This window comes from Haliotis asinina, chromosome 9 (genome assembly GCF_037392515.1).
Source record: "Haliotis asinina isolate JCU_RB_2024 chromosome 9, JCU_Hal_asi_v2, whole genome shotgun sequence".
Classification (NCBI taxonomy): domain Eukaryota; kingdom Metazoa; phylum Mollusca; class Gastropoda; order Lepetellida; family Haliotidae; genus Haliotis; species Haliotis asinina.
The window spans coordinates 48,137,797-48,275,172 of NC_090288.1; the positions used below are offsets into that span (position 1 = coordinate 48,137,797).

Genomic DNA, 137,376 nt, shown 5'->3' on the forward strand with positions numbered 1-137,376 from the left:
TCACTCGCAATAAATCACGACGACAAATCTGCTACTGAGCTCACCGGGCTACTTTGAAGTCTTTGTACAGACACACATTTTGCATTACGTCCCTTGCATGGATGTATAAGACCGACCTGCATATGTATGAAAGCTTACGACAATAGCCTGTTCTGTATATCATTACAAAACTACACCGTAAACTGACGAAGATTGTATACTTAAACGGTTACTAAACTTACACATAAATATGTCTCAAATATTTATAATCTTTAATATGTGACATTTAATATAGGGTTTATGACACTAATCGTCTTCCTTATTGTAATATTCTAACGGCAGCGGAGTATTACTGAGAGACCGACATAGTTTATCTTAATGTCAGATGTAAGTAAACGAGATAAAAGGTAGGTACGTGTATACAATAAACACATACATTTTAACATACACTCAGAATTAATGAGCTTATGTCTTCTTCTCTAGATCTCTAAATGGAAAAAAATAAAATCAAATGCATTCCGAAGTATAAAAGGTGAAGACGATATTACTATGCATAACTGTCACAATAGTCACTCAAGAGTTAATTCCCCTGGATTTGGTCGTTTGCCTCAACGTTGGCACTTAGAGACAGGAGAATTGACAAAGCGACAACGGTATCGGTATGTGTTTAGAACCAAAATATAGAATCATATATAAAGCCGAATCTTGCTTATCCGGACATATCTAAAAAATACTGACCGGAGTCAAGTTGTAACACTACATGCAAATGAATACTCGGAAGAGCCCAAACCTCGAGTCAATTTACAACGAAGATAATAAAGCGCATATAAAATCCATTTTATAACCTCATGAGCCGAAACAAACCACCGCCTTTGTTTAACCAAAGCTAATTCTTTACGCGGTTGACTGGTACCTGCAATTTATTGTGTTATTGTGTTTGGTGAAGGAAAGTTTGGTATGGTGAGGGGAGATTTGGTGTAGAGTTTTGAATGGCTTGAAAAGCGTACGTGCTGCTTTATAAACACCACCATCTCGTGAAATTTGATGATTGTCTACAGCGTCTTGGAAACTCTTTCTAGCCTTCCTTCTACTTCAAGGATTACGCGTTCTCGTTTGGGGGGTGTGAGTCTTTAAGCAGTCAGCTCCATACTGCCATATGTATATTACAGTGAGCAACTTTTACTAGGCCCATAATGGTGTATGAAAAGTCAGAATAATTCCTATGTTCTCTCTCTCTCTCTCTCTCTCTCTCTCTCTCGCAGTACGCAGCGTGTCATTTCAACCCTATGTATAGTACCAATTCCATAAGTAGTACCAAGGACACACTTTATACACCCTTACATTGTAAACGAGAAGATATGAAGATGTAATCTCTTAGCTACTGACTGATATTGTCGTTACATCTATAAGTACACTCTTTTATTGTATCAACAGAATCTTGATAAGAGTAAATGTCGTGATAACACAACCTTTGATGTGTCAACAGTGAGGTCTGTAAGGATACCAGCATCACCTTGATCACATGAATGAGTGATACATGTCACATAAAACATCTAAGGCCTTGCTGTGCGTCCATGTCAACCAGGTATTTGGGTAGGGGGTGGGGTGGTAGTTTTCGGCAATGTATTTGACATGTGGTATGTTATAGATTTAAGTTTTCGAGGGTAGTCTCCCTTCTGATGAAAGGTAGATAACTCTCATGCGCTTTTGATTGTCAACGTGGCGTGACATCAGTGAGGCGTCAATGAGACAGCCTGGTTCCCTGGGTCTGATGCGCCTGCGCTAACGCTCTGGAGCGTTAGCGCAGGCGCATCAGACCCAGGGAACCAGGCTGTCACTGAGATCTTTCACTGCAACGATGGGGATCAAGAGGTACAATGACCACTCCATCTTAGGAGTACGGGGACTTGACAAGTAAGGGGAGGGCATTCACATTGTATATGCAAGATCGCTCAATCACAACAAGTTGCAAATGGGAAACTTCTTCATCATGACGAAGCGGGCAGTTTGTGCTGTACATATACTTAACCTCGTACTGTCCGTTATCGGGTTACCTGAGAAGACCCGTGACCTATGATGTCCATGAGTGAACGTATTCTCCCACTGACCCAGTGCAAACATATAGGCCGCCCCCTCCTTTCCATGCAACGGTAAACGGGGCCCAGGTGACTAACTGTGTGAGTCACATTACTCACCCATGCTACACTACTGTTCAGTAAGTCAGATATTGATTTTAGAGTATTTGTGCGGCAATGGTTGTGAGAAACAGGCAATTGTGAATACAGGGGCTATCGTTATCGGAAAAACGGTCTTACACATATTATGGCTGAAACAAGTTAGGCAAGCCCTCAATACTATCTAAATATAAAGCTTTTACTACCTATCGAACTTACACGAGATGAGGTGGCCTAGTGGTTAAAGCGTTCGCTTCTCACATCGGAGACCGAGGTTCGATTCTCCAAATTGGTACAATGTGTGAAACCCATTGATGGAATATTGCTAAAAAAGGCGTAACACTACACTCACTCACTACCCTTGCAGGAGTTACGACTGCTTACATCTTTGATCTCCTTGAAGTTGAAATTATATGACAAGTTATTCCCTCATCATGAACTCTTAGGAACATAATACCTGATTTATAACAAGCAAATATGTTTGGTCATTGATGCGTCAAATTTTCTCCACACGTCTACCATAAACGATTGTTCCAAAGCTTCACGGTATAAATATGCTTTAGTGGTTAGAAAGAGCCACTACTCTGCTTATACAAGGATAGTGAAGACAATTTGGGGAGCAGTTGAATGCCGCATACATTCGATGAAATAAATGCCTAACTGGCTTTGTTACCTGACCTATGAGTGGACACCCGGAAAGGAAATAAATCTCCTACGTGCCCGAATCTCCGATAAGGTAAAGCCACTTCTGAATGCATAAATTACATTTTAATGGAGCGGCTAAACATACAACTTGTGCATCTTAAAGATAACGGCATACAACATATGTTGACTAGTGCATAGTGAACATTTTCAGAAATGGATGCAATCAAAATTATTTCATTTTGAAATAAAGCGCGAAAGGTTTGCTTGATGTTAGCAAACAACATACTCCCTGCTTCCGCCCTATTATATGGTTGCGGTCGGTACATAATCAACGCTAGAAAATCACGTGCTCGACAGCATGAACATCGATCTAAGCAGTTGGGATATGGTGGCATATATGTCAACCAAATCAGCGAGTCTGAGCACTTGATCATGTTGTCTGACCCGAATCTTCACGGGTTAAAAATTTCACATAACCCTCCCACACACCCACAAATTAAACAAACGAGGCTTCACACGTATACCCATGGCAAGTCTTGGGTAAACGGGACACTCCCTCAGGGTCTGGCACCTAAACGCCTGCGCACAAAGTCAGCCGCTTTAACCCGCTCAGCCACCGCGAATTCCACTAAAATGTAAGTCGGACATCTGGTAGTCTAGACTGCTGACTTTGTGATAAGTGTATACTGGTATGGTTCCCACGGCCGAAAGCTATGTATACCTAATATGCCATTTAGAAGTGGTCAAATGTAACACATATTATATTTAAATTTTGGGATTTGTGAGCTGACGATTAGGTGCCTGACTCTGAGCGAATCTGAGTTCGAATCTTCTGACATTGCTGTAACATATGCTTCTGTACGTGCCAAAAGGTCACTTTTGTGCCAGTGCGGAAGCATCCACCATGGTACGGGCGGTGTCTACTCCTCATGCTGATCTGAATCACCTATATATTTCCCCACGTGACTGTTCCGTCTCACCCCCGAATTTGGGCCGAACTTGGGACATAGCGGCCTAGGTTACCCCGACCCCTCCCGATCAAAATAAATTCAGCATAATTAATGCATCCATGCTTCATTTATTAATGGAAGGTTGACTGTACACTGTACAAATGGTTTCAGGTAAACAACAAGCAGACACACATATTCCGTTCAGTAGTTGCATCAATTTTGACCTAATATATACCATCATTGTAATCTAAAAATAGAATCTGAAAGTGACAGGGAAATCTTACATGCGGAGAAGCATCTGTGGCATGGTGAGGAAGTTGTGAGCCTTGAATTCTGTATGCAACTTCTACTAAAGGAGACCAGAGACATCTCTGAGGAGACATGGAGACAGGCTGCATGGGAAGTCTGTCTTCCACATGCACTAATCTGTTGTTTGGGTGTTTGAATCATACATAGTGATGATTAGTTTTTTTGTTTTGTTTTGTATTTTTCCGTTTTTGACAATGTTTCATTTCACTCAAACTCAACTAATATTAAATCAGTTGCCCCACATGTCGTATAATGTGTCCATTTAGCACCAAAAGGTGGCATTTACCTCTGGATACATATGACCTCGCCACGTTTATACACCACTATCAATTTTTAGGGTGTTCTCATACGTTTTGTTTGTAGCATATTTCGTTATGACCTTGAGCATCAAGTCCAAATTCAATATGGTAACATATCATCTGCAGTGTAACTGTCATGGGTCCTGCATGTACCCGGAGACGATTAATGTGTCACCATGAGTAACAATTTCTATTTAAATATTTTATGAACATGAAGTTAGTGTATTATCATCAACCACCTTGAAACCAAATACCTAAAAACTTCTATTTCTAAAGGAAACTTACAAGTACAGAAGATATTTCATGTGATATTTGTAAAATCGAATTAGGCAAAACTGTCTTTCAATTACAATCTGGTCAGGGCTGATCAGATGAAACCATAGCATTTTGTCATGGAGCTCCATATTGGAAAAACTGTCTGCTCCTTGCCATCTAGAATGGAAGGAACTTTTATAGTTTGGGGATTTTTTAACGAATGTAAAATAACTATTTCTCTAATTGTGAATTGTTGGTTTCAAACGACTGCGTATGCTGACTATGCAACAGTACGACATTTTTATCTACTACACTAGTCTACGGAATCTTAGGTTCAATGTTATTTGTTACGTTCCTCTACTGAGTCTAACAAATTCTTGTAGGAGAGCGCGTCAGATAACCTTTGAGATTGACCAGTCAGAACACAGCTTATCAAATCGCGAAAATGGATATTCGCACATACCTTTTGAACTTTTACCTCGAAAAGGTTTGTACCAGAACGTTTCGGAATGTTATTCTCCGTACGATCGCTTCCGGGTGATGCACATGGAGCACACTACAACACGTTCGCAACTACTCGTCACAGTCATTCCGGCAAGCCGGATGGCGTCTCGTACCCTTCTCATGGCCATGTTTACGACTGGGCTCTGTCCGAGCGCAAACGGGCATGGAAATGAAAACAGTCTAGTACTTTCATCCAGGAAAGATAATTCTGAATGCCCGAAGATTGCTCTAAGAATATCCTTCATCTCGTGGGCAAAACAGCAATACAGTCATTCCCTTTACATATATGTTTCAGTGTTGAAGGTGGGTTATCCTTTAGCTCAAAGTTTATGTTTAAGTTGTGCTTTGTATAGTTTAGCGAAGTTTCAAACTCCAACGGTTCCGTAATTTTCAGGTTTGAAATGCGCTTTACTACGCGCGATTTGATTGGTTTGCCACGATTCTTGGCAATAATGGCGTACGAGAGGGGTACGAGTCTCCGTGTAGGTCACGGAAAGAGAAGAGTAGTTACGAATGGGTACAGCAATGTCAACCGTGAGTAAACAGTCAGTCGCTGAATCTAGCACGTGCACTATTGCCAATATTCAAGGATGACAGCTTGCAGAAATATTGGCTAATGGTAACCATGTCATCAGAACGGCCTAAGAAGCGTATGTGCTGCAGATCAAGTATTCATGTTTTATGCGGATTTTCTTTTGTCGAGAGATTAGTGTCAATGACTGGGAAATTTTGGAAGTCCCGCCAAACCCTAAATAGTAACTGTTGTCTGATTGGTTATGTCCGTTCGGTTGTCTCGCGTTTGATTGGACGGTCATAGGTTGCTCAAATTTACCTGACGCGACCTCCTACTGGGGTTTGTTAGACTCAGTAGAGGTGAGTGAGTTTAATTTTGCGCCGCATTCAGCAATATTCCAGTTATTTGGTGGCGGTCTGTAAATAATCGAGTCTGGACCAGACAATCCAGTGACCAACAACATGAGCATCGATCTGCGCAATTGGGAGCCGATGACATGTGTCAACCAATCCCGTTAGGCCCCTGTTACGACAAGCAGACTCAGTAGAGGAGTGTAACGAATAATACTGAGACTACGTTACTTAGAATGCTACTACACATGCGTACACGGATATAAATATATGTACCTCCGTATCTCAAATTATTTCAGAAATTTTATTGAAAATGTTGATCAGCTTTTGTGCTTGCATATCATTAAAGGCACATTTTAATGGTAACTTGATATTAGCCGGTTAACTAGTGAGACTGGATAAATCGTCTTAAGGTTGGATAAAAATATACATTATCGAACCTGTTGTCTGGTAAAGGAACTATATATGTGCATCGCAACGACACACACAGACACACACACAGACTCAGACACAGACACAGACACATATACAGACACATATAAACTACTAAGTAAAAGAAAGTCGACCCTTGACCAAAAAGTTATACATAAACAGGTATGAGAGATTTACAATAACTAATATACAGAAATCATGTTCCAATATTTTGACTGAAGACGCATTATAATGCTGACGTTGCGTTACTTACATGGGCACTTGGCTTCATCATGCATCATTGTTAATAAGTAAACATCAATCAACTTACTGAACAAACTTTACGGATGAATATATAAGCGTTTCCTGCAGTATTGTACATCACGTGCTTGATAAGTGTCTTTATATTATAGTAAAGAAACTGCACATCCATAAAACTGCCCCCATTGTTCAGCACACCAACTGCTAAATACCTCTCAAAGTTCACTATGGTTAGTTAGACTAGCGTGTAAACTGCGTCCTGTATACTGTATATTTTCAGCTTTGACGAACGTTGGACTGCGTCCTTTTGCCGAGGTTAGACCACTGACTGTGGAATGGTTCTGTTTCTACATTTAGGTACCAAATCAAGGTGCTTTACTGTCAAGCGCGCCTCTTCGCTCCTTGGGTTCATAAAGGTGAAGATCGTCAGTTAATACATTTTATGATCTTGAAGAAATCAAAGAAAGTACAAAGATGAAAAACATAAATGGTTTCAGTTTGTTAGGTTATTGCTGAGAGCGACATAAATCGATCGAATTTCACTCACTTAACTGGGTTGTGGAAATAGAATAATACCCATTTATGATAGGTTGCCTTGATAATATTTAACTGTATGATTATTTTCCAAGTACGTTGCTGTCGTCGATAGCTAAAGTTCTTAATGTGGTCATATCAGAGTCCCAGTTATGGGAATTATGTATTTTTAGAGATTTATTTTAGAAAATGGGTTTTGAGAGTTGCTTTTTGGCTTGTATCCCAGGCTGCTGATGGGATAACTGTCTCTTCAAATGCAGGAGTCCATCAGTGGGTCCACAACACTTTATTCATGATATAATCGGTATACAACTACATGATGTTGTAACAAGGGCTGGGCGCATTTAGGGAGGCGATGGTCAGTCAACCTGCCTAGCCGCTGTCCGAGGGTCCAGTCCTCTGACTCACACAAAGCACTCTAAAGTTAACCTCAGGCCCTGATCAGACTGTCACATGGCGTATTTGGCCAGGTGTTTCTGCAGCATCCCGCACCTCATCCACAATGTCATGCTTCAGTGGTCAACCGGACTTTATCTAACTAATTATAGGCAGCTAATGACTCGCTGTTGGTGGCCATGAAGACAATGGTCGAACTGCGTTGATTTCCTTTCTATTGACAACTACATGTATGTCATTATTTTAGAGAGCTATTTCACTTTACATAACTCAAGGAATATAATAAATATTTCTCATAAACCCTGTTCCAAAATGCCAACGACATATGCCTACGCATTCGTAGGTAGGAAGATATGACAAGTAACCTCTGTGGGAAGAGAATGATGTCTACGATATTTGGGTAAATATTCTTCCCAGAGATGACACACATAATCATGATAATAGAAGAAAATGTTTAAACTGGAAAATATTTCTAGAAAATAATTAAGCTACTGTAATATAATGCATTTGATGTAATATAGCTTAATCTTAATGCACGATAAAGAAAACTGAACTATTTCTCACCTGGAAACAAGGCTGTGGTGAACGTCAAGGCGGTAAACAGTGATCAAGCGTGGAAGCGGTTTCTAAAAATACATACGGGAAAAATTCCTGTTAACTCTGATCCCCAATGGTATCAGCAGAGACCATATAATAATCTATTATATGGTCTCTGGTATCAGGTAAAGTGTTCACTATAGCTTGCAATCAAGTGGGGACCGGATATCACAAGCTAAAATAAGAATGAAATAAAGCCGAGGAATGCGTGGAATGGATGGGTAGAGAAGCCGAGTTCTGGGCGATAGGATGCTGCTAAAGTTTTGGCGCTTCAGCCAAACTGTCAAAATGCTTTCAACTGCCCTGATGGTATCATTTCTGATCTATGACAGGTGCAGGAAAGTATGTCGTGGGTTGCAACTAATAAATAACTTGATTATTACCCCAATGCAGGCTGCCGTGAGCTCGTATTCAGTATTCATGGCCCATTGCACTTGTATGCTACAATGACCGTGATTTTCATTCCACCAGGAATCAGTTTGCGGTGACCAACCCAAATCGTAGTTCGTTTCGAAAGTGATCTAGGTCCTTTCTGCGTTACATTAACGCTTTGTTTGTAAAACAATAGGTTTTTGACAGAATCTAGACTTGCTTTATTTACACCTACAAGCATTGCAGAGATCGAGCCCTGTGCCAGCGGAAGGGAATGAGAATAAAGTGAGTTAGCGTTGACAGTTAGCGTTAGTGCATATGCCTGGCATTGCTGAGTAAAGTTGCATTTGACAGTATAAAGTTGTAAATTGGAACTGTATCTTATCAAACTTTCCGAGATAGCGAAACTAGGCGACCGAGCCAAATCTCTCATCACGTGGAGGTTCGTGTCACGTGACTTTCTGCCACACCGGTCGCCTCGCTGCAGCAGTTGACACACCACGACAGACCCTGAAAGGAAACGCTCGTCTGCTAGTAGTGTGACAATTTCCACGATGCCATCGTACAAATACATCTACTTCAATGTCAGGGGTCGGGGTGAAATTCCAAGACTTGTCTTGCAATGCGCAGGGGTTCCATTTGAAGACAAGAGGATTGAATTCGACGAATGGCCCGCGTTAAAGAAAGGTACGTTTGGGGAATAGCGTAATAACGAGGATCTATAGTTCATTTCACGTTGTCACTTTGAGTTGGTTCTGAAACATTCTTTGAAAATCACGTGTTAATTAAGAAAACAGAATTCGTCTCAATATAATACGCATATGTCAGAAAAGTTAAAATGTATAAAATGTCTCTTAATTCGAACTCCGTGCAGTACGAACATAAGATGCCCGAACTTATAGATAGAAACAAAAATACAGATCTGAATTGAACAAACGGAATCCATTATTTGGTGTTGAAGTCAAAGGTCAAAACACGCTGTCCTTTTTAACGAGAGCTTTATAAACCCTGTCAGGCATCCATTTCGCCAAAGCGCTGACATATAGCTGGAATATTGCTGAGTGCAGTGTAAAACTAAACGAAACTCACTTTGGCCTATAGATTTCCCCTACAGCTGTGTCACCCGATCGTTAAATTTCCGACACACTCCAGTTGGCAGCAACAATATACTTGTATATATTTTCACTATGATTGAAAGTGCCTTGTCATGTTGGACATTGAAACTTAATTTAGAATTTTGTCGTTGTCGGCGTTCAAAACGAAGTTTTCTTGTACGTCAGCTCGAGCTCCAGTGCCAACTTTCCCCTGACCAAATTACTTATAACACGAAACTTTCCATTAACCAATTTACCTAAGATACGGCGGACTTTTCCCCCAACGAATTCATGTAACAGGGATTTTTTCTCACCATCAATTCACCAAATACACGTGGGGAATAAATTTTCCGATGATCAACTCGCGTAAGACACTGGGTTGTATACTGCACAGCAAAAGAAACGCTACTGGGTTTTGTGGAGTTTATTTGTGAAGTTTGTAAATAGAAGACACAATCACAGTTTCAGTCTTCAGTTTTCGAAACTTTTCTTTTGCTGTTCAGTAAATATGACAAAATTACCAATCTCACATTCATATGGAGGCCACTTGCCCACGTGCATAGACATTGTTGTCATAGTGATTAGTAATCGTGCATATAATTAATAATATATCAGTCCAGTCTAATAAAACTGTCCCATTTCCTAAGTTTAAGATGTATATTCACGCCAGTGAACAACAACATAATTGTGTCTACATTGCATTTTAGGTCTGAATAAATGTGAAATAATGTGTCTCTGTCTTGTCACAGTGGTCGTAGAAAGTAATTGTTCACACGGATCAAGATCCTTTTCATGATATCACGAATAGTCGAATAACGAATTGTAGAATTTATTTTTCTTTCTCTCGTTTGCATGGAAGTTTCTTATCTGTCACTGAAACGTCAGAGTCAGATACTGTGTACATGATGACATGCCACAACAGACGTTCAGTCGGTTTCCATGCTGGCATTCGGAATATTCCTGTACGTATAGAGTACAACCAACCCGGGTCGGCGTCACAAAGCGATTGCAGCGCTGTTTGTGTTGTAAATCTCCAGGTATTGGACCGGACGTGTCCTTGCTGTTGGCAAACATACCCTGTGAAGTAGTCTACTTTGTCATGTCCAATAATCAGAGCATTAATGACTATTAAACTTAAATACTGAAGCCTCACAAAAGTCCGAGGCAACGACTACTTACCAGCATATCAAGGAGCTGCATGAGTGACTTCAATATTCTAAAGATTTCCTTTTAGGAATGGTCGCCTTGAGACAGTCACGTTTTTCTTTTTGGTGTGAGCGTGCGAAAGGACTCCTTCGCACAAAGGTGATCTGTATTCGAATGTAACAATTTAGGGCCCGGTGATAAATCGCCTTGCTGCAAACATTCCCATAACATTTCCCATAACCCTTTTACTCAGTCTGAAAACTCAGGGGAAATAGTCCCCTGATTAATTCATTTACAACACGGGTAGGGGTGTGTCTTTTCCCTTGCTCAAACACACGGGGGCCTCGTGAGGACACGAGTTTATAACTGACCTTCAGTTACCAATGCTTGATAGGCTTTGATGCCAGGCTCGCTGACTCGGTTGACAGGTCCAGGGCTCCAGACTTTTCAATATAGGATTACTTAAACCCTTAAGGTACATTTGGAGTACTGAATGGAATTTACTAAAGTATCAGTAATCGTGTATTTCGTTTCACATGTGCACCTCATCATTACTACGCTTGTGTAACAGGTCAACAAGCAATAACAATACGTTTTTCAAATAAACACGTCCGTAAATGATTCTACGACCGCACACCATTGCAGTGGGGCGTGACTGCTATGTTGTCTAAATTATTTCATACCGTATGATGCATATTTATTATCCGCACATGCGCTCATACAGCCCTTTTCAGGAGCCCTGTAGGTCATAATATCCTAATTGCGTAGATTGATGCCCATGCTATTGATTACTGGGTTGTTTGGTCCATACTCGATTATTTACACACCGCTGTCGAATAGCTAGACTATTTCTGAGTGCGGCGTAAAACCCATTCACTCACTCACCCAAGTGAAGCAAATCTAGATTTCCTTAGGTTCAGATTCACCTCACTGGGGCCGCTTATCAGTATACCCAAGCTTGTCGTACGAGGCAACCAAGAGGAACGGGTACTTACTCACTTACTTGCTTAACACATGTTATCGTATCTCAGTTGCATAGAGTGGTGCTCTTACTGTTGATCACTGGGTTGTCTGGTCCAGACTGACTCGAGTATTTAGTCAGTGATATAATTTCAATATTGCTGAATGCAGCGTTAAACGTCAAACAAAGACACCCCCAACTAAAAAAGAAAAAAAAACAGTGAGTCGTATGGCAATCTTTATTCGCATGGAGGTCACTTCCCACTATATACTGAAAGAGCATGTGTGGATATTACGGTGATACATGACTTCACACATAATCTACATTACGTCGATCTTTCTAGTGTTAATAAAATTGAGTCTCATTTCATCATTCTGAAATAAATATTTGCATAATTTTCAGTTACCTCTCATCGAAGAGAGAAGCTTTCTGAATTTATACATATCCGGATTACTCCCAAATATTTGTATGTTAAGACAATTTTGCCTTATAACACCATTTTCCATTTCGCGCTAGACGTCCATCCTTTCCAAATGCCATAATACTGGTCTGCTGGGGAGACTGTTCAACTATTAACGTTGAATGTAAGTGAAGACAACATAAAATATAGCATCCAATAACGTTACATTGTGGCGACGTCAAAATGACGTATCACAACGTCAGGCCACAACGTTGTGACAACGTAATTTGGAGTCCACGGGGTAAAGTTGTAACAAACGTGACATTGTTACCTTAGAAACACCTTAGGTGTTTAACTTGAGTTAGTGAGGCATATAACTTCTTCAAATATGAGTTATAGCAATGCGTGTGTCAGTGCGTGCGTGTTTGTTTTTTCTTTTCTTTTTCTTTTTATTTATGTATGTGAAGGGCAAACATGGTGGACTCGATCACTCGATACCGCTAATTTCACAATAAATGCGTGTATTGCAGGTAAAGGAATACCCTATTTCGTAAGAGGTCGTAGAACGAAAGCGGAATATCTAGCGATTAAGGGAAGGTTATGTTTTTTCGCCGATCGGGTGTTTTAATAGAAATACGTGGTATTTCTTCTCCAGAGGCGATGATTTTCGTAGGCAGGTTATTGGCATACAAATGAAAAAGTTGTCATTTTCCGAGTTTCAAGCGAAGTTACTCGGTACATAGTGCACCGAGTTTGATAAAGTTGGATTTATTCGAAAGGGAATTTATCTGGCTTTATTTCAGTAAGAATTGTGGCTGTGTACTCCAAAATATCCCACCGAGAATTCGCCCATAATCGAGAGTGGGGTGTTTGACAACTTTGTGCGCGTTACATCCCTTTCCTTCTTTATATGTATATGGATATCAGTGTAGGCTTGTTGGACCCAGGCTATTTTATTTTCAGCAATGCAAGCTCCTGTCACAATCCCTGTCGTAATACTAATCCATGGAATACACAAGGGTAAATAAACAGGAAAGGTCAAGGTGCTATTCGCCTTCCACAAAAACTACAATCTTGAAAGTCGCTCTTATGCAAGGACACAGATTGGAGGGTGCGATGTCGTTGTCCGTGCGTGTAGTGTTTGTTTGTCCTTGACCGACTACTTTTGTCTCTCAAGTTGTGACATTGACATATAACTATCTCGGCTCGTGGTGTCCTCAGAATATCTGGACATGTGGTTATCTGTCTGGACAACCTGTGTGGATTCAAGACCAGCGTCCAGAATGCCCGACGTTAATTGCCTGAACCTTTAAATACAACGAATTACAACAGGGAGCGGTGGGGTAGCCTAGTGGTTAGAGTGTTCGCTCGGTCGCCGGAGAATGTGTGAAACGCGCTTCTGGTGTCACACGATATGTTATTGCTGCAAAATGCTAAACGCTAAACTCACTCACTCCATCGATAGGAAGTAGAAACGTATATTTCATGGCTCGAAAAACTTCCATGACAAACACACGGGACTGAAAACCGACACACAACGCTGAAGAAAAAAACGTTTTCAGACACGATGCATGTAAATCACAGCTTCAATTAACAGCCCTGACAAAGTTCAAGAGTGATGAAAAGTGAAAGCTTTCAAATATAGCGATAAAATTGAAAGTTGGCACAACAAAACTCTGAAAGCCTGTTCAGACCTGTGATGAGTAAAACAAATACCTAGTACCTGGAAAGTTTAATCTGTTACAGAAGAAGCGCAGATGACTGATACATGCACTGTAAATGTCAGGCTCACCTCGTTAATGCGTCCCGGGTCGTTTTTTAGCCCAACGGTAACCATCCGGAACAGGGAATTTGCGGACGAACGGGTCCCAGCCTAACGGGATCCAATCAAACGAGATCCATCCTAACTGGACCCAACCTCCGTGTTCCAGTGAAACGAGATCAAAACTGCCTGGTTCTAAAACCTTACGGAATAAATGCAATCGTAATCAAAATCCCATGACCGATTTCCAAACCTAACGGAATACAAGCAATTATGGTCATATATACCCGAGTTCCAAACCTAATGGAATACAGTAAACGTTGTGTGAACATGTTCTGTCTGCAACGTAAATGTAATTACTTTGTGCATTAGTGAGACCATGCTACCCCGTGTTAAACAAACACGAGCTACAACCAGAGTTAATATTTTGTTCAAACAGTGTGGTGCACACGGGGTGTGGTGCAACAGTCGTTTTGCAGCAGCGCATACTTTGTCAAGTGCCAGACACAGATCGATGGGGCACCGTGTCCTTCATTATCAGTTGGGGAGATTAGGGCGTAATGGTTAAGTGTCCGCTGGTCACGCTCAAGACCCAATTTCGATTCCCCGAATGGGTATAATATGTGAAGCCCATTTCTGGTGTACCCTTCCATATTGCTTGAATGTTATCATACGGTATGTAAAACTAAACTCATGCACTCCTGATTCATTCAAAGGAAACGTTTTGAAGACGGATCGAGAGTCCAGTGACTGGGAATGGTACAATCTATCTGTAATCCAGTGATCAACAGCATGAGCATAGATTCCGCTACTGGTTTGGCGTGTGAACCAAGTCAACGAGCCTGAAAAATAAGTTTACATGTGGATGTGTCGACTGAAAGTGTGGTTTTACGCCACTTTTAGCAATATTCCAGCGATATCACTACAGGGGTTACCAGAAAAGAGTTTCACACATTCAACTCTAGTGGGTAATCGAACCGGGTTTTCAGCGTCACGAGCGAACGCCCCTATCTACCAAGAATGAACTAGGGTCACGTAAGGGTCATGAGGCACGTCACGTTGCTCGATCTCCCTGAAACAGATTTCGCAATAGTAGTAGACAGATAAAGTCACATGTTGTGATGGGGGTCAAAGCTGCATTTATCCCGCTAGTCACTAGTGGTAGTCCAAGATAGTTGAGTCATAAAGTTGAATCATAAAACGCGTTTAAAGACAAATAAGTGAGACTGAAGATTTTGTTGAAGCAATTGACTTGTTACATTTAGAGAGAGCGTGTGCATGTGCACCAGTCCATTGTACTACATTTCCCGAACCACCCACTTACTACCCCTTTCTTCACAATGGTACGCGCCAGTGGATGGACATCGGACATTGACGTAGGGGGTCGATAGTCAGGTCTCAACTCAACTTGACCTTTTTTCACAGTTGGCAAGCACAGAGACTTCTGTTGTGTTAGCCAGACGTGTGTTGACATAGGTTCTAAGATTAGAACGTACTACCTCTAATATAAACACTAAAATAGTGAAGTTATCGTAAGAAGAGGGGCGGTATTTTTATCAGACCCTTTACAGTATACTGCTGCTCGATCGGGGCGAGTAAATTGAAGATAATAAACGTAAATGTTTGACACTTTCCCCCCAAATAGCGAGACAAGTTCCAAAGGCGTAGAAAATGAACAATATACGTTCATATCAGCATTCTAAAGTAACGTCGGTCCTTAGGCCCGAGGGGCGGCGGGGTAGCCTGGTGGTTAAAGCGTTCGCTCTTGACGCCGAAGACCCGGGTTCGATTCCCCACATGGGTACAATGTGTGAGACCCATTTTCTGGTGTCCCCCGCCGTGATATCGCTGGAATATTGCTAAAAGCGGCGTAAAACCAAATTCACTCACTCCTTAGGCCAGAAGTTGAGTGGATGCCACACGGACCCACAACTTTTGTTTTCTACAGGTCCATATGACCGACAGCTTTTTCATCCCCAGTAACTAAAAGTATTATTTTTCAGAAAATATTCAGTAACTTCAAGTTAGAAATTAAAGCTAGTCAATCACAAGAGTTAAGGACACACTTTTAACCTAGGTTGTTAGTCATAGTTTTTGTTTACTGGGGAATTCTTAATATATTGTAGGTAAAATGTAAGGCCTACACATTCTGATCAGGGTCTCAAGGGCATCATTTTAAGGTTATGGACAAACGTTGAATAATATCACATACTAAAGTGGTGCTTTGTGAGTTTTACACTTAGTCTCTGAATGTCTCAAATTTTGACAGATACAAATAATTCATTATCAATTGATAAGGAGCCAGAGTATGGCAAAATCTACCCTTGCCACTTTGGGGCTTTAGAATTGTAGGGAGGGCTAGGCGGAAGGGAGAGTATGCCAGAGTATGGCAAAATCTACCCTTGCCTCTTTGGGGCTTTAGAATTGTAGGGAGGGCTAGGCGGAAGGGAGAGTATGCCAGAGTATGGCAAAATCTACCCTTGCCTCTTTGGGGCTTTAGAATTGAAGGTGGGGCTAGGCGGAAGGGAACGTGACCTGTGTTTCGCGAATGTCAAAGGGATTTGAACAAACAAGTATGTAGAGGGTTAAAGGTGACATGCAACGTAAAACACAACTTTGCAGATTCTGATACCTTTCGGTATGCACTCACCGAAACAAATCATAAAAAATGTCAATTCAACCTATAAAGTTGAAAAAACGCGATGAAAAAAAGCCCGCGAAATCGGAGTTCAAACGTTTCACTAAATTCCACCCAGCGCTGGGGGGTTCAACAGCTGTGCTGCGCTGCGTTCATAACGCATGCGCAGTGAATAGGTTCGCGGAGCTTGAAACAGTATGCATGCCCAGCGTCTGGGGTTGTGAGCAGTAGTCTAATCTTGGTTGTGTACACAAACAAGTAAATAATCTACTCGTTACGTAAACAAATTGTTGAATATGGTAAGCAGTCTCTGTCACAGAGAAAGCCCAGTGTCTGGTTTATTCACACCTATATGTCTGTCTGCGTGTCTGCTAAAGACAACATGCAATACTCAGCTTCAATCATTGACCACGTGCAATTTGAACGTAACACCTATCAGACTATACGACATAAAGAAAACAAGTTGATTTATGACTCATGCACCCGAGTCCCGTGTCTGACACATTATGTAATTAGGCACGTGTGATACACGACATGTTTTTATGTCTGTGGGTTGCAAACATACTACATTCATTTTTTTCGGATGACTGGATCTGACGGAAACCGGTGCAAACTCTTGTCAGTTTCAAGTCCTGCTTTGTACTTGGACGAATGACAGATTCCAGCCACGCAATAGTTTACCATCTCTACCGACATGATTCTTGATTGGATCGAGCGCAAATTCAGAGAACAGTTATTTTCCAAACCCAACATCTTTATATACATTCTTCATGGATAACGACTTCTTTTAGTGTATATGATTTTGTTTGACAACAGTATATGAATCCATACTGGAACGACGCATCAAGTACACAAAAAGAAGTTGTTATCCATAAAGAATCTTACTTTCTTGTGACTGGCTATACTTCTAAAATGCCCATCAAACAAGTAATCTTTCTGAACACATAATGAACCCTCAGCATATCAGCAAATGAACCAGCCAATCGGAAATTGTCGTTACACTTGAGTGCATATCCACCCGCTATGACTGGGTTCGGTCTCCCGAGGGCTTCGTTTCGGGGGAAGTAAGCCCAAGTACAAAATATTGCACTTTTGAATCGCGATTGTACGCTTATAATTTTGTTTATTTGTTTTTTCAAAAGCAGCAGTGTATATTATGTCATGAATAAGTGATACGTGAGTTTTAATTATGTTTGATGTTTTTGTTGCATGTGACCTTTAACTTGTCTCGTGAATCGCGGGTCAGTCATATCTATTGACACTGAAACATTTCTACCAATTTCTGTGGCATTTCTGTTGACAACTAATACAACGTTGTATTGAATCGATGTCAGTTGTACTTTAGTCGTAAAAGATACGTCGTTTATCCACCAAATCGAGGATTTTCCATAGAAAACTGAGGAGAAAAGGATATGCCCCAAAAGCAAATATTGCAGCCCTTCTGCAAAGACGTAAAACCGTTACGCACAATAAACAGACGGTTGTGTCGAATTTGACAAAGCCTGTTGTGTCGAAGTTGACAGTACCTATGATATTAATTCGCGATATTCGATGTTCGACAAACCCAGTGATGACTGTAGACATGGGCCAAAGTTTGATTTCGAGACACTCGTATCTTCGACTTATCCCAAGTTCGACACAAGGGCATTTCACTGTAATTACTGAATGTTCCACTTCACCCTGTTTGTAGAGATCCCGACTGGCCAGCTCCCCGTGATGGAGATCGACGGGAAGCAGTTTCCAGAGAGCATGTCTGTCTCCAGATACCTGGCTGCGGAATACGGTGAGTTCGACGTACAGACTTGTCTTTCCAGCTAATACATGGGGCGGTTAGGTAGCCCAGTGGTTAAAGAGTTGGCTCACCACGTTCGATTCCCCTCATGGGTACAATGTGTGATGCCCATTTCCAGTGTCCACCGCTGTAAAATTGCATAAGAATTGCTAAAAGCCGCGCAAAACTGGACTCCATCACAAGAGAATATATTGGCCGCCGTTTTGTTAGGGATAGTTGGCATGCGACCCCGTTAAAATGCTGGCCAGAAAATGTCAGTCGTATAAACGTCAAATTCGGTAAATAACTCAGTCTCGGCGACTTTGTTCATTGCGTGTCATTTTGATTGGACGGCGTGGAATGTTCTTAATGGCATCAGTCTCTGGTGTGTCTGATCCATCCATCTCTTGGGGCGGGGCGTAGCCTAATGGTTAAAGCGTTTCTTCGTCACGTCAAATACCCAGGTTCGATTCTCCACGTGTGGGAAGCCCATTTCTAGTGTCCCCACTTAGATATTGCTGGAGTATTGCTATCAACGACGAGACTAATGACAGTAAATCCGAGGCGTCAGTTTCTACATCACTCGAATCCAGAGGTACCTACTTTTTATAACTTGATGTCAGCAAATGCTACCAAAATGGGAAAACTTAAATATTGAAAGATTAAGAAATGTGAACGTTGATTAATCGAAGTGGCAAAGTGGTAGTGTCATGATCATTAATTCATTTACTCACTCACTCGTTCTGTCATTCGCACAGGTCTGGCAGGAAAGACCCCGCTTGATCGCTTGACGGCGGACTACATCACGGAACAGACTCGCTCCATGAAGGAACCTATTTACAAATACTTCTTCCTCGAGGACGCCACCAAAAAGGTAACTTGTTTTAGTGAACGTCAATGAGGTGGTGGGGTAGCCTAGTGGTGTAAGCGTTCGCTCGTCACGCCGAAGACCTGATTGGATTTTCCACATGAGTACAAAATGTAAAGCCAATTCCTGGAGTCCCCAGGCTGGATGTTGGGGGAATATTGCTAAAAGAGTTGTAAAATCAACTCTCTCTTTCAGTAGTGAACGTCAGCTTAAACCCCGCGATGATATAGCAATGCTTCCGTAGATCATTCGGAGTCGCTGATTGGTTGGCTGGCTGGTTGGTTGCGGACGGCCAGCGATGATTGGCTGGTTCATTTCCTTTGGACATTTTCGTCATGTCCACAAACCTGTTGTTTTCTGTAAAAGTGGTTGAGAAGAAAACGACATTTGGTCACTAATGACAATATGGAGCAATAATGACAGTATGGAACATTTCTAGATATGTTGCGTGCGTCCTTTCTGTCATTTCAGGCTGAGTTGGAGAAAGCTTTCTTCGAAGAGACTGTACCCAAGTTTTTCGGACTGTGGGACAACGAGGTGAAGGGCAACACCTCTGGTAACGGCTTTCTGGTGGGAAATGAGGTGAGCTGGGTACATTGGTACCAGTTGATGAGACTGATACTTGACAACGACGTTGATATCTCCACATTATCTTGAGACTAGTGTAGGAATGAGCAAAGCGGATTTTTTCAACGTCCAAAGTGACTTATTTGAAACAGACCATTGATTTATGCAAATTAGTGTGGGATGATATTGTATTACAAAATGCACTTTTTACATGTCCATTTGGAAATTAGACTTGGCTTCATTATAAACGATAACTGACGTACAAGATAATAACTTTTATGCTGAAACTACTAAGGATGTAGCTACCATAGAGTCTCACTATCACTGTAACAAACAGGTCGGAGGGGTCGTCTCAAATGCAAAACCCAGGAGGGGTTGTAGGGTTTGGGGTCGACCTTGGAGATAGAGATATCACCTAACATATGATAATCCCATGGGGGAATTAAACTAGAGAAGTAGCGTGTCCTAACATTTAAGAATATGCAGTCCTGTCGATCATCGGGTGGTCATGCCACACATATATTTTTAGACATTTAATACCATGTTTTTCTGTGGGTATCAGGTATCATACTCTTTTAGATATCTTAACGTAAACTACATGGAAGAACGACACGTAAGATGTTAATCATAGATGAGACACATGAAAAAGCAGAAAATATCTTGGAGATGACCCCCTTGTGCCAGCAGGCGGCGCATGCATTTCATGCCAGGTGAGGTGACCATCCGTCGTCATACCTGGCTGAGCGACCTAATTGCCATCTACATGTAAAGTCTGATCCGTTGTTTTCAGCAGCTAATCGTGTTTTCAGTTTTGCCAGATTTTACGAGTAAACATGCTTTTCTGGATATCCCCTTACCCATACCACTGAATTCCCAATTAGACCGAAGTGAATTATTTTGACATATCCTATTTGCACTTGTATAAATTTGAGGGATACAGAGTAACAGCCTAAAAACAGGCTTTTTGTATTGCCGACAGTAGTTGACAGTATGTTAGCTGGTACTCTTTGCGTGTAACCGACGTCAAATCGATGCGTGAAGACAAATCATTCAGTTGGAAAATTTACGAGATACAGATCATTTCTGCAATGTTTTAAGACTGATTTAATGAAGATGGGTTTGTTAGCTTTGCTCCAAAAGTTTTACCTTTTCCTTGTATCAAGTCATATGTTTCCGGACCCGTGAAGATCCCAGTTGCAATAATCTTCAGCAGTTCATACTTGACGTAGGACTGACTCAAACAAAGAAAGAAACACACCCTGTAGGATCCAACTAACTCACTGGTGGTCAGGCTCGCTGACTTGGTTGAACACATGTCATCGGTTCCCAGTTGCGTAGATCGATGCTCATGCTGCTGATCGCTGGATTGTCTGATCCATACTCCATTATTTACAGGCCGCCGCCATTAGCTGTAATATTGCTGAGTGCGGCATGAAACTAAACCCACTCACTCACGTCTGTGTCTTCCAACAGGTAACCATTGCTGACCTGGCCGTGATGGACGCCCTGGACTTTGTTCTGCAGAACCAAGACGTCAAAGCGACATTCGCCAGCAAATACCCCAACCTTTCCAGAAACTACCAGGCTGTCATATCCATTCCCAATATCAAACAATACAGAGACACCCGACCAGAGAACAAGATCTAAATGACAACAGATAAAGTAATCTGGGCTGGGATAATTTGTAGTCCTGATCCGATTGTAGTACCATCTTCATCATTTACACTACAGAAGCATTAAACAAGTACTATCATGGCAACTTATCGATTCCACGTACAACTCTGACAATTCTATAGACTGATGCCCAGTCTCCCATGTCGGGACTATCTTAACTGGTTTTGTAACTTAGTTGCGTATTTTGCATGATCCGACGTGGACTCCAGTCAACGAAAAATTACTCTTATTTCCAAACTTGCCGCCAGATTGTGCGGGTATGTACCTTAGATTGTGTAGTCAACATCAACGGAAGCATTCGGGCCTGGTGGGTGCAATCAGGCAGTTGTGGGAACAGCTGCTGTGCATGTGTCGAGTCCACAAAGCGTTTCGATGAATATACGTTCAACATGATCATCCTGATGCGCCCCACTCTACAGTGGAAATTCTTGTGACACAATAATTAAAAAGAGCACAGGTTTCTTATTTCACAGTTCTCCTACCTTTTATAATGGACAGCGAGTTGTTGAACCTCTTTTCTCTTTAAAAGAGTGTTTTGTTATTCTTCATTTTTATTCATTCTTTGTTCTGAACTTTGCCTGTCCATGTCCGGGTATGTTTGATGGCATCGTTGTTGCTGCACGATTCACATTGTTCTTTGAAGACAAAATGTATTTAAATTATAAAAACAAAGTTAACATAAACAAAAAAAACATGACACCTTTCTATCCTTCTTTGTATGGCGTTCTGTGATGGTCAGGCCAGACCTGATCTTCATCAATTTATGGTTGCCCTAAGGTGGACAGCTTCTTTAATTTCTTTAAGTGGCATTTAGAAGCTAGTATGAAGAAGAGAAACACTTTTATGTGGACAGACATCTTCTTTATTGCGATAGGTCTACGTTTTGGTGTATGTCCTAACACCATTACCAACTATTATCAAACATGAGATATACAACAAGGGAAATATATATATATATAGTACAAACAAAAAGTCTGGGAACAGCCTAGAATTTGATAGTCATATAATAACTGGAACGCGTTGAGGTCATACATACCCTAAGGTACATTTTATATGTGCTTAATGGGCACTTGAAACAACAAATTGATACATACAGTGAAGCAACTAATTCAGTTTTCGTTGAGTTTGAGTGAAATGAAACCCTGTCAAAAACAGCGAAAAATAAGCGTGTTGAAACACACCAGCACTATGTTTGATTCAAACACTCAAACACGACAGCGTAATGCATTTTGCGCCGCTTTCAGGTTGTACACCTCGTACGGTGGAATATCACGCGCTGTCGTGCACCAGAGGGAGCTGAACCCACTCTCGGAAATAGATACGTTTAAAGCATGTGGTATCCATTATTTTGATTGTTCCACTGGTGTTAGACAAGGATGTCCACATAGTCCCTTGTTCTCCATATTTACTAAAGTGTGAACCAGGCTATTCATTAATTAGGGGTGACCAACATCGCCCAAGTAATTAGTGTGCTATTATTTATCTGCAGTTTGGGAGGTCTGTGTTACAGGTGTGAGCCTCCTGACCAGCTCTATCACTGGTGATCGCCCACTCACGGATTTCATTCACAGGAAGTGACCGCGACACGGGACGCATAATATCCTGTGTAAAGGTCATGGCAACAGATAGCTCCCATGTACGTTGTTGACAAGAGACGTGTCACTTTGCGGGAATTTGGGAATGTCCTTGGACCGTCCCATTTCATGAATGAACGAGCGCGAAATGGTGAATCCCTCGTCAAAAAAGCATGCATGTGTGTATAAAGAGTGTCGTTGTTGGAAAAAAATGTATATGGCATAAAGTATTTTGCCATTTCAAAAATCTGAAATCTGTAAGTTGCACAGATGGTATTTTGGTCAAATCATTCTCCACACGTAGGAGATCCGGATACGAAATGATCTTCAGTAACCCATGCTTGACGTAAAAGGTGATTAACAGGATCGCGATCAGTAGTTCAATGCTCATCGATTTTACCACTACATAGTATTTTTTGTAATGAGTGTAATGGTAGAAATTTCTAAAATATGATTTATGATTTAAACTCCTCACCTATTTTGTTCAAATTTGAAAAATATGTTAATCATAACATGTAAGAACAATATATGATTGAAAAAGTCTTGATTATTTATTTTTTTAAAATATTGTCCGAACAGTGATTCGAACCCAAGTGGTATAACATGCCGAGGCGATCACGGCTAGTTTTATGACCCCACGGGCAAACTTTGACGCAAAGAGGGTTGCGTATGAGACAAAATGACCAGTGTTCATGTATGCGAGCGTATGTTGGCAGCGTGCTTCCCTCGCTTCTGTTTGAAAATATTTTTCATATCAAAGTAAAATATTGCCACCATCAATGGTACACACCCATTTCCTCACTGGGTTGAGCTCTAAGATTTCCAAGCCCATATTCAATAATTACTCACGCGAATTATGTTTCATTCAACATAAAACAACTCTTGGTATATCAGATCGTTCTTCGCCTCCATACCCCCTGCCACCGGTTCATGGGAGTGAAGGAAAATGAATTAGCAGAAATTAAAAAAGAAATACCATGTTCCCTAATTTCACCATGAAACTGATGGAGGTTATTATTCTTATCTGTCGTCGTTTTTGTTTGAATGTTTCACATTAAAACGCTTCTAGCGTAGTGGGCGCGTGAAGCAGGGGAGGTAACCCCACACGTATTCCATATGGCTGACACGTATTATACAACAAGTATAGTTAGGTTTAACTCTCCCCTGTTCCCCGGATCATTGCAGATGGATCAGGACAGCGACGTGATCTGTGTAGTCCATGACAGAGATGATGTTTCTTCTTTAAGTGGTAATTTAGAAGTTGGTATGGTGAGGATGAAGACTTATGGATGTTATTTCCTGCTGTGGATGCGGAGTTTCGGTGTAGATTCTAACACCGCTTTTAAACAAAAGATGCAAAACAAATGCACAAAGGAGAAATATATACATGGATGTGAGTTTATACAATAGTTGAAGGTTGATGTATAGTGTGTTGACATGAGACTTGTTGTGATAAGAGATGACGAAGCCAGTGGTGAAGGTTCCTTGATTCGCAGGTTGAAGGACCGGACGTTTCTATTAAGTACGAGTCACAAGAGTAGACAATGCCTGGAGGTTCTTCTTTGTCACTTGTAGCTAGTTTACCATTATCTTTACCGTTATGCTGAACTGATATGCGTCTCTGGAACACATCTATGTTGGCTTCCTTCTTAAGTAGTCTACGGATGTGGTGGCTGGTAGTATTGACATATGGTGTGCTGATGGTGAACGGGGCTGAATGTTGACGTGGTAGTTTTTCCTTTTGGGTTCAGGGTGCTGTTGATTAATATGTTGACCAGGTTAGCTCGGTATTGATTAAGTTTTACGAAGACATGACGAAGGTGTTCTAACTCGACTTGAAGGGCTTGGATTGTGGAGCTGATGTTCTTTGCTCTTGTCTTCATAAGTCTTAATCAATACCCAGCTAACCCTCTCCAGCTTCGGTCAAGGTCCATTGTACCTGAAGGTGAATCTCACATTCGTAGACGTCCGTGGTTTTGTGCCGCTGTGGAGAGAGAGAGACCCCTTATGCCGAGCTCCAGTCAGGGAAACAAAAAAGGCCATGTTTAAACGTCATTTGGTATGTCGTGATCGGGGATCGAACCACGGACCTTCCGCTATCAGGGCTACTCTATCCACCGGTTCCTCAACATGATAAAGAACGTGTGTGTGTGTGTGTGTGTGTGTGTGCGTGTGCGTGTGCGTGTGCGTGTGCGTGTGCGTGTGCGTGTGCGTGTGTGTATGTATGTAGTGGCGCCGTCGCAGTAAGAATACGTCATCTAGATGGTTGGAGTCGGCATTGTCTCTGTCTTCATAATGTGGATTACTGTGGACTTGAAGGCCTCCACTTCCATCTCGAATTGCACAGGCTGGTGGGTGTGGAGGGTTTCCCTACACCGATACGTAACCTTGTCACAGAACAAATGAAGCCCCCTCTTTATTGTTGTTTGTTGTCAATAAACATGACCCTGACCTGCACATTTGCCATTTTGATGAAGAAAATACGTTGAGCTCTTTACATAGGGCATTTCAATCTCAATATTTGGTGTTTAACTGCCTTAATTGTTTGGTCATTGTAAGACATGTAAAAAAGCCTGACATATTCATTTATTGTACTTATAAGAAACAACTCCCATTCAATTAGACATCCACTCAGCTTAATCAGGAAGCAGGAAACTTCATCTCAGTTGAGAGCGTCGAAATCTCAAGTACTGTAATCCGATGTTTTCATAGCAAATCGCCTTCTCGGCACTTCTAGCACAACTGGTGGTTTACGCTTTACCGGGAATAGGGAATATTGAAATTTAGCTTACCCGGGCCGACACCCCGCCTTCCACCCGCTCCACCCACTGGAGCATGGTGACAGCGACCTTGACCCCTGAAGAAGGCTTGAATCTAACATTGGAATCGGCAACAGTGAAGCATGACTGATATTGTTGTGCGCGAAAGCTCAGTTGCGCCAGTGAATCACCCAGCCATTCGGAACATAATTACAGGGAAGGATTGTCGTCGTTGGGCATTAGACTGAAAACTGCACTGTCAGCATGAATGGCTATTTTCCGTGGAAACGTAAAGTACCGCCATCTAAAAATATCAGCATCTGCGTTGATGATATTTTCTATTCTCTTTCATTCCTGTGTATGACTTTATAATACCCAAATGTGACATGTTACATTTGAGTGAGTGATGACGTTTTACGACGCTTTTAAAGATATTCCAGCAATTTCACGACGGGGACACCAGACAGGGGTTTCGCACAATGGTCATCGGCGTGACTAGGCTACCCTACTGGGTAGTGGTCTAATGGTTAAAGCGTTCGCTTTTCGTGCTGGTTACAGTATTCGAAGCCCATTTCTGGTGTTCCCCGCCATAACATTGCTGACATATTGTTAAAAGAGGCATACAAGTGAACTCAGTCACTCACTCAGGTCTGGATGAAAAGACGTTTGAATATGTTCTACAGTTACGACATACTTAAAATCAGTTGTTTTTTTCTGTTATTGATAGCCTGTTCAGAATATCAGTTAAGCCTGTTTTGTCCCCATTCTGCAAAGTTCTTGAAAATGAAGTGTTACGCTTGTCCTTAATACCCCGTTCACATGCAATGCGAACGTTAACAATTTTCCGCTATATAAATATAGCTGTGTGTGTATGTACATTTGCCATGATTTCACATGAGAATTAGCGACTATGCGTAAATAATGTAGGGGTATGTAAATAGTGAAAGGCACATCCATCCATCCACCTCGTCAGGACATAACAATAAGAGTTATTTACCTGTCACTGGCGAAGAAGACACGCCGTATGGGTCTTTCATGGCTGTCCTGGGGCGGTGGGGCAGCCTAGTGGTTAAAGCGTTCGCTCGTCACGCCTAAGACCCGGGTTCGATACCATGAGTGGGTACTAGTAGTAAAGCCAATTTCTGGGGTCTACCGCCCTGATATCACGTGAATGTTTTTACGCAGCGTAGAACAAAACTTATTCACTCATGTTTACCCTTCAAAAGAAAGACCTGGAAAGAAGATCAACGTCTGGTGATGACTAGAAATGGTGCAAAAAGACTATCTGTGAAGCGATAGGTGTTTGATTTGCTCCATAGACAACGGGCTTACTGGTTAAAGTGTTCGCGCGCCACGCCGACGACCCGGTTTCATTGCACATATGTAGAATGTGTGAAGCCCAGTTATGCTGTCCCTGCCATGGCATTGCTTGAATATTGCTAAAAGCGGCTAAAGTCATTCACCCACTCCATAAACGTTATGGGGCGGTGGAGTAGCCTAGTGGATAAAGCGTTCGCTCGTCAAGCCGAAGACCCGGGTTCGATTCTCCAACTGTGCGCAAGAAGTGAAGCTTATTTCTGATATCCAACGCCGTGATATTGCTGGAATACTTCTAAAAGCGGCACAAAATACATTCACTCAACTAAATACATTTACTCAACTAAACACTGTTAGTCAAGTTTGCTTGAAAATATCACCGTGCATTCGAAATGAAATGCCAAAGATTTCATTCATTTCGTGACACAGCGAGTACCAAACAAACAGAAGCAAATACTACAAAGACTAACTGAAGTGCAACAGTTGCTGCCACAATAGTGTTAACTGTAAGTGACAACAAGTGATGTTGAACTTGTGATCCACTTTTGTAGATTAAAACATTAAAACAACTATATTGATTGTCGTTACATAAAATGACGCGAAATGGCTGATCCTGTTAGTCATTTCATGAGATGACAGACATTTTTAGTCATTTCATGAAATGTCTGATTTCACAATCTGTCTGCAAGACAAATGTATATACTTCTCATGATTTGGTTGTAGGCACGTATAGCTTGATAGCGAAGTAAGAATCTACATCGAAACATCGCTCTATGTTGATAAACTCCGTGAGATTGTGTTTCATTTCTGACTCATCAACTTCTAGAAAGTCGATCAAACATTCAGGTTATAGTGAGAGCTGCGAAAATTTCTCAGACCTCCCCTGCTTTGTTGAGGCATTTCCAGCTTGCTGAACAGTGGTCTCCTCGTTTTACCACCATGTATATTTTAAACAGCGAAATCAGTCACATGCGGTGACAGAGAGAACAATGGCCGACACAGAGGTCGTCTCAGTTTTCTCTCGACAACCTGTAATTGGAGTGCAATCTTGATGATGATCCACTGGCAGATTTACATACATTCTTTAAAGATCCAAGAATTCATTCAACCATATTTAACCAATCTGTAACTACTACTGCACCCAGTAGTTGCCATAGCAACTGAATGTGAGGTTCGTAATCTTACCTGTGGCCGCTTCGTTAAAAGTAAATATGGTTCTATAGAGATATGACATGTCAACCAAGTCAGCGAGATGGACCATCCGGTCCCCTTAATCGCCTCTTACGACAAACATAGTCGCCCTTTTTCCTGGGTTGCTTAAGACCTATTCTACCCCGGATCATCATGGGTGCATGGTAATAGAACCCTGGTCTTCGACGAGCGAACGCTTTAAAACTATTAGGAAGCCCATGCGTGTCCGTTTTATCCTGTCAATGAGGTTCGAGGGGTAGTCTGTTGGTAACAGCTTTCGCTCGTCACGCCGAAACCCCGAGTTCGATTCTCCATATGGGTACAATTGTCTTCCCAGGTGTCTCCCTGCCGTGCTACTGCTGGAATATTGCTAAAAGCGGTGTAGAACTAAATCACTCACTGAGTCTCAACTACATGGGTAAATGGGTAAATCCAGTGTACGCCCTGAAGTCTTGCAATTCCTATACTCAGTCGTGCACATACACTGTTCCGTGACTCACCTCTCCCAAGCCGCCTGGGCGAGCAAGGTTTTATTCGATTAAGCAAGCGTTTGTTGTTTCAGACCTTGTTGATCTACCTTGACTAATCGTTATTTACAGACAGACAAGCTGAATCAGTGTTAATCCACTGGGACTACTGTAGTGTGGAATTGTACTATGACATTTTTGTCTGATTAGTCACAGTAGTGACTTGCTAGAGGGATTGCACGCCGCTAAAATAAACTAAACGACCAGCTGTTACTACTACTACTACTACTGCTGCTGCTACTACCGTTGCTGCTGCTTCTACTGCTGCTGCTACTACTACTACTACAGTAACTACTACTACTGCTGCTGCTGCTACTACTGCTGCTGCTGCTACTACTACTGCTGCTGCTACTACTGCTGCTGCTGCTACTACTACTACTGCTGCTGTCACTACTGCTACTACTGCTGCTGCTACTACTACTGCTGCTGCTACTACTACTGCTGCTGCTACTACTACTACTGCTGCTGTCACTACTGCTACTATTGCTGCTGCTGCTACTACTACTACTACTGCTACTACATCTACTACTACTACTCCCACTACTACTACTACCACCACCACTTCTACTACCACTACTACTAATGTGGGGTGCAGAGTGCGACGTAAACTCACTCACTCACTCACACCTCTTGTAAGGTGTATTGTAGTGTGACAAAAACTAACTCCATTGATGAGACTGTACTGGAAAGTTCCGAAATAGACAGTACAATTCCACAACAGCCATGTCTCCCAGTCAACATATTGTAGCCAGTGCACCATTGCTCTTCACTGATTCTTAACGTAATACAAAAGAATTAACACGGTGTTACACGAGATGATGGTCAACCTTTATTAAACGATTCATCTTTGATGTATGTGGGAATACAAAGCTTACCTACCTCGAAGGGCTGGCGGTGGAAACAAGTTTATCATCACTGAACATGTTCTCGGTAACAAACAAATGTCCTCGTCTGTATACAACTACCCTCGTTTTATCTAAATGTATCGTTACTACATGTGATTCGTTAAGCCTTTAAAGAACATCAGTCACAATCGTACCATGAAGGGGGAGGTTATGGTGATGATTTTGCCACTTTCATTGGCATCTCGAAAAGTCTATTTAATTTCAGGGCGTAGCTACCATTATACAAAGAAACCGGGATTACATATGTTTGTTCCTGAAAGGTTGGACAAGCTCACAATACGATCTAAATTTAAAGCTTTGTAGCCTGTCCGCCTTGCACGAAAATATTGGCATGGTACGCGCCAGTGGGCTACCAGAAATGGGCTCCACACATTATACCCAAGTGGGAATGGAACAGGGCCTCCAGCATGACGAGCCAACGCTTTAACCACTAGGCTAGCACACCCCAACCCCCACCCTCCACCCAAGAAAGTATGTATAAGATGGATCAATAATATTTGCCAAACTTGAAATGTAGTGTTGTATTCGAAATATTGTTTCGCATTAGGTTGAATAAAATAAGATATATTGGAACTTAGTACAGTAGGGCACCCAGTGCTATTAAGTGATTGGTCATTGACCAAGCACTATGAGGTCGGTGTTTAAATTCCCGACTCTGGACCAGGCAACCCAGGGGTCATATCAAGATGACAGATTAAAGGGTGGGATAGCTAAGTGAAAATGTTACTAACCCATATCACTCTTCTCTCGCCCTGGAAAATTATCAATATCACGGAACTTTGGGGACGGACTTTTAACACCTTAATAATTGACTTAATGTGCATCAAATTAAGAAAAAAGTATCTGAATTTTCAGCTAGCCAATCGGGATAGCTTTAACACTTTAACAATATATTACTGGCCCGATTCACAATCAGCTAGCAGTTGGCTTGTGGGCCAGTAGCTATTGCAAGTTAGCTATTTAGATAGAATCAAACAATTAGAAACTGAAGACAAGCCACATTCTGAAGCTGAGGAAATCTAGAGTTGCTTCAGTTTTGTTATTAGCCTTAGAGAAAGGTTCAACAGTATGGAAATTAATGTGGATCGATCTACGCAATCGGGATACAATGACATGTGTCACCCAAGTCAGCGAACATGACCACCCGATCCCGTTAGTCGCCTCTTACGACAAGCACGGGTTACTGAAGATCAGTTCTAACTCGGATCTTCATGGGTTGGCTGTTAGACAGACTCTGGTTACCTTTGCCTGTGTGTATATAGAGTCTTGAGTGTCTCGAAGGTCAACTGGTCACACTGTAATTGTGCAGAATATTTTGTTTACCAAGTTACAGCCATCTTCGTCTTCTGTAACCACTGGAATCGGTTTGGGAGGACACCATTTAAGGGCCACTGTGTCAGTCGTTGTTTTCACTCGCTGCTATCTTTCAATTAGCTAAGCGACTGCTCATAATTTATATCTAGGGGTGGTGATGATTTTATGTGTGTGGTTGTGTTGGGGGTGGGGGTGGGGGTTGTGGGTTGTGGGTTGTGGGTTGTTACCATTTGTTCTAGATAGGACATCAATTTCAATTTCAGCAAATTTGTACATATGACTATTTGAAATTCTATGTTTAAAGATTATGGGAAATGTGAGTGGGTGGGGGTGTCACTGATTTGTACATGACATAGGGAGATTCTCTTACTTTGACTTTGTACATTAGGTTGGGGATGGGGATGGGGATGGGGATGGGGATGGTTATCATACATGCTTCTCCATAAATTATGAACGGTCATTAAAACATAAACCGTTAATCATAACTATGTGTGTTATACCAAGGTCACACCCTTTTTGCCTGAGTTCCCGACTTCAGTCCAGATCGATCTTATATCCGCGTCCCAAACGGTCTCACATCCTTTTTGACAATGTCATATGCGTATCTGCTATCGCCATTGTCCGGCCTACTAGGAAATGCACGCTCCTCGACGGTCAACGTCATGTACTGTACGTGTACTGCCTCCTCGACGACTCGAGATCGCTAGATGTTTTGTCAAGTCATGGAAACGCCTTTGTCTAATACATCCGGGTCACGTGACGTGTAGTTGCACATAAAATCCAGCTGGCCATAGCTGTCAGTCCCTCAAATACAACGGTTCGCCGAAGCTCAGGTGTGCACTTTCTTGATTGCAGGTGTTAAAGATGCCTTCTTACAAATACACGTATTTCAATCTTCGTGCGAGGGGAGAGATACCACGCCTAATTCTCAGAAATGCTGGGGTAGATTTTGAAGACAATAGGATTGAATTTAGCGAGTGGCCCACCGTAAAAGCAAGTAAGTAAGCAAGTCAGTTCAGCTACCAATGACACGCATAAAATATGAGTCCATGGTTTACTCTCAATTCTGTTAGCGCTGGCTATCATTTTACATAGAAAATTACGCGATTGGTAACTGGTTAAACCCTTTTCCTAAAGGCTGTATTCGCTCGTGCAGGTATGGATTTTCGAGAGACAGGTTTCAAATTCTTTGTGCGCTTGCAGGTGTGACGGATCTTGTTGTAAGTAAGCTCTTGACAGCCCATTGAGATACGGGCCTGCATTGATCCCCAGAATGAAAAGAAGGCTGACTGTAGTATCAAGGGCCACCGATACCTTTAACAGAGACCTTCTGACGGCTGAAATGCACAATTTGGAATGCAGTTCTTAATAGTAACTTGAAAGTGCATCAATGTTACCTCACGAAAATAAAATACATCACAAAAATCTGTAAAGGAAATCCCATATTTATGATGTTCATACATACTGCTTGCGGAGATAACGGAGATTTCATCAGAAAAAATATCTGAACTCATATTTTGTATGTTTATTGCTAAAAGACGTGCAGATCAAGTCTTACCAGTTTGTGTATTATTAACGCCACGAGCAAGCTTGGGGTAAACGATGAGTCGTCATGCTACGTTGGTTTTGGAGTGGTGACCTAGCAACACTTTAACCCTTTACCTGGTAAACCCAAACTCAGGCACAGTTAAGAGAAGGATACTCTACTAGCGATCACATTTTCACATCATTTGGCTTAGCGGGATCTTTTGTTAGCAAGAACTAAAAACTATTCTGTGCCTATGTTGTTTTTCGAAGAGCATGTGATACAGTCCGGCATTCTTGTAGCTTTTACAATATAATGTAACTGAAATAGGTCCTATGCTCATGTATAACAAATACAATAAAATTCACGTGTTATATACAAAGATATACACACACGTTTCCCATGTAAAACCAGTGTCAGACAAGGAGACAACCTATCTCCTAAGCCGTTTGATATGTTCTGAGTGATTTAGAAAACACCATTGCATGACTCGTGTAGTGGCTAGTAAATTCAGCTAAACCGGTGCAAACTGCAAACGATGCAGTCTTTTTAACTAGAGGTAGCCTAGTGGTTAAAGCGTTCGCTCGTCAAGCCGAAGACACGGGTTCGATTTCCCACCCGTTTGAAGCCCATTTCTGGTGTTCCCCGCCGTGATATTGCTGAAATGTTGCTAAAAATGGCATAACGCTAAACTCACTTGCAACCATTGTAAAATATGTTAGATTCATCCAGTAGGTACTGTGAGGTATGAAGAATTAAGATTAAATGTTTCTAAAATTGAACTGATACTTCGAGGATCCAAAACTTGATTGTACACCATTTTTGTGTAATTGTTCAAGTCACTTTGGATATGATGATTTTTGTGAATATCTCTACATCACATTACAAAACCATTCCACATTTACTTTTGCAAAGTCACATCAAATGGAACAGACAAGAGGTACGCGAAAAACATTGCTGAATCACTTTAAAATTTTCAATAACATACCTAACCTCAAACTAAACATTTATAATTTTAACCGTTTCCAGGTACCCCTTTTGGTCAGCTCCCATTTATAGAGATCGATGGAGAGGCGTTCCCAGAGAGTATGTCCATCTCCCGGTACCTTGCTGCAGAATACGGTAAGTCAGCTTCACATTACAAATAACGCATATGACGTCAGCTTCACATTACAAATAACGCATATAACGTCAGCTTCACATTACAAATAACGCATATAACGTCAGCTTCACATTACAAAATAACGCATATGACGTCAGCTTCACATCACATTACAAAATAACGCATATTACCTCAGCTTCACATTACAAATAACACATAATACGTCAGCTTCACATTACAAAACAACGCATATTACGTCAGCTTCACTTTACAAATAACGCATATGACGTCAGCTTCACATTACAAAACAACGCATATTACGTCAGCTTCACATTACAAATAACGCATATGACGTCAGCTTCACATTACAAATAACGCATATTACGTCAGCTTCACATTACAAATAACGCATATTATGTCAGCTTCACATTACAAATAACGCATATTATGTCAGCTTCACATTACAAAATAACGCATATTACGTCAGCTTCACACATATTACATAACACACATATTACTTCCTGTCAAACTGGTTGCATATTTGCCTCTCATTCATATCATATAAAAGGTACAGTATTTTTCATCATAAATATTTTCTTTCTTGAGGAGTTCATTCAAAACCCTGTTTGAATTCAGGCGTGGCCGGGAAAACTCCCAGAGAGCGACTCAGAGCGGATGTGCTCACCGAGCAGACCCGGTCCATGAAGGAGGGTATCTACAAATACTTCTTTGAGGGCGACGCCACCATCAAGGTTGGTTCTTGAATTCTTGAAAGGCAGTTAGTAGTTGGGCGAACGAATATACATCTTCTTAATGGGATCGGGTGGTCAGGCTCGCTGGCTTAGTTGGCACGTGTCATTGTATCCCAGTAGTGGACTCTGATGTTCATGCTATTGATCTCTGGATTATCTGATCAAGACTCGATTATTTACAGACCACCGCCATATTGCTGTAATATTGTTGAATGCAGCGTTAAACAGCACACCAACCATTATATTCGTACCTAAGACTCATGTGTATCTGTTTATGTTCCAGGCTGAGGCGCAGAAGAAGTTTGAGGAGGAGATCCGGCCAAAGTACCTGAAAACCTGGGAACAAACGGCCAAGGACAACGCTTCCGGGTCAGGGCACCTCGTGGGTAATGCTGTAAGTACACTTTACCATCCCAACATATTTGGGAGAGAGCGAGTGCCTTCTTCAACAATATATCAGTGATATACTAGACAGCAAAAGAAACGCAATATATATATATATATATATATGAAATAGTCCTTGTTAAACTTGAGTGGAAAGCGTGCAGTGATGCAGGATGTAGACTAGTGTTAGCACCAAGCGATCACGGTATGGTGACGACTTAACTTTCTTTACAATGTGTCTGAACCTTGCTAATGGTTGCAGTGTTAGTAAAATGTAATATGGTTGGGGAAATCTTGTCGGAGAGACAGTGCCAAGCTCAGTGTGACGAGACAGACGCGGACACACACACACACACACACACACACACACACACTGGCACGTCACATACACGCAATACAGAATCTGACACATACATACACTCACTCTCACTCACATTCACACAAACTGACACTTTGCATGCACACAAAACATACGGCATATACACACTCACTCTCACATACACCACAAACTGACACTTCATACACTACACACAAGACACACACCATAAAACACACACATTCAGACCACACACACCATACACATGCTCAGGATGTGAAGCACCGGATTGCCCGGTCCAAATTCGAATACTTGCTGTCGTCATATAGTCAGAAAGTTGCTGAACAAATAAACAAACAAACAAACAAACGAACGAAGCACCCGTTGAACGTGTGGGCACTACTGACCTAGCAACATGATCCTCCACAGCTAACCATCGCTGACCTGGCCGTGATGGACGCTCTGGAAGCAGTATTGCAAGACGAAACCTTCAAGGTCACCTTCCCAAAGACCTACCCCAACTTGGCCAAGAACTACAACACGGTGACCAATGTGGCGAACATTAAGAAATACCGGGAGTCAAGGCCACAGACCTCCATTTGAACATTGTCTTTCGTTACACAACAAGAGGAGGAGATGCTCCATAGACTGGTTGACATTGCCCAACGCTTTATCAGTAAATCGTTCTAGAATTTGCACTTTACAAGGGAAGTGTTATCAAAGCTAAGATATGTTACTTTTGACCTCTGTCTACAGTTCATTTTGAGTGCATAGCTTTCGGTCATCAAAAGCTATTTCATGTGTCAAAACTACACAAAATGCATATGTGACACTACTACACCGTAAAAACAGTTGCTTTCTTTTTTAAAAAAAATAAAATAAAATCGCACACAAGCGAATTTCATGTCCATACTCCAATCATCTTTCAAGAGCGATTACTGTAAAAAACACGTATGTCATAAGGAAGTGCACTCTCTCGACATTCATTATCATCATTTCAACATTCATTAACTCCTACATATCTTCCAATTCCAATTTTAAATCGAAAATTACAAATGAAGTTCCCTACAGTTTAGAGTATATTTGTCAGACTTTTAGGTGGCTTTAAGGATGTTGATTTTGTTTGAAGGTGATTTGCTCTCATACTAAGAACGCGGGTGCGTTTTTCATTCGCAATAAATCGGGTGATTTCCATCCATTTGTTTGTTAAGACATTCGTTTTTTCACTATTATCGATATCATTGTATTCACACTCATGACATATTTAATTAATTCGCTGTGTTTTCATAGGGCAATATACTTTATAACTTTGAACGTGGGTTTGTGTTGTTCTGTACATCAAATATTAGGTTCAACAGTTGTCCACTTTTTGCAACATGACGCCGTCCCTCGCTCATCTGATGCAGTAGGCTATACAGCTTGGATGTAGAAATTGGGAGAAAAATTACTTTAACTGTTCGTAGGTGATACTATGACTTTCACATCTCTGCGAAAATTGTTTGGTTGGCTGTTGTTTAACGCCGCACTCAGCAATATTCCAGCTATATGGTGGCGGTCTGCAAATAATCGAGTCTCGTTCATACAATCCAGTGATCAACAGCAAAACGATGACGTGTCAACCAAGTCAGCAAGTCTGACCAGCCAATACCGTAACTCTCCTCTGTAACGAGTATCTTCACGGGTGAGTAAGTTTAGTTCTGCGCCACACTCAGCAATGTTCCAGCTATATGGTGGCGGTCTGTATGTAATCGAGCCTGGACCAAACAACCCAGTCACCAACTTCATCATCGATCTGCGCAGTTGGGAACTGATGCCATGTGTCAACCAAGTCAGCCAGCCTGACCACCCGACTCCGTTAGTCGCCTTTCCCGACAAGCATGGATTACAGAACATTAATTCTAACCCAGATCTCCACGTGTTCATCTCGTGAGGACAATCCGTGAAAGGTTTTCACTGTAGACAGTGTGGGGTAAATCTCCACGGTTCTGGTTAACTCCTATCTTTGAAGAGGTTACAATTAAGTGGGAACACTGTCTTCAGGAAGGCTTAATACAACTAGCCACTGGACAGAGTAACCCTTTTGTGCTCATGACGGAAAATACCAATCTACATCCGTTCTCAGAACGCAGGTTTACAAGTGAACAGTTGACGTGATAGATTTTCTGGCCGCTTCTTAATACCTATGGAAAATGTCATCAGTGCTAAGAAGTTGCAGCCAGGCTATCTTGCGAAAGGCCATTGCACTATCAACAAATGCTAGTCTATCAGAGAGTTTGATGGCGCGGAACTTACTGTGGACAGAGTACAATCACCGAATATTACTCGTTCGTTGGAACGAGTGCACCGGTACAGAGATTTGCAGAGTTGTCGCCCTTTGGTGTGCATGAAACCCATGCTCGCAGCTTCGCTGAAGTGGTACATATCTCCAACCTGCTTCATTTCCTGTTATCATTCTTACATTTGGCCGAGGTTGATCAATTGCTGTTCAAACCACCATTAAATCAAACTAACTCACTCATAATTAAATTACTAAGGGACCCGTTCATTTTGTTCGTCGGCTTAAAATTATATATTTCCCGTTAAAAAAAACCCCCAAAAAAACCCACCTAAGTTCATCCTGAAAGTGTTGACTTCGGGCGTACTGAAACTGTTTTTGTAACGCATTCATACAACATCCACAGAGTTACAGGATGTTGAAAATCACTTGTAGTCATTTCGGCCTTTGTGGGTTTTTTTCATAGATGGAGCCTGCCAGGTTTAACTGACCCCTTACTGTAAGTGAGATGTCATATGTCTGAGGCACTCAAAACAGCATTTGAGACTTATTAATACCCGATTCATGAGATATCTGTTTTTGTTGAAGGTTAGTTTTCTGTGACCAATGTAAGCAAACACATCCAAAATAATTCATGTTTGTCAATTACGAACTTGGAAAATAAGATTAATGTTTAGTAATTTGTAAGTTTCAGATGCAAAGTCAATCAGGTATTATTGGGATTCAAAAACATGATTTTGTAAAATCAAGAAAACATTTTAGTCAATCAATTCATATTGTCCCCCAAAAATAATCCAAAGGAAACATCCAGATTACTTCATAGCAACCATACCTAGTCTAAATTGATAGTATAAGAGGCCCTTTGAATCTGGGTATGCTGAGTGGTTAAAGCGTTCGCTTGTCACACCGTAGACCTGGGTTCAAGTCCCCACATGGATGTGATGTTATATGCCCATTCCTGGTGTCCCTGCCCCAATATTGCTGTAATATTGCTTAAAAGAGAACATAAACCTAACCTTGTCATTCTGGTCCAAACTAACATACTTCCCACTATCTTAATTGAGGACTACTGTGTCAAATACGCACTTAAAATATGGTTTTCATGTGCAAATTGTCATAAAAAATATCAGCATAAGTGTGGGTAAGATGAAGGAAGTGGAGCCTGGAAACCTCTGCTATTTCTCTGAAATTCATTGCTGTCCAAAGCTCACCTGATAAAAAAAATAACAAAATCTTGAAAAAATGCAAGCCCTTTTTATTTGAACAGTTTGGGCTTGTGGTATTCCTTTTTACAATTGTATACATAGAGCATGCAAACAGCAAAGGCAAACTAAATCACAAATGATATTGTAACCACGGTAACAAGCAATTTTAACATCCAAGCTCAGTAGAGCTATCCTTTCCTGAAATATACATCTGAAACTGGTCATAAAAAGTTCCATTAGGTGTGAACTGAAAAGAAACAACAATACAAAGGACAAGTCCATTTAGCTTGCTAAAGGATGTCAATGAAAATAAAATGTTGCATAAGGCCGATATAACTAGCACAGGTGGGGATCGGGCCTAATCCACAAAACAGTCTTAGTGCTATGTAAGTGTTACACTTCACGAATGATCTTGGTCTTGGCACTAAGATACCTTTGCGAAAGAGGGCTCAGGTCAGGGTTTAGTGTAGTTTGCACCTGCTATGTACATACCAACAAGTGATTATCAACTAACCATGTTCACCAATGCATCAAACTCGGCAAGATGTGCGAGCGTGTGTGTGTCAATGTCTGAAGACTGGGCGTACCACAAAAGCTGTTGCCAAGTCAATGCCGGACTCAATATCACAATGAGTCATGGTAAACAGGACTTTTTTCTGTTCAGGAATGACCTGACAGCTGTTAAGCCTGACTTAAAATTTCTTGTTTATAGACTGTATTTAATAAATATTTGATGTGGAACAAAAAGACCTTTCAGAGGCTTCATTATTAAAATTGTATTTTGATATTAGTGTGAGCAGCTTTTTAAAGCCCTTGTGAGCCTTGAAATCTTGTGTGATATATTTCATATATGCACACTATTTGAATAGAGAATACAATGTAAAGTTTACATTAAGAAAAACGCAAACAGTAGTGCTTTACCATGTGTAAGAAAACCTTTCACTTTTTATTTTTGAGTTGGCTAAATCCGTAAACACATTCTTACTTGCATGTAATGCCTAATCGTGTTTCAATGTAAAACAGTAGCTATACTTCCAGATGCATCTGCAGTATAAAGTCTTCTATCAGCCACTGAGAAAGTAAGTGGACAGGCAACTTATTGTAGTCACTCAGATACTGATACTTGCATTCCTTGGTAACCCAGCAATTGCCTGCAAAAGCATCTCAGAAACTTACAGAAATAATTTCTGGAGGCTCCTCAGGGCATTTATAGTTCTACATACATTACTGCTTTCATACTTCCCTGAAGAAGCATGGTCAGATCCATATCAGCCAAACCTACCTCCTACACCTCTCCTTTCTCAGCTGCCCAAATATTTCTCGGGCATGTATTATGCACACTCATCTTAATCCTTGATATGCTCTATGAATGTTCCCCATACTGACCTCACATATTAATGAATCTACTTTGCATCCCCAACGTTGAACACTGAACATTCCAAGCATAAGCTTGATAAAATGTTCACCAATACTACACACCATAAATATGTTTAAAATCTTAAGCATTCTGAAGTGTTTTCAAACATAAAAATCTTAAATAAAGACGAAATCAAACACATTTGTCTGCTTTATTTTGACATGCATTTCTCTCAAACTGATGTGAATAGAACCAGTCTTAGTACAGACTTTGCAGTGTTTTTGTCTTAAAAATGCAGCGTATCTATCTACCAGTTGAAATGTGAACAACTTTGGCGCCTGATAAAATATTGGCCAGCTTTCATACACTCAAATGACACCTTGAGACAGACTAAATATAATATCCAACAATGCGGTTTATAAAGTGGTCCAATGTAATAGTTCTCTTTCTAAGGAAAGTACAGATTTAGGTACTTCTGGCAAGTAGTACTCCTTCGGGATTCAAAACCACAAGTTCAGCCAGGCACCTAATCGCAAGCACATGGAGTCAACATTCTAAGCCACATGGCCATTGCAATATGAACTTGCACTGTTGGGCTTCATGGAAGCCAAGGTGGCTGTTTGGGTTAGATGACTGTCTTAGTGTGCTTGTGATTAGGTGCCTGACTCTGAGAGTATGATTCAATCCCTTATGGGACTCAACCAAAAACTGTCCTGAATCTCATATTAGTGAAACTGCAAGTTTGATGCACTTGTATTCATGAAAGTCACGAAGAACGTTAAGGTGGAAAATCTGCCTGGGTACATTATCTCAAAACTACTACCCATGTAGATGCACGTCCAGGTTCCCAAACATCTGTTTCTAAAGTACCATTATGTCATATCAGAATTTTTACAACTTGCTTAATTATCTTCAGTGACATAGATAACCTATTACAACAACAATAGACTTTGAAACAGACTAGAATCAAAGACACATCAACCAACATATGTGTACTATGTTAAAGTGAAAATTAATTGGTCACTGCTTTACAAAGGATTCCTCTATCTTTAACCTTGGAATGACTTTAACCTTATGTGTATTGTTTTACCTTATGAGCCAGTGTTTTCTATACATATAGGTGTGAGCTAAACTTCAATAGTGATGTTAGATAAGTTGATGGAATGCCGCAAAGACTATAATTGGTTGGTGCATAAATATCACATATAGGTTATTAGTTAGTTCATAGGAATAAAATCTGCTTTCTGAATAAAACTCTGTGCCCACTAGCCATGAAGAGAGCACACCGTATTCATCTCAGAAACTGTTTGACAGTACTGCTACAGACACCATGCCTTACATGGGGTGGTGTTTATACTACTCAGCCTTTGCCACAGAATTGTTTTATGTTACTGGCCACTTGCCTGAGAAATGTCTAATACAAATGACCACCTGTTCCAGATATCTTACTCCCTCCTTCTACAAGCTACTACCATAGTGAGAGATGTGTCTTGGAATTTAACAGAAGTCTTAGAAAATGGCTGGCTTAATCATCAATAACGTTTTTAAAAAATTGAAATCAAACTCCAATTACAAAGGATAGTAATTACATCATACACTGAAGTATGTATGTTTGGAAGCCTAGATTGTACCGTAACGAAAAAACAGTTGCTATTTTTTCCTGTCTTCTCACAAAAGACACAGCAGAGATTCAAGCAAATGCTGAATAGGCATATGAAAAGAGGACGAGTCTTTGGTTCTCAGACAAGTTCTGTCTAACTATACAATGCATAAGCCATAACCTAAAGCATCAACTGCAGATCTTTTACAGTAACTGGTGTAACGACATGGCGAAACAGGTTCATATCAGTGTGTGAAATAAGCCCAAAATCCAGCCAGATTTTTCAGGGCTGGTAACTTCAAAATGTTACCAGCCCCAAATGGATTTATCCCGACTTCAAGAATTCACTCACAAGCATAGAACATCTAAAATTTGTTCCTGACCATCAAGCTGGTTAGCTGTATATTTCGACCATCCATTAGAAATCTAGCCTGTCTGGGGCAGTCTGATAGGCCTCATTTCATACACTGTTTGCATCACGACAAATTTAATATGAGACATCTATTTCCATTGGCAGTGTCACAATTCCAGAAAAATAACTACCAATTACAGAAAGTCCAAAAATATCTGAGCAGTTCATAAGCCTTACACATCATAGTTCACCAAAAAAAAACCCCAAAAAACTGAAATGAGCCCAAAGACCAAAATGGAAACATATTCGTATATCAACAATATTATCCTAAGTTGGGGATCATTTGTTCCAGACAAAGAAACATGATAAACATGCACTGGAAAGCAACCCTACAACAACTTGATGAATATATATCACATATCCCTGAACACTTCCACAGACTAGTTTTTGTTAAAGTTTCTTGTTGTACATGTCTGCCTGATATTCAGACCTTCACAGACGACCTTATTCTTGTGGAGAGTAACGTGCTGTCAAAATCTACAAAATATACAAACTGTTCAGAACGTAAACTATAAACCTGACCACTGAAATTCATTAAGCATGATGAGCTTCCTAAAGAGAAATCATTATAGTGGGCTGTATGTAGAGATTCATTAGGTACACAAGCCTCCAAGTCAGATGTCTGGTGCTGCTAAGTAAAAATCATCATATTGTGTACAAAGCTGAGGGATATGAATTGAAACCAAGAGTTCTAGAAGGTAAGCAGTCAGCAGTAGCAACAAAAAGACTAATTGGACCAGACATAAACACAGAATCAGAAACAGTGGTACAACTGGATTACCAGCAACTTTAGCTCTGGACTGACTGACTGTTTTAGCTCTGGAATGAATCCCTGAAGACCCAGTTCCTGAACGATCAAAGGATGAACAAGACCACTTTCCAGTGGAACTGTCTGTGCCAAGAACCTAATTATTTGCCAAACCTATTTTAGCGATATTTTTGTGTGAAATTTTGTCATATTATAAGGTCTACCGGTAGGTACCAAACGAAAATTGAGTTTTTTCCTGTCTAAGGGTTTCAGTGGTTGAAGTCACAGACTAGAGTAATACTCTTTTCACATAAAGATTCCAGATAGAACTGTTGCAAAATTTACAAGTTCTGAACCAGCAAGGTTTCTCTGTATACAAATGTACATCTTTGAAACAAGACAAAGAGACTGGTACATCATCCGTAGCAAGCCAACAGTATCACATTTTTTACAAGTTTTTTACTCCAACCATAAACATGTCAACAAAATACAGCAGGACAAGCTAGACAAAGGATGACTGACTGGTACAAACCATCTCTGAATGATGGGTATGTTTGCACCACCAGGTAGACTTGCATACATGTATAGTTTGTCATAATAATAACACAGTGTCTACTACAACAGTGCTCCGTATAAAGTTTCAGTAACCGTGTACAACACATACATGCTTTCTCTAGTCCACCTCAAACGGAAATATGCCATGAACATCTTCATCAACCCAAACTATTCACTGAATAACCAAACGGAATTCAGGATATGGTTCCAAATGAGACAGAGTAGGAATATTTACACTTGAAGATCCAGATTCCGTTTGACTGTGAAATATTACATTTTAGGGAGAAATGGATTTTCAAGTAAAAAAAATAAAAACAGATTTCATTTATTTGACACAAAATGTGATTTGGGCTGATGTCCCAAAGATTCATAGGTCTAGGTCTGTTACTGCAGGATGAGATCTCTGTGCTGCTATTGGCAGCTTGGCTTTGAGGTGGACACTGGTCATAACACATGGTGCCTGGGTGGCTATGAGAACAGATGCATAATGCTTGCTTCATGGAGTTGCATTGTAGAGGATGAACATTATATATACATATGGGTCAATGAGGAGTCCAGACAGACGATGATGAGTTATGCTGCAACTCTATCCTAGGTAGGTCTGCCAGGAGCATCATGGACAACGGATGAATCAGGGCTGCTTCGGCGTCGTAGGAAGAGTATGCAGTTCATTCAACGCAAAGGCCTCTAATGTAAAACATGAGAAGCATCTGTATCCAAGTTCAGGCATCCTAAACCCAATGAATTCAACAATTAACTGTCTCTGTAAACTTGAAATGCACAACCTTCACAATGGACGTCTGAAGACAGCGAACAAGTAACAAACATGGAACAAGTGTGGTGGCCGGTTTCTCTAAGGTACTGTGTCTGGGTTAGCACTGATGATGTAGAGGCTGGCAGAACTATGACAAGGATGAGGGCGAGGATTGGTGATGGATGGCCCCGCATGGTGCTGTTCAAATTCAAGCTGTTACTGATGTTTATATGACACATCCAACTATCATCGTGGACACTTAAGATGATGATGACAGGTTATTATGATCACAACAGCCCACTATCTGCAACAATAGATTTCCATTGACAATAATATTTCCGACAACCTGTTTGTTTGAACAGACCACCATCAAATCAAATCCACATTATTTCATGAAGAAACATCACCAATAATCAGTTCTCTAGAGGGCTTCTTCAAGAACTCCTCTTTATCTCTGTCAACAACCACTCTTCAAGGTAAACTTCAAGCTTGTGGTATTTCATTCAGGCAGCACCATGAAAAAGGAAATACATCCATGGACTATCTCAATATGCAAGAGTAATATGCATCATAACCCTTTGGAAAAGCTGTCTTTTTTCACATGGATCTTGGAAGTAATTCCAAACAGAGTCGATTCAAACAAACAGGCACTACATGAGGAGTCAATGATGCAGTACAGCAATACACAGTATCACTAGTGACGGTGTTGTACGTATGTCAGTACACTGGCATGGTGAGAGACAGCAAGTGGTGGTTACATGCTATATAGTCTGCACAAACACAGCTAAACAAGATCGTAGCTTCCTTGCCTGGTCACGTGGCAGTCAGGTGAACAACACCCAGTTACTGATGGGGTGAGGAGGGAGGGAAGATGGGGAGGGGAAGGGGGGGACTCCAGGTCAGGAGTGCAGCCAGGGATGAGTTAAAGAATCCTCAGCAGTAGCACGTTGGTCCGGGTCAAATTCTAACATTGGAAGGAGAAAATCTGCAAATTCATGTGCTTCTTGTGGGTCCCATTCATATTTCTCGGTTAACACATCGAACAACTGCCATGGCTTCAACTTGGTTATATGTCTCAGTTCACCTGAAACAGATGAAAAATGGGATTAGTTATGTTTTAATGAAGTTTTACTGAAACGGTTAGTGATGGGAATTTTACTCAAAATTAACAATACCTTATGCCAGTATGGTCTATGTCATTTTCACAAAAGCCAGTGTACAGAAATTGTCAACCAATGGTTGGTGGCAAGAACAACAATTAAAGTTTCTGGTTCTGATAAATCCCCAAAATAGCAAGGTCTTCCAAATCAAACATCACTGTTTTTAATCTGTTTAATTTGCAGCACTCAGCAACATCCTAGCTACATGGCATCAGTCCTTAAATAATCAAAACTGGACCCCTCAATCCCCTGATAAACAACATGACCACCGATCAATATCCAAGCGCTAACCAAGCCAGCGAGTCTGACCACCTGATCCCTTTCATAGGGTGCTTCGACAAGGGTGGGTTGCTTGATCTCTCTTGATCATACTAGTTGGAGGGTTCCTAACCAATCCATACAATCTAAGCAAAAGTAAAAAAATATGTATGGAAAACTTCTCAAGGACTGTCTTACATTTTTTGTGCATTTATCAAAGATAAATGGAAACAAATTTGATAAAATGGCGAAGTGGGGAGATTATGTACCAAAACATGACTGTCGTTCGTCAATAAATGAACCAAAAATTGGACAGATATTCAAATTGAAGTCCATTTGGCTTAAAAGTAGACCAATGAATTGCAATTTAGTTCGAAAACTAAAGAATATTGAATATTCAACAAAACGCTGATCATAATCAAAACATCATACCATCTCTGTGAGGTTACTGCAGAAAGTCTGCACTAAAAATAAACAGAATGTTTAACAATTTATCATTAAAATATTGACACAGTTCACTATTTGTTCGAGGGAGGAGTGCAGTGAAGGGGACAGGCAGGTGTGCGAGAAAGGAAGGAGACGGGACAGCACATATTAATGAATCAACAGCTTCGTCAGCACTTGCGCATGTGTTTCTCACACACCTGTCCCATTCTCTGTACTCCCCCTCGCTACAAACAGTGAACTGAGTTAATAAACTCAGCAAAATATAGACTTGACACTCATTATTTTTCAAATAGTGTTTTGCAACATTTCTTGAAAGAGTTCTGGCTGTGATTATGGTTAAATGCATTGTCAAGGGCATTACGCCACACATTCATTCTACTGGTCGGGCCTACGTAACACATGTGAGAGCACTGCGCGCTAACATCACGTTTCCACGTCCAAAGTCACTTGACCTATGTCATATTTGGGATTTCACTTTCTTAGTAAAGTACACATTCTAGTACTTTTTTCGGTTTAGTCCCATCCGGGATTCGAACCCGCACCCTCAGAGTCAGGCACCTAATCGCCAGCACACAAAGTCAGCCGCCTAGCCCGCTCAGCCACCGCGACTTCCTGGCTGAGCGGGCTAGGCGGCTGACTTTGTGTGCTGGCGATTAGGTGCCTGACTCTGAGGGTGCGGGTTCGAATCCCGGATGGGACTAAACCGAAAAAAGTACTAGAATGTGTACTTTACTAAGAAAGTGAAATCCCAAATATGACATATGTTGCATTTGACCACTTTCTAAATGGCATCGTGTAATCATCACTTGACCTGTTGATACACGTGCATTTGATCTCACGGTAGCAGAGGAGAGTGTCATCTCAGAAAAACACGGTTTTATGGTTAATTATTTGTTAATTTGCAATGCCACGACTGTCAAACATTCAGCATGAACGTGCCATTGGCATGCTGAATACGGGAACGTCCGTCACTGATGTTGTGAGGGTTATGGGATGCAGTCGACAGACCATCCATAATCTCAAGACACGTGTCCATCAAACTGGCACTACAGCTGACCGCCCCCGTCCTGGTCGACCACGTGTGAAGACACACGCAGAAGACCGACAGATTGTCTAACGTAATTTGCGTAATCGGTTTGTCACTGCCACATCCACTGGGAATGTATTGTTTGGAGGTTGAGTGATTGCACAAACCATTTGAAATGGCCTGCGCTCTGCTTGTCTTCATGCACAGTGACCATATCGTGGACCAATTCTAACCCGTTTCCAACGACGCCAACGTCTTCTCTGGGCACGACAGCACCTGAGATGGACCCCACGAGATTGGAATAGGGTTGTGTTTAGTGATGAATCAAGGTTCAAATTAACCTTTGCTGATGGAAGTGTTAGAGTTTGGAGAAGACGAGGAGAACGCAATGCGTACAGGAAGTGGAAGGTACCGTTATGGTTTGGGGTACTATCAACGGTCATGCTTGATCCCAACTCATTGTCGTCCAAGGAAACCTTAATGCAGCAGCATACAGGGATCAGGTGCTCGTTCCTGAGTTTTTGTCATTCATGGCAGCTCATGGCCCAGGTTTGACTTTCCAACAGGATAACACCAGACTTCATACGTCCAATTTAGCAACGAATTTCCTCAGGAATGATGGCATCAATATCATGGAATGGCCCTCCAGATCTCCTGACCTCAATCCCATAGAGTACATGTGGGATGTCTTAGGCAGGGGACGCCGTCAAGCTCGGAACCCTCCACAGAACTTGCAGGTGCTTGGTGCCATGTTGGTACAAATATGGCAGCGCATTCCCCAAGCTGTCTTCAGACGCATCATCCAATCCATGAGGAGATGTTGTATCGCAGTTGTGAATGCTCATGGAGGACCGATACTGACATGAAGTTGTGACTCACAGTTTTTCATTTTTGCATTTCCGGTGATACCAATTCCATGACAAACATGATCTGAATGCTATAACATATTTAATGACAAGAGAATTGAATACAATCGTTATGCCAAACCCATTTTCCAAAATGTTCAAATTATTGACTTTTAAACGAGTTTTAAGTTTTTATCTTTGCTGAATTGATTTGAATGATAGTTTGTTAAAGAACTTCTGAAGACAAAAAAACTTGCAAAAAACCTCAACGAGTTGGTGTGATGTTTTGATTATGAACTGCATTTTACTGAGTACTTTACAAGTTAGATTGCAATTCATTCGTATGCTTTGGAGACAAATGTACTGTACCAAGTCACGACAAATATACTTAAGTTGGTTATTTATTGTACAGCTTACAGTAACAAGTCAGTTTACAGATGTGTCTAGACCTGCCATTTTATTTTATTGAGGAATTAAATTTACCCGATTAAGTAACAGGGGAAAACAGAAACTTGGTAAACCAACCATGTTTGCCTTTGCACATATTAAATAGTATATATTTGGAAGAACATCTGGCAGTATTTGGCATCACTTTACATACCCTTAACCTTTGGTGTTGTGTTGAAACTTGAACATTTAACTTGACAAAAGTAAACACAAAATGTATACAGTGGCTATATAGAGAGAGTTTAGTTTTATGCCACTTTTATCAAAATTCAAGGATTATCATGGTGGAATACACCAGAAATGGGCTTTACACATCTGAATGGAACCTGGCCATGTTGACACAAAACCAACAGTTTAGGAAGTTTAAATTTTGTCATAAGTCCATGGTTTGTGGAAAGGATCATCTAATTCCAGAATGTTGATGTTATCATGAGGAACAAGGAAAGACCAAGTGACATGACAATCACAAATGCTCGAACAGGAACAGGATCTGTGCCAATGGTTTCAGATGATTCATTGTGCAGCTACCACAAGCTGTTGCTTTTGCAAGCCATTAAGCCAACAATATATTCCCCCAGGAGCTACAGAGTTTACAAAGTATATGGCCTAGTCAGCGGTAAGTAGCAGAAAATATAACAAAAACATGAGCATATCTTGGCACATTGCAAGGGTTTCTATATAAACAAGCCAAAGTAAAAGCCACCAGGAAGCACTCATTTGAAAAGTCCAACCCTTCTCCCATTTTCTGCAGTTATCAAAAAACTAACATCCCATCTTGATTTCAAGTCAGGCAATCAGACCATGGAAAAGTTAACAACACACACATTATGTAATTATATAAAAAGAATACAAACTCTATGAAAATATCAGTTTTGAAAACAACATATTTTTTTACTCATGGACCAACTACAAAAAGACACCAATGGCTCTCAATCTCTGCTTACACTTCCATGAGGCTAAGAACTTTTCGCGCAAGCAGACTCACCTCGCCTATTGAAGTACTCCCTGGAGTATTTTCCTGACAGTGCTATATGCCTGGGAATGGGACCAAGGAGCTCTATGACATGAGCCAGGTGGTCCTCATCACGGGTGTAGCCTTCCCCTGAGTGGGGCTCGAATAAATAATCACCAGTTGCAAGTTCAAATGCCTGAAGACAGAATTAATTCACTTAAAACATTACATGCAGCATTTTCAGAAACCAAACAATTCATGAAGACTTTGTTTAATACTGGATTTCTTAAATTTCAAGTGAGATTTGATGAACTCATGTGATTACTATAAAAACAGACAACTAACTAATCAATTCAGTGATCAACATTATGAGCATCCATAAAGGAAACTGGGATACAATGGCATGTGTCAACTAAGTCAGCGAGCCTGTCCACCCATCCATTTGTTGTCTCTTAAGAACAAGCATGGGTTGCTGAATTCTCTCCTGAATCTTCACAGGTTATGTTCCTTTTAAAACTGTATTAAGTTAAAGAAACCAATTAATGGTAACCAGGGTTACCATTCCTTTCTGCAAAGTTTAGTCAAGCTTGAGGTGTATAGTGACAGTTTTTTCAGGACAACTGTGGTTCACGACAAACAGGGTTCGAGATCTTACCATACATGCTGTGCTCCATATATCAGCAGGAGTGCCATAGCCTGCTCCCACCAACACCTCTAGACAGCGGTACTGCCTGGTCTGGATGTCCTCGGTGAAATGGTGATACTGAAACATCAAGTACAAACTGTCAGTGTCTGGTGTTTGACTGCGCTACATTTGATGGCCTCCTTTCACAAGGCACTAGTGAAGTATTCCAGCTAAATGACATGCATCTGCCAATACTGTAGTCTGTACTGGACAAGCCAGATTATCGACATTAACACTGACCTATGCCACTGAGATATGATGGAATGCAGCAACCAAATCATTTAGTCTGATGACCTGATCCCATCAGTCACAATACCCTATATACAGGTTGATCAACACTAATTTTAACCCTGGACAACAAGAAATGATCATTGCAGTTCTTGGTAGTTCCTGTTCCTGATAGTTCTTCCCATAACAAGCAATTAGACACAACAATATTCAAGCTCAGGGTTCACAGCTTTTCTATTCTTGGTAGCTCAGTTGTACCTTAGTTGTTTTCAAAGGAAACAATCATGAAAACCTTCATAAATCCCACATAGCCCTTTTGCTGGCTACTGCTTTATGAATAAAAATTCTTGGCTTAAGTTGATTAAGTCACATGGCTTTTTAAGGAGCAAAACCTATTAACGCCTGTACATGAATGATGAAGAGGACTCAACTTTTGCAATTTAAGTCAGGACCCAAATGACTGCTTATTTTGAGGAGCTATTTAAAATTCAAATAAACTGCAACAAAAGTTCTCAGAGGCAATTAGATCACCAATTGAAGTGGAAGGCACTATTCCATCAAAACATGCTCAATACATTGTGGCCCTGCAATGTAAGTCAGTTGCAAAACATGCAAAACATTGTTGACAAGTGATATTAAGACTGCATTTGTTTTCCAAATGTATCATTCATTAACATTTTGATGCATTTTGTTTTACAACAAACACCCAAGATTCTACAACTGCTTAAGACCCATTCTCTACCAGATCTACACAGGTCTGTGACAAAATATGGGCAGAACCCTAGGTGCTTACCGTCCAACATGCATTTCCCAAATCAGCTATCTTCACAGGTATATCACAGACCTCCCTAACTGGATCAGGTCGGTCTAAACTGTTGGCTTTTTCAACTGAAAACAAAGGAAGTGAACAATTAATTAACTGAAGTATTCAGAACATTTATATGTGGGATATCCTACAATTACATAACACTTCTTAAATACCATGTAAAAACCATTTCATTCATGAACCTTATGCAAGCACAAAAGAAAAGTATTCCTGAGAAGAAAGTCAGTCATTTCATGGGAGAATTTATCCAAAACATTTTTCAAAACTTTTACAGTCACAGTCATGGAGTGTTGGGAATGTGGGAAAAGCCCTGTGTATGAAAAGCACATCAACTGTTGATGTGTACAATCTGAGTATGGTGCTAACAGATGGTGCTAACAGACCCATGACTTTCCCATGAATCTCGCAATCAATCCAAACCAACATCCCATGCAGAGACGACTGTGGGTAACCAAGCAGAAATAGCTTTTGCTCATGCTGTTGCAACCCAGGTTTGATTCCCTACATTGGTAAAATGTGTGAAGTCAATTTTTTGTGTCTCCAGCTTTGATATTACTAAAACATCGCAGCAGCATGAACACCACACAATTCAACATTTACCACTCATGTCCTAAAACAATTACCAACAAATAACTAGCAAATTCATCAACATATATCTAAGAAATATGGAGATAAAACTCTTCAGAATAATGCTCCTCAGCAACACAGGTATACTGCTCCATTCAGAATGACCTCCACTGTGGCACAAGCATATATCCGCAGCGAAAGCACTGGCACTATCACACATGATAACACACACCACACCACAGACCAGCCACTGACCGGTCAAATTGTTTGAATTGTTGTCTGGTCCCTCCTGGGAGGAGGCTTCTGCCTGGGGTTTATCCTCAGCAGAGCCCCCCTCGGACTGACTGTGTTCCATGTCGTTCTCAACTGGGGGTGTTTCCGGCTCACAGTTCTGCACATTTTTATTCATGTCCATTGACTCCGTTGTCCCCCCTCCTCCGCTGACTCCTGTTGTGTCGTGGCCATTACAGATTGGTTGACAATTTTCCTTCGTCTCATCGTCAGTGACGTTCAGCTTGGCAATTGCTGTGATCTGGCTCTCACTTGAGGAGACCTTGCCCAGGTCATTTTGCGATACAGTCTCAATCACTGGACACTCAGAACTCATCTCTACTTCATCTGTGGAATTTGTTGTTGTCTTTGGCTGGTCCATGTCTGAAAGAAAGAAAAGGATAAAGAAAACTTGGGTTCTTCACTTTGGCTGCAAACATACTGAAATCAAAGCCCATTCCAAATATCAAATTCCCTAAAGTATGGAACATTTGACTCAGATATGATTTCCACATTGATACAAACTGGTTGATGTAATTAAATCAGTTTCTCACATCCGAATTTTAATTCAAACATATTTTATAATTTGTAACCTCCTGATTAATGTCATCTTTAAAAAAATATATCTGTATCAAAGGCATTTTGAAAAAGACAGTTCTCTTCTAGAATAACAAAACTGTACTCATACATGAAAGGTATCAATCATACTTGAATCCACTTACAGTTTGACATTCCGAACTTCCTGTAATGAGAGGTCATGATAAACCTGACACCCAGTATGAGATGTCACACTGTGGTGCGACAGGAGAATGAAACACATGAAACCATAGCCAGACAATGACCCTGAGTCTATGTTAATCACTTTGGTGCCAAGATACCTTCAATCCACACTACCAATGTCAATGAGTCAAGAAGTTGTGGAGATTAGATGGATGTGTGACTGTTCAACAAGATTGGCTCCCAAGAGTTTCTAAGGATTCAGTCCTGCCACACATGCTACACGTGGAGACTCCTGAGGAAAGTGACTGTTTGAAATGCACATGTGCATCAAGAGGGTGAGCGAGCGAGCGAATGGGTGGGAACCCAGTAGGATGAAATGGTAATGCCGCAAACTTTCTGGCAGTCGTATAATGCTAACAACGATAAGAAAGAACTTCAGGAGTACACTCAATGGAAATAATGAAAAGAAGCGCCACTGATCAGCTTTTCAAGTTTGAAGTAAGGAGCACCACACGGATACACACTATCATAATTATTCAACTCAAACCTACCAGCTGAATTATTATTTTCTTGTTCCTCCATGTTCTCCTCAGTCTTGACACTGTTGTCTGTGTTGGTGGTAGTGGTATCGGTGTCAGCGTTGTCTACTACGATTGGTTCGTTGTTGTCTTGCGGTGGGCTGTCCCTGTTGTTCTCGGTATCTCCTGCCAATTCCTGTAGGCTGCTGGTGCTCTCACTAGGGGTGGGCAAACTTCCCATCTCACCCAGCTGCTGGAGGCTGTTGGAGCTCTCACTGTTGGTCAGTGTGCCCCCTTCTTCCTGGTTCTCTGGGGGCTACAAGAACAGGATGGGAAAATATCAGCTGAAGTCAGGTTAATAACAAGACTGTGACAAAGACGGTATTTCTCTTATACTGCAATACATTTTACAAACAAAACGTATTCCAACATTTTTGTGTGATCCTTCATTCACTCTTTCCCAACCTACTGTAGGAGTTACCCAAAAACATTTTAGAAAGGGCATGTTATGGTACTGTAGTTCTCAGTCATACTTTGGGCAACTCAGGGTTTCCAATCCATCTCTACCAGCAACATTAAGGCATCTAACCAATGCAACTCTCTATCAACAAGTGTTTCTCCAATACCAACCAAAGGTGTTCTGCAAAAGGGTCTGCTATGAACAGGTTTCTATTCTACAAACCCATGCTTTGGTTATGTTAGAATTTGTTTTGTCTGTCGGTTTGTTGTAGAACACTTTCTCATTAATATTGTTGGCAAGGGTTCGAAAAAAATAATCAGTTCTGGGGCTCCTTTCATGAAGCAATCTAATTATCACTAAGACTCATTCAGGGTAGAAACTTTCATGTCCTTATGACTAATGAATACTGTACATAGCCAGCATCCCGAGTTACACATTTCTCCCACCGTTTCTTGACCGTGCACAAACCGACTGAATAGAAGTCCCCTGAATGACCCCATTCATGTCATCAAAATGACATCCACACTGTGGCTTCTTCATCTCTGGATCATTAAAACCAAACATTTGTCCATGGTTACAAGACTCTGAAGGCATGCGACATGTGACTAGTTTGGAAATTCCTTTTCCATTTCTCAACAGTGTCATAGGATAGCCTATCATCACCATAAACAAATATCACCTTATCATGAATTTGTCGTCCAGTGCAACCCTTTAAGTGCAAGAAAGTTAATTACACTGCGTGCCTCAATCTTCTCCATATTTGGGGGTACTGGTGTGTAGGATTACACAGCATAAGACTGGATATAGTGAAGTAGATAGTTCTTGGTCCATTAACTTCATAAGGATCACTGATGTTACAGTCACAATTTTATCCTGATTCCTCAGTAACTTCTTGGTGATAACTGGAACTTTTTGATACCCCTCATACTAAGGTTAACCTCAACAAACCCCCATTCTTTACCACTGCAGAAAGGTTGATTCAGTGAAGGTAACTGTAGTGCAATGTTAAAGAATGGGTGTTAAGGTAACCTTAGTAAAAGTTGTTTTGTGAAAGGAGCCCTGGGCCCCGTTTCACAAAGCTCTCGTAAGCCTAAGATCTCGTAACTTTTCTCGTAACATTCGTATCTCCTATACTGTAACATAGGAAGTAGCAATGCTACGAGAAAAGTTACGAGACCTTAGGCTTACGAGAGCTTTGTGAAAGGGGCCCCTGGACTGGACCATTCAGTAGGTCTAGAGTGGGTCCCTCAAAGAGTCAAGAAGCTACTTCTGTGTTATAGTTCAAACGTTACTAATAGAGTTACTACATGTCATTCAAAGAATGCTTTGTAGAACTGTGTTCAGATGATCAACCATTATGTTCATCATACAAGTACTACTGTGATTCCATTTCGTTGGCAGGGTAGAAACAAAGCTGTTACCTGAGGTGCTGTTTCTAATTCCTGAATCTGTTGCATCTGCATCTCCAACAGCTGTTGTTGTTTCTTCATTTTCTTTTTCAGCTTCTTCTTTTTGTTCTTTGACATCTTACTTGGATCCAAGGGCTTTTCTTTTGGGGCTGTGCTCACTGAAAATATGACCATGGCAGTTGAAAGAAACACACCAGCAACTATTCCAGATCATGATATTCTATTCAGTTTCTAATCACAACTGTTGTGTACTGCAACACTAAGCAATATTTCAGCCTGAAAATATGAATCTAGACCAGACAAATGAGTAAATTTACTTTTACACTGCACTCAGCAATATGGCAGCTATCTGTAGTGAATGAGTATGGACCAGACATTCCAGTGATCAGTAGCATAAGCATCAATCTAGATAGCTGGGATACAATGACATGTGTCCACCAAGTCAGTGAGCCTGGCCACCCAATCCTGTGAAACGCCTCTTACAACCTGCGTAGGTTACTGAAGATCCATTCTGACCTGAACCTCACAGGTTTAAACAAAACAAAATAGTGATGGATTTTGTGAACAATGAAATACACATCAGTGACGAAGACTGACCACCCTATCAATCAAGCTGCCTCATAAACCTACTGCTAGGCTGAATATTTATTTAACTCAATGCAGAATTGAAAATGCACTGATGTAGGCAGTATGTATCAAGGCTTCAGATAGAAAATACCATGTGTCAGTGAACATTTTCATTTATTACCCACATGGTCAATGGACTGGTTGCTGCATACTAATTTCATATGTCACACAAGTGTCATATCGTGCTGACTTGTTCATAAGCACTTGACCTGAGTTATTAACAATTTTATTGGATAAATGATGACATCTCACTGACCCGGTCATAAGGACTTGAACTGAGTTACTAACGATTTCATTGGATAAATGATGACATCTCAGTTTGGTACCATTGTGATACTACTTTTTCATCCATAACAAACATGTGAATTCATTCATTCTACAATTCATTCATTCTACAACTTATGCATTATGGGCACGTACACATAAGATAATTCTTTGTTATCCCCAAGGAATGTTTTTTCTATCATATACAGTTCTTCATTTTTGCGAACAAACTTGTGTTGCTGTTTAATTGTAATTCAAACTGAGACATCATATTCATCTAAAACCAAACATGTAATGTTTCCACAAGTGATGTCAGCCGAGTGAAGTAACTGCAAACCAACAAACGTGATGCTACAAGTAGTTTATTGTGGAAGGCTGTATGAGGCGAGGGCACATGACATGCATCGTGACACAGGTTACAAAGGGGGCAGATGAAAATGGCACAGTGACGTCAATACAGTGTGACGTCAAAAAAATGTTCTACAGTATACAATTCTTCCGCAGCCTCTTTATGAAACTCGTTGAAACACATGCTATTTTCACAAATCAATACATGAAAGACGTTGGTTATAAATAAAATACCACACTCAGTCTCATTACATAAGAATTATACGAAACTGGTATGTGACCTCATCGTCAGATACTACAGGAAGGAAGCTTGTTTGTATAATTTGTATGTAATGAGACCTCGTTAGCATTCTCTATTTGCTGCAGATGCAAGCAACAATCAAAATCCAAAGAAACATCTTCCTGCAACTCAACACGCTTCATTTTTTTCCCCATTAACTGATAAGTTAAGCCCTTTCCCTAAATCCATCTGGCAGCCAGTCCCTATTAGTTACCCACCTGCGGAGCCTGGTAGTTTGAGACCAAGTTTTTGCCATTCAAAAGCATCAGCTGCTAGTTTCCGGATGTGGGTTTCATCGACACACATGAGAATGTTCTCAGGTTTGATATCAGTGTGGATGATCTTGCACTTGGAATGAAGGTAGTGCAGCCCTTGCAGCACCTGCAAAACAGAAATCTGTCATTTAAAACCTATCAAAAACTCAAACCATAAACGCACATCATTACAGCAACTTTAAAGTCATAATTTTCGGGGCATAATATAAAGTTAGATAGATAATGGTAACAGATACTAGGCACTTATCATACCAGCTCTAACTTCAGAAATTGAAACAAGTTATTGAAATGTATTCAAACACTTTTCCCACTTGAAAATACAAATCCATTAAATCCAAATTGGTCTTATAGCTAAATGTGAAACTGCTAACCATGGAAGACCAATAATGTGCCAATGTATCGACCTTTATCAGCCACAAAAGACTGGGAGATGAAAAGAATTCTACAGAAAATGACATTGCTAGAGTTGTCTCCCCTACATCACTCACCTGTTTTATTATACATTTGACATTTGGGAGGGGTATACCCTGATAGCTGGACCGGATGATAAGCTTCAACAAGTTATAGCCCAAAACCTCAAACACCATACATACATCTGTCATGGATTAAGGATTAAAATTTATATTACATATGAAATCATTTGAGGCTAAAATTACAATGATACAAAATCATTATAATCCTAGAAGATACATACACAGTTCATAAAACATGATCTTCTTATTTATGATCTTCTCATACAAAAATTTCAAAGGAAACATGATTTGGTATTTTTACTCTTGAATTTGTATTAACACACATTTTAAAAATTTATCATTTACATGCAATCGCTTTACTGCTTTTGGCCACTAAGGCTATGTAAGAGGTAAAGAATGCATGGAATCAAAGTTGCGGTAAAAGATTGTTGGTGACGAATGTGCTCATACTAGTCCAAACAGTCCAGACTGGTCCAGGCTTGTACTACTAGCCCACAGGGATACCACGTTCTGGTTTATACATCAACATCCTACTCAGACATATTTCACTGTCTATAAGCTGATCAGATCCGATCCTGTCTTATCCAATCAGTCCCAGGCACCAGGCAAGATAACAAAAAGTATCATTTTTTTTAAAATAATATATCATGGTCGTTTTTTTCACAAATCCAAAGGACTGGTTACTAGGAGGTGGAACCATAAAGGCTGTTAGTTGGTCATTTCAAGGATACGTGTCCCATTCACCCCTGTTATTTTGAAATCATCCAGCAACTGCACTGTCTTCTTTCTGTAGGGGTCATTCTCATCACTGTTGCGAACCTGACGAAAGAAATAAGAAAAAAATCAACCAACAGAACACAATGAAAAACAATCCTAAATTTGTCAGGAATCCCAATATGGAGAGACCCCAGTCCAGCAGATTAAAATAAATTCATCAGTGTAAGCAATTCTTCACAGCTGTTTCCCTTGTCATCTGTCCAAGTATGCTGCAGGCATTTGAGCCATTCTCACCAAACAATCTATTTCTTTTTCTTGTGATGTACATAAAATAGTGTCTCATAACTCATACTTTGACAACCCATATGGCCACTTGAATGTATTGGAAAGTGACAGAGAATGCATCTCTACATTAGCCTGCAGAGTAGAAGTATAATTTCAGGTTTTGTAAAAGGTATCCTGACATCACTGTTCCTGCTAGTAAATCAAGTCATTTCTAGTTGCAAATGAGCAACATTACATGGATCTCACAGGAATAGCCGGTGCAGAAATGTATAAAGTTCTTTACACACTTACACATTTTAACAATTTAATTTCATCCAGGGCTGTCTCTGTATAATGCTGTGCACTTTTTACCACCTTCAGGGCTACAAACCTCTTCTGTCTGAAAAAGAAACAAACCATCATCATCATCACCACCACCACCAAGGTCATCATTGTCATAATCATCACTGTCATCGTCATCCATAATTATCATCATTAACATTTCAAACTACACATCAAGATTATTGATCATGTAAGTGTTTTACAGTCTGAACCACAATGTTGGTTTCATGGCACAAGTCCACTGAGATATCATCATACATGCACGATCACACAGACTATGGCATACAAAGCTGAACATGTTCCAAGAATGTTTGCGCTCAGACAAGCATAGGAACATTAGAAGACTCGTACCATTATCTGAATTTCTGAAATAGCATGTAAGCTGTCCATGATCAAATGACAGACTTATGTGATGGGACACATATCAGAGCTGAAACAGCAGAAGCATTCCACAAGACATGTATAATGATTCCCACGATACAAAGGCATTAACTCAACTCCTGCCTCACTCCATACATTACGACCCTTATAGGTAAACCTTTCCGACCATGTCTGTGTAGGGAAATGTATAAGGCTCACAAGCATGTTTATGACTGCTGGAATCAACTTGCATGATCTGCTGTCCAATGGAGTAATTTACTAACGTAATTCTAAGAAATGTGTAACTGACACTACTCATTATTTTACAACTTACTGAGAACCCATTAAAAACTCAACTGAAACCTTGGACCAGATTTTGTAAACCTTGGACCAGATTTTGTATTCCACATTTTTAATCTCTGGTTCAGTGTAGTGTGAAGTCAATTTAAAATATGTTCCCATAACATATTGTAACACTTTGCCCTTTGACTATAATCTGTACTGTATACATTAATTTGTATGGTACAAAAATCCTTTTGAATTTAAAGGAATAAACAATGGACATGTCATCTTATTCATCCTTTTACAAGAAATCTACTACAAATAGCTAGAAAATTGCAGTGATGGAAGAGCAAAACAAAAAAAGAAGCTGGACACAAGATACTGAGATTATTTTTGTGTATCATATTGTTGTTTTAAACATAAGGAGCTAAGATTTTCTAGTTCTATTTTGGTTTTAAACAAATCATATTGGGAGATGCTAAACACTATTTTGATGCAAGCCCAAATATCACAACCTCTTCCGTTTCAGTATCATGGCTATTGGTCCTGTCAGCAGTGAGTCACCTCCACAAACACATCATCAAATGATGGACAAGCCTCAGAAACAGACCAGATGACAAACAAAGGTCCAGCCTCTAGCTTTTTGACATAGCAAATGACCCAGAGTGAATTAGTCGCCAGCCAGCATAGTAGAATTTACAAGCTCTGACTAGTGAGTAGTTTTGAGTATTTCTCAAACCCAGACCCAGTTGTGGTTCACAGGTAGTTGTACAAGAAGTGGAAAGAACTGACTAGTCTCTCTCACAGTTCCAAAACATTATTTTTTCCCTTCTGTCCAGGCCTTCCAGCAATGCCAACAATTTCTAATATCCTCAAGTTCTGAATCTCCCGTCTCACTGGGTCTCCATCTGAATTTAAATGGAATAATGTTTTGGAATCAAAGTTATAGGTTTCAGAGACTAGGCATTAATTTAGCAACTAACCATAAATCAGGGCTCTAGATAAAGGATGTATTAGAGTACATATGGATTAAAATATGCATTATATGCCAGAAAATAATCTATAAAATGTAGCAGATACAGACCAGTGTTTTGTTCTTTACTGACCTGTTTACATAAGAGAACAAATGATCTGGTGCATGCATGAAAAGAAACACAAGATTACTAGTATTCCATTCAAATCCATTCAGTACTCTAAATGTACTCCTGCAATGACAAAATATGGAATGTGTACTACTGATGTTGAAAAATTATCTGTAGTCCAGTTCAATGATATCATCACATCCTGAAACATGTAACCACACCATTATCCACAGAAATATAGTATTAAGTCAAAGAACAGAAGTCAACCAAAACCCTTTCTGAGATTCTTGATGGGTCTTACTGTTAACCATAAACTTAAATAACAAAATGAACATGGGATAAGTCAAATTTAAAAAATACATCCACTGAAAATAGCCAACAGAATACAATAACCTGTACTGTTTATCATATCAATGCCAATATGTCAGATGTAACCAAACCTAATGACAGCAACTTTACTGATTTACAAGATCCCAAACATGAAACACATCAAAGAAATCAGAGGCAGTTGTTTCCATGATTCAATCCACATTTGCATGAACATGATTTTGCATTTTTATATTCCACTTTTTTATGGATTTTACTGACAAAATATAAGCAGAAAATCTTTTCACAACAAATTTACAAAGCCAAAATGATGACTACTAAAGCCTAAACCTTACCAACTGACTGTATCATGACCCTCCTCTGTATCTTATGAGTTTGTGAAAAATATTTAAAAAGACCAAAAAAACCCCAAAACCCCAAAACCACTGATAGTGTGCCTTTAAAATTCCATTTGTGGTGAAGACTTCTTACAACATGGCACTGCCTGAATAGCAGTGACTGGTAGTAATGAAACAATGTGCTGAATAATGTTACGATGACATAGTGCAAGCTGGAATGAGTCCTGCTGAGTAAACTAGACAAGCCTTATGAAAGTAATGTGTTGGTGACATGAGCACTCAGACTCTGGAAGACAATGCAGGAAGGCATTCAGCCCTTCTTTTCATGAGCAGCTTTTTCGCTTGATAACAAAAGATACCTAAACTGATAGTCATTTTCAGCCTAGCTGCACACACTCCAACAGGCTATGCACAGCATTAAGGCTTCATAATGTGATCAACAAACCATCCCATAGATTGATTTGTGCCACATAAAATATCAATCAACAAGCCAGGAGTACTTGGTTTATGGGCCAACCGAGTCTAGAATGGTGACTGAGGGGCAGGTTATTGTGTCAAGAGAACCCTTGATTATCTGTTAATTTTTGGTATATGTCCAGCCATTGACAGGAACTGAATAAGTGGAAGACAGAATACCTGGACAGAAAATTCCTTCAGTATGCAGGGTGAAATTAAAGTCATTATTGTTCTGATGGAACTGGAATGGTAACATATAATGACTCTCTGGAGGTTGCCTACAGCATGTCAATGTTATTCCAGAAAACATATCCCCCTATACTTGCTTTTGTACAGTGATATATGGGGTAGTCAGATATAAGGTCCCACACAGCATTAGGATCTATCAAAACTCTATACAGTTTATTGTAGGCGTACAATTTCATACTGCTATGAATGCTTTGAATACCAGGACCCTGATTATCACATGTCGGCAGTCTGGACCTAACAATCCAGTGTTCAGCATCATGAGCAACGATCTACTAATTGGGATTTGACAACATCGAAACAGAAAGCAACTAACAGATCTTCATGAGTAATATATTCTATGACAGGCTTACGAATGTCATAGTACTTCAACAGCTTTGAAGGTAGAGACCCTGGATTAGGAAATCTTGACCACATGCACACGTGGTTTTCAATGTCTGAGTCACGACACTTTCAGTTTCTCTGTTTTATCATGGAATACAGAAAATCCAGTTCTCACTCAACAGTCAAAACTCTTGAAAAGTCAACAACTGCATAAAGTTTACTGTCACTCAGCACAAACAGTGAAGTATATCAGACAGTAAGTCAAATCACTGTCACAAGACATCCAGAGTCCAATGATATGTTGTTTGGGAGCAGTTTGACTCTTCTGATGTCCCTACTAATGGGGAACAACTGATGTTGCATGATCATGCACTTGTATTCAGTGACCTCATAAAAATGTGTTCTCAATACTGGACAAATGAAATTTGTTATTATCAACATAATTTTTACAGTATATTATGTTCAGGCTTTGCAAACTCGGCTAACAAGTACACTAGGAAACAAGCCATGACAGACTTTGATATAGTCATGTATTCAGTGACCTCATAAAAATGTGTTCTCAATACTGGACAAATGTAATTTGTTATTATCAACATATTTTTTACAGTATATTATGTTCAGGCTTTGCAAACTCGGCTAACAATTGCGCTAGAAAACAAGCCATGACAGACTTTGATATAGTCATGTACACAATTTATGCTGTCTAGGAAACTGGAAGAAAAGAAATGTTCCATTTTGTACAAACAGCATTAGCTGGCAACTTCAAATGTCACACTGTTCAGAAATCTAGTACTCAGTCACCCACAACCTAATCTGAAACATGCGCTGTTTTATCGACACTAGAAATCACAAAAAGTCAACAGTAGCTTTCTGTCGGCACTGTCTGTGGCAGCTCTCACATTTGTCAGAGATATGACATCACTCCAAACTACTGGTCATGCAATGCATGATGCCCATTGGGCTTCAGTGACAGCAGAATCTTTTTGTTAACAATACTGTAAAAGCATCTAAATCGCAGCAATTCTTATAAATATCAATGAAACATAATACTTAACTGCTATATTCACCAAGATAGTGTTATTTTTTTTTCAATTTTGGGATAAGTGAGTGAGTTCTAGTTCAACGCTGCACTCAGCGGCCTGTAAATAATCCAGTCTGGACCAACAAATCCAGTGTACAACAGCATGAGCATAAATCTATGCAACTGGGAACTGATGACATGTGGTCATGTCAGCAAGTCTGACAACCCAATCCTGCAAGTTGCCTTTTACAACAAGCATGGATTATTGAAGATCAATTCTAACCTGGATCTTCACAGGTAATTATGGTATGTGCAAAAAAGAGATTCACATTTAAGCATTCAGTGAATCACTATAGACAATATTTACAGTGGGTCACACCTTCGAATTTCTTACTGATTTACTGATAATTATTTATTTAAAAAGACAGGTCAGTTTTCTGTCACCACACTGTACTTAATCCTGAATATATGTCCATGAAACTGATATAAACATGTTCCTAGTTAGAGATAACTTTACTGAAAAAATTGAGAATGAAAATCTAAGTTAATCTGCCTGAACCATGAGAGGTCCCAATCAATGATATTCTGCATCATTTCAGACATTCCTGAATTCCAACCCATGATAGAATAGCCAAACTCAGCCATAAAGCAGTGGTCTATAAATACTTCTGTCTGGACCAGAAAATGAAGTGATCAACTGCACAAGCACTGATCCACACAACTGTGACACAATGACATGAGTCAACCAAGTCACATTGCCTGACCACCAAATCCTATTTGTTGGCTTGCACAACAAATATTTATTGCTGAAGACCAATTCTAAACTAGAGCTTCTTGTGTTTTTCAAATATGCACCCATTTTTGTGCATATATGATAAAAACAAAAAGACAAATAACCTCATGAAGACATCTGGAAATCATTTTAAGTGTCAAAGAGATCATACTGGATTTTCCCAAAGTTACTTATCTAGTTCCACTGTGTTACAAAAGACTACCCTTCTAGCTCAGTGAGCAAGTTCAGTTTGATGCTGCTTTTAGCACTATTTGGGAGAACACCAGGATATGGCTTCACACATTGTACCCATGTGGGGAATCAAACCTGGGTGTCTGCATGACAAGCAAACGCTTTACCACCAAGCTACCCCATATCCCCATACAAACACATAACTGGACCAAATCACTGACAACCACACAGCACACCTCTAGTCATACCAGAAGGATCCATGCATTGACTGATGAAATCAATACTGAAATCAAACATCTTGTATAATTGCTGAGATCCTCAACATGTCTGACGTATTTCAAGGATGACCACTAAAATTGGGTAAAGTACAAGTGACCAAGGAAAATTTCAGCATTATTATAGCAAGCTCTGACATTTACCAGTAGTGTGGGCACAAGTAGCATGACTCATCCCTGAAGTGTGTTACTGCTGTAATTAACACATTGCCTTGTCATAATACACCTTCACAACACAACCAAACATTCAGACCTTCTTTGACTTTCTCTCAGCAGGAGAGGTATTGGGAAATGTGGCTTAAAGTGGCTATAAAGTGCATGTGTGTGTCTGTCTGCTTGAGCTAGTACTGAAAAGCTTGTCTAAGAAGATACCACACCAACAGCAAAGTATTGCAAATAGTTGTTACAAGAAAAAAAATAATTTGTTCTTTGACCAACTAAATACTTAAAATCAGGATGGATTCTGAGAGAGATAATATGACACTAATCAGGTGGAGTAGAGCTGTAATTTCACTTACCTCCAACAGCCTCCAATAAGCATCATATCATCTTGTCACCTCTTGAAAATGTATTTAATCCATGAAAATATGTTGTTGTTTTTTCTACAGATCCGAATTGCAATGGTTTTTCATTAATTTTCTTAAAATTTCTTGTGCAACAGTATAGGCATAGTTTGAGGCTAAATTTGTAGCAACTTTAACAAAGTCATAGAGGCTGGTATCTCTGCACTACTTGTAATGGATTTCAAATTGCATGCTGACTGTCCACTATATCCTCTGAATGGACAATCTAGTGACTATCATCATGAGCATTAGTCTATGAAATTAAGGATGAAATGCACCAACCAAGTAACTGTCTGAACATCTCCCATGTCAGCAACCTTTCATGCAATTCATGTCCAATATGGCAACATCATATTGGTCGAATTGGTCAGACTTGGTGTATAATAAATGTGTCAATACATTACAACAATTCTGTTAACAAACATTGTAAACCAAAAGTTACTGTGTTCTGTAATCTGATTGGTTGAAAAACATGATCAAATAGTATTAGATTCCCGGAAACTGCAAGACTATTCACTGCGTATTGACACGCAAACAATTGTTTTGTTGTGTCATCAACAGTGGTGACGTAATTCAAATCATATTGTGACGTAAAGTTAGAATGACGTCACAAATGAACAACTCCAGATGCTACCATGGGAACCAGCTGATATGGCCAGCTGACGACACTTCACTGCTGTACCCCTACTCGATGTAAACGAGTGCAGACAGTAAAACACCTTTGGTTTACTCTTTTGTTTACAATGTCGATAAACATCATGTGTTGGCCAATTTCCGGGTGTTATTGAGTATTTGAAGCACGGGAATATTTCATTTGAAACCTCCGGCTGACGCCGTCAGTTCCAAATGCATTCCCGTGCTTCAAATACTCAATAACACCCGGAAATTGGCCAACACATGATGTTTATCTCCTAAGTGTGATGCAAGACCAAAAAATAGTAATCACTCTAGCACTAGCAAAGATGAATAACATCCACTTTCCTTTGTCATTTGCCTACACATATTCATTTGAACTAATAGCCACACATTCTTTTGTTGACCCACTGCCATTGTATAAATGCTAGTCTATTACCACACACAATAAAACATTCAGTAATGAATGGAAAGAACTGTCTCATTTCATGAGTTTGGCTGGCCATATTTAGCAACAAATCTATACATTGTGACAACTACTGATTTCAGCAATGGGCATACTGCTTAATAAACATCTACATTTGTGTTGATAAACTCAATAAATTGTTCATTCCCATGATACATTTCCCCCCAATATAAAACCACATCATGATATCAGGATAATGAATAACTGGGTGTATGCTTTTTTCGCTTTAACCATTATTACAGCAATATCACGACAGGGTACATCATAAATGGGCCTCACATTTTGTACCAAGGTACGGACTCGAACTTGAGTCTTCAGCATGATGAGTGAACACCTTAACCACTTGGCAACCCCACCATTTATGAAGTTTTAAACCCCCCTGTAAACTTATCAAATGTCCCATTCATTCCAAAACCAGCAAACTGTGAGCTAAAACTATGAAACGTGACAATCCTCACAGCTTCCTATAATGTATCGTGCATGAAAGACTTATCAGCTCAAAACATTGAATCCTGACTATCACAATGTTGATTTAAGGTTAACAAAAAATACAAAAAAAAAAAGAAACCATTCACTACTTTCACACCTCATATCATAATTTAAGTAGCTTCATAAAAGGTATTTAAACTTACTGTGAATAACACCATCATGTCAAGAAGGAGTATGACAAGAATTCTGCACTTGGGAGCAGAGGCTTCATGCCTAAAAGCCCCACCGACACAAGCCTCACATGCCAGAGCTGAGCATGAGATCAATCAGGATCTAACATCTGCTCACCATCAAACATGCAGCAAAGAAGATTCTCCCCTTTAAAACATTGTCCTTTGTCTGTGTGTTTCTTTGTCTTTTTAAGTCGAATAACTGCCACATAAAGACATTCAGGGTTTATGTTTTTAACCATTCAGAATCTTAACTTAAGCACAGCTCCATGCTCCAGGAATGGAGCAGAAAGTGACGTGACCGAGATGGAGGAGAGTTGGGTAGTAATGGATGGGTGCTGCTGCTGCTGGGGCTAACCAGTCTTGACTCTGGAACATCTCTGGTGCTTGGTTCTACTTGAAACTAACGCTTAGTTCCTGAATATATAAAATTTTGATAGTAACATATAAGCCCACTGAAACTGAAAAGGTACCCAATTAAGTTGAGAGTCCTGAATCTGAGAAAATCTAGACTTGCTTCATTTAAGGCTTCAGCATAGCATGCAAGGTTAGGCAGTAGGGGAAATAATGTTGGTTGTACACATGTGGTTCTACCTGGATACTGTATGATACAGCAATGAGTGGCGGCTGCCTAACTTGTGCAAATTGTCCATAATCAATGTGATGTTGTGAAGCCCAGCTTGTAAATTTGAGCATGAGTCTGTTTCAATTTACTGCTTGAGTCTGATATTTCTTTATACAAGACGTGTATGGTGAAAGAAGAACTCAGGGAACAAATGCATTTCTGAAATGCTTAAAATTAAAATAGTCATGGCAAAAAGAATTGACAACTAACCTTGACGTGTTCTAGATTATCAACATTAGCCATACAGCATGCAGTGAAAATTAAAAACTTGTATCTTGTTCATGCTGAGTAAACATTATTACGCTACCAAACCAGTATTAATCAATTAAATGATCGTGAAGTTCCATTCCATCTCACATGATTATGAAGCCATTAATCAAAATAGCATGTCAGTAACATTTGTCTTCAAAGAAATACAACATACACACCTACAATGTAAACAAAGCAAAAGTTTAATTCAGTGCTGAAAAGTAAAGTTATTTCTTACCTTGGTTATAATAATTAAGGCCTTTGCAATATTATGTCATTCCCCCATTCAAATCTATTAACAAAAAGTAATCCTAATATAATCATTTTTCAAAAGAGGAAGTGTGTAGTGGATGAGAGTGTTTCCTTTTACACTGCTATTAGCAATATTCCAGCAAATATCATGGCATGGGACAGCAGAAATAGTCTTTACACATTGTACCCTTGTGATGAATCCTATCTTGGAAAAACTGATATCAAAACCCACAAACATAGGGTTCCTGCAAGCCCAAAGGATGCAAGCCTGATCAGCAAACTGCAATGTTGAACTACTGATGCAGATCTGTTAAGTGGGTATTGTTTTATGCTGCTTTCAGATAGTGGAGTTCCGATGATCGAAAATCAATCTAAAGAAGGATGAAAAATAATTATTAATTGTTAAAAACATATTTTCAATTAATCAGGATTTTGTTGTTAAAGCATAACACAATTGAATGAAGTAAACTAACCATTAAATTTGACAAATATTCACAAACAAACATGCATTCAATAGCATAAAGCTATGTGCACTGCAAAGTTTTAACCACTTTTACCGTATAATTACAAAACCATTGCCTTCCTTGCATGTGCACATAACAGTATTAGTGATGACAAAAAGACCATTAATTAGAAAAAAACAACTGGGGAAAAAATCCATAACACTGGTGATTATAATATAAAAAAATGAATGCATTTTTATTATCATTGATAATCATTCACTACAAGTCATTCGATAATTGATAGTGGATTTGGTTGTGATTCCCATCACTAGTTTTAGTGATATTCCAGCAATATCACTAGAAGGGACACCAGCAATGGGCTTCATACATGTACCCATGTGGAGAAAGAAACCCTGGCTAGCTATTCTCGAATGGTGTAGCCCTACAAATTCTTAAACCCATTCTTAACATGTTGGCTACGATCAGAGTTAAGAATTCTTAGGCCTATGAAGGTTTCGACAATACAGGTGCAGGTCTTCAGCATGACAAGTGAACCACTTGGCCACAACACCACTCAGGCAACCTTGTACCAGACATGCCAGACATAAAAATATTGAATGAAATATCGTTCGTTAAAAGGATTAAAGCCAGATGTACAATGTACATCTTTCTTTTAACAGTTAGTGTAATGTGAACAAATGTGAATCTCAGAATGGATTTATTAAGATGCTGTTTTCAGTGTTGTCTGCATGTGCATGTTTCTGCTCAGGGAAGAAAAATTAAAAATCAACTGTCTATATATATGCCACTACACAAATTATCATATTTGCCATCCATCTCACTGACTGCAATTTGTCAGAAATTTTACCACAGGCAATGAGTGTGCAAGTACCTTTCGGGTAATTATTTCAATTTAACACAAACTGTCAATCATGGGCTACTCCTGACCTGAAAATGAAGCGCTAACAAACAACGCCCAATTACACGAATGCTTGGGTAAAGGTGTGTTCATAGAAGTGCTGTTGGGAGTAGAGCACACTAATAAATGAACCATCACCACCCAAGTCTTAAACTTAGAAACACTGCAATGCACTTCAGATTGAAACCCACAGAAGGAATCAATATTTGCATGGGTCTTCTAACAAACCTACAACAAATAACAAGCACTAAGACTTTTGGGATGATCCACTAATTAAGCACCTCCACAAAATACCTGAATCCTGTGCCAGAAGAAAGTCAGGGGTTAGCTCAAACTGTTTCAAAGTGGTAATTTATGTAAAAGCTAGTTCCCGAGTAGACTCGGGATTTATGTGGTAAATCTGGTACACACTGGACTATGTAATCCAACAGCATGGACGTATGTACACAACTGGTGTTCTTATATCTCCTGACTTGGCACCAGTCATACAGAAAAAGCAATGGTTCAAGACCATACGCAAATATTCTTCAAAGTCCATTTTCTTGTCCAAACATTTTAACCACCAAAATCATTACCCACATTTTCAGAGATGAGTTTCCACTAAAATAGCCTTGGAAACCACTTAAGACATGTACATTCATCACATGAGGACGTCATGACTGGGTTTGGTTAATTTTGTAATGGACAGCCATTTAGCTATGTATCCTTCTACAATAAGTTACTTTAATAAACACTATTTCAAAATCATTAATAGACTTTTATATCCAAATATATACTTAAAATCTTACCTAATTTCTTACAAGAGAAAAACTTTCAAGAACATTGATTATAATGAAATTACTGTACTGTAGGTCTGCTTATTACAGCGATTACTGTATATCTCTATCCTAGCAACAAACTGGCAATTCTTCCGAACAAATAAATCATTAACACAAAATATACAGTGTTATCCCTATAAGGTCATGAACTGGTGCTCTCAGTATAGGGAAATGTCAGTTCTATGTTGACTGTCAGCTATTCTGGTGTGGCATTTAGTACCATGATACCATGGAAGCTTTCTTTGCTGTGTGAAAAATTCCAACCAGTGGAAGGCCCAAAATGGGCGAAATGGCCGCAAAACTGAAGAGATGACCTGCAAATTGTTGTCAAATGTGCAAGAACAGGCATGTAGCTAATTTCCGTAACTAGCTAAGCATGATAAGTATCTTGTCAAGATTGAAACATTTGTGATAAGGTACTACGGCTATGAAGGGCAACGATGGTATTCGGGTTGCATGGATCATTACTATAGGACGATTATAACAGATGGTTTGTTGGTCACATATCATTTAATGAAAAAAATATACTTTAATGCCATGGTTAAACCACAAGTTGCTGATGTTTGCATTTGGTCTTGATACTTATACAGGTTTGACAAAAAGATAAAGCTTTTGATGACTTCAGTGTACACTTGTCCTGTGTATGTGTGTCTAAAATGCCAGGGTCTTGGGTAAGCATGATATGTGCAGCAAATTCATATTTTTCTCAGTCCTATCAAGTATCAAGTAAGATATAAATTTTGTCATAGGAAACCTATTTTTGCACAATTCCTAAATTAAAAGCAGACTATATCTAACCAAAAACACAACCCACCTACAAGGTTCTGTCTACAAGGTTAGTTTGTGAGATTTAAAATCTCATACCAGAGTAAAGATACAGACCTACCCAATCCTGACATTTTAGGGTGAAAAAGAAAAAACCAAAGTGTGTTGGTACAGATCCAGTCAGTGTCAAAGGAAAAGTTTAAGTATACTCACTGCATATCCCAGCTGAGCCAGACTGTTGAAAAATGTCCCCATCCTAGTTTCCTGACAACATGGTACCGGCTGTTGAACATGTCTCCAATCTTGACAGGGTGGTAGCCACCTACAACATGTACAAAAACGCTTAACATAAGTCTACCATACATCTCTAATAAAAAAGCAAGGCTTGACAGTTTTCCTGCTTTTGGTTGAGATAAGTTTAAACAGTGTAATGCGAGTTGCAGTTTTTCAAACATTAATGATTCATTTAAGTTAGTGACTTGGGGATCACAGTATTTTGTCATCATGCAAGAGAAAAGACCCATGTGATAGGCAGAAATATTTACCAGTTTGGAAAGGCACACAATCACAACTGTGGTCCTGACAAACCAGGCATCGTAATAAGGAGCAAATATAGGATTCAAACTCATAATCGCAAAATTATGCAATGTCCAAGGGACAAAATTCTGCAGTGCCTGAGACAACTGAGCCTCACAAGGAAATGACCTAGCAGATGCCGAATCCATGAAGCGTTCCTCTGGCCAACTTTCATTCTTAACATAGATTTTAAACTGTTGCAACAAATGCTTTAAGCATCAAACCCGACTTATAATACCACTGCCACAGGGAACAAATGTTTCTGAGAAGTGTCCATGTCTGTGTGTATATGTGTTTTTCCATGGCAACGTGAACTTTCTTAAGCACGTGAACACTACATGGCCCTGTAGCACTCTTGCCAACCAAAAAGATAACTCAAGCAGTAAAAAGTACGGAAGCCCTTGTGATTTAGGAAAGATGCCCATGTCCATGTTGACAGAGATGGGCCTGAACCTTTTTGTAAAGAATGCAAAAACACTAACTGCACTGTGTCACATGGACAAACGTCTTACTGATGTCATGTTCCCCGATGTTTCAGAGATCTGAAATTAATTACCCACAGAAATAGCAGAAAATACTGATGGCAAGATTACAAGCCAAATGTTTTTGAACCTCAGCTTATTTCAAAATAATTTGGAATGTCAAATTGACTTCCTCAGGAGGGTAACTTGAAACTGCATCAGAATTCTTTCAGGACATCTTAATGAGACACTAGTACAGGGACCAACAGCTTCTAGCTTTTTACAGAGAATGATCCAAATACCAGAAGTTAATGACAGATGTCATGCATCACAAGAACCTTACAGCCAAGTGAACTATAAATCCAACTGAAATCAGATTGCCCCTAGAGCTACACAAGCCATGGTACAGAAACAGGGAACTAAGATCTGATTAAAACAACACTGGGTGAATGATATAACACAAGACTGGACGAGTTACAGTAATCATTTTTGCTTAACCTATATATAAGACTTACATATGCAAGTACTCTTAATGTCAAAGTTTGCAAGGCTTGTGATTTTGGGTCCTGATCCACAGAACATTCGTAGTAATGCAACATATGATATGATATGATAAACCATACAGTTATGACAAGACTTTGTGGACAGGGACTATGTCACTTTTCTCTCTCCAATATATTCATGTGTCTGTTCATTTTGTTCACATTGAAAGCTATTAAACCACACACATGCATCACTGACAGCAAATATGGAAATTCAGTCATGCTGTAGTCAATTAATATCCATTCCATTTGCAATTTCGCATCAACACTAAGCCTTCGTCACTTGGAAACAGAATGAAGGAGAAACAAAAATGAACAATGAGCAAATTCCAACAACAAGCAGACACAATGTCTAATAAGCGAATAAAAACATAAAACAACAGCAAGAGACAACTATGATTACACAATGCCATTTAGAAAGTGGTCAAATGTAACATATGTCATATTTGGATAACACTTTCTCAGTAAAGTACAAATTCTGGTACTGTTTTTGGTGGAGTCCGATCCAGGATTCAAACCCACACCCTCAGAGTTAGGCACATAATCAGTAGCACACAAAGTCAACCACCTAACCTGCGTGGCCACCGCCACTTCCACAAAAATGGACGAATATTTTACTCACGATGACGTGTGCTGGTTTTACAATGCTTGCTCACCGATATACCATGCTGCAGTTAAATAAGAATATTCCACTCAGACACATTATACTGACTCCAAGCTGACCACTCCTTGTGCCAATTAGTGTAGGTCTTTTGATATGGCACAGGTGGAATTTGAACCTCTGACCTTGCACTTTAACCACTACATCACCAAGCCAGCCATCCATAAGCATAAGTAAAGTGGAAACTGCCTAAACCGGCACTCACTGGGACTGAAGAAACAATCCAGTACAGTCCACTATGTGCTGGACTGTAGCGCTAATGATAAATGTACAAGCCACGGATGGGACTGTTATTTTATGCCGGTGTTGGCAACTTGCCGGATTGGACAGGTGCCAGTTTTGACATCTTTAACTGTATGTAATGGCAGTGATAACCAAGAAGAACTAGGGCAGTTGCAGCAGAAGACACTTCAATGTCATTTCTTCAAAGTTCCAAAACTATTACTGAAGTTGAGTTGAAAACATTATTCATGGGTTTCAGTATCATCAAGACGACTTTTCAAGATTCCACAGCGAAGTCTCAGATTCCAACAGGAACAGACAATGAATGATCCAATTATGTTTCATAATAACCTCATATATATATACATAGCTGTACAACATGACCTGGGAAGATCAATATTAGAACTGGTCCTCAGCAAGCCATGTTTGTCGTAAGAGGCAACTTGTTCAGTGAGGAAAAAAAAAAAATCAATTCTGTTCAGTCAATATTTCAAATAATCACAAAACACAGTTCAACAAGAGACTGATATATAAAGACCAACATGCTGATTGCTACTGAATATTAACCTTCTTTGTCAAACAACTTTCGTAAAAATTTTCCAAAGAAGGGCACAATCCTCAGTACACTGTACTTATGAACAAATAATAATACATTTATACTTTGAGAAAGTGCAACCATGGACCAAGAATACAGATTTTTTTTGCCGTGTGATGTTGAATTTGGACTTTATCAAAGCATATATTTTCATGGTCCATATGAAAGATGTTTTTTATAGGATATCCTGTCAGAAATGTTTGCACCATATCTCAAGAAAGCATAACACAACCACACTGAACAAGTGAAACTTTAACATAACAACCGTAACATAAATGCAACGGACACATTAAGAGGGATTTGCCATTTTATTCACTTCCAAACTCGTCAATGACACACAAGATGCAGAACCATTACATTTAACCTATCTAAACTTCTTTTTTGTTCATGAGTGCTACATTTCGATAAAGATTCTTGTAGTGTTGCAAGCAGGAATCAAACAATGTTACAAGAATCTGTATCAAAATGTCACACTCACATACTAAAAGTGTTATCTATAAATATTTCCAATATTGTCCCAACCTCTAAAGTGCCACTTAAATAAGGCATAATAAGTAACACATATGTCTTTTTCTATACACATTGTTTTGCATCTCCCCACCTAAACATTTGACTTTTACATGACATGTGCCTAACGAATTACCCAGGGACTCTTGGAAGAAGTCCATAGAAGAATTAACATCTGATGTCATAGTTTCTGTGAAGGAAGCCAAACCTGGCAGTGGAGGTTTAACTTTGACTTAAAGCTGTGACAAAATCACAAAATGCTGAAAAAAAAACAACCCAAATCACCAGTACTTTAACCTTGGAGAACATCATAGTTTCTAACAAGACATTTTGTCTGTGGTGTGAGATCCTTGGGTGAGCAGTGATTGATCTGTATCAAGATGTATGTACACACTAGCTACACAGGCACGAGACCCTTCACTTGCTTCAACATTCACACACTGCCTGTGATGCAGAAATTGATCAGGGGCTCTAGACAATTATTAGATTTGTCTACCTACCCTAAGGAGGGATTGCAAAATAGGTGTAGGGACAACTGGAATAGCCTTCCTTTGTTGGTGCAAATTGTCAGACGAGGTCATTAAATGCAAGGATTATTCAACTTGTATCTTGCCTGGAATGTGTAAAAGAAGTCAGCCTGCTGTAGGTCATGTTGGAAGAAATTTGATTTTCAATCTGATTAGGCAGTAATTTCACAAATGCTAATCACTGTGACTCAAGTTGTAAACTTTACTTTCATGACTGGCGAAATGTTGTGCCAAATAGTTTTTTAAAAAGAAACAAGTAGTGATTCATGGTTTCAAAACGTTTGTATATTCTGTTACTCTGTGGTGACAAAACATTATCCAAGTTGGATTCTAGCAGGCCTAATTTTCTTCTCATTAAGTGATTAATTTCAAAGACCGTGTAAAAAGTATTTCATGTAGTAACTTAATGAGTTGTGGTGCATAGTGGATCAAAAAATTAGTCAATGAATCAAACAGTGTTGAAGTGATTAAAGCTGTGGGTGCAGACTACGTTTTTTAAACCATGAGGATATACCACTGAAGACACATCATACACAAATTGATACATTATCCAAACCATTATCCAAGTATTTTTACTCTATAAATTGATGAAGGAATAGGCACCGATAGGAAAGACCATCATTGATCTCAGGGGCCCACAGTTCCAATAAACCATGATCACTAACCCTTGGGTCCATTCAGTTGTTCCAAAATTTTTAAGTTATCTGCCCCCGGTTTTCATTTATTAATTTGACTGGTGCTATGCTTCTCATTTAGACTGGCCAATCAGAAAGCATTGTTACGTCTAGCCTTTATCAACAATACTGTTGCTAGAGTAGAGTTTGGGAGACATTCAAAACATTGAGAAACAGACTGACATGAAAAAGTAATGTCTTTTTGAAGGAAAGGATGTCTTCATGTTCATTACAACTGGTAGAGGCATTGGTTTCTATGCACTACAAGTCCCTTTCTCACCCACTTTCCTAATCCTGATATTTGACTGGTCAGTGTAAAGACAATAAAAAAAGTGGGTAATTTGAGATCACAAGAAGCTCTGGGATCATTTAGTTCAGGTTGGCCAAACTGCAACCCGAGGAAATTCAGAATATGAAGTAAAAGTCACAGATATAAAGAGGTATGTTCACTGGCACCAAATATTTCAGACACAGAACTGACCATGATTTCTCGTAACAAACCTAACTCTGAGTTTTGACTTAAGTTACAATTCTTGCTCAAATCTGAGAAAACATAGAAAATGCATTTTCTAGAATAAACTGAAATTGATATTACTCAAATACAGTAAGGAATTTGAGTTTGGTGGATAGATTACATATGTTGCTTGGGCTTTTCTATTTTAAAAAAGGAGTTGACTTAAAAGTTCAGCTGTTTCAAATTGTCAAATTTGTTTCAAGTTTGAAATTTGAGTAAAATCTTATTTTTGTTTCAAGAAATTGGGGTCAGACCTATCAAGGTCCTGATTAAATTTGGTCTTCAGTAATCCATGCTTGTCATAAGACACGACCAACTGCATTGGTGGTCAGATTCACTGACTCGGTTGACATGTCATTGTATCCAAATGACATAGACCGATATATGCTCATGATGATCACTGGATTATCAGATCCAGATTCAAATATTTTTAGACTGCCTCCACACAGCTAGAATATCGCTTAGTGTGGGGTTAAACAAACAAAACAGACACATAACTGAAAGTAGGTAAATCCGTTTAGAGAAATGAGGTTCATGACCACAAATATCTTTCCACCCAAAAAGGATAGTTTCATAAGGGTCATTTTTAGTCGACATGATCTTCTAGAGCATATGCACATAATAACCAAATACAGCATTTCGATAAACCAAACAGCTGTGTCGTCAGGGATGGCAAATAGATTTTGCTGAAGCTGCCATTTGCATATTCTGGTTTAAACATGCTTAAGACCACACAAAATATACATCAAAGGCTATAATGTTTCCAAGAGATCTTCAGGAAAAGTTTTTCTAGTATTTAGACACAAGAAATCTTTGACCCCAGCAGATTTTCCCTGATTGTGTAGATAAGGCAGTACAAATATAGTGGGGAAAAATCATCCAGGCAACACAATTGCTTACAGATTTCTTTTGAAGCTCTAAAACCTTGGCCTTTACCCACTAATTTTAAACACACTTCTGGTTTATATAATGTCAGAAGTTGAAATGTTACATATGTACAAAAGGAAGAGGCAACTTTTCAGACACTTGTACATGTCGATTATTTTTAAACCAATACTTCAAACTTTTATTACAGTTCTAAAATTTATCATTGTCATCCAGATAAGCTCTGAATTCACCAGAGTGAGTGATTCCAAAACCAAGTGTATTAGCAGAAATTTTCTTTGTTCTGCCTGAAGTTGTCTTGGTGAGACAAATTTAACATGTATGCTGTGTTAGCAACAATCAGAAAATCAAGAAAGTGAGTGAGTTTAGTTTTACGCTGCTTCTAGCAATATTCCAGCAAAATCGCAGCGGGGTACAACCAGAAATGGGCATCACACATTGTACCCATGTGGGGAATCCAACGCGGGTCTTCAGTGTGATGAAAGAACTCTTTAACCACTAGTCGACACCAAAGCCCCAAAATAAAGAAAGAGCAACCCAATGACTGAGAGCATGTTTGATTGGGTTTTTTTTAAATGCCACACTCAGAAATATTCTAGCGGTATGGAGGCCATTCTTCAAGGATCAAGTCTGGACCAGACAATACAGTGATCAAACATCCTGTTGGGTGGACAAGCTCTGGGCAAGCATGGGTTGGTGAAGACAAATTCCCTGATCTTCACAGGTAGAAAAAAATGGAGAACCACGCAATAGACAAAGTCCTAGGATCAACTGCACAATCCACCCACTTTATCCTTTCAAAAAGATCAAATTACAAGGTCATATATAGATTCTAGATGTATGTGACACATGTCACCAATCCTCTGCACGTAACCAGACATAAAGTTAATGATGTGATACAGCAGAACACATCCTTAACAAAACAGAATCAATACTTGTCCTGAAAAATTACCACCAGCCTGTTGAAAAATACTTCATTCAGAATTATCAAGCATGTATTTTCCAGAGCCACGAATTGGGTCACATCAGGTTGTGGAATGACCTTGTGTTGAGACAAATCTTATACCACTGCAGTCATGGAATCAATATTTGTTTTCAAGGGGAAAATGTTTGTAAATTGCTGAATATCTGAAAATTACAGATTACTTTTCACGGTCACAACATTTAAAATCACAGATTTCAGAAACAGATAATATAAACATATCCAAGACTCATTTTGTGAGGTGAGGTGAAATGGGGTTTACATTGTACTCAAGACTATTTCTCTCATATGTGCATGCATGTGTGGCGGCTGGGGATCAAACATGCAACCTTCAACTCTCAAGGCAGACACTCTAACAACTACACCACAGAGGTGGTCCTCATTTGGTTAAAAATGTAATAATTTTGATAAGGCAGCTTGGATTACCGACACTAAAAAGGAAATGGTGGAAATGGAGAGAGTGACAGTCACTGGACAGTCAGAAGTAAGGTGCACCTATGTGATAGAAAGATAAGTTCAGCCAAGATATTTTCACCATTCCTGGGGAACATTGCACAGGTGTTTCTTCTGCATCTCAAGTTAGAGATAGAGAAGTAAATATTATGAGTCAGGATAAGGCAACAAATTTTCTCTATTTTACAATGGCACAGACATCTGAGAAGGTATATTTGTTTCCAGAATGAAGATGAAAAAAAACATATTACCTTTGACATAGTCATGAGGGTCCTCCTGTTCATCATCATCAGATCCCAGGATCTCCTCTTCTTCTTCCTCCTCCCCATATGTCTCACATTTCTGGGAGGGATCAGACCTGAAACAGTCAGTGAGTGGGTGAATTTGATGTTAATCTTAATGAATCAAATGAATATGACATGGGGACCGAATATAGTGAGAGAGCGAGTGAGTTTAGTTTTGCACCGCACTCAGCAACATTCCAGATATATTGCAGCAGTCTGTAAATAATCAAGTCTGATCCATACAATCCAGTGATCAACAGCATGAACATCAAGCTGCACAGCTGGGAACCGATAACATGTCTCAACAAAGTCAGTGAGCCTGCCCACCAATCATGTTAGTCACATTCTGTGGCAAGCATGGGTTGCTGAAGACCTATTCAACACCCCTATCTTCACGAATCGGTGACCTAATATACATGCTGAAATGAAATAACAATGGTAAACATAACTGCTATGCTATGATATCAGTATGTGTAGATGCACTGGAACAAAAAACATATACAACAAGTTTTCAGTTTTGCTGAAAATGTATGTAAAGTACATGTTGTTTGAATAGGCATTTTAGTTTCTTTTTCGAACATGTGCATGAATCTGAATCAGCAAATGTGCTTCCATGAGCAAAAGAACAAGAACTTGTGCATCCCAATAGCACTGCCATAATATCACAAGTGTTCTTCATGAATTTCAATAGTGGACATGCCAAAGATACTTCTCAATAGTGACATATCAACATACTCTGTAATATACAATGATGATGGTGACTGCACTTGACTACTGGAGTTAATGATGGTGATTTGTTTTATTCCACAGTCAGCTTTGACATAAGACAGCTTCATTGGTTCTATAGTCTTCCATAAGATGTTTACAAGGACAAAAGACACCAGGCAATAAGTCCATAACAGAAGTCTTCATAATATTCTGTCACAGTTGCTAAATACCATTGTGAACACTTCGTTAATCTGATCATAAAAGTATAAAAGTGTTTGATAAGCATCATTTTCCTTAATACTATCATTCTTTGTCTTATTCAGTGCATACCACTTAAACATCACACATCAGCAACGATCCATCGGAGCCTGTGACTTCAGCCACTAGTTAATACTCCCATCCAAACATCAACAAAGTCAAAGTATAGCTCTAAGTACCACACAAATAAGAAACCATGGCACTGGCAGAGTATCAATACCTTTCCCACAGACCATGAATGCATTTCGCCAGACATCCTCTGCCATTATGGTAACAGATGTCTAAAACTCCTTTGTCAGTAAAAGTCTCCATGTTTTTCAACTCTCATTTTTTGCCATCTAGTTGAAATAACAATGTATTTGGTCTGTTTGAAACATACCTAGACAGTCAGCCAGCAAGCCAAACGGATTAAATACTTTTAAATACCAAAGTTAACACATACAGTGTCCTTGCTGAAATGAGATCAGAAGGAAGTCCCTTGAACAGCTCGTCTCTTGCTATCATGTAACATTTATCTGCATACATCATCCATGTTGATGTCCAATTTTCAATGTTGATGCAATGCTCTGACATCTAATCTTCACATTTTATATTAATACATGCCCTCCTTCTTGTCTGTAAATTTTGAGTTGATCTCCCCATACTGAAGCATACATTATGGATATCATCTTCTCGTTAACTGCATAGTGTTAAGTTTCAATGCAGACACTTTTACCGCTATATTTTTAGTTTTTATTATGTTTAGTTTCATAACAGTGTAAGAATCTACACCTAAACTTTGCTCTACATAATAAAAAAGAAATCGATTCAGTCTAATGCTTTATTATTGGCTAACCAGCTTCAAGAATGCCGATCAAACATAAATATCTGTCCTACATAAAGATTATTACTCAAGCATTTGTGACACACAACTTCTGCGAAATGAATGTGAAATTTTGAAATGCATCTTGCGGTATACCAGTGTACCCAGGGGTAAAAAAACATTCTCAAAACTATAGTGGAGTAATTTCACTTGACAATTAACAATTTGGTTTCTTTTGCAATTTATCTTTCTCAATTGATACCAATTGTACTTAAATTCATCATCCAAATACATATCACAACATTTCAGTAGTTTGCCACTACTGAACACTCAAAGTTTAATGTGGATATTTACTTGACTGACCAGAGAATTCAACTTGACACAGGCATCAGGCAACAATATTTTTAAACCTGATACCGGTGATGCCATTCAGTCCTACAAATGTACTATTGGGACATACACCTGGATCCCTTTTCACAAAGCTCTCATAAGCCTAAGAACTTGTAACGTCTCCATAGCATTTGTACTTCCTATACTGTAACATAGGGAGTACGAACTCTATGTGAAAACTTATGAGATCTTAGGCTTACGAGATCTTTTTGAAATGGGGCCTTGATCATAACCACTCTCACTCAGTAAACTGTCATTGATTATCTCCTTTACCCTCATTCTAAATAAAAACTTCAGGGCATAAACAAATTGATATGTTCATGCACAGTCAGTTGCCCCACATCAGTATCTCCAAATAATAAATTTTAAATGCAAATCTTGCTGTACAAATATCAAGACCTTTAGATAATTCAATGTTCTGACTCAGAGGCTGGGTGCCAGATGATGAAGATCGATTGACGAGCAAACTTTCACCGGTCTGAAAATTAAGCAGATATAGACGCATATACATGTATATTACTCCACATATCTGTGTGCTTAAGAGCTCAGCAATGTGCCAACTAAATCATAGATGATTCTTTGATGAGTAAATCATTTTCTAGGCCAAAAGCAAATCCTTGCCATCACAAAATGCCCTAAATCTTGCCAAGTCTTCCATTCTTAATCATGTTAAATATAAAATTTGATCATTTCAACACATAACACGTTCAGTTCAATAGCAGAAAAAAGTCTCAATCCTCTGTTCTTCATACATACATGATCTTTCCCATGATGATGTAGTTTCACCTCTAAATCCTAACCATATATTTTTCTCTCCACAATCAATTTTTAACAAATTGGTTGAAAAAAATCGGTCAGGGAACAGATGACTTGGCCAAATGACTTTACTGAAACAGCTAAAATACAAATAAGCTTAATCATGTGAATCTATTACCCTTGCAATAAACATATTTCCATTTTTTTAGATACCCTCATCATCAGTCAACTGTAACTACAAATAGATATTCAATAAGCAGCAGATGCATAATATACACGCTGTGCCAACCACAATGCAGTCAGTCAGTCAGGTCAAGGTGACCTGTAAGGTGACAGCTGAGGTCTATGAAAGACAAAGATATTCAATCAAGGAACAGTATGCCACAACCGTCTTCATCATTATCAGTCCACCTGACCGAGACATGTCTGGAAATCATAAAGCCTCCGCCACCCTATTTCTGTTGCTCAGTGTGTGGAGCTGGGACAAACACGAGGCCATGAGGACAAACACGCGGCTCACTACTGATGAATGGCAACTGGGAGCTTGGACAAATCCTCTGCCGTCATGCAAATCATTGGCAAGGCCATGATAAAGAAATTTCTACATTTCCGTCCTCCCACCACCCATGTCAGTTTTTGTCTCCTAAGTACCGACTGACAATTAAAATCACCATTAACATCTTGCTGGCTCCAAACATTATGAAATACACAGTTAATCATGTACATGTTGTCCTGCAAAACCTAATTGCAGATTCATGAGATTGGGCTCCATCATCAGACATCCACAAACAGCTTAATCAGTTTGTACATATACTGCCCCCCGAAAAAACATCAATCTAAATTTTCCTCACACTTAAAAATCTGCATGTTAATCAACACCTCATCAGCCGTATTATGCATCTCCACACGAAAGTCTAGTGCAATCTTAAACCTCTACTACCTATTAACAACCCTTACTAACACACAAAATTACATGACACTCCACATTATGTGTATACCACATGATATTCAGAAAACAAGTGTAGAAGTGACATCAACTTGAATTGTAAATTTCACCAAAAGTTATTGTTTCACTGACTTTGAACAATGTGATTTATGAAAACATCAACTTCATGCTTTCGGTTTCAATAAGTGAAAATGCCATGCATTCTTTCAAACAGAAGCCCTTGAATATGGACATATCTGCATGTCAGTCTAGGCGAAAAAGATGCACTCAACACAATAAAATGCTCACAAGTACAAAGGTTCAAAGATGATTGACACAATCAAGGAACCACTCATACAAATAGTTGTCACAATATAGTTAAGTTAAAGCAGATAGAGCAAGAACCCTAATTTCCTCAAAAACATATTAATCATTCCGTCTTGACAACTTTATCGTTCAAGCTGGGCAAGTGACACAGAAACACCTTCAGTATAAAAGAAAATATGCTAAAAAGATATAGATCAGAATCTTAATAAGCCACACATACAATTCAGATTACATTAAGACAAACATTTCACCAACAATTAATAATTTCCACTTGTCAATATGACAGGATTGATCAAGCTACTTGCCATGATTGAAAATTACCAACATCTGTCTTGTGAGCAAACTTATGACCCCTCTTAAATCTAAGGCAGATTCCAAGTCCGCCCACCTGAGGGGCCTGCCTGTGCAGGCAGTCACAGGGGGTCAGCTGAAAGTGGCCAGACCTGAATCCATAATATTTCTTCCAGCAAAACAGACAAGTTGGGACAGGTGTTAGCAATGAGGCACTACAGCCTCCTGTGTGGTGACAGGTGTGGGTCAGTCACTACATCCACTACAATCTACTAACAACTCCCTGACTATCATGACCTTTTCCATGCACTCTACAGTATTAATCACACTGTTCTCAACTGCTGCCAAGAAGCTCAGAAGGTACTTCCATGACATACGAGAAACGCTTCTTGTAGCAACAGGATGTGTGTCAATTTCTGACAGTATCATGAGGTACAACATTGTAAGGGTTTCAGATATTGACAACAAATCTCAATCTCAGTAAATCGTTCAAACAACTGCTGTTGAGACTTCATCGCAACACAAAATATATCAGTCAGGAAAGCAATCGTCCTCATATCAAGGATCAACACTGACGAATTCAATCAATACATCAAAATCACAAACATTAATAAATTCTACATGCACATGCTATGGTCAAGTATGTTTATTTTTTTTAACAGTATTTCACATAAAAAAAGCCAGATTTATGGATGTCAACATTATTCTTGTGAATGACAGGATGTTCCAAAGAGTATGCTTGCTCCTTCATCATGTTCATCTATATGCCTTTCAAAGACTGTATTCGCAATTATCAGATGTTGAACAAATATTATCCTGATAACACAAAAAGTGCACCTCAATGAAGAGCTTTTTCACCTTGATATGTTAACTAATTGCAGAAGATCTGGAAGGAAATCCCCAACATAAAAAAGCACTATGCATCACTCCCAACTAGATCTCCACAAAAGCAACTTGGGAAATCACTTACAGAAAATGAACTTTCAACTGATCGACAAATCCATGAAAAAATGTGACACTTGTTTGCATTAACCCTTTCTAAATTGCTTTACTAATGCCACTTTTAAATCGATCCCATCATTACGAGAAAAGTCAATCTTCAACCCATCAATCTAAGGGAGACACAACCAGAATGAGGTATCTTACAGATATGTCAGCATTTACAGAAGATTCCATCGCCAAACAATTCTAACCAAGACAGCTGCCTATGATCTTCTGCATGTGTCGGTTTCCAAATTAAAGCCTTTAATGTTGTATTTATCTCTTCCACCAACAACTCCATCTTCAAATAACTATTGAAACGTGGGGGATATTGCAATCACAAACCATTATCCCAAATAAAATGACAACAATCGTGATAATTGAAACAACATACAATGATGTCAGCTAGAAAGGGGAATCAGAATTCCTTCCTTGTAACACAAAAAGCTGACAGCAAACTGAACTGTTTATTCAGGTAAAACGAAATCTGTAAACATCTGCAGGGCAACTGTGCAAGGACAAATTCACACAAACCACAGGTAGGTAAGACAAGGTTTTATCATGAGGCCCTACCTTTGTTGTGAAGGCTGGGTTGAGTGCCGATTATGGACACAAGACCTGGCCATCCTGTGTAGGAGGACCCATACAAGAATGTCAGCAAAGCCCGTGGCCATGGTGTGGAGATGCCAGAGGACATCAGCATCATCAAGTGGGGATGCTAACTAGCCCAGTGCCATTATCCAGTACATTCTCGCCACAGTGGTACAAACACGCACCTTTTTGCTTACATCACACAGCAAACAGTTTGGTGCTGCCAGGATTCTCAGCAACCTTGAGAGCGGACAAAAAGTGTACCTACTGTATATTTATCACTGATCAACTGGGATACTGTAGCTGCTGCTATGGGGAGTCCAATGGAAAATGCTTAGAAACTCACGTGCAGAACAACACTGAAACACATACGTGTGTGTAACTGTTATCAATGATTGTTCTGTATTTGATCACTATGCATCCTCTTCAAAGGTGGAATCAGATTACCATGGTGCACTGTTATACTTCCACTTACGAAAGTGGGGTCTAGGAACCCCTAGTAATTAATATGAGGATCCTGTAGGCAAAATGAAAGGCCTGTAAAGCTTATTTATATTGTTATATACTGTATGTGCTGATAATTACTTAAACTGACATTTAGTCACAGAAATACAGCCAACATATTTGAAAATATATATCTACCACAATAAATTCAAATGGAGGCCAAAACAATCCTTACATTCAGGACAGAAGCAGAGGCAATCTAGATTTGCCTAATCAGACTAGACTAGAGTTGGATTATGCTCTGGGCTTTGGGGGACTGACAAATAATCACTGTTATACCTCAAACGATTCGATTACAAGAACAGTACTCATGATTGATGGCGGAAATAATACACACATACCTGCACAGGTGAGCGAGTGAGGTTTTACGCTGCTTCTAGCAATATTCCGGCAACATCAGATCAGGGAACACCAGAAATGGGCTTCACACATTGAGCCAAAGTGGGGAATCAAACTAGATTCTTCAGGGTAACAAGCAGACACTTTAACCACTAGGCTACTCCACTGCCACTTGATGTAATGAAGGCAAAATAATGATTGTATATAACTGTGCATACACTGGGATATAGTGTCTTTTTTTCTGAATTTTTTCTCAACATCAACAAGTACAAGACACAAAATTGTGCTTCAGGTAAAACCTTGACGATCATCATCTGATAAACTCTTCTTTCAATAAAGAAATATTTATTCCAGAAACTATCACACTAACAGTTCCTGATACTGTCATGCCTCTACAAACACTATTATGCCAAATTCATAACTTCAGCTGACTGGCATGGCCATAGCTTGTTTGCTTAGGATCTTGCCCCTGGTCTGTTACAAAAAATGGGCTACACTGAAATCAGAAACCTTTAATGAATTTTCAGTCTTCTCTCAAAAATGAGAAGCCTTCCCACAGAAGCCCGATCTATTCTTCAGCGAAATTGATCTTGACTCCAAACACTCATTTTGTCCTCAAACTAAATTTTCAATGATAAACATTTGCAAATGTCTTTGACAACACCTACTGGGGAAAGTTTTACTAGCACATTTTAGCAGAAGCAATTTTCACACAAAATTTAATTTTACCTGATGATAAGAAGGTCAAAATGACTATTTACCCAATGCCCAAAATAGAAGGCCGCAATTACGTCCTATTGCGTTAAGTCCATATTGATTTGAACTATTTCAAAGGCGAAATCAGTTCAGAGCTGACCCTCAGACCTTGAGTACGCATTCTTACTGCCATCATAAAAACACTCCAGGTACTGCTGGGCTCCACAGAAGTTTAATCATTACCAATAACCCATACTCTTAATATCCATTGGGCATTTACCAAGCATAGATTGTTCTTCCTCAGCATCACACTGATATCTTCCTTGACGAGAAGAGAAATGGCCAGCTTCCAAAATACATGGCATGACGAGATGACAAAGTACTAGGCAACATCATTACACAATCATTTACTTCAAAGCAAAATTGATTACAATGCATTAACGTAATCACATGTGACATTATTAATTAATGCAGTCTTGGTTTGAGGAATTCTTCTCCTCCCACCAGACATTTCTCACCATGCAATGTTCCTTCAATTTATTTCTTGGATTTTCGTGGCTTTCATTATGTTTTTTCACAAAACCCTCAATTGCAGATTTTATAACTTCTATTGAAATCATACACTGGTTTATAGTCTGGCAAAAAGATGTAAACATGATGAATGCCCTCCAAAATGAAATATTAATTAATTCACAGTGAAATACTGGCAGAAATCTGCCTTTCAGCGAAATGGCATGTGGTAGTAATATCAGCAGATGCAGCTGCCTGAGGCATCTTCACCACCTAATGAACATTCCGGGGGTTGTTTAACCTCCAGGAATCCACTGACCAACAGACTTACTGTTCAACCCAAACTGTGTGAGTTCTGAACGCTGCCCTTGACTGGAACATTGGTTGAACAGTAGCTCCATACCTTTATGACACTCTGCACCTTATTACTGACACAATACCTGTTCCCTTAACATTGGGTGGTCTTCATCACTATTGATTCAGGCTATATATATCTAGCACATATCCTATATCACTTGACTATGTTGGATTGTGATGCACACAGCATGGGAAAGTAAACAGATACTATGTATTAATGTTCAAATATACTTGAACCTTTCTCAAGTACTCTCCTTGTCAAGACTAGCCTGGGAGAAACGCTTGGAAACAGTTTTCACGAATATGAAAGCTGATAGGTGAGCACTTCTTCAACCTTCCTTCCCACTCAACTAATTTTATCTAGCACGCTGACGAAACTTCAGCTTTCCCTAGATTCGTAATGAAACAAACATTTGCCTCATCAAGCTAATAGAACTGAGATAATTACCTGTAGAAAGCTAACATTTATATTCTTACCTTGGTGAGTATTTCTGCCCAAAAAGTGCTAATAGTAAAAGCTTCTATTACCACTGGGAAACAGTAAGTGTCAGTTACAACAACCCTCTTCTAATCTTTACTAAATCAAAACACAATGTCTGCAGTTAGATCAAGTTCTGATAAATGGGAGTTCGAACAGACATTTCTTGGGTAACAAGTAACATCATGCACAACATTTTGTTGTATGTATATGTATATTTCTATGTATATTCATGTGTTTTGCAAACTTTGGTCATGACAACAGCATTCATGTTCTCAATTTAAAGAAAAATATGATTAACAACACAGTTTTCTGTATACATTCCCTGACTGAGTTGGTTGTCTAACATGAAGATGACACCACCAAAACATAATCCGCCAACTTTGTCAAATTCAAAAGTGACAACATCACAAAAATATAAATCTGTATCCATGAAAAACAATAATTTCCCATGCTAAAAGTAACTCAAACTTGCACAACTATGTAAGGCAATTACATAAAGAATAAATCATAATAATGAGATCAAGTTGTGCCTATAAAAACTCAATGACTGACTATCTAGACTTGACATTACAAGGCAAGAACCATATACAACCAGCATGTCCATGGACACATTCAGCACAGGTTAAGTGAAAGGCTAACAAAAAATTGAAAGTATTACAGTAACTTTCAAACTCCATCCAACAAATATATTAACAGCAACAGACATTAATTGTATTACTGCATTAGCTTAATTTGACATAAGTAACCAAAATGGCTTAAACGTCACTTTGAACAGTGGTCCAGTTATATCACTGCGTGTCATCTACTGTGGAAGAAGAACACATGCTCTCAGATGTCTACCACTTCAGTGAAAATCATTCACCGTTACAGCGCTCACTAATCAAGCCATAACTGATACAAACCCAAATGTGAACCCATGCTCACAGCTTTCTGACTTGTCCAAAGCACAATCCAAGCAAGCTCCAGCACACTGGATGGTTGGGACAAAGGTGACCCCGGACACAAAAGTAGCCATAAATGGGCAGGAAAGCAGACCAAAGATAATGACAAGAACATAGGCTCGTACTTACGTTTATTAGTGGGTGTGTTTGTGGGTGTGTTTGTGTGTATGTGTGCGTGTGCGTGTGCGTGTGCATGCTTGTGTGAGTTAGGTTTTATGCTGCTGGCAACACCAGAAATGGGCTTCACACATTGTACCCATGTGGGGAATCGAAGCCAGGGTGTTCACCAAGACAAGCAAACACTAACTTCTATGCTACACCACCATCCCATTACATTTATTAATTTCTCCCACCACTATTATCTGTGAAAAAAAAACACAACCCCAAAAGATTAAATACTTCCCAGAGGCTTATATATATATATAAGAACAAGTTCCTAACTCTTTCATAAAACGGACACTGTTTTGACTCTTGTTTGCTGTTGTGACCTCAAAATATTAGTTTTTAACATGAGATCACTTCAGACTATTCCAAGAATGTGCATTAATTCTGCAAGTTCAAGAATGTCCAAAAACACAAACATGTAGAACGAAGTATTCATGTTTGTGGAAAGCATACATCAATAATCTCTGGTTTTACCCGCTGTCTAATGACTTCCATTTATCTGCATCATTGAAATGAGAAATCTCTACACACTGGAAATAAATATGACTCAAATCATATCTTTGTTTCTGATTCTTAAAGATCTTAATTCACATTTTCACATGTTTCCCCTTTCTTAACTTTGTGAATTCTCTAACAACCTGAATATCCCCAATAAAAATAGCTGTCCTGAACAGGCACAACATTCTCTGTCACGGGACTTTTATATTGTGCCAACATGGTTTCTGCATTAGGTGATGAAAAAATTCAAGAACCAACAACTGTTGTCTGTGGAAGGGTAACAAACACTAACAGTCCATCAATAGTGTATTATTTCAGGGCAGTAAGGTGGCCAAGTGGTTAAGACATTCATTCATCACAGGGTAGAGTCAGGATTGTAATTCCACAGAGGAAAAATCTGTGTCTCTAATTACAATGATCCTCCCAATCTCATCCCCTCTCACCATCACTAAATTACTAACAGTGACACAAAAACATACAGACCTCCAAAAACGTTCCTATCAACAATTTCATTAACATGTTAATGGTTAATGACATAACTTTTCAGTAAAGGTCAAAACAGGAAATAAAGCAGCCAGCTGACTTAATAGAAAAAGAAAGCTTTCTTTTAAAAATGTTTTTATATCATCCACAGGAAATCCTTTGCCAGATATTTAGGACATTTGCTGACTTTTTCACAAATGAAACCTTTTATTTGTTATAGATGTGAAATGATGTCCCATCAAAGGCTGCTCAACAAAGGAACCATTTACATACAATAACAATAAAATCAATAAACCTATTTCTGGGGTGCTGTTTTCCATTCTATACATACCTCAAATATTGGAAGGACATAAATTAGCATGACTGCATGATCATAATACAAAAACAATGCTTAAATGAACTGAATATTCTCCAGAAAATTGCAAGTGGAAGTGATATAGAACTCTCCAAATGATAATAACACTTAATACATATACCAAGGACAATAGTAATGCAATACCTACTACAGTAATGTAGGTCAAGTTAGCATTCAAGTTTGACTTCCTTGTAAACTTTGCTATGAGCTTTCAATCACACAATCAAGTATATGAACATAAACATCATGCTGCCACATCATAGTTTCCCTTTGTAATGTCCATGTTTCACTTCCACATCAGCGAAGAATTAATAAAATTCTAAACTTATCTTAAAATGCAATAAAATTATCCAATTAGTACACAAATATAACATGAGAAAATACAACAGTTACATGCAAGTAAACTTTATATCTTGGACAGAAAAATGATTTTCAATTCATTATCCTTACTATTCTAACAATATGTTACATCATACATGTCAGTGCAAGGAATTTTGATACTCTTAAAAATGAAACTTCCAAGAAAAGTTTTTGATCCACAAAGTACTTCATCATTATTAATACATAGACAGTATGTTTACATTTCTCACAATCTACTACATGAACAACCACAGAAAATCTATCATAATGTCTCACTCAAGTAACATAACACATAACAACTAATGAAAATAAAACTGAACTCCTTAACTTAGATTTAACATCTGCATATCTAAAAATGTGAAAAGCAAAGTCCATTAGCAAACTTCTTTGCTGGTGGAAATCAGTTGTCTTCCTTCATGTTCAGATTAAACAAAAGATAACATAGCTGGCATGAAACACAAACATAAGGGAACTTCAACCCTAACGAAATTGGAGGTAGGAGACACCCCAGGGTAACTAACCTTCTCTGGAACCAAGTAGGATGTCCTAGCATCTTGTACTCCTCCCATCTTCTTTCACAGTAGTCAATGCAGGCAACAACTCAAGGCAGACTGCCTGTTTAACAGTTTACTGCCAGGCCTGGCAGATAGGGGGTAATTACATGATGAGAGCTGCCTCGCTCGCAAACTATTTATAGCACAATCACAGAAGCTGTTCAGAGTGCTGTCCCTTTGCTAATGGCAATCAGGGAAAAGCACAGCCACCACAATAAACATGTTAGTTACTATGGGATTTTCCATGACAGTTCAAATGAGGATGAGGAATTGTGAGTGGATTTTGTGTGCATGTATTAAAAAAAAATCTAGAGCTGAGAGTCAGAAGTAATGGACACAGGTAGAACAGATACAGCCTCTGAAAACATGTAGGTTGTGCTTACTGTGATATATGAAGTCAGTATCATAACGAAATCTATAAATCATATCAACATGTCAAACATTGAGGTATTTTCTACCAAAGAAAACTTATGACTGTTGTTTTCTCTGCATCATCAAAACATAACATTTATTACAATTGAATAGATAGATGCACATAAGAATAGTAATAAACATATGTGAAACATACAAAATTTTATTTTAACATGGTCTACTAAAATGTTATAACTGATTTAGCATTTTTAAAGATTTTCGCTTTTCTGTGTAACATGTCAGTGTTCAAAATATCTGCCTGCCTCACTACCAATGACAGGGTATTTTCAACATGGCCTGCCCAATTCTCAATTTCACTTGCCGAATGGTTGGTTGGGTTAAAATTTAGACATGTATAGTCTGGTTCATAATTATTGAGAATTTTTCTTCTTACTTTGAGCTATCCTAACACCTCAACTGATTCACTGATACTTAAAACTAAGTAATGGTATAAGGGAGGTAACTCATCTTGGCCTACTGAGTATAGTACAATTAGAGTTACCTCCCCTGAATTTGTAGCAGACGTCATTTTCCTCAGCACTGTCAACAATGTCTGCTGAAGATAAAAGAAGGTTGATTTTTGAGTTGTGTAATCAAGGAATTGAAGATGTAAATACATTGGCAGAGAGAACAGGAACTCCTCTTTCTACTATGTATAGGATTAGGAAGAATTTTAAAGAGGGAAAGGATTTTGGGCACCAGAAAGGAGCAGGGAGACCCAGAAAATTGGACTTCTGAGATCGCGTCCGGCTGGGAATTTTAGCGTCTAAAAAGCAAAGGGCAAGCATCTCCAAAATCAGGTATGAAATGATAGAAAGGGGATCAACAGCTGTATCAAAATCTACAGTTAGAAGAAATTTGATTGATCTTGGATGGGAGAAAAAGACTGGAATTCCTTCTCCTCTCATGAAACAAGAACATAAAGACAGGCGTGTTGAGTGGTGTTTGGCACATGAAAACTTTGCCTGGGAAAATGTGATTTTTACTGATGAAAGCTCAATATGGGTATATCTCAATAATGTGAAAATATGGACAAAGTCTGCGTCAGCACTGTTGTATCGACGACCTAAATACAGCCCAAAGTTTCATGTATGGGGAGGGATATCCTTATTAGGAACGACCCCGCTGTGTGTGTTTGAGGGAAATCTGACAAGTCAACGCTACACTAACATATTAGATAATTTTCTCCTTCCAAGTGCACGTGTTTTATGGAAATGACTGGATTTTGCAGCAAGATAATGATCCTAAACACACCGCAAAACATGCCAAGCAGTGGTTTCAGGAGAAAAATGTGACTGCATTACCATTTCCTGCCTATAGTCCTGACTTAAATCCCATTGAGAACACTTGGGGGATGATGAAGGAATGTGTGAATCAAAAGGGGTTGACAAAAATTGAGAGAAGTGGTCCGATACTGGGACAGCATAACTCACGAGACACTAACCTCTCTGATAGGAAGTATGCCTACCCGTCTTAGACTGTGCCGTGAAGCTCAAGGAGACTTGATAAAATATTAAATTGTTACCTACACAACATGTAAAGGTCAGTTCACTTTCACAATACATTCAATTTTATCTGATTTGTTCTCTTTTAATAATATGAAATGCTTTAGCTATTCTCAATAATTTTGAACCATACTGTATATGAAGATATTTACTGAGCAGGTAAGTTTTGGTCTGGGTTGGAAAGTTTCAGATTTAACAAGCCCAGTGGTCTGGCTAAAATTTTTGGGAGTTTCATACCCTGACTATGTATATGATGTTGATCTATCACTGGTGGTTTTCAGAATCCATCTTGTGTTTGATGTAGAGAACATTACACACCTGAAAACCTAAGAAAGAAATACAGATTCTGAACTAAGGGCAATACCAGTTCATCTTGTTATGATGACATCTTCAACATGACTAGAAATTGTACATGAATGTAAATACATCCCAATCACCTAGTATTACATCCTCAATATCTCCAGGGTATACGTTCCGACAAGTCTTTACTATACCCTGGACGCATCTACAGGTCGGCCTGATAATTTTATTACCTCCCTTTGCTGGCTTCGCATTCTCACAATAGCCAATCAGCTTAGCTGTTGTTATAACTGAGCTTGCCAGTGTCAAGAAAGGTAGCAGTCACAAAAGTGACTCAGATTTGGGGGAAATCATACTGACATATTTTTAGGTCTGAAACTTTTTAAAAAATACATGTGTATGTGCAAAAACTCCTTCTACCTCTTTCAGAGAACCTTTGCCAAGTGAGTGAGTGAGTGAGTTTAGTTTTACGCCACACTCAGCAATATCCCAGCTATACGGCGGCGGTCTGTAAATAATCGAGTCTGGACCAAACAATTCAGTGATCAACAACATGAGCATCGGACTGCGCAATTGGAAACCGATGACGTGTGTCAACGAAGTCAGCGAGTCTGACCACCCGATCCTGTAGGTCGCCTCTGGTCGCCTCTAGTCGCCTTTTGTGGCAAGCATGGGTTGCTGAAGGCCTATTCTACCCCGAAATTCAGGGTCCTTTGCCAAGTTTAAGCGGTTAGAAAATTTGTTAAGCGAAAGGAAGTCGTGACTAGTTCGTTCAACTTCCCATCGTAGACACCTGATTGAATACAAGCCCACGAAGGGAGGTTATAAATTTATCGAGCTGAGCCGTGGATACATCCAGGGTATAGAGGAGAACATATACCCTGGAGATATCAAGGATGCTAGTATTACCACAACAAATGAAATGTCAATTGATAAACAGCCTGTAATAAGCAGCATGGTTATCAACCACAAGCAACTTCATTTATCATTGATATTAAGTGTTTGTCAGACAGTGACATATCAATGTAACTATCTGCTCGAACATTGGACACAAGATTTGTAGTAAACAAATAGTGCAATAGATTTCAGTGTACACAAATCTTTCTCCAAATTCATGCAATCATTCACAGACTTCCAATATTTGCATCAGTTCCTTGCTATTATAAGAGACCAGGGACTCCTTTCACGATGCAACCTTTACTACGCTAACCTTAACTCCCATTCTTCTACACTGCATTAAGGTTACATTAGTGACTTACAATCACCTTACTGGTTTGAGAAAGGTGGCCCAGTTTAACATTCTCAACACATTTGAGCCTAGACAAGAGTAAGTATGAAAAATGAAAAGCGAAGGACTGTTTTAATTGAATTCTATACACTGACACCATAGATGATGCACATAGACAAAGTTAATTATGACAGTGACAGTGATTCAGCCTAGGTCTTTGGCATGACAAATGAACACTTTAATCTCTAGGCTACCCATCCACCCATTATCATTTTCAGAGATAATTGAGAAACACCAACCTGATTTGATGGCCTGAAGAAAAATGGATGAAGGCAACAGCCTTGAGAACAGCATTCATGGTTATGCTTGCATTCAACTACACATTAGTATTTTCTAAAATATCATACTGACAAGGAAATCAATGCATCCAGGAAATGTACAATTATATTTTTCAGAAAACACCTTTCATATCACTCAAACACTATTTCAGTGTTTTTTTCAAAGAAATAGATTGCAGGGTTTTGGTGTACACTGAGTATATAATATCAAGAAAATGGTACAACTGACCTTTCTAAATATGTAGGTGTGAAAACAATCACTGATCAAATCTAGAAAGTGTGTAAAAGATACCTTTCATAGATAACAGCAACAGCACCACCTCTCACAGTTCTTAAGAAAATTTAATCTGACTTTTAAAACACTGAAGGAAAACCAAGTTGTATGGATAGTCAACTTCTTTAATTGTTAACCATTAGCCCAAAGTCCAGATGAGCTGGGCAAGTCAGTTCTGGCAGATATAATCTATCCAGCAGGGCGAAATATGCCAAAAATGCCTCCTTGCCTAAATAGTAGAAACACGCAGCAATACCTCAAAACATGTGCATCTTAATAATAATATCAAAACAGACATGGGCTAGTGCTAATTACACTTGACAATAACTGTAGTGATGTTAGTACTTGAGGACAAGTTCTTAAGTTGCTTCTATCAATCAGAATCTGTGACAATGTGCAAATAACAGAAACTATATTTGGCTAGGGGATGTTTCAGTGAGTTAGTTCCACATCACTTAGAACAGAGTTCACTTATATCATAAAATGTCATCTCCATTTGGAAGGAAAGTCTGAGGTGATGAAGATGCAAGCCTGACATTTACCTGTGAAACCCTTCATTCACATTTAGGAGTACTGCTCGATGTTACTGATCAATATTCAAGCTAGATGTTCTTGGTTAACTGCCATGCATACGATCACCAGTACAGTGATGACAAACAGCTACTCCTCCTGGCATCTGCGTTTCAAATAGCTGATTACAGAACACATAAACAATACAAAGTCAAGTCATCAGTTTGGAAAAGCATCTTACAACTTTCATTTCTTGTTAATACTGCCTTCAGAAATATTCCCGCTGATGGCACTATGTAAATAATTGCCACTGGCCCAGACACCCCAGCGACTGATATCATGAGCATTGATCTATGAAACTTGATACCATGATGACCAATTCCAACAATTAACATTTGCCCTCTTCACACAAGTGATGTTCTGATGATTATCATGTGATTAAATAGTTAATGTACTCTGTTATGGCACAGTCCAAAATTTAGTAAACATGTCAAATGTTAAATAGTGTTTATACAGCCAGTTCCTAGTTCCTTGTTATAAATGACTGACATTATAAAATCACAATTAAACAAATTCCTGGTGACACGAGGAGATAAGCGTCACACTACAGTCCATTTGTCTCCAAATGATAACAATAAATCAAGAGTCTTTCAATGTCAATACAGTACACGGTAATGAATAGTCTGTACCCAACAATATCTGCTGTGTAGTATTTTTATACCAATCAGGGAATTAGCTGTTCTAGAAACAGTTATGTGTACAAGCTGACATCATTAACCAAATGAGGTACAACGGAAATAGCACAATCAGACTGTAAGAAATGCTATTGTGTAACAAAAATTGCCTTGGGCCAGACCAATTTCATTTCTTGTTTTACAGAACTGCCTGTCATATTTTTTCAAGAAAAAGAAAAAAATTATAAATTGATTTTCCCCGCTCAAACAATAAAATCCTAATGTTCTTATTGGTTAAAAATGTAAACTCATATGTAAATACATCTTAAATTGTTTTTAAACCCATATTCACTTCATAAATTGCCAAAGTAACATACTTTGCGCATTTAGAAGGAATATTACTTTGATTGGAAATTATATTTTTATTTTTTTCCCTGTGTGGCTTTAGGTTTTCAAGAGATAAAAAATCCATAAAATAAGAAATAATATTGGTCCTTCCTTGGATTGTTTTTTAAATAAACCTGGGTATAAACATACTTCAATCAAAATAAAATGGAAAGGAAATGAAAATGATGTTTTGATTTTCAAAATAACAGAGAATTACTCAAGGTTATTATCAAACACTTAATTTCCCCAAAGGGGAGGTGGGGTAGCCCTGTGGTTAGAGCATTCACTTGTCACGCCAAGGTCAAGGGTTCGATTCCCCTCATGGGTGAAATGGGTGAAGCTCATCATGGAGTCCCCACTGTGATATTGCTGGAATATTGCTTAAGACGGCGTAAAACTAAACACACCCAAACACTACATTCCTGAAGATACACTTGACAGTTCTATGACCTCCCTGCAATGCACCTTAAAGTAGGGGCCTGAAGGGTAGCCTAATGGTTAAAGTGTTTGCTTGTCTTGTAGAACACCTGGGTTTGACTTTCCACATGGGTACAATGTCTGAAGCCCATTTCTCGTGTCCCCCCACTGTGATATTGCAGAATATTGCTAAAAGCAGCATAAAACTCATTCAATTAAAAGCAATTCATAGTTTCTAAATGTTCTGCAACTACCAACCATTTTCCATTGTATGAATGACTAATGATTCAAACAGAATTCATTTTGACAATATTTATTAACAGTGAGTGAGTTTAGTTTTACTACGGACTCAGCAATAGTCCTGCTATATGGCAGCAGTCTGTAAATAGTCAAGTCTGGACAAAACAATCCAGTGATCAAAAGCATGAGTATCAATCTGCGCAATTGGGAGTGAGTGAGTGAGTGAGTTTAGTTTTACGTCGCACTTAGCAATATTCCAGCTATATGGCAACAGTCTGTAAATAATCGAGTCTGGACCAGACAATCCAGTGATCAATAACATGAGCATCGATCTGCGCAATGGGGAACCGATGACATGTGTCAACCAAGTCAGCTAGTCTGACCACCCGATCCCGTTAGTCGCCTCTTACGACAAGCATAGTCACCTTTTATGTCAAGCATGGGTTGCTGAAGGCCTATTCTACCCCGGGACCTTCATGGGTGGTGCAATTAGGAACCGTTGACATGAGTCAACCAAGTCAGCAAGCCTGACCACCTGACCCCATTACCCGCCTCTTACACAAGCATAGCTTTTTGTGGCAAGCATTGGTTGACGAAGACCAATTCTACCCCAGATCTTCACAGGTATATTCATAAATAATGTACAAAACCACAGACAAAGCAATAACATCAAGTAGTCATATCAGTGACAGAAAATTCTGGTCTAAAGCTAGTTAGTTTCATTGCTGTTCATCTTGTTTATCAACATGATTAAAGACTAAACAAAACATTTCCTTATCTGCTTCTGAAAGAAACTAATAATATTCCTTATTTCCTTATTCCAACACATCACTGGGTCAGATTCACCATGGTTCACACAACAAGCTTCATATCAGGTGACAATCAACGATCACAGCATCACTTGAAACTACAAACAACTAACCATGTGGTCCAAACTTTGTTAAGGCCTTAAAGGACCACTGAACTCAATTTTTTGGTACTAATTTTATCACTGCATATGAAAAACTTTTGGTTAGTCATAAACGAAACACCATTCTAAAAAAAACAAACTTGTGGTTAATTAATACCAAGCGCTTAAAAGTTGCTAAAAAGCCGTCTGCTTCTCTCTCGCCCGCAAACGAAACTGCAGATAGGTTATGTAACTCTGTCACCAGAGCCCTACAGTGACGTCATAGAAGGAACGATTTCCCGTTGAATGTAGAGAAAATGTGTAGGAAGCTCGTGATTTTGCTGATTTCTCGAAGTCACCAAAGACATGCCGAATTGTTGTGTTGCCGTCAATTGTTCCTTGGGATCGGGTGATGGCGTCACTATGCACAGATTTCCACCAGACTCTGTAGTCTGTGCTTAAATTGGTCATTAGTGTGTGCGAAGTGAGCTTTGTGGAAGCCTGTGGTGTATACTAAATCGGATGGTTCGGCCCAACCATGCTTCCAGGATAGAAAATGGAGGTCAAGTTTCATCGAGTTTATAAAATCAAGACTGTTTACTACACATTGCTGACCAAAAGGATTTTGCATGGATATAACGCTTTCTTCCTCGGAAACGAGGTTGTGGTCAAAGTGACAATATTATCGTACATAATATTATATTGACCCCTTATATTGACCGATTCCAAGACTGAAATTGTTATGTTATAAGCAATGTCATGTAAAATCCTAATATCCCTCAATAAAATACATATTTTGCTACCAGTAGAAAGTAATTTTGATTTTGTAAGTCGGTGAAAACAAACTTAAATAGCATTCATCCTCAGACAGGGCGCCGCCATTTTTGAAAATCGTGAAGTCACAGACTAAAGTCCGTTAGAATTATTGAGATTATGATTTGTTCTCATCAAGTTAGAAAATCGAAACTACTTTTTACTGGAAGTTAAATATGAATTTGAATCATGGCCAAAAGGATTTTGCATGACACAACTTTTAACAAAAGGACTTCTTCCAAGGAAGCAAGGTGGGGGTCGAAGTGACATTTATATTGCAAGCAATGTTATATTGACCTCCACCTCACTTCCAAGAGTGAAATTGTTATGTTATGAGCAATATCATGCAAAATCCTATGGTCCATCAATAAAACACATATTTTACTACCAGTAGAAAGTTATTGTCCCTTTGTAAGTCGGTGAAAACAAACTTAAATAGTTCATCCCAAGACAGGGCGCTGCCATTTTTTAAAATCGTGAAGTCAAATCAAGTTGAATTAATGAGATTATGTATGGTTTGTTCTCATCAAGTTAGAAAATCAAAACTACATAAATATGTATTTGAATCATTACCAAAAGGAGTTTGCATGACACAACCTGTAACATAACCTAAGCGAGGTCAGGGTCGAAGTGAAAATACTTCGCGATAAATGTCTTTACTTGTTAAATTTACTTGGTCTGTAACGTTCACTCACCAGTATGTAGACACTTGTCAATAAACGTCTTTATACTTGGTCTCATAATCCTAATTACTTTATAATCATACTTGCATGCATTTTGAAACTTAATAAAAAGACGCGATTTGTATGTATAACAGGAATGTAATATGTAGACATTTCATAGTTTTCCTATATGAATCATAATTCGCATGCACGCACGCACGCCCTAGTGTATGTCATCTGCATCATTACACTTAATGACGAAAACAATGATTCTGTTGAAAGCTATGACAACTTATTAACAACAAAAATGCAAATATTAAAATTAAAGTTATAGGAGCAAATGTCAGGCTATTACCTTCTTCGAGGAATGTATCCATCAATATCCATAAAAACAAGTGATATATAATTCATCTGCAGATTTCCCAAGTGATGTGTCTTTTAACAGTCTAATATACGAAAACGTGATGTATCGTTTCAGGATTTTTGCTTTGCTGTATAGTTTCATTGGTTACCCAAGATAGCACATCTGGCAACTAATTGCATAATGTGCATAATTCTTTATAAAAAGTTATTTACTTAGCCAATAATGAGAATCAATCAATGTATTGGCGGTTAATCCTTTGAAAAAAGGGTGTTGTTTTTACATAGACACAGACACGACAGCGTGTATTCAGTATAGAATAGTAAATGTACATACATAGACACCACCTTTTGACAAATCCCCCATTTAAATCCCCATAAAACTAATTAATCAATCAGCGTGTTATCGGTTAATCCTTTGATCGATCCAGACAAAAGAAATGCCAAATGGGGGCCTTTGTCGGGTAATCTAAGTGGCGTTACCACTAATTATACCTGTCATGAATTCATTAACTGAGCATCAAGTAAATAATGACAAATAACGTGTAGGTTTACACGGATTACAACCTAGCGACACCAAGTGATTTTGACAGAATCGTCTATGAAAACAAGGGTTTAACTCGAAAACTAGGCAAAGCAGGAGACAAAACTGAATGATAGTAGATTGTGAGAACATATAGCTTTCAGTTTTCTCAACAGCTTTCGCGATTTCAAGTTTGTGCAATCCTGTAAACGAAATAGTTTACCCCCTGAAATGTAGATGAATACTGCACAGACCCTCATTTCTATACCCACTATTATGTCACGGAGACGTGCCGCTCTGGTTGGTTGAAATTTTGTTTGCGGTTGAGAATTGTGCACTGTTGAGAAAAAGGTAATTAAAGATCGAAATGAGCAGTTTTAATGACGGGGTTTCATTTATAGATTTTTCATTTGTACCCCATTAGAGTATATGTGACCTTTAATAATGTAACTACAAAGAAGGTCCCAGCTGACCTCAGAAGATATGGTTAGAACTGTTTTTCAGAAACACATGCTTGTCATCTAAGATGGCTAATGTGATACAGTTGTCAGGATCCCTGACTAGACTGATATATCACTGCATCCCATTTTTTGACGCCATGTTTTGATATATCAGTTTCAGGACGTGACCGACAAATCACGGAATGGAGCCATTACCTCTTAACTACTGATATCGCTGCAAGTGGACTGCGTTTGTTTACATTTGAGATGCAATTCCTTCAAATTTGCCTTAATTCCTTCCATTTCTTAGGGGGGCCTGCAAACAACCTTAGCCTTAGGACTTACTTACCACTGCAAATTTAACATAATCATGAAAATAAGAAAAGCCGAAGGGTCATGGAAGATAGACCAGCAGGTTTCCAGAGAACAATTGACCTAGAATTCAGACCAGCCTTCATGATTCACACAACAGGCAGTTACACCTTCCACGGTGGGGACATAGATACAACACAATCCTATTGTTGAATACCAAGAGGAAACGGAGAGCCAAAACTGGCACATCGGTACAACCTACTTTAAAAGTAGGACAGTCAATGTGCAAATTAGAAAAAGAAAACAAACCAAACAGAGAATAGTGAAAGATTTTGTAAAACCCTTTCAGCATTTCAGCTATCTAAGATTTTTTCATTTAAATCATAACATCACTAATGCATTCTATGCTGCTGAATTGCTATTGTAGAAAATACATTGTCATCCAAAAGCAAAGTTTGTGACAAAAATGCTGCGTTGTGTACAAATGTTACATAAGGTGAGGCCAGTGAGTGAGTGAGTTAAGATTTACAATCTGTAAACGATTTAGTCTGGACAAGGCGATCAAGTGATCAACTGCATGAACATCTTTCCACACAACTGGGATACAATGACATGTGCCCACCAAGTCAGCAGGCCTGACCACCTGATCTCGTAAGTCAAATGGGCACAAATAATTTACATTGTGAATCCTGTCAAATGAAAAACAACAATGTAAGTAAGTAAATCATCTGAGGCATATACACAAATAACATGATGTACATATTGAGGTCAAATTCACTCAAAGTTCAAAGTACCAACTGATATTGGTCAACATCTTGGAAAGGAGTGCACCAGTCCATAATGGTCCTTTGACTTTTAATTTATCAAGTGAGCATCTGTTCGTTTGTCGTTGAATGCCACACTATACCACCTATTACAGTCTGTAAATAAACGAGTCTGAACCAGACAATCCAGTGGTCAAGAACTACTAAGTGAGTGAAAGTACTGAAACCAACTGGTAGGATGCAGACAGAAAAACAATCATGTAAGAGTTTTAACTACACATTCAACAACTGTGCCATTTTCAATCTCATTACTTTTGAATTAATATAATGCTCTAACGTATTCCAGTTTGAAAAGATTGGTGCTTCTATCAATCACTGGACCGTCTGAGCCAGATATGATGATTTAATGACTGAGAGCTGCAAAATTACTGATTGTGATGTTAATGAACAAATAAACTTGGAACACATAATGTATACTTTCACATCTATGGTTTCACACTAAGCATGAATTGTTCTTAACATGATAAACCATGATTCAAGAGGTCAAACAATACAACAAACAATACAATATTTGGGCCATCTTTCTAAATAAAACACAGACACACATAACCTTCAAATACTGATTGACTTGAAAAAAATGACTATTGGAGAAGTAAAAGTGATCGAATCTATAAGAAATCAACTCATTTCACATAACTGGAGAGAGGAAACATGTTTGGATGGCAAACAAAGATAGCATTCTGAACATAATTTACAGATCTGTGAGTAACAGTCAACTATTTATTGCAAGTGAAACTTAAAACTTTCATTGCTACCAAAAGTATACCTCAAATTCATAGATGATCATTAATAACAACTTCCAATTCTATTAGCACTTCCAATATATTAATCAACATTTTAGGGGCCCTGTAAAATATCCATGCGAACTTAAACTAAGCAAGTTATTATTTAAGCCACAGTGCAATGGCACCTCACAAACACATGCATTCAAACATTATTGTAAGCAACAGTCCACTACAATGGACTGGAGCAGACTCCAGAAGGGCTACAGTGTAAAATGTCATTTTACATAAAAGTTCCAACCCACAAAATCAATACCACATAAGCATTAACCTTGCAAAGTAAATGAACAATTTTGATTTAAATGGCATGGCATTTCCAAATGTTCAACACAATTTGCTAATTAAAACAGAAGTGTAAACACATGCTTTAGTCTGTTCGTGATGACAACACTAATAAGACGTTCTCGTTTTGTTGCCAAGAACAAAAACAGTCCCCAGACAAGGGGTGATCAACAATAATAAACTGATTTAAACGTGAGTTTTAATCGACCTGGGAAATAATCAGTTGTTGTTGTACTAATTAAGTATGGGGCTGTGAATGGAATCTAACGACGACGTTCGACTTGTGAATGGAGCGTTGAGCTGTCACTAGGCATGATCCACACGTGTTCAAGAATGAATCATTAGCGTGTCTAGCGAAGATGGAACAAAACCAACTGACCCGAATGCTAAAAAAATCAGACAGCGACATGTACCCGAGTTAGAAATATCAGGAACTACAACCTGACAGGAAATCATCAGGACTGTTCCGCGTAGATTCAGAAGCGAATAAACCAATGTTTTACTTACGAGGCTCTCTTTGACTTGTCGTCGTTTTTAAAACGCGGTTTAGCTTTTGAGCGCTTCTTCCGCGCCTGGATGGCCAAAGCTGAAACGAGATATAAAATGTGCGGTTACTAATTAACTGATAAGTCATGAAAATACCAAGACAACTCTCTATTGGGTGAAAATACCAAACCTTTTCTAGGAATTTTCGAGCTCATCGTCTTCTCTCAGATACATTTGGAGACCCGGTACGCATGCGTGATATATGACAGGGGCATTGTGGGATATGATTTCCGGACACAAGCCTGAGCAATGAACAGTCCTGAAGCGCGGCAGCACATTACATGGCAGCGCCAAATTCGAAATAAAGAGTGTGAAACGATAATAAAACAAACCGCACGCGCTGTACTAAAACTATGCAGGTACCTTTGAACATAGCAAAATGTTGTTGTTTCTACTATCCTTTGAGCACTCCGATTGCTGAAGCCTTAGAATATTCTTCTTTAGTTTATAAACGATTTTGTTGAAACCAGGAACACCGGCATATCGATCTCAGTTGTACGAGGTATGTCGACTAATTCAGATCTTAAAAGGTAAAATGGTGGTCGACGGGGTTCTCGCCTGTCTGTCTCGCGATAAAACGAATGACGTCATAAAACGAGCACTGTCCGTTACCATACGTCACTGTGTACTATGATGTTACATTTTCACATTCAGGGTGACGTCACAGTCTCGTCATTGACTCGAGTTGGTGTTCTATTTCGAGGACTGTCAAACAAGCGTTTCGCGTTTATCGACGATACAATTTTAGAACATTTGTTTTCAAGAAAAGCTTTAGATAATGATTAATAATTAAATACACTGCATTTCCTTCGTGGCGGTATTCGTAAGGTCACACTGGTGTCACATCGTATTTTGAGAATAACATGGTATGTCGACATACAAGATTCAGGGAGTGCCCTACCCGAGCAGCAATAGGTAGACACACGTTCCACAGTATCAATCAGTTGTAATATTTTCCACAAATACGTTGCTTTAAAATGAATTAGTATTATGGCTTGAACAAATAGGGGAAAATGGCTGTTTCAGAGTTTTTGTAATGAAAAAAAAAATACTATAGCTGAAAGAAGGGCTTGTTGTTGGATGGTCGAATTAATGCCAAAACACATGAAAATGAATAACGTATAATTTTCACCAGGAATAACAAATAAGTCACATTTCTATATAGTGTACTTATGTTACGTCCCGGGTCTCTAATGCCTGCAAGGTCGCTGTTATGTCCTGGGTCTCAAATGCTTCCTGGGTCTCACCTACAACATGGGTCTCTAACCGATGGCCTGGGCCTAATGCTTGCTAGGTCTCACTTGTGGCCTGTGTCTCTAATGCCTTCAGTGATTCTGTTACGTATTGGGCCTCTAATGCTTGCTGGGTCTCGCATACGGCCTGGGTCTCTAATTCATGCAAGGTCTCTGTTACATCCTGGGTCTCCAACTCTTGCTGGGTCTCACTTACGGCCTGTCTCTAATGCTTCCTAGGTCTCACTTACTACCTGGGTCTCTAATGTCTGCACGGTCTAACTGACGGCCTTGGTCTCTAATGGTTGTTGGGTCTCCCATACCACCCGGGTCCCCAAGGAACACTCCACTTGTACGCCGAGCCATAGAAACTGCCAGAAGAGACACATACCTCTACACATCTTGTAAAATACGTCTGCAAGGTCTAACTTACGTCGGGGGCCTCTAAGTAACATTAGTACTCCATTTCTGGATCTCTAATGCAGCAAGGTCTCTCTTACGTCCAGGTTCTCTAATATGTGTAAAATCTAACTGATGGCCTTGGTCTGTAATGCTTGCCTGGTCTCACTCACGACCTGGGTCTCTAATGCCTGCACGGTCTTAAGTCCCGGTACTTTTATGCTTCCTCACTTACGGTCTGGGTTTCTAATGCCTGCCCGGTCGTTAGTCCTGAGTCTCTAAAATGCTTGCTGGATCTTTGATACGACCTGGATTTCTAATACCTGCAAGACCTTTGTTACATCCTGGGTCTATAATGCTTGTTATTTCTCTAATACCTGAAGGGTCTCTGTTATATCCTGAGTCTCTAATGGCTGCAAGGTCTAACTTCCGTCTCGGGTGCCTTAGGCCTGCAAGGTCTAACTTCCGCCTCGGGTACCTTTAGCCTGCAAGCGACCATGAATAACAACACTGTCTCGGAGTAACCATAACGTTAATATTTATGACTTAGCACGCTTTATGATGTGAATATGACCCTAGATGTGTCCTTTGTTTGATGAATTAAATCAAACCCAAAGCACCAAGTGGGTACCTTCTTTTGCACGTCTGTGTATGTAGCATCTCTTTGAAACATCCTTTATATCTTTCTCTTTCACGATATCATTCAGCTATCTGTAATATCGCACTCCAGAACTTCATCTTTGATCTTTCTCTTGCACAGCACCCTATAGGTTTATCTTATATAGTTTTCACTTACACATTTCTCATAACGTTCAGGTAAGCAGCTTTCCAGTATATATACTCCAATATCTTTTTTATCTTTGTAGTATATAGCACCATTAGCCTTCTTTTAAATAACACTCACAGCTTTCTAGAATATAAACTCCCATTTTTAAAATCTATGATCCCACTTACACAGTATTCATTAGCTTCCACTTACACAACATCTCTTAGCTTCCACTTACACGACATCTCTTAGTTTCCACTTACACGACATCTCTTAGTTTCCACTTACACGACATCTCTTAGCTTCCACTTACACGACATCTCTTAGCTTCCACTTACACGACATCTCTTAGTTTCCACTTACACGGCAGCTATGTCATGTCTGTAAGTAAGCAAACCATAGACAGGAGGTTTAAGGCAGACGCTATATTTGCCGTCGGAGTACTGTGGATACTCCAGTTGGATATTGTTTCAATCCGATTCTCAGGTAGGCTTATCCTGACTACAAGGGGAGAAAGGTTTGATCTCGTGGGACATAATTAAATACTTGAGTGAGAGAGTGAGTGAGTGAGTGAGTTTAATTTTACGCCGCTTTTAGCAATATTTCATCATGACATGAACACCAGAGATGGACCTCATACAATCCCAGCTAAAACAAAACGTTTTCGCAGCGTTGTTGGAGGTTGCAGATCGGTATCGTTATGACTAAACGTTGTGACAGCGTTTCATCATTTTGTTACGTCATGTCTCAACGTCGCACATTTACGATGAGGAAACGTTATGCATTGGGCTCCTCACAACGTTATAACAACGTTTCTTGTAACCTGATGTTACGATTGAGTCTTCTGTAAAATCATTTCACTATTGCGCTTCAGCTACAGAAACACGATCAAAACTACATACACATCGAGCAATAAACATTGAAGTGAATTACTCCTTTGTACTGTCCACTACTGGGAAACCTATTTAACTATTAACGTTAAATATAACTTAAGGCGGTGTAAATACGTTAGCATCAACTTTTACTTGTGACGACGTAAATGATGCATCACAACGTTGTGACAAAGTATATGTTACGCTGCAACAACGAAGGCATACGTTGTAACAACGATGTGACAACGTGAAATAGTTAACTGGGTTGCCCATGTGGGGAATCGAACCCTGGTTTCCGGCGTGGCGTGTGAACGACTTAACCAATAAGCTGCCCCACTGCCCAGTTAAATGTGTGAAATATATCTAGCTAAAACATGAGATGGAACACTAGCTTTCGCAAACACAAGAATGTTACACCTACCAGTACAACATCAATAGGACCACATTTCACACGGCCATAATGAGACCGAACAGGTGTTGATCTACGTCGCCATCAGCACTACACCGGCTATACCATGGGATCCTTTCGCGAAGGAACCTTTACTATGGCTAACCTTATCTCCCATTCTTTAACACTGCACTAAGGTTTCCTTAGTGACTTACGATCACCTTAATGTTTTGTGAAAGGAGGCCCAGGGCCTGGGATCAGTGGACCAGTGGTGGATAACACGAACAACGATCGACGCGTGACTCGTTCTCACAGGATATTCATATAGCGTATGTATCCATGTAGCTAGTACTCAATATCAACGGCACATCGAATTGATAGTCTCAACTCCATTGGGATCATACAACTCTTGCAGCCACAAGGCGCACCGTGTTATTGCGGCATCCCCATCCTTACGAGGTACTAGTACCCATTCACAGCTGGGCACACTGTCCACAAGGAGTCTGAACGCAAAGTTGGCTCCAAGGTTGTTGTACCTAGTCACAGTTGGGCTCGATCCCAACATCTCAATCTCGCTGGATCACAAGCTGACAGCTCTCCAACCATGCCCCATGGATTGGGATACTGGACGCCATTGTACAAGACGACGCAAGCGCTAAAGCTGTCGGATGAGTGAGTTGGGATTTACCTCGCTTTTAGCGATATTACAGCAATATCACGGCGGGGGACAACAGAAATGGGCTTCACACAATGTACCCATGTGAGGACTCGAACCCGGATCTTCGGTTTGACGAGCGAACGTTTTAACCACTGGGCTACCCCACCTCCCCTAAACTGTCGTAAGGTATGGGAGTCACCGTAATTCTTTTGTATGGATAAACGGTTGCCAAGGCAGGTGACCATCCACGCCTTTTCCATTCCAACATAGTCCAGTGACATGTAAATAACTGGGATTAGTCCCTGGTCAATCGAAAACCTATTTGCTGTCAGCCAAACTAACACAGTGAGTTATGTAGAGATACGTCCCTTGGACATGCCAGACACACATGGGTGCCTTTGTACAAAGTAAACTTAGCGCTACGCCAGTCGTGAATCTATGGGATTTGCGATCATTTTAGCGTTTGGATCGCTTTGTGCAACGGAATGGTCGCGGTTCGAATCCTTTCCGTCCAGACCAGGTAAGATTGCGTAGAAAAAGTCGTAAACGTCAAAGACACACGTCACTTTGGTTCGTTTCCTGCATTAAGGTGGCAGGTCGTCACGAGATTTTTAGTGGTGTGATATTGGGTATGTTGACCTGTGATTATCTGTCATACAACAGCTGAAAGTCTTTTCCAGGCTTACAAACAAAGGTCATTTAATCCCTGCTTAAATGTGAATTTGGTAGCATTGAGTCAAGATGAAATCCACGTGTTCTTAATTTTGTTTTCAAATTATGGTACTTCAAGTCTGACACTAGCATCATTTCTCACTGTTCTAGCATGATTCACAGAGCATCATCGTGGATGACAAGAAAGGGGAGGCGGGGAACGGCATTATAATATCCACACATTGTGTCAGTTCCATTACACGAATGTCTTCAAACTGCTGACGAAGTTGTCACGGGGTTGGCGAATACGATCACATTTAGTGGTTAATTTTTTCATGTTAACTGGTCTGAACTTTATTTACACCCCGGTCGCGTTCTAAGATACATGACTGTGTCATTATGTATGTATGTATGTATGTATGTATGTATGTATGTATGTATGTATGTATGTATGTATGTATGTATGTATGTATGTATGTATGTATGTATGTATATATATATATACTTAACAGCAAAAGAAAAGCAACACTGGCTTTTTGGTAATGTTTTACATAGAAGCAAAAGAATCATCGATTACTTTCATGAGATTTCATTTTTTTCGAAACTTGCTTTTCCTTTGCTGTGCAGTGTACAGACATATGCATACAATGGTGATACAGACACATTGCTTGTTTACAAGAATAAAGGATGTGTGTACATGCACTTAACTTTTGTGGGAGCGTTGAATGAGAGATTACATTGAGCGGTGGCTGAACGGGCTGGGCGGCTGACTTTGTGTGCTGGCGATTAGGTGCCTGACTCTGAGGGTGCAGGTTCGAATCCTGAATGGGACTCAACCGAAAAAGTACTAGAATTTGTACTTTACTAAGTAAGTGAAATCCCAAAATGACATATGTTGCATTTGACCACTTTCTATATGGCATTGTGTAATCATATACCATTGCTGCCTACTGTCCGACTCACCATGTGACCGTGACACTTGGACAGGCATGGCTGAGAGGTACTTAGTTGAAACAGACAACAGCCACCAGAGTATTGCACCTTAACCACTAATCCTTTCAGTCGACCGGAAAAGTTAGATCCAGCTATCTCGATGTATTATTGTTCTAAATGTGTGAAACACATCTGACTGACTTACTGACTTACTGAAGTGACGGTTGACTCACTCACTCACCCGTGATGATCCGGTTAGGGATTGGACTTGTTTCTTATTTAACTCTTTGTAACATTTTGGAAATAATTTTGGAAATATGAGAGAGTAAGTGAGTGAGTACGGCGTTGTGCCCATGTGGGAAATAGAACCGGGACGTATTTCTCATTGCTGGGATATTGCTAAAGGCAGTGTAAAGCCTCACTCACTCTCATCTCATTTACTGACAATCTTCAATATGCACCTTAAGTTGCCTCTTCAGTGTTTCCATGATCAGCCATAGGCTTGGTAGCAAGATATCATTATCTATCCAGTGTACTCGGACTGAACTCGTGAGGATACGGGTACAATTCATCTTCAGCAAGCCTGGGCCTAGATTTTCGAAGCTCTCTTAGCGCTAAGATAGTCATAAGCTAATGTTAATGTATGAGACTTGCGAGTATCTTAGCACTAAGAGCGCTTCAAAAATCTAGGCCCAGGTTTGCTGTGAAAGACGAGTAACGAGATCGGGTGGTCAGTCTCGCTGACTTGGTTGATATTTGCTACTGGCTACATGAACGCCAGCCATGGTTTCTGGGTTCCACGAGGGAGGTGGTGTAGTTTAGTGGTAATGGGTGTTCGCTCGTCTCGCCGATGACCCGGGTTCGGTTCCCCACATGGGAACAACGTGTGAAGCCCATTTCTGATGTCGCCGCCGTGATATTACTGGAATACATGCTCTGTATTCGGCGTAAAACTAAACCCACTCAATTTGGGCTCCACAGACCATCCCCAAAAAGTACGAGAATTAAAGTCTTTTTGATGGAAGACATTTAGTAAAGATGTGCTAGTCTATCGATGACTAAGACTGTGCTACAATATCACCCATCAGGTGATCATTCCGAGTGTATGTACGAGTAAGATTACGGTGGAAATAGCGTTTTCACGACGCACCTCATTGATTCAATGAGTTTCCAGGCAACGGACGTAAAACTATTTACAAAGATAGTTATGTTGTTCTATCCATTTATTTATGAGAGAATTAAATGCAACCGATGAAACGTGTTGTCAACATATCACAAGCAGCGATGGCGAGGTACGCTCCAAGGCCTGAGGAGTTACCTCCCTTCCACCGCGCACACTCTCAGAACTTCACATTTCAGTAAACGTCGTTAACAATCACCTCCATCACAAAACAACGATATATGCCGAAGGCGATGAAAGTTTGTCATTTTTTTGCAGTAATTCTCTTACTTCACATGGATAAATTTCACAAAGACTCATATCTAAGGGGTCTTTCACCTCGCCCATGCTTTAGAATGTGTTATACACTATCCGATCATCAAACAAAAGTTCAATGCAATACTATATTTCTCTCGGGCCGTATTCTAGTTTATCACCCAAAACTGTGTTCCACAGGAGATATCGCTTGTGTGTGATCAGACGATATCTCCTAGTAGCATGTAGTAGATTTTTCAAAATGCCCTGACAATGTTATGACGGCATGAACTTGATAACATCACAATGATGTGTGTCACCTTAGTCTTTCCACTCAATCCCGCTTCTACTCCCAAGCCGGGGCTCCAGAAGTTGACGGAACTTCAGGGATGCAGTGGTATTGACTGCGACACGGTCATGGGGTGTAACCCGTTTAGCGTCCACAATAACCAATGGATTATATACTGCATAAACAAAATGGAAAAGTACAACCCTCGTCTAGTGCTTAATCTCTGATAACAGATTAGTAGTATTTACATTCTACATTTAAAACACCTACTGAGAGGACAGATTCCGAGGTAAACCTGTTAGTCCATTTAAGGTGTTTGCATTACAGACAGTGACAGACGGAAGGTAAATATGTGTTTGGGCTGTGAGGCAGACTAATCCCAACCCCGTCTTTAAAAAATACATCAATAAACAAAAATAACAATCACAACCAGCCAAGTGGTTAAAGTGCCGAAAAGACGGGTTCGATTCCCCACATTGATACAATGTGTGAAGTCCATTTCTGGAGCCCCCCGTTGTGATGTTGGAGGAGTATTGTTGAAAGCGGAGTATAACGAAACTTCATTAGTTACTTATATACTGTGAGTGCTATCCCAGTTCTGATCGTAACCCACTTCTGATCGCTACACTCGTATATATACGAGCTGTTTGTTTGCAGACGACCCAGAGGGAAAGAGGTTCAAACCAACACCCACAGATTTTGCAAGATGCATGCATACATTTGAATATTTCATAAATATATATCCTATGTATTCAGAGTGTAACCGGATTACACACTATCATGAAAACCGTTTGAATAGGCTTCCAACTTACACCACTTGCAAACCAGATCTAATATTCAAATGGGATCACATGTCACATTTCGACAGCTACACGAAAAACAAACATTAATTCTTTGAGGTATTGTGAACCACTGTGTTTGAGCATCCAAATGAATATTCACCAACTGCATATTGAATACGGGTATTGTGTGGCAAATGAACCGTTGCTGAGAACAACACCCGTATGTTACCTTCCGTTTTTGCTTCCTGGAAATGCCATGATTCCTTTTCCTGGAATTTGAATTTGTATTAGGTAGTATTGATTCAGGATTGTGTTGGTCGTTGCTATGAGTCGTGGCTGCAAGTTGCAGACATGTAGACAGTTTTCCCGGTAAAGTTGCGACAAGAATAGGACACTATCACCGTTTGATGTGTTAAACAGGTAAGATATTTAACTGTCATTATTGTTTTAATATTTGTTCATAGGTTTTCATAATTATTAGGAAATTGTCCCCTGAACACGGATATTACATTCTGGCATGGAAAGGAATGGTCTGTGCTAACGAATGAAGATTGTTGGAAATTCAGATGATACCGGTAGAATCACCTACAGTATTTGTATGTATATGGCAACAAAAAATGAACAGATTCAGATAAAAAGCATCTGTTGCCTAGTATGTGTTTGTGGAAGCTCTGGTGAATTGTTTTAAATCTTGGTCGTTTTTCCTTATTTAGTCATGTTTTCTTCAATCATCAGTTTATGGTTGTGTTAAATATAATAAGTAGAAGTGTAGGGTGGGATCGTTAAACAGGGTTCGTTTGTCCCAATCAGCTGACGCGATTGCACGTTCCTTGAAAAGCAAGTGCGCAAGCATTGGAAAGTAGGAAAAACGCACCAAAACTGCACGTCTGACATAAAACAGCGAGCATACTCGACGTCTAACAAATCATCAATGTGAACCTGACAGGAGTAGGTTTCAGGCAGGACAATCCGTTGCAACAGCCGATCCAGTTAGTTGCCTCTTACAAGCAAGAGTTACTGAAGATCAATACTGACCCGGATCTTCATGGATTTTTGGTTTTTAGGGGTTGAGGGTTGTAGCGATCGCTCTAACCACTACACTACCCCATCGCCCCGACAGTTGAAGGGATTCAGAGGTGTCTAGAAAGGCCTTTCATCAGTCAAAATACAGATCGGGAGAGAGAGCAAGTTCTGAGAATCTCAAAGGAATCAGGACGGTGGGGTAGCCAGAAGGTTAAAGCGAAGATGACCCGGGTCCGATTCGCCACAATTCATACAATGTGCAAAACTCATTTCTGGTGCCCCCCGTCCTGATATTGCTGGAATATTGCTGAAACCAACGTAAAGTTAAACTCATCCACTTGCTCACTCACTTTATCTTTGTCTGTTTTGTTACTTGGATGGTAGCAGTGTGACACATATCTATTTTCCCTAATAATAAACACACTAATTCCATTGTGGAATTCAATCTGACAAATCATTTTTAATCTGGTTGACTTGACGCTGGAAACGTAACCCAAGTTTTCTACTTGTGTTACCATTACTCCTCGAGAATCCAAACCATTCCCCACACCCAATCCACGACGACATATCGATAAGCTTTGGAATACGCCATAAAACACGACTGACGTGTATGGTCTTCATATTGTATACCAAATATTAACAGCAATGAAAGTTAAAATATTCTTGTACAACGAACAAATCGACCAATGCCGCCAACAGAGACCCAGTGGTTGGTTGATTGGTTCGTTTTTCTTTTCACACCTCACTCGGCAATATTCCATCTAAATGGCAGGGGTCCGTAAATAATCGAGTCTGGACCAGACAATCCAGTGATCAACAGCATGAACATCGACTTACGCAACTGGGAACCGATGACCTAAGTCTTACCAGTCAGTCCCGTGCCCAGTCCCAAGGGTGGGCTCAAAAAGATGACGGATCTTCAGGGATGCAGTAGTATAACTGCTATAAAACTAGTCCACTGACTGCGACACATTCGTGAGGCGTACCCCGCTTAGCATTATATCCCCGCTTGGGATTATATACCACATGAACAAAATAGAAAAGTACAGCCCGCGTCTAAAGCTTTAAGTCTGATAACATGTCATTTAGCCAGAAACTAGCAACTACATTTGAAATGAAAAAAAATAAACAACAAAAAACTAGTGTGAGGGTAGATTCCGAAATTCAGAAAAATAGACAATCAATTTAAGGCGTTTGCATTACAGACAGTGACAGGCAACTAAGTGTGTTTCATTAACAGTGAGACAGGCTGTAATCTAAACCCTGTCTTCACAAACTTCAAAAAATAAACAACAACCACCAACATTAAGGCAAGCATGCAGAATCAACTCCAGCCTGTGATAATCTTACTACCATTACATTCAATTTGTAGCCACTGATATTAATGTAGTTCACGCAGTTTCGCTTGTGAAATACGTTCACCGATGATTGCTCTGCTTGGCCCTGACTGATTGGAGTCTTGAGGGAAGTTATGTCTCTTCATATCTCTTTTAAAACGTAACTCACTTACTCTGTATCTATTCACATCATCCTTACTTACTGTGAGTACACAAAAACGAACTGTGAATATCCGCCATCCGTTTGCCGACTACCCAGAGGTGAAGAGGTCTACACCAGCACCCACACATCTTGCAAAACGCATGCATCCCCAAACACACTTCCAGCCGCTGTTCAAACTACACTTTGCATTTCATTCAGGCATCGTGGATCATTGCGTTGGGGCACTAAAATTGATTTTAAAACAACCTGTATATTGATTACTGTGATTGTATGGTATTGAACCGTTACTGAGAAGAACACCCGTATGTTACCATGACCTTTTAGTTCCTGGAAATATCATAATTTCTTTTCCTGGAATTGTATTGTAATTGGTTGTAGTTATCCAGGGTTGTGTTGGTCGTTGCTATGAGTCGTGACTGCACATTTTACAGAGACGATGTACTCGACAGGGTGTGACAAGTATAGGGACATTAGTTTACATGGTAAACAGGTAAGATATGTAGGTGTCATTGTTGTTTTGATGCTAGACTAACAACTAGCCTCTGAAGTGAACATATTTTACTGAAGAAAGTTCATAGTAAAAAAGAACCCTGAGACTTCATTTTCAGAAGCTAGGGGAATCTAGACTTGCCACATTTTCTAGATTAACATGGACTTTCTTGGATATATGTGTTTCAGGGTCTGTACGACAGACTGTTTTTATATCTGCTGAATCACCTACAGTGTTTGTATTTTTGTACGAACAGATTCGTTACTTAATCACCACTTTACGGCTGTGTTGAATATAAATAATACAACTGTTAAAACAGAGTTTGTATGTATATGCCAAAAAAACAAAGAACAAACAAAAAAACCAATGAACAGACGGGCATACTACACTGGTTTTGTTTTTCATGAGGTAAACAGGTAAGATATTTAATTGTCATTATTGTTTTGATATTGTGTTCATAGAAAGACATGGTCTGTGTTAACGAATGAAGATTGTTAAAAATTAGGATGGTACCTGTAGAACCACCGACAGTATTTGTATGTATATGGCAGCAAATAATGAACAGATTCACAATATAGGATGTGCATGTGAAGCTCTTGTGAATTGTTTTTTTTCCCTTTTTCCTTACGTAGGCATTCTTTATTTGATCATCAGTTTACAGTTGTGTTGAATCTAAATAATATAAGTATTTGCGCAGGTCCTAAAAACAGAGTTTGTACCTATATGCAAAAACGGCAACGAGCAGATTCAGATAATAAGCATTGCTTTCTAGGATGTGCATGTAAAGCTCTTTGAAAACAAATGAAATTGGATGTTGTCAGCTCTGGTTAACTTTCTGTCTTCAATAAACAAATCTGAAGTTGTTGGTTACGAAGATTGTTTTCATGTTTTAATTTCAGATTCAAGCAGTGAGGGTTTTGGTAGCACCGTGGTGAGCTGTTCACCACCAGGAGGGTAATCATGAGTCAAGGTAAGTCGCGATTACACAACACCAATGTGCTCTCATAGTTTTCTGTAGTAACATTATGTTTAATTAAAATATCTACCCCCAAAAGCTTTTGAATGTACATGTGGGCATGGTCTGGACTTTAGGTTACAATAAAATGAAAAAAAAGGACTGGTTAAGTCTTTTTGTTTCTCAGTATATGAAGCTAAGTCAGGTTGGGTCAAAATGATACCGATTTTTCACAAATCAGTTCATGATCAAACATTCATTTCAACGTAGATGAACTAATGAAAACGTCAGACCAACTCTGGAAAAAAGTTTCATTACGTTTGTCTCCAAAATAACAAAACTTGTCATCATTTTGTTTTGAAGTTTTGCGAGCACAGACGCAGGAAAGGCGGGAAGCATGTGCTGCATAAAATGTCAACATTTAGGGGTTGTATCAAAACTCTTCCTGACTGGAATCAGAGGAAATCCCCGATTCACTTTCACTACTCTCAGATTGTACAGATTGTACAGATTGTGCATTCATGATGACTGGTTGAATGGTAGCGTAACGTAACGACTTTTTACCCAGTACTGCTTCTCTGTTTCATTTCCACTTTCTGTACACATTGTACTTCGTTATTCAATACCTCCGTAAAGTTGGAACATGGTATTGTTGCGACCAAAACATCATATTTTATAATACTCCAAATAAGGTCTACTGGATTGACATCGCTATGGCATGGCGGTAAGTGTACAGTTTCATGGTTTTGCACTGGAATATTGATCTACCTTATAGACTGGCGTTGATTTGATTGCTTTTGATGGTAACGGAACATCTTGTCTTTTGTAGTCATGCTACCATATCAGTTTTCTTGTTTTTGCATTTGGATCCTGCACTCTTGATATGGTGCATTGTCCATAACAATTAAAGTTTCTGAGGAGGGGCTGACAACAGCAGCTTTTTCACCCAATGTAAGAAAACATCCCCATTTATTTCAGTGTGGTAATCCCTGTTGTCTTTGGATTTCGCTTTGAACACGTGTGAACAATCAGGCTGAAACCCCACACTTTTTCAACCTGCGTGTACCACAGTGAGTCGCTCACCCTTGCCCAATGGAAGTTTCCTGTTACCTGGTTGTGTAGACGAACTGTCTACCCATTGTGTACTTGCAGTTTGGCTGACGTTCACGAATGTTTCATCTAAAAGCATCCGTTCGAATCCCTCTTGACGTTTAATCTGATCGTGCTTAAGTATGCGTTGCATAACATGTAACACTGAACCCATACATACCCAAACAACAGTAAAGTTCTCTGGAAACGCGTCAGAAGTGACAAAACCCTTTCCACGCCAAGAAGAAATTTCTCACAATCGTCGATTGTACTATTGTCACAATATTATATACACTCTTAAAAAAGGAAACTTGACATGGTGTTTTGGAGTTTACTTACTGACTGCATAAGTCTGATTCAACTACAATAAAATTATCATTATACGAATTTCCAAAATCTGATTATCCAGAAAGTGTTTGGTTAAACCACACACGGCTAGGTCAGAGTATCTGGTGTGACCACCATGAACATCGATAAGAGCTTTGGCCGTGGTGACCCGTAGAAGGAGATGCCGAATGCTGTCTTGAGGAATGTGTTGACTCTTGCTGTGCTGTATGTAGTCCTTGTAGTGTCTGAGGTGGCGGGTTACGCTGGAACGAGCGGCAATCAAAAATATTCCATAGAAGCACAATGGGGAACAAACTCGGGTGTTCGATAAAGCCATGGTAACACATTGTTTTGCTGGAGGAAGTCCCGTCAAACACGTGCAACTTGTCATGCTCCTACAGTCAACCGTTGACATTGATGAAGGGAACGCTGAAATGGTCTTCTTGCAAAACATCTGGCTTCCCATAGCCATTTGTGCACTGTTTTGTCAGAGATTCGGCGCTGTCCAGGCACTTGGTTTGTTGTGGATAATGCGTGCGTTGTGTTTGAACGAAGATGTATCAACTTGATGTAGCGATCCTGGATGGAGTAACTATAGGTCGACCTGACCTGGATCTGTCATTAACACTCCCAGTATTGTTGTATCGGGTCCATAGGTTTGTGAGGGTCTGTGTTAACACGTTGGGTACGTTTTAGCGACAGACGTAAGCGTAATGTTACGCTTTTGTTCAACGTTTCTATTTTTCGAACGTATTGTCGTTGGCAAGCATTTCCCCACATGTTGGGATTCAGCATGGATTAGTTTGTTTCAAATATTTTCCTAAAATTTAAGCTGTTCCTATGTCAGTTTTCTCTTTTTGAGAGTATAGTTGTTTCGGTAGTATAACAGATGACTGGTCCAGACGATCCAATGATTATAACGGTGCGATACGATGACAGAGCATGTGTTTATGAATCAATATGAAATAGTGACAACACCAGGTGTTCGCGAAATGGTGAGCGTATCCTGCTTCACCGATGGTACCCGTCATAAACATACGCTGAGTCAGTCAATTGTTTACTTGAAATAGTTCTGGAACGTGTGATATAATTCAAACTAGGGAACTGCATTCGAACAACTTTGGTCGCTGATGCATTAAATTTGGTAAATTATTCCACATGCCTACCATAAACTTCCTCGAAAGATTTACTGAGGCCTCGAATGTTGTATTCTTGATCACGATCACCTTACGTTTTTCAAGGACACAGGCCCACAGTACAAAACATTTCAATAGAGTGCTTACAATTAAAGTGATTCATACGATTTCATAGCAATATATATATGTGTGTGTACACACACACACACACACACACATACACACACACAAATTCACAGAGTTAGTTGGTGGCTTGAAGACAAGTCAAGATGAGGAGTTAGAGTTATTATAGCATTTATGATCAATATATCAACATGTTGCTTTCTTAGATAGGCGTAAGCACAGCAGACACGGATAAAATGGTACACGCTTTTGGCAAACTGGATATTACAGAGTAGGCAGCATCTGCATAAACGGTTCTCGATGTCTATGCCCATCCATTAGCTGATGGCAGCAACGTCTGATTCAGGTTAGCGCGGGCTTCAGTAGGTGAGAGTTTACTAGAGGGAGATAGGATTCCGCACGCAGAACTGTTTTTGTAAGTTGAATAATCTGCCAACTTTGGGATCGATGATATTGAAGCCTGTCATCGTTGAATGTTATAGTCAGACGCTCTTTGTTTGAACTCAGGCATGAAACTATCAATGTGACCAATCCAAGCGTACCCGAATCCGAGATGGAATAAGATATATTTGAATTTTGTGGCCCAAGAAGATCTGTTAACGTTGTCTAGTCCATATACCATCAGATAGGTTTGCTTTGGTAATCTGTCGTTATTCATGTTGAATATTTTGTCCCAATAGCTAACGCATTTAGTTACATAAGAAATATATACAGTTGTATATATTTTTTAAAGGTATGCTTACGTTTATGGAAAGAGGTGAGGGATCATTGCAATTGTACATGGGATGGGTGTGGATCTTACTTTGTACATACTTCTTTTTATTAGGGGAGTCATTCACACTGAACAAAACTCACCATCACCCCTCCACGCCATTAATGATAAACGGTCCCGTACTGTCAAAATAAATGACAAGTTGATTTCTTTTTTGGTCTGTACAAGTGAAGTGAGTGCGTGACTGGTTTTATGCCGCTTTATCATTTATTCCAGCGGGGGACACCCAAAAAGAGCTCCACCAAATATTTCCATTTGGGGAATTGAACCCAGGTCTTGGGCGTGACGAGCGAAAGCTTTAGACGCAAGGCTACCACATTCTCAGAAGGTTTAACATTTAGCTTTCTGAATTAATTTCAGCATAGACGTTGAAAGAAGCGTATTTAGGAGAATAGAGCATGGCGGTTTGGCCTAGTCGTGTTGAAATATTTTCTGTTACAACTAATGACAGACGTATACTTTGTTTACTTATAGAAGTCAGTGAGCTCCTTCTGTATGAACTGACATGCTGGTGGGTAGTCATTCTTTCTAAATGTGAAAATGATTCATTTAGACAGCATGATGACAAGGTTTTAGGGATTGTGATGTTTTGATAGACAAAAAGAACGTCTTCTTTGAATTGCAGTTTGTACGATATCCAACTTTCAAGGTCTCTCCGGATGGAACTCACGTTGTTATATTCCCAGTAGATATGTATGACATTTTCCATTTCCCCAGAAGAGTAACTGCATTTGGAACTGTCCACGTAACCCATCTTAGAGAGAAGGCAGTTAGTAGGCAATATATGGTGTAAGATCTGATTTGGGAACCACTGTTGTTCAGTCACTTTCGTGCAAACAAACAGAATAGAACTGATACTCTTCCTATCTTGTTGGTTAATATCACTCCAAGGACGTACTCGCGTTTGGCGAAGTGGTTATTTCTCTCGCATATGACTTAATAAGTATTTTGTAGTAAAACCTGTGAACCTTTTCTTGTTTGTTTGGATGGTATATGATTATGAAATGATGAAAGAGGAGATTGTAGGAAAGTGTTTAATTTTGGGCTTCGTTATGTAGCTTAAGAAGTTAGTTTTCACGTTGAAATCTGCTTTGAAGGTTTCGAATGGCATAGACTGTACTTTCTTATCTACAAAATCGTTGATGAAACGTACTTCATTTACAAACCAATGATTGTAAAATATGCTGGCATTTCCTATTTTCATGTTCTCGTTACACCGAATATATTGTGCTAAAGTGCCATTATCATTTATACTAACCACGTGGATATTATCTATACATTTCCACCAGGTGTTCCTAATGTCCTTGTGGTATGCATTTCATATCCTACACAACAACATTAAAACACAGTCATGGAAAAGCATAACACTGGTAACAAAGTAAAGGTTACCTTATCCACGAGTTTCATAGATTTCATGAATACCATCTAAATTGTGCTGAAGGATGTGTAATTATACTCCAAGAGACAACGTATGACAAACATGAATAACCCGATCCGACACACACGTATATCTACTCCAGACAGGACAAAATATGACGCAAATATGTGTACTAAAAGCGATGTAAAAATATGATCTCATTTTGAGGAAACAATTTGACCGAGGACAACTCGACGTAAAGTTCCTAAAGTCAACAGTGGCAGTTGTTTGGGACCATGTGCCGAGAAATCTGGTGCATACATTTATAATTTTTGTTTTAAGGTGCATTAACTAATTTATTAAACTACGTGACTTTTTCACGTAGAAAACTAAGTATTCATGCATCCCATACATAATTCAAATGAAATCATGTTTTGTGAATAATCATTGTACGTTTTATTGGGGATGTCTTCAAGTCTGTAAGTCTTGAGCGGATTAAAACACTTTCTTTTTAGGATTTAATTTTGATACACGTTAAAAACATATTCAGTCAGTAAGAATGAAGTCCTGCCTAACATTTGTATATCCGGTGATAATACAGGTTGCCATCATATAGCTGGAACTTGAGAGTGACGATAAACAACACCCAAAACCGGAGGTCTCTCAATTATCAACATCTCTGTACAAAACTTCATATTTTAGATTCTGAGTCTGACGATGATGGGTATATGTGCATGGAGCTGCCAACCCTTATTAAACAGCTCAAGTCTGTACTGGACCAGTACCCTGATGATGGACAGATACTCAGGGTAAGATTGTGTTGGAACAATAATACATAATAATACTGAAAACATATGTATAAATCCCCACTATGTGGGTACTCATAGCTCAACAAAAGCCTAATGATGAACTATATTCAAGATTAGTCTGTGTTGGACTAGTACCCATATGGACAGGTAATCAAGGTAAATCTGTCCTCGACGAATACTCTAGTGATGGACAGATACTCAAGGTAAATGTTAGCTGTGCTCAAAGTGAGCTGACATGTTTGGGGGACCTGTTATAGTCAAAATGTGTTACAACGTAGAAACAAAGTCATCCCTCGATGTGTGAGAGTCCCTTTTATAACAATATGGAGTTTGATGTTTTCATTTTTACCAGGAGTTGATACAGAATGCCGAAGACGCTGAGGCCAGTGAAATACGAATACTGTATGATGACAGACAGATAGACCCCGATCCCAGACTTCTTAAGAAGAAGTATTACCTCGCCTCACTACAGGTGAATTTACTTAACTACATGTTAGGTCAGTGTAGGACTAAATGTGTAGAACAGCTCTTATCAACTTACCTTATTGTATGCACCTACTGGTCATTGAAAACCACGTTGCGTGAACATTAACATGCAAGAACAGTTTGTGGTTTAAAAGCAAACCCTCCCATAGTATATAATCACAATTAACATGAAAAGTTTTAGAATATGATTGAAGCAAGTTATTACTCCCCATTAAACATTCTGTTTCAAGGAACCCTGCCCTGGGCAAGCTGGCAATTGCCAATCAATGCCTTATTGACAAGTAATGTAAGGAGAATTGTTTCAGGCACCAGGTCTGTGTGTGTACAATGATGCTTTGTTCACCAAGAAGGATTGGAAGGGAATCAAGATGCTGCATGATAGTGTCAAGCAGGAGGAAGTCCTAAAAGTTGGACGGTTTGGGCTTGGATTCAAGTCTGTATTCCATGTCACTGGTAAATCAGTTGTGATTGTTTCCTGGATAAACTAAATTACATCATATATGATTAACTGTGTCAGAAAGATAACATAAACAAAACACTTTGGGAATTAGAGTTTTGAAGTTTCTTTGCATGAAACGTATGTCACTTAGAGCACTGGAGAAGTAAATGAATATGAACATCATGTACTCATTAAACTTAATCCTTTCCACGAAGTGAAATGTTTTGTTTTCAGACTTCCCAAGTGTCATAAGCGGGGACACTGTGTTGTTTATCAACCCACATGAGAAGAACAGTGACCGAGTCTGCTACATGAAGAAACTGCATGACCTTCCCAGTGGGGTCAAGAAGATGATCCTCAACATCTTCAGTGGCATCTTTGGCTTTACATCTGAGACAGCAGACACAGGTCATTATCCTGGAACCATTTTCTGGTTTCCCCTGAGAAGTAACATCTCGAAGCTGTCCGACAACCTTTACACTGAGAAGAAAGTCATGGATCTGTTCCAGGCTTTTAAAGCTGAGGCATCCGTAACTCTCTTATTTCTGAAGTCAATAGAGAAGATACAATTGTACAGGAGACTGGGGGAAAAGACAGAAACCCAGTTCTCACTGCAGCTGTCTCACGACTGTCTCCAGCATATTAGAACTGAGAAGAAAGACTTCATGACGAAAGTGAAGCAGATACAAGGAGAAATACCACCATCGTCTCTACAGAGCGAGTTGTGTGTAAATGTGGAAATAGAGGATGTTGCAGACACTAAATACTCACAGAGCTGGATTGTCATCTACTTCTACAAAGGAGGAAGTATGACTGAAAGGTTCAGAGCTCTTTGTCATGACACAAGCCTTTCCTACTCTCCCTTTGTGGGTCTAGCGGTTCCTTTGGGTCAACAGTGTGAAGGTCGGGTGTTCTGCTTCCTCCCACTTCCTCTGCAGAGTCACAGCCATACCGGTCTACAGGTTCATGTCAATGGCTTCTTTGCGTTGAATCAGAACCGGAGACACGTCAAGTGGCCAACAGCAGATCAGCTTCAAAATCAGGCTCACACAGACAAGGCTATTGAGTGGAACAAGTGTCTTGTGACTGAAGTTCTGCCAGAGGTCTATTGTAGCTTGGTAGATAGCCTCCTTCAATGCTGCAACTCATATGATAATTCAATTACCATAATTCAACAGGTCTACAGAACAATCCCAGATGTTGATGATGTTGACGTGCATTGGAAGCCTCTTGTTTCAAAATTCCTGGCACAGCTTCACAATATCTCTTTCCTGTTCACACCATCTGACCAGAAGAAGGGGATCACGATGAAGGATGCTTTTCTTGTGGATGTGGCCAATGATGCTTGTTCATTGATCACTGAAATATTTACTTTGTATGGCAGGTACATTGTCCCAGTACCAACAAAACTAATGAGAACTTTAGAAAAGCATTTCAGCTCACACACACACAAAGCAACACCTAAAGATGTGTGTGACATACTTAAAGTGGACAACCGCTTTACAACATTACCAAGAGAGAAGAAACTCATGTTGTTGAAGTATCTCCTGAAATCGGATGAGTACAAGCACCTGGACAATCTATGTCTTCTGCCAGTGTCTGACGGCAACTTTGTGGAGTTTGGAGCACCTACACCTGTCTTCATCTGTTACAAGCAACAGGATGCCAAACTCTTCCCGGGACTTGAAAGTCGTATCGTTTCGTTTGACCTCCCTGAGGATTTACGACAGGCTCTGCTGAACCGGGCTACTGGTGGTAAGTTGCTTTTCATCTAGGCACACACTGATACACCCAGTTGCGGGGACACATAATAATAGTTCCTCTGAAGTAGAGTTTCGTGTACTTTTATAGTACTTCAGATGGATGTGAGTTTTTCACTCATGACGTGACACCCACTGATCCATCCTTTCATTATATATTGAGTCAAAAAAGAAACTTCACAAAATGTAATTTTGAAAAATAATGAATAATTTTTCTCTGGTGATACAACTATGTATCCGAAATGGGATCCTTATCTTTCGACCCTAGAAAAAAGTTAGCAAAACCCACGCAAATTCATCCATTCGTAGTGCAAATGACGTTAGTGCCAAATCAGGTTTTGCACGTGCAGTCGATCACGTTATCTTCGCATCGCAGTTTTCTTCTGCACGTGTTTGAATTTAAAAAACACTTTTAAACCACAGTTCTGACGGTACTTTAAATGCCATGATTGTCAAGTGTGCAAAGTGAACGTGCCGTTGGCATGTGGCAAGCGGGAAGATCAGTAATTGACGTCGCATGAGCAATGGGATGCAGCCGTCGTACTGTGTATCACTTGCGAGGTCGTCTACAACAAACTGGCACCACTTCCTGTCGCCCAAGGTCGGGTCGTCCACTTGTGACGTCACGAACAGAAGCCCGTCAAATCGTCCTACGTCACCTACGTGACAGATTTCTGCCGGCTATACGAACCAGGGCTGAGATGTTTAGAGGTCGACTTACCTAACAGACCATTCAAAATCGGTTGCGAGCTGCCAATCTCCATTCGAATTTCTATTCTTGTGACTTGACATTCTGTATACTGTTACGGTTAAGAATTTACCGTGACAACAGTTTAAGAAATCCCCTTGTAAACCAGCAAAACGGAACAGACAAGTTTACGTTCAAATTCTGTTGTTATTATACCACGAGAGCAAGGTATACAAAGTCACAAGTCCATATAACAATACAAATTTTAGGTACAATTCAAAAGAGACAAAATCTAAGTCAATGGGTCACAAAATAAAATATAGCAAACTCACCACAGTCTTGGTGTGAGAGAGAATCAACTATGGCAGAATGTCAACACAGCCATCTGTGTGACAGCAGATAATTTAGATTCAGGCGCTGAAGGGATTTCAAGTGTGGCAGAGATGTAAATGAGTGTGAGTGTCACCCTCCGCACGGCAACCAGCCTTTATATATATTTACAAAGTCATTTCCCGAAAGTTCGGGCACAAACGAACATCTTCAACACTGTAGAATGCCCTCGAAAAAGACTCCCGGAAGTAAACATCGACAACTAGGAGAAGATGAATTCCGGAAAACCAGAATGCTAAAAAGTCTTGACCAGCTATTAAAACGAAATGTGACCCATCATATTTAATATTCAAAACACTAAACATTGTGACCCAATAATAATTATTCCTGAATTAATAACAAAATATACAGGAAATACACACTCGTAACAATACCCATGTTTTGGAACGGCGGTGTAGCCTAATGGAACTGATTGTGGCACTGTCAGTGTATCGAGTACATCACACATATCTCAGCAATGCAATAATGACAATTTAACCATCTTACCATCTCTTGTTATTCTATAGTGCCCTGAAGCAAGAATGTGAAGTTGTTTTTTTTGACTCAGTATATATCACAGTTTGTGAAAACCTCATGTTGTGTAGGTATGATGTGAAGGAACACAATAAATGATTTGTTTATCCAAAAAAAAGACTTTTTTTCATAAGATTAGGTGAAGATTAAATGGAATATTTTCAGACAAGGTTAATCATCTAACTAATACAATAGCAAACGGAAGCGACCAAGAAATTCATGAGGTCAACAGTCCAACTCAAAACGACTGGAATACATGTTTCTGGTGGCAGACGTAAGGACACTCAGGCCAAACTCAGCAATATTGCTCTTGGAGACATCCACATGTGTCACTGTGCAAACATTATCCCCGAAGTTTCGAAGGATACTGTCCAAAAAAGAAACGCATAGACGAGAAATCTTTTGCGAAAATGTTGCATCTGCAAACAGATATAACTCGTCCACAAAAAGACTTTAGTGCATGAAGTTAACACCAGTTTAGAAGGACCTACTGTGTATACAACCAAGTGGATACTTTTAAATAACAGAAACGTTGAGTGCGGTGGTGACGAAGTAGTACGAACCCGACGTCTAAGTTCCTGGTTCACACAAGTGTACTCGGATGTACCTATCTTGGGCTGCAGTGGTAACTCGTCTGCCTGTACGGGGACGGTCATCTGTTTTACCTGTTGCTAGGATGCAACGAGCTGCAAATCATGATATCTTGCTTACACTAATATTCATGCAAATGGCAACAGAATATTGGTATTCTCCAGCATGCATTCTTTCGATGGCGAAGTTCCGTGTCGAAAAGTCAAGACGTGACGTAGTGATTTGACCTTGAAACTCAATTTCTGAAAGTTATCTGGGTTTTTATTGCCAAAGTATAAATGCTCTTTGCTGCACAATTTCAACAGGAAGGTGATTTCTGTTTCGTTGTACCGATGCCTTTCTAATCCTTGTAAGAAACTTCACCAAGCGACATTTTCAGGTTAAATCGATTTTTACGTGTGCAACTGCGTAAAATCATATTTTCAACGCTCTTGTTAAATATCTTGACGATTGTTTGAACACAACAGGTAATTAACAGATTTTTAAAATGCAACTCGCATATGCGTTTCTTTTTGGGTATAGTATAATTTTGTGTTGTACAAAGTTTGACATTGTTTTGACGTCTCGATCCTCTTTTTGCGTTTCCTTACAACATTATGTCCTCAGAAACCACAAATGAAGCTGAATCCAACAAATGCGTTAACATTGTATCAAACATAAATGCTTGGTATGTTTCTTGTTGATAGAGGGACTCAATATGTTTATTCGGCTCTTCTCAAAAGTTTCTAGTTTAACCTTTGCACTTTTGCACGTTCCCAAATGCAACATCTTACACTGCTGACCCGTGAAGATCCAGGTTGGAATTTGTCTTCAGTAACCCATGCTTGTCGTATGAGGTGTCTAACGGAATTGGGAGGTCAGGCTCACTGACTTGGTTGACACATGACATCAAACATCTGTTCAAACACTGAAATCCATAAAAGGTTATATGTCTCATAATTACTTCACGAAACAAGATTTCTAATAACTCTAAAGTAATTGTTTGAAGGTCCAACAAAAACAATTGTGAAATTCGAATACGAACTTAATAATGTTTCTGAATTTTGTAAAAATTATGTACATTGATATTATTAAACACATAGTAATTCCTAGCTGAAACTGTCAGTAAATTTGAACTAAATTTAGTATAGTTGAACAAGTCACTCTCACATGGCAAGTGGGTCAGCTTCTAAAGCTGTTCCATTACCCAGCAGTTATGCCCTTTTGTAAAACCATTACATAAATTACGAGATAAACCAGTTTATCCCCTGGTATTGCAATTCTCAGACAAGCTACCAGAACAAATACACCTGTGTTGGTAGTACTAGAATCAATAATATTCAGTTGCGATAACATTGATCTAATTTGACTGAATTCTTTCTTTTCAGGATGGCAAGGTCTTTTTGTAATGTCGCCTGCTGCCTTCCCCATTCTGCTCATGGACTGTTTGTTGAGGCATTTTCCAGAAGGAAATGCTGAACTACCTTTTCAATCCCTGGATGTCAACTGGCTTAGGCAAGTGTGGACTTATGTTACAGCCCATGGAATTGATGTTGAAACACATTTCAGTGGATTTCCCATCATGCCAGATATTGATGTTACCGGTAGAGGAAAACTACTCCTCATTGATGAGGTCTTCATAGCTCAGTCCATAAGGCATTCAGAGTCCCTCCCACAGAATGTAGGTGCATCACTGCAGAAACTAGGCATTATACATTTGATGTATGTCCCTGATTTTGTTCTCAACAATCCTCATGTTCTTGGCACAATTATTCAGTATTCGACACCAGTTGGTGTTGTGAGAGCATTAGAGACAGTGTACACCAGAAAACACAACACAGTTGTACAACTGTTCAACTCTAAATGCTCCCAAGAGGAAAGGTCTGCTTTGGTGACATATATGAGCTCCTGCCAGTTGAACGATGGAACTAAAGCTGTGTTGAGGAAGTTAGAGCTATTTACTGCTACGGACAACAGCAATTGCTCAGTGGACACCTTGTGTACTCTTGCCCCAGATGAACAAATACCAGTACCCTACCCTCAGAGGTGCATTCAGTGTTCATGTGCTGAAGTCAAAGACCTGGCACTGAAACTCGGAGCAACTGCAACCCCGTTTCTTCATGTTTGCCAACAAATCCTTCAAATGATGCATCACGGGAGCTTGCAATATACAGAAACACAAAAGGTAGAGTTTATGGAGTTTCTGATGCATAAACACATGCCTGTTGTGAAGGAAACAAGGCAGATTGTCTCGGCACTACAATTCCTTTCATCCAGTGGAGGATCTTCTGGTCTGACAGCTTGTGATCTGTTCAGCCAAGATGATCCATTCCTGACAGCCTTTTTCCTTGAAGAGGACAAATTCCCAGCAGAGAGGCATACACGAACAGACAGGCTTAGAAAAGGTTTACAAGTAATTGGCCTTAAAACTGTAAACGAGATCTCAGAAAGTGATGTTAGAACATCAGCAAAGAGAATCGAGGAGCTTGTTAATAGAGGAATGGATTCTGAAGCAGAGATGAAAGTAACAGCATTCATCACTTTCCTGAAGAGGAACATAGACAGAATGGACCCAATGAAACTATCTGATCTTCAGCATCATAAATGCGTTCCGTGCTTGCAGAAAAAAATATCCAGATACCCCATGTCTCTGACGTGGAATGGAGAATCAGGACCCTCTATCTCATCATCAGGAGAAGTTTTTAGTTCAAGATACTCATCTATCATTGGATCTGTTAGTCCAGTTGCAAAGGAAATGACAGAGGCTGTTGAAAGAATTTTGGGACTTTGTAGAGTTCCACCTGTTCGTTCAGTGATGGATCATCTTCATAATCTTGGGATATCTTATGACAGTAGAGAATGTAATCTATGTATGGAGTTACTTAAGGACATTTACAGCTTCTTGAATTCTCCAAATATATCAATTGCAGAAAAAAACCACCAGATGCAGTCAACAAGATCTGTGTGGGTGGGAATAGAAGAAGGTTTCCAGTATCCACGGTCAGTGTATATAGAAAGATCTGAAACTGACCTGGACCTGAAGCCATACAGATACCAACTGCCATCTTTGTTGTATGACTGGCGTTCATTGCTAAGTGACTGTGGCTGCCATCAGAGACAAACTCCTGACATGTTGACCACTGTCCTGGAAGAAATAAAACAAAAGCATGACGAATTCAGGTTTTCAAACTTTAAAAAACCAACGGATGTGCGACAAGACTTAAACCTGGTTCTTCAAATACTGAATGAACTGCAAGAGCATGCTCAAAGATATGATGTGTTGGTGCCAGTACACCAGGCATCCGAGGATTTTCTTCTCTTGTTGCCAGCAGAACAGTGTACCTACTGTAATGCAGACTGGCTGCAGGATCAGATGTCACATGACACTGCGGAGGATGAAGAAGAGGAAATATTTTATGTTCACTCCAGAATATCAGAGCGGACTGCACAATTGGTGGGAGTCTATACCCTGACTGAACGTGTAATGGATGACACTGAAGACTTTGATATGGAGTATCATCAGTCGGAGCCATTGACAAGACGATTGAAAAACATTCTCCGTGACTACACGGATGGTTTTTCTGTCCCAAAGGAGTTGATCCAAAATGCAGATGATGCCAGTGCTACAGAAGTTTGTTTCATGTATGATGAGAGGCAGAATCTGAATGCAAGAACTTTCCTTATGAATGAGAACATGGCTGATTTGCAAGGTCCAGCCCTCTGGGCCTACAATAATGCAAGTTTTACACGGAGCGACTTTAACAATTTAAGGAAACTGAGCGGAGCTACTAAAGAAGAAGACACAACAAAAGTGGGAAAGTTTGGTTTAGGATTCAGTTCTGTTTACAACCTAACTGATGTTCCAAGCTTCATTAGTGAAAATACTTTGGTGATATTTGACCCTCACAAATCATACCTAGGGAAACCTGGACTGAAGGCAAACCTCAAAAGTGTGAAAAATCAGAGGATGATGAGAAATATGAAGGGACAATTAAAACCATTTGAGGGAATATTTGGTTGTCAAGTAATGAAAGAGGGAAAGCGTGACACCATATGTCATGGGACACTTTTCAGATTCCCTTTGAGGACACCAGAACAGGCTGCTACAAGTGAAATTAAAGATTTGTCCTACTCAAGACATGAGATGGAGACATTTTTCCGGAAATTTGCAGAAGGATGTGGAAATATTACCCTTTTCACACAGCATGTGTCATCAGTAAAGTTCTTCTATTTACCACGCAATGGAGACCCAAATATGCCAGAACTTCTCATCCATGTGGCAAAAGCAATGACAGGCCAAAGAATCCTGTCACCTCCAAATTCTCTTCTCAATGGACGTACTGTGTTGTCATATGCAACTCAGGAATGGAATGCTCACTCAGGAGAGTCTCTCAAAATAACTGAAAAAAGTGATGTCCAGCTTGAAATTTGTGACACAGACATGACAAGAACACAAACCTTGAATCCTGGTGTGACCACCCAGTCGTGGGTCATTACCTGGGTAACTGGTCAAAAAGAATCTAAGCAGTTTGCACTGTCTGGAAAGTTGAAAGGACTACTTCCAATAGCAGCTGTTGCAATTCCTCTGACTTTGGAAGGTGGAAGACATATCTACGATATGTCCACATGTCCAGCAGGATTTTATAGAGAAGGACATTTCTTTTGCTTTTTACCTTTGCCAGTGCACATTCCATTTCCAGTGCATATCAATGCACCATTTGCTCTGACAACAGACAGAAAACAGTTGTGTACGCAAATCGAAGATGACAAGATGAACACTGAGGCTGAGTGGAACACGGCTCTATTTAATGATGCTACATGTAGAGCCTACATAGCAGGACTGGAACAACTTGAGATCACAGACCCTTCAAGCAATATTCAGTATTATGATTTGTGGCCTATCACGCCTCATGGTACACATGACTCTATGGTACAAAGTTTCTATGAGCTGATTATAGATGAGACACATTGTGTGTTTCCACATGATAACAATGGTACGCTTGAATGGTTGCCATTTAAAGGAATGTTTATTCTTGAACCAAAACTTCGTTGGAATGATGATATTGGAATGATTGCCTTCAAAGCAACATCTCACTTTCTAAGGTCCACAAATAGAAAAATGGTAGACCTTCCACTAAAACTCTTCGAACAGTTTTGTCTTTCTAGACTGCAGTCTCGTGTTACTTCAAGGCTCATCACAACATTAGAGTTTTTCAAGACAATATTCTTCCCAAACATGCATGACAGTTACTGGTCAACAACAGAGAGAGATAGTTTGGTATTGTTCGCGCTGAAATATCAGAATGAAGGTGTTGAAGACCTAATAAGATCATCCAGATGTATTCCTACAGAGCCTTCAGGTACTCTGAAAATGCCATGTGAACTGATTCATCCATATAAGCAATGTGCAAGAATGTTTTCTGAAGACGATGAGCGCTTCCCAAGAGGATTTAGCATTTGCAGAATCAAATTTTGTGACCAGAGGGTAGTAGAAATTTTATGTGAGCATGGAATGATCCAAGATGAACTCCCATGGGAACTCCTTGTTGAGCGAGCCTCATCAGTAGGGAAGCTAGAAAAACAGAATTCTAAAACAGCTCATGAGAGAAGTGGTCAGATCTTAAAGTATCTTGGCAGTGAGATTCATCATGGGGCGAAACATTATGTCACTTGTCCTAAAGCAATACAATCTGAATTACAAGACATCTCCTTCCTACCTGTTCAGAAACGCCCCTCATCATGGCCTTTAACGTGGAAAGCAGATGACATAGAAGGAAACCCATTTGCACGTCCAACTGAACTTTATATGGACAGTGTTTCGAGCTTAGTGGCTTCTTCAAAGTTAATTTTGGCTGACCATTTTTACCCTTATGTGAGAGTGGACATGGATGTTTTGTCTTGGCTTGGTGTAAAAGGAACGGCAGATGTTGACCTGGATGTAGTCTCAGAACAACTGCTCCTTGTTTCCAAATCTATAAATGCACTGACTGATGATTCCCCTTCCTATGAACTTAGCAAATTGTGCAAAGACATCTATAAATTTCTGAACTATAAGTGTGGGGAAGGTGATGCCCAAGTCGAGATGATACGGCAACGTTTACAACATCAAGAAACTGTGCTGGTAGGAAAACAGATGATTGAACCAAAGCATGTTGCTTTTCATCTGCCAGCTGATTTATCACCCTATCTGTATCAAGTGGATGTAATAATAGCTGAGAATAAGAATCTTTTGCAGAGCATTGGGGTTAAAGACAAATTTGAGGTATCTGACCTGCTACTTGTTATGCAGGAAATCTCAAGAGATGCAGGTTCAAAAGAACTTTCAGAAGATCAGTTAAAATGGTTCGGAAGGACTACTCAGTATCTTTCAGAGTTTGACAAGTCATGTTTTGGTGAAGAAAGGTTTGATGTTTCACTTCCAAATTGTGACAGGTTTCTATCAAAAGCAACTTCACTTTGCTTTGATGATTATGAATTTGCTGATAACAATGAAACCATGAAGTTTGTGCATGCATGTGTACATCATGAGGCAGCCAAGCTGTTAGGTGTGAAGGGAAAGCGTGCTGTTCATCTGAAAGCACACATATCTCACTTTTCCTCCCCATTTGGTCAAAAAGAAAAACTAACGACTCGATTGAAAAGAATTCTGAGTGTATACCCACGTGACTCTTCAATCATGAAAGAGCTGCTGCAGAATGCTGATGATGCAGGAGCAACGGAACTCATGTTTGTGAAGGATTTCAGACAACTGCCTAAAGAAAAGATCTTCTCTGATGAATGGGCTTCACTGCAAGGACCAGCACTGTGTGTCTACAATGACAGTTATTTTACGGAAGATGACCTTGAAGGTATTCAGAACTTAGGTGTTGGAAGCAAGAGCGAGGATGCTGTAAAGACTGGACAGTATGGTGTTGGGTTTAATGCTGTTTATCATCTGACTGATGTTCCCACTTTCATCACTGTTGGCCCTGAGATGGAAAAATCCATATGTGCCCTCGACCCTCATATGCAGTATGTAGAAGCCGGAAAAACTGGAATGAAAATATCACAGCTGGACAGACTTAGAGCCACTTATTCAGACAGCTTCTCTGGATATCTAGAAGACATAGTCAAAACTGACCCAAAAGGAACACTGTTTAGATTCCCTTTGAGGACACGTAAAATGGCAAAAACATCAGAGATCGCCAAGAAAGAAGTCACTACAAATGAGGTCAATAAACTTTTACGGGAATTCAAGAATGATATGTTTGACTCTCTTTTATTCCTTTATAGTGTTAAGAAAATTTCTGTTGCCAGTGTCAACACAGATGGTAGTTTCAAAGAAGAATACAGTGTTACAGCAACAATGAGTGCAGCAGATATGTCTGCACATGAGGGATTTCTTTCTCACTTGAGGAAACAGACAGCAAAGATAAGAGACCCTTCTGCTGGAATTGGCCTTGATGCTGTTTCTTCTTTGGAAGCTGAATTGGCTCTCAGTGTTGAGGATTCAGAAGGAAGACATCAAGATTGGGTTGTGTTTCACCATTCTGGATTTTCTAAAGAAAAACCTATTCCAGAACCTGTAAACGAAGCCTGGGAGAATGGGAACATTTGTCTATTACCACAAGGTGGTGTTGCAGTACAAATAGCTGCTGGAGGGAAAAGTGTGCAACCTATCATGGGGAAAGCATTTTGCACCCTGCCCCTGCCTATCACTACAGGGTTGCCTGTGCATGTCAATGGTCGCTTTGCATTGGATCACGAAGCAAGGAGAAACCTTTGGCATGGGGATAAAGACTACCGGTCAATCTGGAATCGTCATGTAGTTGATGCAATCATAATTCCAGCCTATATCATGGCTGTGCAGTCACTGAAGAAGAGAACTGGAATATTCGAGGGAAAATCACTAAGATGTCAATATGACAGTCTCAATCATTATTACAGTTTCTTTCCAGAATGGTCCTCAGAAACCACTGGAGTTTGGAATGATGTTGTTACTTCTTTCTATGAAGATGTATTTTTAAACAAAAGAACAATCTTTGGAATTGTGAAACCTGAAAATGGAATGTTTTCAGATTTCTGCAAGAATGAAAATCTGAAAAAAGAAGATATGGCCTCTAAGGTTTTCTGGGTTTCAGCTGCAAGAGGTAAAGGCTATTTTAATGTACTGGAAGGTTTTTTTACCCAAACCGATCTGGTCTCACAATCCGACACTGACAGAGGAAAGGATTTGACTGTGCTATATCCACAGATGCCTCAGTTCAAGCAGGAAAATGAGAGAGCATGGCAGCTAACCGAGATCCTAAAAGACTTGAACATGACTATCATAGATGTTCCATGCAGGATTTATAAAAATATGAAAGACATTTGCTCTGAAAGTGAGCTGGACCTCGTCACACCAGAAAGTGTTATGCACTTCCTGAAATCCCATTCAGCTGAAACAAAAAATAGCTGTAATCTTGAATCTCTACCACGGGAATTAGAAGACACATCATTGAAGAGTGTGAAATCACTACAATTATTGACCAAATTCTGTGAAATGCACACTACATTTGGTTCCGAACTGCAATCTTTGCCACTTGCGTTGACTGAATCACAGCAACTGCATTGTTTTGATGCTGACAAATCATTGTTTGTGACGATGTACACTGATCTATTTTGTAGAACACCTGATGAGGTGCTGGACAGAAGAATACGTTGCGGGTTTCAAAAATACCTTAAAGAATCAGACTGTATAAAAGATCTTGATGTAGCTTCATTGGCATGTTTGACTGAAAAGACATTTTCTCGAGATGTTTTGTACACTGGCAAACCAGTTCCATGGGAGGACTCAGAAGATCTTCCAACCAAGAAATGGATCTATCAGTTTTGGGATTGTTTGTCGCAGCAAATGTGCAGTGTCGAGGATAAAGAGACGTTTGACACACAGACATTTTTAGCTGAACTTGAAGGCTGGTCACTGTTACCTGTTAGAATTGAAGAGCAAGGGAAGAACATTCCTTTTCTATATCCGATAAGCAAAGGCAAGTGTGTAATTTTTAATCCAGCGTTAGATGATAAATGTGCAACTGTTTTGAAAAACATGAAAGTTCCAGTCCTTGAGAGAGACTTCTTTCATGAGTTTTCTACGTTTTGCCAAAATATCATGAAAGTAACCTCATCTGTAGCTGCCAAAATGGAGCATCCGGATGAAATACTGAAATTGTTATCAGGGATTGATTTCAGTGATGCTCTTAAAATTACTGCAGAAGACAGCTTAGCTGTTTTGGAATATTTCAGTGTAAACATTAAAAAGCTCAGTGACCTAATTTGTGAACAGCCTGCGCTACAATTACTTCGGAAACTTCCATTCCATCAGTCCATGTGTGGACAGCAAGTTGCCTTACAAGATGACAATGATGTGTTAGCTGTAGAATACTGTGATCATGTACCATCTGATGGTTTCAGTGCATTGATCAGGACCTCTTGTAAAGCATTGATCAAGAAGCATGTTCAAAGCAGAGGCATTTATGAGAAACTGCACATAAAGACACTGACACGAGAAGATTTGTATGTTCAAATCATCCTTCCAAACTTTGAATGTATGCCGAGTTCAGCACAACTTCGACATTTGGAATTCATACGTGATGTCATATTGGTTAACATGGAAGAACTTGGCGGTTTACAAAAACCAATGGAAGATGAGTTGAGAAAGTTAAGATTTATTGAAACAGGGGAGGGCATACGTCAGTGTGCAAACAAGTTTTATAGTCCTCATGAAGAGATCTTCAAACATATGTGCAGCACGTCTGAGTTTCCACCATCACCATATGATGAAGAGGAATGGAAAACCTTTTTGGAAATTGCTGGTTTGACAAAAGATGTTAGTACTGAACTGTATCTAAACTTTGCAAGAAAAGTTGAATCCCTTGGTAGCACAGGTATTACTGAAGACGTTAGCAACAAGTCTAAAGTGCTGTCATCATACTTAGCTAAGCATCATGGGGAATTTCAAGGACATCTGCCACAAATTGGAAAGATAAAGTTTGTGTTACCTCATACTGTTGAACAAAAGTTAACAGATATACACCCTCAGCTGCACGGAGGCAAACAGCTAGTTGCCTACTGCGAATCACTCCATCCTAAGAATTGCCACTGCATTTGGACAAGCTGTTCAATGTTCCACAAGAATGCATGCCCATGGGATTTGATACCACAGGCAGATCATTTCTCTGAACTTGGCATTAGAGCAATACCAAGTAGTTCAGATGTAACAAGTCATTTGCAAAACATATGCAGCTCTTTCAAAAAACTTCAGGACCAGAATTCTGTTTCCAAGTTATGCCATAAAATGGAGAGTGTCATGAAATCAGTTTACAAACACCTGAAAGAGGAAGGAGTAAAGGAATGCATGAAGCACCAGCTTCAAAACTTTTGCACAGTCTATCTTCCAGAAGAGAAATGTATGGTGCTGGCATCAGAAGTTGTCATGTACATTCACTCCGCTGATATAGTGGAAGACTATGTATATGCAATGCCATACTCATTAAGAGAATTTGATCAAGTTCTCCTGAGTCTTGGTGCCTCAAAGAAGGCACATGCTAACCTGTATGCACGAGTGCTGGAGAAACTGTACAAAAAGACACAATCACTGAAAGACAAAGATCTGTTTACAGCGGTAAAGGCTATTAACAAAATGTTTGAATTTATCAAAAATGAAAATAAGGCCAATTCACCCACATTAAATGTACCAACATTGTATCTACCAGATGCTAAATGGAGACTAACAGACTCCCGCCAGCTGGTCTTCATTGATAATGACTCTTTCTCAGAACGAGTTCAGTCCCTTGATTTGCAGTATTTTCTGGGATTTGATAAGGGATTTCCATATTTGAACAGGGATCCGCAAACTCACATAAACATGCTACCGGCACACTATCAGCTGAAGATGCTGTCATCTTTAGTCCATGAAGTTGTCGCCGAGGAAATGAAATTGAAAGCATGTCCTCATGATCTTTCTGAGAAATATCTTGAGATAATACACGACCCAGAGTTTGTTTGTGCCATTGTCAGACTGATCAATCATACACGGGTTTTACGTCACACGGAAAGTCTGGACCAAAGTGAAGCAAGGACAATTGAAGAACAGTTATGGAAACTGGAAATTCATGAAGTTCAGAACCTACAAACTGAACTTAGACAGAATGATGGTAATCAAGTACCACACAGTGAAAAGAAAAGGAGCTGCATTGA

The 137,376-nt window shown here is 39.6% G+C and overlaps 4 protein-coding genes across 5 annotated transcripts in view; 3 read left to right on the forward strand and 1 right to left on the reverse strand.

The window, feature by feature from the left end:
* Positions 1-8,998: 8,998 nt before the first annotated feature.
* LOC137296536 (glutathione S-transferase 1-like) lies at positions 8,999-23,548 on the forward strand. The gene is made up of 6 exons (XM_067828343.1): positions 8,999-9,237; positions 18,242-18,334; positions 19,081-19,196; positions 19,662-19,772; positions 21,231-22,124; positions 22,502-23,548. Exons 1-5 carry the CDS (start codon positions 9,105-9,107, stop codon positions 21,402-21,404), a joined length of 627 nt encoding a protein of 208 aa, XP_067684444.1. The 5' UTR covers positions 8,999-9,104; the 3' UTR covers positions 21,405-22,124; positions 22,502-23,548.
* An 8,224-nt stretch (positions 23,549-31,772) lies between these two features.
* LOC137296384 (glutathione S-transferase 1-like) lies at positions 31,773-36,411 on the forward strand. The gene is made up of 5 exons (XM_067828167.1): positions 31,773-32,015; positions 33,573-33,665; positions 34,282-34,397; positions 34,681-34,791; positions 35,527-36,411. Exons 1-5 carry the CDS (start codon positions 31,883-31,885, stop codon positions 35,698-35,700), a joined length of 627 nt encoding a protein of 208 aa, XP_067684268.1. The 5' UTR covers positions 31,773-31,882; the 3' UTR covers positions 35,701-36,411.
* A 2,200-nt stretch (positions 36,412-38,611) lies between these two features.
* Positions 38,612-103,558, reverse strand: LOC137295689 (SRSF protein kinase 1-like). 2 transcript variants are annotated; one of them, XM_067827173.1, is made up of 15 exons: positions 103,482-103,558; positions 103,313-103,391; positions 78,330-78,436; positions 70,693-70,801; positions 58,383-58,470; positions 57,821-57,908; positions 57,105-57,211; positions 56,560-56,722; positions 54,835-54,980; positions 52,987-53,269; positions 51,701-52,099; positions 50,846-50,940; positions 49,795-49,902; positions 49,173-49,335; positions 38,612-45,087 (listed from the first exon to the last, which is right to left on the reverse strand). In XM_067827173.1, the coding sequence occupies exons 1-15, from the start codon at positions 103,504-103,506 to the stop codon at positions 44,903-44,905; spliced, it is 2,145 nt and encodes a 714-aa protein (XP_067683274.1). In that variant the 5' UTR covers positions 103,507-103,558; the 3' UTR covers positions 38,612-44,902. The 2 variants fall into 2 exon arrangements, with proteins under 2 accessions (XP_067683274.1, XP_067683275.1); XM_067827174.1 differs by lacking the exons at positions 103,313-103,391; positions 103,482-103,558 and adding an exon at positions 90,602-90,773 and having other exon boundaries at positions 40,132-45,087.
* A 12,150-nt stretch (positions 103,559-115,708) lies between these two features.
* LOC137296453 (sacsin-like) overlaps positions 115,709-137,376 on the forward strand; it is a 25,881-nt gene continuing 4,213 nt past the window's right edge. The window contains exons 1-6 of the mRNA XM_067828244.1: positions 115,709-115,718; positions 121,210-121,316; positions 121,669-121,788; positions 122,108-122,255; positions 122,476-123,996; positions 127,551-137,376. The exon at positions 127,551-137,376 is cut by the window's right edge and continues 1,036 nt beyond it. Of these exons, the coding sequence (XP_067684345.1) occupies positions 115,709-115,718; positions 121,210-121,316; positions 121,669-121,788; positions 122,108-122,255; positions 122,476-123,996; positions 127,551-137,376 (11,732 nt within the window). The remainder of the gene's footprint in view (positions 115,719-121,209; positions 121,317-121,668; positions 121,789-122,107; positions 122,256-122,475; positions 123,997-127,550) is intronic.

Coding starts and splice junctions, on each gene's coding strand:
- LOC137296536 (XM_067828343.1), top strand. CDS start 9,105: ATGCCATCGTACAAATACATCTACTTCAATGTCAGGGGTCGGGGTGAA. Junction 18,335..19,080: donor ATACCTGGCTGCGGAATACG/GTGAGTTCGACG, acceptor TCATTCGCACAG/GTCTGGCAGGAAAGACCCCG. Junction 19,197..19,661: donor TCGAGGACGCCACCAAAAAG/GTAACTTGTTTT, acceptor CTGTCATTTCAG/GCTGAGTTGGAGAAAGCTTT.
- LOC137296384 (XM_067828167.1), top strand. CDS start 31,883: ATGCCTTCTTACAAATACACGTATTTCAATCTTCGTGCGAGGGGAGAG. Junction 33,666..34,281: donor GTACCTTGCTGCAGAATACG/GTAAGTCAGCTT, acceptor GTTTGAATTCAG/GCGTGGCCGGGAAAACTCCC. Junction 34,792..35,526: donor GGCACCTCGTGGGTAATGCT/GTAAGTACACTT, acceptor GATCCTCCACAG/CTAACCATCGCTGACCTGGC.
- LOC137295689 (XM_067827173.1), bottom strand. CDS start 103,506: ATGAGCTCGAAAATTCCTAGAAAAG. Junction 103,392..103,481: donor CTCGAAAATTCCTAGAAAAG/GTTTGGTATTTT, acceptor ATCTCGTTTCAG/CTTTGGCCATCCAGGCGCGG. Junction 56,723..57,104: donor TCAAATGTATAATAAAACAG/GTGAGTGATGTA, acceptor TCTGTTTTGCAG/GTGCTGCAAGGGCTGCACTA.